This window comes from Xylocopa sonorina, chromosome 9, assembly GCF_050948175.1.
Source record: "Xylocopa sonorina isolate GNS202 chromosome 9, iyXylSono1_principal, whole genome shotgun sequence".
Taxonomy (NCBI): Eukaryota; Metazoa; Arthropoda; class Insecta; order Hymenoptera; family Apidae; genus Xylocopa; species Xylocopa sonorina.
In genome coordinates this window covers 6,372,761-6,514,951 of record NC_135201.1, presented here as the reverse complement: position 1 = coordinate 6,514,951, position 142,191 = coordinate 6,372,761, and the positions used below count along the sequence as shown (strand labels likewise).

Sequence of the window (142,191 nt, the reverse complement as noted above, 5' to 3'; positions counted from 1 at the left end):
AATCTGTTTGTCTTCTCGGTGGAAGTGTTTATTCGAGTCTTCACTTACCGTAAGGGAAGCGAGCAGATTTATTCTAATCGTCTGTGCGATTTATTTATTTGTCAACGGTATGTAATAACGTACGCGATCCAACTCTACTAAAAAAAAAACAGAAAAGAGAATGTTCCACGTGGATTCTGTTCGATATACGCTTAGTATCCATTTAGCGTCGATAAAAAAATATTTGTACGCCTTGAAGACCGTTAAAGTAGGTTGAGTACACCAGTTAAGATTAACGTGTTCTTAATTTACCAACCGTGAAATTATTGATAGAAGGCCTGACCGTAATGGTTACCGCTAAATGTTCGTCTTTTATCGACACGTGGAATAAGTCGTGGCTGGGTATTAAAGCTAGAACCACGGTTCTATCCGTCCAATAATAGTGCGACAACGTTGGACCTCCCCACGGACCAATAATCCCATTACTATTTCGGCGTGACGCGGTAATGGCTGCCAGTTGGGCCTGGGATACGTCGCAGTACCGCTGAGGTACAATTCCAGCGATGAAATCAGTGACTTTTCTGACGCAACGATAAGGCTCCACGGTAACCAGTGCGATTAGCCTGATTATGATTCACGTGGAACACGAGCGGAGCCCTGGCTCGTTTGTTATTCGCGCGATATCTGAGTGAGATAACGCGTGTTTCGCTGGGGACGAGTGGAAGGAATAGCTGGAAACAAAAGAGTGCGATTCGAGCAGCGGAAGAAAAGTGACGACGGTTTGCAATCGTACTAAAAGGTCCACGGAACTGTTTAAACGTGGAACACACAATTCTGCCCGTAACTAATTGCACTTTAATTGCGCTGGCCTGACAAAGTCCCACCATCGACCACGCTAGGCATAATTGCCAATGGAGATCACCTTGAAGATAGCCACGAGGCAGCGGTATCAAGTTCTTCGTGATTAGACCATCCTGCTATCGATATCGCAGATAGCGAAGCAGTTATGGTTTATTATACCGGGTTCAATGGCCAAACTGTGCCAGCAATAAGATGTTCGATGAATAATTAACCGCGCCAAGTCGCATGGCGGCTAATACCGCGTGTACAGTGACGTTTTCACCTAGCGTGCCACGAGGCGTGCCAGCAGGTAATTAATCACGGACGGGCTGGTCGATCACCAATTTAACGTTTGCTCAACGGTTGCGTCACGTCGCCTTTATAGTTGAATACGACGGTGGAGAAAGAAAGGTGTAGCGCGTAGGTAACGCGTCGTCCCAAGGATCCCGCGTCGTAAAAGGAAAAGCGCAAAAACCGAACCATTAACACAATTACGCGGCGAGGGACAGTCGGGGCGTAATGAAGGAACAACGAGACGGACTTAACGGCTCGACTGCGTCGAATCGTTGCGACCGGGACGTGCTATAACCGGTGATGCTGACGCGAGATAAGTCGATGAACGGCTTTCGTGTTTACCGCGTCGCTGAAGAAACGCGAGCCGTTGCTAATTTGCGTGTCTCTTCGAGGGGGGGCACCTCGCGTCTGACGTAACGCGGTGATAAATTCGAGCGGTTCGGAATTGGGGAAAGCGACGTTCGTCTGGTTAACAGGAGGCGACTTGCACCTCGCAGGGGGGTAATACGGAGAAACTGGAGAAGAATTGATTTTGCAACGGGTAATTCGAGATCGTGCGGTTAGCATTGGCTGCCTTGGTAATCAGAAGTAAATTAAGGTCAGGTTATTAATTGGGAGGCGGTTGTTCCGTCGTTTCGCTGAGTTTTATCCGGTATTTGAAGAGTTCGACGTTGAGGCAGGCAAAGAGCGGACGAGGCGGTTTGCAGTCGGAATGGGCGACGGTAGCGACTCGATAAATAACGAAACGCGACTGTCCGCGTCCCATTGGCGGTGAGGTGAACCGTTCTCACGCGCGGTAACTGTTTTTCATTGCGCAACGATCGTAAAGTAATTACAAGGCCCTTGGATGTCCCCACAGCGCGCCACCGCGTTCGAAAAACGACGCGACGCCATCGGATTCGACGATATTAAATTTATCGCGACCAGCCGTGTCTTCTTACATAATTCAACGCTGATGATCCTCGTGTCGTGTGCGCGCAACCGGACTGCAATAATTATAACATGGTGGCCATGGTCCCGATAGCGTTCTACTACGCACTGCGAGGCGTTCCATAGCGTGATAAAAACCGCGGCTTCTGTCGATCGGCTATCGCGTTCAGCTGTACAATTGTTTGTGGCGAGTGCGCGATTAAGTATCGTTTCGCGTAGCAGCTTGCAGGTTCGCGACAAAAACTGGTGACACCGCCCGGAATTCGGCGAAGGTAATCGAGGATGGCACGGGGCCAGTTACGCGCGAGTTTCAAGAAGCGTACAAAGATCCCTCCACGCAATTTCTCAAAAAACTCACGCTTCACGTTCCCCCTCTTTCCCTCTACCTCTGCCTATAACCATAATCAAGAATTTTACACCAGCAGACGACCCATGATCCCTCCATTATGCAGCGGAACGGACCTCGTATAGCAACTTCCAGAGCCCTATGAATATCCGGTCGTAAACGTTCACTCGCTCGTATTGCAGGCGCTGAAGGGCAAGAAGACGGTCAAGATGCTGAGCAGCTTGGCAAACTACTTACTAGGAGGTAATATCTCCGGCGCGCAGGATTCGCGGGAAGGGTCCAATAACGAAACCCCGGAGTCCCTTCGAGTAACGGCGAGGCTCAGTCAGGTGGAGGTTGAGGGCGATGACTGGATCCTCATTGACCGTGCTGGTACGTCTACTCTCGCAATATGGCCTCCTCAAACAGTCCTTGCTTGTTAGAAGCTGGAGGAATTCGCGCGTTTACACTTTGACTGCTTCTCGCAACAGAGAAACTAGTTTCCTTCGAGTGTAAAGCGTGATAACACTTGCTTTCCACTTACAAAAACCACGACTAACACGATTGTTTTACGACCAAAGTAACAAATACCTACCTTATAGACTGCTTTTTTATTAAGTACATTAATACCTGCATTATCGACGGGCTACTATTCCATTAAAAATATATCCCATTTCAAGTGCAATTCACTGCATCGCATTCTCAGTAGAAAATAAACTAGAGTTCCTTCGGAAAGGAGGAATTACAAAGATAGAGAGTTTTTTAGCAACTGTTTTCTAAATACCTACATTATCGACAAACGTTAATTTCACCGAAAGTATTCCTCAAGTTGAAAGAAATTATATCAAGTTTAATCCCATAACGATCCCAAAGATTAAACGTGACGATTAACGATGCGTATACTTTGGAACCCACAGTTGAGGGCGCGACGGCGCTGGAGGAGTCGTGGTATTTAACGCCACCCGCATGTTTCACACGGGCGGGCCCCGTGAACGTAGAAACATCACCCCTAGAGGACCTACTGATCGAGCATCCCAGTATGTCCGTGTACCGAGCCACAGCGTCTCCGGTCGCCCCCGATACCCCACCGCCCACGCCGGACGCGCCGGAGGAGCAGAACGCCGAGGAGGACGTTCTGCCCAGCGTCGTCTCCGAGGCTCCAGCAACGGCGGCCTCGCCGGAACGTAACCCCAGAAGAAGCGAGGACGAACAACCAGCCACCCGTAGACCAGCCATCCACGACGGAAGACCCACCGTCAACCGTAACCAAACGGAGAAAAGGATAGTCCAGCTCCGGTCAGCACAAAAGGTGATTGACTCTACCGCTGAATTGGAATTTTGAGGTTCCAAAAAGGCTAATAGTTTTGTGATCGCCACTTCTTTCCAAGATCGCAATCTCGAGTGTAAACCTGTCTCATTTATCGGCTAATAATTGTGCAGCTTGAGTACTTGTCAAAGTGTACTGTAGATAACAAGTCCCCGGTATAATAGTTGAACAAATCTGTCCCTATCTGAGATAAGATATAGCAGTATAGGGGAATATTAATTTTCAGGATAGTGGGATGTTGTAAAATGATTTTTATTGACCGTTGTGCGCAGGTTCTCGAGAAGAGGTCTACCCAAGGGCTGAAGAGAGGCCGCCTGGAGAGGAGTAACAAGCTGAGGGAGGTGTTCAGTGTAAAAGGCAAGCGGCCACGCCGCCAGGACCGCTTGCGTATCCAGAACAGTGGCGCGAACAACAACCGGAAATGCTAGTCATTCGATCTCAGGCCAAGGTGTACTCAAATACCTTCTTCCTAAACGCGAAAAGGCGACGCGGCACGTATGTTTACAGAAAGGACTAGGAAAAGAAGCAAACCCGGCAAGAAGTGACGAAGAAACGATTAAGGGACGTTCAGCCTGCAACTCCAGTCACGTTTTTGCTTATCGACGCGCGTAAAAGCATCCAAAATTCGGAACAAAGAGAAAAACATTCGAAGAAAGAAAATGACGAAACAGAAGTAACAATTGGCCGCGTTTTATTTGGACGTGTCGCACACCTTTCGCGTAGAAAACGCTCCAAGGAATTCCTCTTCGTTTCACCGCTCTGACTCGTACCAAGAAGGCTAAGGCAGAGGAGTATTCGGAACTTGGCGTGGAGCGTTGCTCGAGGAGGACAGCGAGCGAAAACAAGAGAGACCGAAACGGGAAGAAAGTATGAGGAAGTATCCAATTGGTCCGCGGTGAGAGTCTCGTTCAGAGTATATCTCGTGTATAATGGCGCGTGTATGGTACTCGGTTCGATCCTGTGTACAATTTTTAGCCTCCATTTAGTACGGGCAAATTGTGTTTCCACTCGTACCTTTAACCTTAGTTATTATTTAAGACTTTCATCCCTTGATTAGCGAACGGGTGCGTAACTTTTAGCGTATTAACACCCACCCTAACGATTGCTTTCCCATCCCTCCAACTCCTCCAAACCCCCCCCCAAAAAAACCCCACGAATCCAAGAAAGACGAGCCGACACTTTGCTTACGGTCCACGCTTAGTTTTGCGGTTAATCGATGCCGATTGGAGAACACGGAAGGCCAGAAACTCACATCGGGACCACGCCTTTTATGTTCGCGTTACGATTAATTAGCGCTGGACTTTCGCGATGGTAGAACACCTCGAGTGCGACGACGACGATGAGATGGGAGAGCCGTAAGCTTGTGTTATTGGTAACGCGCGACCTGGACAGACGTTCAGAGCGATTTCGAGGGAAGCTGATAGGTCAGGGTCGTCCATCGATAGGCGTCTCACAGTCACCTCGTGATTTTTTCTTCTCCCAAAGGAACGATGTCACGACGTTACTCGCTGAGCAATAAACTGTTGTGGATAAGACGACGTCCGTGCGACGCCTAACGATGGACGCTCCAAAAGTAAATGTATTTATTTAGCGGCACATATGGTATGATACTATCAACTGAATATCGATAAAACTATTAAACGTAACGATTAGGTAGGAAGACACGCGTGTTGCATGAGCGAGAAGCAGCGGAAGCGGTGGACGAGAAAGCTCTGGCTCCTCCCCCGTGGCCGCAGGGGTGCCAGCGTCGATCCTTCTTTTTCCGGGGTAGGAGGCAGGGCTGCGACCAGATTCCAGCGGGAGAATCGGTTTCTATATAGGTGATGCGCGTTGTAGCGCGTCGAAATTTCGAAGTATTCGCTTTTCTTTTCGAGGATTAATCAAGAGTTCACACACTCGACTGCGATCTCGTACGGTGATCGCGATCTGCGCGACACTCGAGCCACATTTGTTAAGAACGCTCGCGCGAGAGCGAGAGCAACTTCGACCCGACACTTGGAACTCTCCACGGTGCTCAGAGTGGTCCCAAAGTTTCGAGGGACGCTGCTCTCGCGACGCTGATCGGTGTCAGAGCTCGCGCGCGAGCGTTCTTAAGGGGTGAACGGTGGAGATGCTCGAGAAGGGATCGATGTCGCCTGGAATTGGACTTTTTATAAAATCGGACGCGTCCTCGTAGATGAGAGAGGAGCCACGTTAGCCAAGTAGCCACGCGAAATTGTGCAATACCCACCCCCCGTACCCCAACTCCCACAACGTTCACCGACAGCCGAAAACTCTCTAGACGATTTCTTCTATGAAGAAAATGGCGGCGCCACGTTTATAGCCCCCAGACGGTAAAACTCTTTAAAAGAAGAAGCGAGAATTCGAGACCATAGCTCAGGACAGCCACTGTCCGATGTATTTTTCCAAGAGCTGCTTCACCAGCGCCCCTCGAGCTGGACGATCGTCCAAAACTAGTAGCAATAGACGCGTCCAATCAAACTATTGGATGATAGTTTACAGACAGCTGTGATTCAAACTGAATTCGACCTCGGACGACCCTCTCCTCCGCAAGGAGAATAGCTAATCGTGTTTCAAGCAGGGAAACTTTTCTCCTCTGTGGTCCTAGATTTGCGAATTTTTCTAAAAAAGACGAAACCAAGCGAAAAACAAAAAAAAAAAAAGAGAAGAAAATCTCACGGGAACTTTGGTTATTCTCGACCATTCCCGCGATTCTCGCCGCAGGGACTGCCTGGGACGCCATTCAGCTAGTTCTAATAGTACTTAACCGATCGTACGCGAGCTGGAATAACCCGGGTTCCCGTCCAACTTCCTCGTTCAACTGATTCTCTGGCATCGAAGACGAGAAAACGGACAAACGGGACCGCACGGGATGAGCAACTCGTTGAATCATTCTGGTTTCAAGTAACGTGTTCTGTAGAGATTTAAAAAGTGACGAAAGAGAAGAAAGGGCCACGTTCCCGCCGTGGACGGTGTTTTTACAGAGCTGCACAAATTCTAGGACGAAAGACGACCGCGGGGAACGTAACGCGATTGATTCATGTGTACACGTATTGTATAACGTCTACCTGTCTCTCGTTAAAGGAACAGTGCTCGCCCTGGACGTATTATTGCTGTGTAATAATTATATCAGAGAAGAAAAGAAAAACGATAAAAAGAAAAAAAGATAAAAAAAGAATATACGATATATTAAGAACGGCCAAGAGGGAAAGGTGAATGCCGTAGCATTCTTGTTACGTGAATCGAGTCGATGACATTGTGATCCGGACCTTTCGTTGCGAGACGATCGACTTATATTATTTGAATGTATGCTCGTACACCTTGACCCTATAACGATGATTAATAAAATATTTTATGTCACTAACCGCGCGGGTTCTACAAAATTCTAAAGTCACTCGATCTTCCATTCCCTTCGAGACCAGCTAACTGGTCAGGTAGCCGCTCAGCTCCTCGTCGGATCGCTTCAATTCAGCGATGTAGCCGCAACTATGAACCGAATGGAGGATTCTGTCCGTTGGGCTGAGAATCGACCGCAGATTCCCGTCGTAGTTCAGATTCAGGGACGCCTCTCTTCTGAGCTCCGTGCGACGACCAATCTCGTGGTCCATCTCGACTTCTCTGCTCCTACGATTTTTCGTGAACAGTAACTCTAGGCTGTAGATGACGCTGACCAGCTCCTCCTCCAGCTGAGGGTCGCAGGAAAACGAGACCATGCCTGGCTCGCAACCTGGAGCGCCTGTTGTTCAATTGCGAACGTTCCTCTAAAGGGGATTACCTCTTTTGATATTAGCTACTATGGTTAAGAGCAAACCTTGGGTGTCTTGCACGGTCTCCCAGCGAACCAGCGCTTCCTGAAGAGGTTTGTATAGCTGCCGCCTGTTGGGGCAACACCAGTTGGCCACCTTTGCGTCCAATTGTACTCTGTCCTCGGGGCCCAGCTGGCTCCAGCTTAGGAACAGCTGCTTCAGCCGCGGCACTAGGTCATAGAACCCTATCGTAAATACGCATCTGAGGCCAGTTCGTAGAATGAGTACCGCGTTTCGACGGTTGGCACTCTGTCTGCTCGCGTCTCTAAGAAAGGGGACGGACCTTCAGGTATCAGGACGAATATCGTGTCGCATATTTGCTCGAAGACAGACTCTTCCATCGACTCATCGGCGTCGGGCTCGCGGCTGACGGTGATCGTGGATTTAGATTGCATCGCGCATTTTCAGCCTCGACGGGGTTTCTGTCATCTTCTCTGAAAATGGCGAGCAGCAGGAGAAGAAAAGTGGAACGTTGCTATACATCTGCGGGCAACTTCACGGAAAACAGAGTGAAGTTGTTATCTGCGAGGCTTTACGAATTGTTCAATATATTCGAGTAAGTTTTAGTTAATAGGTGAAATTTGGACACTTTTATTATGATTAAGGACAATTCCTGTTTTATCGAGAAAACTACTGAAAGACTGGTGGTGTCAGTTTTGTAAAGAGTGCTCAAACCAGCCGCACATCGCTATCATTAACGAAGTAAATTACTGTATTATAATTAATTAGTCTTATATTATATACGAAGGCCAGAGATACAACACTTAATTCATATGTAGATTATTATCGCGCCTTTTTCTTTCTGTATGCTCCAAAAATTAATTAAATAATAACCTACATAGCTGTCGATATCTATGTGCGATCAGTTTCAGCGCTTCCTGAACAGATAGCGCGAAACTTGCCCATCATTCCATTATATTCAAACGTTATCCTTCCTCTACATATTAATTGAATTAAATTATACTGATTAAACTAATCATTTCGTTTTCTGCTACAGATGATACAAAAGATGATACAGATGATACAGAAGAGACGAAGGGACTTCCAAGGAACAATGGAAACTGAAGAACAAGAATCTGATGCATACGATACATTCACGGGTTATACTACTTATTTTATTCCATTATTTATTAGTTTTAAGCATATTGTAATTACTATTACTGTACCAGTTACTGTACTTAATTATAATGTCAGATATACCAAGTATTATATTATAGCTATAAGTATTGTTATAAAGTGACGTTCAATTGTAATTTATTGTATATTGTAATAATTTATTTAAATAAACTAATTATTTAAAGCAAACAGAACACATTCTTATCATTTACCGCAACTTCTATCCACTTCCATTCCATTTTCCTTATAATTTTCATAAATTAGAATAAGATAGCTGTAAGTTTCTCGATCGAGATACCCATTTCTGAAATTTGAATTTCCCGCGCTTTTTTCGGATACCTCCTCGCATATTATATTCTCCTGATACAAAGTCCGAAAATCGGGTTCTCGATCGAGAAATCTCTATAAGCTGGCAATTCCTGGAAAATGACGTCACTTCCTAGAATAGCCAGAATTCCAGGAATTCTCGATGACGTCATTTCCAAGAAGTGGCACTATTCGGATACCTCCTCACTACTTATGTTCTCCTGATACATTTCCGATTTTTCGAACAAAATCTCGAAAATCCGACTTTGTATCAGGAGAACATGACGTCATAGGAGGTATCCGAATAGTGCCAGTTCTTGGAAATGACGTCATCGAGAATTCCAGGAATTTTGGCGATTCTTGGAAGTGACGTCATTTTCCTAGAAGTGGCACGCATACCTCCTCATTACTTATGTTCTCCTGATACAAAGTCGGATTTTCAAGATTTTGTTCGAAAAATCGGCAATGTATCAGGAGAACATGACGTCATAGGAGGTATCCGAATAGTGCCAGTTCTTGGAAATGACGTCATCGAGAATTCCAGGAATTTTGGCGATTCTTGGAAATGACGTCATTTTCCTAGAAGTGGCACGCATACCTCCTCACTACTTATATTCTCCTGATACATTTCCGATTTTTCGACCAAAATCTTGAAAAATCCGACTTTGTATCAGGAGAACATGACGTCATAGGAGGTATCCGAATAGTGCCAGTTCTTGGAAATGACGTCATCGAGAATTCCTGGAATTTTGGCGATTCTTGGAAGTGACGTCATTTTCCTAGAAGTGGCACGCATACCTCCTCACTACTTATATTCTCCTGATACATTTCCGATTTTTCGACCAAAATCTTGAAAATCCGACTTTGTATCAGGAGAACATAACATATGAGGAGGTATGCGTGCCACTTCTAGGAAAATGACGTCACTTCCAAGAATCGCCGAAATTCCAGGAATTCCCGATGACGTCATTTCCAAGAACTGGCACTATTCGGATACCTCCTATGACGTCATGTTCTCCTGATACAAAGTCGGATTTTCGAGATTTTGGTCGAAAAATCGGAAATGTATCAGGAGAACATAAGTAGTGAGGAGGTATGCGTGCCACTTCTAGGAAAATGACGTCACTTCCAAGAATCGCCGAAATTCCAGGAATTCCCGATGACGTCATTTCCAAGAACTGGCACTATTCGGATACCTCCTATGACGTCATGTTCTCCTGATACAAAGTCGGATTTTCGAGATTTTGTTCGAAAAATCGGCAATGTATCAGGAGAACATGACGTCATAGGAGGTATCCGAACGTGCCACTTCTTGGAAATGACGTCATCGAGAATTCCTGGAATTCTGGCGATTCTAGAAAGTGACGTCATTTTCCAGGAATTGTCAGCTTTTAGAGATTTTTCATTCGAGAACCCGATTTTTGGACTTTGTATCAGGAGAATATGATATGCGAGGAGGTATCCGAATTGCTAAATTTGGTACATGCAAGTAGTTTAATCGGGTGTGGGATTATTTTTTACGAGTTTTATCTCGCTTAAGGACTGGGACTGGTTTCTCTAGGATTGCTAGACAGGTTATTAATTGTTTAAACAGATAATTAACACTGCTTAATGGTTTATTATGCATTCTTATTAATGTACAACATGTAGAGGTGTTCTTACAAGCTAATTATTACAAGTTATCATTATAAATCCACTTACGGTACTAATTTATATTAATTTGTAATAAATAGATATAAAATAATGCATAATGTCGATTAAATTATGTCTTGAAATGCTTTTCTTCTAATTGGGAAGTTGATGACCATTGCTGAGGGAATTCCTAGCTCTTCTTTAGGATCGTCTATCGATCGTCCTAGATCGTCAGCATCTGGAAACAGGATCTTTGTAATTATTTTATCTAATTAACGTATGTATTGAACACATATATACATTATTACATATCAAATACAAACGTAACATTAGTACGTTTTGATTTTATTGACTTACTTGGTGGAATTCAATGCAAATTCTAATAGAAATATCAAAATTTGTAGCTTCGTACTCGATCGTTAATGTCGAGCACGAGAGCACAGTCTCATAAGATAATATTTTAATTTTAAATCATAAAAGTTTGTTTCGCACCGACAAATCAGCGTTAAACACGTATCAGTCCCTGAAAAATCATTTTTCCTACTGTATATAATCCCAAGAAGAAAATTTCTTTAACAAAGTATAGAATTGTCTTGATTCCGCTCTCACAGTATTTCAAAAGCTCAGAAAGTTTCAAAATGGCACAGGAAGAATACGTGAACAGCGAATTGTGTCAGATTCTCGATGAATTCACGCGAATTCGAGACGTAGGCTAAATTCATTCATTCTACCTTTGAAAGTAAAAAAAGAACACGTTTCTACACATTTACAAAATTTCACAGGCCTATCAACTGCTGCAAACTTATTGCGACTTGCAAGGAGAGCGAATATCAGCGGAAGAAGAACGTTCTGCGGCAAAGCAAGGAGCTTTAGAAAAGTTTTCGCAATCTTATTTACTTCTCGATAAGAGATACAAATCAATTACTGAGAAATTGCGAGCAGAGAATAACGATCTTCGTAAAACAGTCGAAGAATTGAAGGAACAGTGCGACCGCTTGCGATTGATCAACACTGATCATAACAGAAACGACGACGAAAGTATAATTAATAATCAGTTACTTTATCTGTTGACACTAAAGCACTGTTCATCCTTCATTTCATTACGAATGACTATAATTTAATGATTGAAATTACCTTTTTAATGAAGTCTGTAGACTGCAAGACCAAATAGAAGTGTTGACAGCACAGCTGTTGATGCAAGAAGAGAAACACGGCGAGGATTTACGAATATTAAAGCAACAGCACTCTGACGAAGTACAGAGATACAAAATGTTACTGCAGACCGCGAAACAGGGTTCCACTATTGTAATTAAATATTCTTAATTCTATACAAGGAGATTCACTACTCGTATGACAAATTTTTACAGCTGACACTGCAGAAAGAATCAAATGAAGTATATCTCCCGCTTTAGAGGTAAGAGAGAGAGAAAGATATATAAAAAAGCTATAAGAAAGAGTAAGACAGATGATAGGGACTCTATTCTAGAACCTCTGGCGCCATCTCTTCGAAAAGTAATGAAACTAATGCCTGACTAGTTTCACTTCCTTTTTGGAAGATGGCGATAGTAGTTTCAAGTAGTTTACTTCGCTGTCGATAACGCTGTGCGACCAGTTTGAGCACTTTTTACAGAGATAGCGCCAGGGGTTCTTGAGTAGGGTAGGTAATATCTGTCTCACTCTTTCTTATAGCTTTCTTATATATCTTTCTCTCTCTTACCTCTAAAGCGGCAGACATAATTTAATCAAACTAAGGAATTTCTTTATTTGATTAGCGGTACTTTAAAATTTTGTAATCAAGATGAGAGAGAGCAGCAGAGAGAAAGAAAGAGAAGCAGAAGCGAGTAAAGAAGTTTTTTTGGCATTTGCTGCCCCCCACGTCTAAAAATAATTAATTAAATAGGAGATCAAAGTTTTCGTAATTTACAAGTTTTGTCTCCTGAGATAAGTTCAAACTTTTGTCACACGAGTAGTGAATCACCCTTTACAACAATTCGCACAATTATAGAATTCTGTATTTTATTCAGAAGAATTCTTCTTCGTTTTCTCGATTACGCAGGGCGAACCCAAAAAGAGGAGGCGTGCGAAAACATCGGTGAAAAATGGCGCTTCTTGCTTTAAGTACAATTTTGCTATTGAATGACGCTTATTGGATAATTGTATCGGTCTCGTAGAATAAGATAATAATTGTAGATGGCCAAAGTTGGACATACAAAGAGCTGATGACGATTCTCAGGCGGCTGACGAGGCGATCGGGAACGAGAGTCCAACTCGGATGAAAAAGAGGAAATTGTTTCACGAGGACGGGGAAACTATGATCGATATCGTTCAAGATATACACGATTTATAAAATGAATACAGTATTGTTAGCCACACGTCGAATAATATAAAGTGACATTGATATACTCTGTCCACGAGCCGAAAGTTTCTCGTGCGCTCGTTTAAGTTAAACTAAAAATAATTTTTGGTTCGATTCTAACACTGTTTAAATAATGTATATATTACATAAATAGAAGGTATTCGAAGTGAGTCTGTGCAAGAATTCCATGTTTCCTTTGCGAAGCGCGTTGGTGCCCAATTATTTGCTTATTTTCCGATTCAGCGAGTTCCAGCTGTTCGTGTAATCGATTTTCAAGTGTCCGTACGTGTTCAGATCGAGATGCGGCGATGGCACGATCTGCACCATGTACTTCTCTGGCTCCATCGGTCGATAATCCTGCCTCGAACGATACTCTGGGATATCTGCGTGAAAGAATGCCACTCAGAAAACTCGAACCACAAAAGAAATTTCAAGAAAACGCAACAATACGACCGTCCCACCTAATTCTATGGAATCCATCGGTAGAAGACTCGTGTCGACGCTGGCGGATCTTAAAAAAAGACAATGACAAGTTACATTTTCCAAAAGCGCGCTCGAGAAACGGTTGAACAATACCTGTGAACGTCTCTGACGTAACTCGACTTGCATCTGTGCCTGGATCGCCTGTGGTCTTCCATGAATTCACCGTGTCTCACGTCTGAAACACACCGGGGAGCCGTCTGGCTCGTAGAGAACTTAATAAACCTCGTACAAAAACCGACGAGCGTAATTACGGCTAAAAACAAACGATCAATTCCCAAGAGAAAGTAGCTGATAAAACTTCGCACGCGATTCAATTTTTTTTTCCAACAACAGTAACTTTCTCGAAGCTTAAACGCATCCGATGTTCCGCTCGTTTATCCGTAGGAAGATCGATTTCCGTGAAGAAATCGAATTACAAGCGCGCGCGATACGAATAAGGTGATTACTTCGTCGAGCGAGTAGTATCGAACGATCCATGGTCAGACGTATTGGTCCAATTCGCACGATCTGCAAAACGACCTGATTACGATAAGTCGTTTGCGTTCGAGGTTGACTCAAATCCAACGAAGGTGCGGATTCGTCGCCCACAAAACGCCTTCGTTCTTTTCTTCGCGTCGCTGAAGACGCAGGGTCGCGTGATTTGGAACGAGGACGAGTGGAAATCGCGATGACACGTGAAATTTCGTTCGATGGCTTTCAGACGCGGCTCTTAGAGAGCTGTGGATTTTTCAAATAACGCAGCCGTGTCTCGTGAAAGTGGAATCGCTTTTCCAATTCTCTTTTTGACGCAATCGGCTCGCGATGATCGATGGTAACCGGTCGGTTTCGGAATTATCGGGAAAGTGGTGCGCTCAAATCGACCGTTTATATAACCGTACACGTATCATTTATGAGTTCTCGGTTGTTTTCTCGAGTGGATGTTCGCGGAGGATCTATTCTCTCGCGCAGGTGAAAGCAGAGGCGTTCGAAAGCAGCTGAAAACAATAATAATTGCGTGTCAAAGTCGCGCGAGGACGCTGGCGACACTAGCGCCGCGTGCTAGGGACTTTCTAGGACACGATAGAAATCGTGGTCGGGTTGCCGCAACACGTGACGAACCGCGATAAAAATTCTACGACATCGATCGTATCGCGTGGTATCGATTCGTTCAGTCTAATTAGCCTCACAAGACTCTGTCAACGAAAAGAAGCGCTGGTTACCACTCACCCTGTCGAATTCCAATCCTCTGTCCTTTAACATCTCGCGGAAGGGAGAAACTGTCCCGCTCGAACGACATACCGACTCCCTTTTACTCTACAATCACTTCTAATCCAATTCTATTTCCACCAGTCACTTTCGAGGCACGCCCAACAGGCATAACTGTGCAACAAATATCAATGAACCATTACAGCCACTCGTCCATACCTAAACGTAGATTACGAGCGTTAAAAATGCGCGCATACTTTCGAGGTAGGTGAAAGCAGATGAGTAAAAACCAGATGTTAAGAGTACCAACTGGTATCAGTGGACAGCTGGGCCCAAAGAAGCGAGGAGACGCGCGTAACGCAAGATGATGGAAATAAAAGCAAGGATCTCGTCGGCTGCGCGAGTCGAACGAGTGCACACGAAGCGCAGCCTCAAGTGCGTAAGAACGAGCGGAATGCGCGATTGCGCAACGCTACAAGGAATCGGTAGATTTCATGCCCCAGCAAGGTCCAGTCTCCCATAACTTGACCATTAATGGGATTCCTGAACCGGGCCCAAAACGGAAGCGCCGTTCCTCGGGCGTTGGCACGTGCGCTACGCGATGCAACGCACCGGTTGCATAACATCTTCGAATGACTGCGCGCAATCGAGTCTCGCTGCGCGCAGGAATATCAATTAACGTTGTGAAAACCGCGATCTGCGGTTTCGTATCACGCGATCCCTGGTTTACACTTATAATCAACTGTAATCCGAATTGCGTGTGTTCCTCTCATTTTTAATCGACTCCAAGGAAGAGAGAGATTCAGGATATCGTATCCAGGTTAAGCGTGATATTTACTTTCGTGGATCTACAAAAAATATGCCTACATCGATCTCTTCGTGTTCGTTTTTCTTCGATCGAGACGTTTATCTTCAGAGACCAATAAGATTAGCTAACAGGCAGAAAAAAATAGTCCTTCCTGTGGAACCACTTTGCGAATATTCCTCGCTGGTGAAGAGGAACTAGGAAAGCCAGTTGGTACCAGGAAAAAAACGCGGCGAGCTGAATATTGGTCGAGTGAAAGCGAGAGAAAATCTGTATCACAGTGCTCTGTCCGCTTCTGTATCGAAATAATTGCAGATCAAACAGGTGGACCTAGAACTTCTGGTCTCAAGGTCCAGATCGAAGTGGAGCACGTCTGGCGCGCGAGACTCGTTTCGAGGCAAATCATTCCAGTTTAGCAACGATAACCAACGTTCTCACTGTTGGGAACACTCGAACGCGACACGAATGCGTTTTGCTCGCGGACTGAGCCGCTTCCCGTTTCTGGAAAACAAAAGGAATGCGAACGATCAGAGACCACAGATCATCCGAAGTGACTTAACCTCGCATCTATCTTTCAGATTCATCTATTCCTTTTTTAATCGCACAGTCGTGTAGCCTTTACCGTTCGACAATAGGCTACGAATCAGATAGGCGATCGTAGAGTTATCTGACGTGGGATTACCTATTGGAATATCGTTAATTAGGTCGAAGTTGCGGCAGAGTAAGTACTCCAGGCAAAGTACTTTGGTTACCAGAGAACCGTACGAGCGAAGTCGGTTTACTTTCCTGTTGGAAACAATTTCTGTTGTTCCCGTGTCTAATTTACCGGGGAGGCCTCGATTCGATAGCTGGCGAGGACCGTCGGGGAACGAGCAATTAATCTTACCGGAGAGAGGCGCGTAGACCGGAAACGGGGCGACGTAATCCGGTACCTCGTCCTCGTAGATTGGCTGATGATAGTAGCAACTATTGTTCCCTGGCCTGGCTGGTCCACAATACAATTCCTCCACAAAAGCAGGCGCGTCGTAGCCAGGCTCTCTCGTCGAGTACCTGTAACGTTCGTTCTCTTCTTTTGCCACGCGTTTGCAAAACATTCGCGTGCATTTTTACCACGTGCACGCTGATTTCTTCGAAATTAAAATATAGGAAGTGGTAACAATTTTTTTAGGGCAGTAAGACAATGGAATAGGTTGAGCAACGATATTTTACAAATGGCTGACAGTGGTATGGCCCTCGAGGAATTCTTATCTATCGCGTCCAAAATTTGGTTCTTCGTTAAATTAATAAGCCATTAGCGAGACTCGAACGATTTCGACTTTCACCAGGCTCGATCCGAATGATCGATTTAAATGGCGTTACGAGGGTTCAATGCACCGGGTCGGATCGCTGACGGACGCCCATTACGATCGAAGGAAGTGTCTCTTTCCGGCAATTAAATTACTGCGGAATTGTACTTTGTACTGGCTGGAATCACGCGGCGCGAACTGCACGCGTGTCTTTCGTTTCTCAGGAAGAAATTTCCTTCTTCGATCAGAGTCGCCACTTTTCTTTTTTTGGTAACACGACTACGAAGTGTGCGTGGTTGCGAGGAATAAAAGAGGCGTAGTTCCTCGGCGAATCGAGTGAACGTGCGCGAAGTTTAATAAATAACACCACGCAAGAGCAACGCTCAAGAACATGGCGCCCTACTTTGCACCCACCGATACGATCTTTCTTGGGCCGATTGCGAAGCGCGGATAATATATTGGGTTAAACAGACTATGAACGAAAACGAACATGCAACTACACAAGAAACTAATTACACGTTGGGTAACCAACGATCAATGTTCAACTTTCCGTTCGATTGCACCCCTGGCGTAAAACTACGAGGATAATCGCTATTAGACTAATGGCTCCGTCACGCAAAAACCACTGCTTCTCGCTTGATTACCAAAGTTTAAACTACGTTAGCCACGGTCAGTGTCCGAATAAAATTACCACTTAGACACACTTCGTATACCGTCGACCCTAAACATCGATCAGATCGTCAAAATCCTCGCGAATACTTTAACCTCTCCTAAAAATGATCCTGCACAACAGAATGCAGATAATCCGTCGTATTTTGTGGGAATTTCGAGTCGATCCTGATCGCTCACCAATATTCCGAGTGGGCACGTGTCTCTTGGGACAGTCGATAGCTTGGACGTCGATGATGTCGCGATGGCTGATGCTGCGTCAGACCAGCGACGCTATGTCGACGCAGGTACGCGTAGTTCTCGAGATCCCACGGGTCCACGTAGTGTCTGCTGGCACTTCCGGAGCTGTACGCGTCCCCAGAGCTACCAACGGAAGTCGAGCGATGGGAACCGATCGAGTCCCAATATATCGACGACTCTGGCGGCACTTTCATCTTCTGGCTTTCCTCTATCAAGTATCCGTGTATTTCGTCGCGTGGAGGGTTGTGCGTCGAGTTTTAAACGATTTACTTTGGGTAACTTGAACGACTATTCTGAGGGAGTATTCGATTACCGTGTGCGGTAGAAACGAAATTTAAACAATCATATATCTCGAATGAAACTGTGTTAACCCTTCGTTGGGTTTTTAAGTAATCGTCCCTTCGCGCACGAGAACAGCACAGGTTGTGTATTGTGTCACGGCTGGCGATCCGTTCAGCTTCAACTCCAGTTCGTTCGCGGCACGTTCGCAGCGAGAGCGAGCTTGTCCGTTTCCGGTCGATCGAGGAGGCGCATTGTGCGCGGCGCGAGCACGATTTCGCTTCTGGATTCGTTCGAGCAACTTCGACCTGCGAGGTTCACTGTTTTCCTCTCCTACTACACGACAGGTAGATCTCTTCGAAGACAAGTGAAACCGAGGACTTTCACGCCTGCGCTACCCCACCTTCTTCTGGAGCTGGTGCATCGCGTTCGTGCACCTCTGTAATCACATGTGTGATTGCGTTTTAAAAAGCGTCTCGTTCGAGGAAGCCTTGCTTGAAAGACTTTTACTGAGCAGATTTCGTCGTTCTTCGAATCCACGCTGGGCTTGACGCTTGACGGAGAAAGAAGAGAATAGCGGTCAGACGATGAGATCGAAAATTCGACCAATCTTCGAAAATATTATGTACCTTTCATTCATTTCCGTGTGAATAGAGTTCAATTTTCGTTGCCGTTACGTCTGAGAGGTATCTGCAACGAAAAGAACCGTCGAGGTTAACATTTTTCCAATTACTGGTTATTTCTTTCAACCACCAGTCGAACTTCCCGTACGCTGGATAATTGCGCCATACACTTTCATTGGCCATTTGAAGCGACGATCGGCAACCTGATTCCGTTTAATTACGTCGAGTGGAGCAGAGATCTGTCTCCCATCACCTCGGGCGAGTCAATTAAACTGCGCTAACGACGGTCTCTGGAAGGGAAGAAACGTTGCGTCGTTCGCCCGGAACCGACACGACTGGCGCGAAATTGCGCAATCGAGAATTCAACCGCCTCTAAAAGGTGGTGGACAGCGGACGGAATTTCGCCCCGCGGGGCACGAGAGACGCTGATCTGGTGAGGAGAAGGAAAACCATCGTGAGATCAGTATACAAAATATAATTAATCGGTAATACAATCGAAGGTTCAATCAATCACAAGGCAGCTGTAAAACAATAACGCTACGATCACAAATGAACAGCAGTGGATGCTGATTTAAAAACTAATTAGACGTTACAAGGTCGATTGCGAAGACAGTTTCGATAATCACAAATAAACGAGGAAAAAGGAGGAATCGGTGTAATCCTATCGTTCGCGCCCCTGCTCTTCCGTCTGCGAACGCGACCAGGTCGTACGCCTCTCCGTGGAGGCGGTTTTACTTTCCGTTCGGGCTCGTGAATATTCATATCGGTTCCGCGATCCGGTCTATCGAAAACTGAAACCGCTAGAAAGCCGGAATCGCGGTGCACAATGAGTTCGGCACGCCTTGGACGTTTCCGTCCGCGTTGCTTTCTCGATCGCCTATCGTGTTCCTGTTCCATCGCGAGCATCCGCAGATCCTTATCGCGTTCGAAACTCTGCAACGTTTAACCCACGAGATGCCTCGAGACAGGTGTTCTCGATCAGAATCGATTGGTGGCGATACTTCTGGCCAAATCGAACGGGCTTCGAGACGGAGAGAGATACTAGGGTGTTCTGTACAACAGGATCGTAATTGGGCACGCTTAACGCTAGTATTGACTGGCTGTAACACATTTAGCGATAATCTCCGGCGATTTGAAAGCCCAGCGAATAGATTTCCTGGCGCACAAATCAGTTGAGATCCACTACGGTCGTCGCTACGTCTACTAAACCTAGATGAACGCTCAAAATAGGATCGAAACTTTACTCTGTAGTCACACCGAGCATTTTCTGGCATCGCCACCACAATTAACGTCTACGAACTATCACTAAAATATAGCTAGCTTATACTCTAAACGATCCGCGCTGACTTGTGCACTGTTCCGTGTAAACATCTCGCCCAACCCTCCCAACAAGGTGTACCACACTCCATATATCCTACTGTTATGTACAACTATAGTAACAGCGTTTTCTTTCTCTTCTTTTTTCTAGCCGTTATGTAAACGAAGGAAATCCTGGTTCTAGTCATTTACATTTTATTTGTGATATATCGAACATTTTCTCGATCCACGACGGCAGCCATTATACACGCAGGCTCCCAGCGTCACGTGGACATTAAGTTAAAGAGGTTAGGAATAGGATCGACTTCCGGAGAATAAATTAGAGAGCCTGTTTCGCTCGATCTCGGCGCGTCCCGCGGATTTATCTTGCACGGGCCGAAACTTTCGTTAATCAACTAGAATCGCGCGCCGCTGCGAGGCGTCGAGGCGCGACCGATCGGGCAAGATCCCGTCCGATCGCGATACGCAAACAGGGAACGCCGCGAGCGTTTCTGCCTCTACCGCTTTTCTTCGTTCGCTATTCGAATCTCGCTTAAAAAAATAGATATGAATTTTCGACTGGCGTTCAAAAAATAGGGACGAGCTGGCTCTCATCGCGGCCGCTCGCAGCGTTCCATGCGTGTCTCTGATGCGCGATCGGACACACGTGCCATGCAGAAAGGAATCACAAATCTACCCTAACACTCCCGTTAATCCTGTTTTCTTTGTAGTTTCCTTCTTAAACGGAAATTTCTCTCACGCTTTCGATAATTTTAAGTGTCACGCAGAGATCAAAATCAAAGGAAATTCGAAAACCAAGCTAGCCATTTGGTTCCTTTCTACATTAAGACAATAACACGACCGTGAAAGTTAGGCGAAACGTACAAGCACGCGTTTCGATTATAGTTAAATATCTTTAAACCCACCCTGGCCGCGCTATTGGCTACAAAGAAAAAAAAAAGAAGAAGAATTGTGTATGCTTAACTCAGTCGCTAAAAACACCTATGTACACTTCTGACGTTGAACGATTAGATTGATCTAGCCGTTGTATCTCTATCCTTAAAAAAAAGGACGATAGAGAAAAGGAAAATTTTTTTTCTCTCTATTTCTTTCTCTCTTTCTCTTTCTCTCTCCCTCTCTCCCTCTCTCTCTCTCTCTCTCTTTCTGCAAATCTCTGAATGGTTCCGCCTAGAGCCTTTAGTAACACATATCACAGTTACAAATTCAACGTTCCTCGCTACTTGGCAATCTTTCCCCTCTTCTAACCATCGAGTCGTTTTTATACACATGTACACGTACACTTATCGGACTGTGACGGTTTCGTCAGACGCGATTGCGTCGCTTTTACTCGACAGCCATGTGCAGCGTGACTCCGTGTCGTATAAGGCTGCGACTATTTCAGATCCGAGTTTTTGCTTCTGCGCGAGGCTGCCTTCGAGTATCCGCGATGCAACCGGGATTGACGAAACGTAGTTGGCGAACTGAAATTCTGCCGTTTTCAGAATTAAGTGCTTCTGCTTTCGAGCGATGGGACCTGAAGCTGTTCGCGGCGACGAATCGACTTTGAATTTTCAATAGTAGCGGATTTTTTTTTCTCTTTCAATGGAGCCTGGGAACAGCGAAGCCAAGTAGAAATAGCGTAAAACAAAGTTGGAACAAAGGAGGTTATTTGTTTTCAAGCACTGTCGCTTCATTGTTCTTGCGCTAATCTAATTTACGTCTCGTGCATCGATGATACCATCGATTTCTATTTACCCCCACTATATTCCCGCGGAATTTAATCATAAAAACGTAGCCGTTTACGAGCACTTTCACGGGAATACTGTCATAAATATGCATGAAAGAGCGGCAGCAGAAGAGTTCGCGGTTCCACATGGAATTCCAAAGGACGCGTCTGGCCCTCGATGACTCGTTTCACTTCCGGTCACGTACTGCTAATTACAGAGTCGATTGTCGGCGGGAAAAGTTTCAGATTCCAACGAACAGAGGATCGAACGAAGTAATTGCTTTCATTTATGGTGTAATAACAAAAAGTGTTGTGTACGAAAATGAAATTTAAAAAGATATTTAGCCCACATATCATGTCTTACGAGAATCGCACCATAGATGAGTACAGTAATTAATCGATCCGCTTAATTGAGCATCAAAATTTCGATTACTATTTTAACACGAGGCGTTGAATTTGTTGTCCTTTCATATTTCTCGAAAGCATTTACTCGTCCAAAGGACCAATATGGTAGAGTATTTTCGTAGAGTAAAATAATTAATACAAATTACACCCTTTTTCACGAGAAGCACGTGATTGACGTTTTAAAAAAATCGTAACACATACGATACCTCCAGAATCGTTAAACTCCCCCGAACACACCCTCGTCGTAAAGCAACCCCCGTCGATGTCGCAGTTACACGCTGGCCCAAAAGCAGTATATACTTTCTAGAAACTCGAGGATACGACTCGTTACGGAAGCTCGCCAATTGCTTCACGAATTTCTCTTGCCAATTTCTGGAATGCAATCAAGTGTTCCTTTGACAATCAATCGAATGGAAAAAAAGAAAAGCTAATCGTTTTGGGCAATTCTGTATCTTTTCGCAGAATTTTCTTCGAATTTTTAAATAAACGTAAAAAAAGACAAAAAAGAAGACAAATATCCAAGGAGACACTCGATCAATTATGATCGCGGGTACGTAGCCTCGTTTACGCGTCGTATGGCTAACATTTATAAATACATATACCTAACACCTATACATCGCTATAGTTATTTTACAATATCTTCAGTAAGACCGCGCCGCTTTTCCGTCTGTCCTCATTTAACCTGGTCTAACAACAGAGAAGCCGCTAAATCTACGTCGTATTCAGTCTGCTTCAGAGCACCCTCGCACTGTTGTCGGTCCGCCAAGCCCAATCTGAAATCGCAACAGTCGATTGCATCATTTCTCCGGCTGGTCCAGCCTAATTGCACAATTTAAAAACCGGCAATATTCCCGAGCATCGTACTAAGCTCCAATAAACGGAACGATTACCGCCGCTTACGCGACGTTACACGTTTAATTCCGGTGAAATTTCACGAATGCTACAACAAATCGAAAGGAAATCGAAAGTGTTCGCCAGATCTACACTGTAAATGTGAAAGCCTACGCGGCAGCTCGACAATTAATTAAAAAAGTGAGAAGAATGTTAAACAGCACTTTCACGGCAAGAAGATTCGGTATTTTTCCAAGCGTTCCGATAATTATTGGGAATCGTCGACTACGGGTTACAGTTGAACGAATCTTCTATTCGATTCCGTTTCCACGAAGTCTACAAAGAGATCGAACCGAGCCCAGGTGCTAATAGAACAGTCCGTAACGTACCTGACAAGGGACTCGACCTTGGCCTGCCTATCTTTAAGGATTTGCTTGGCAGCTTGACTGGTGTCCCAACCAGTGGCCTGCAAAGCCGTGAGTATTTCCTGTTGCGACGCATCGACCGTCTCTCTCTGCACCTTCAACACTTTGCTCGCTCGGAATTCGTCGTTAAGAGACATGACCAGCTGCTGAGAGGCGGCTGTCAATGGGGGGCTGACACCGGAGGGGTACGCGGACGCGGAGGGGGCTAATTGAGTATTAATGACCGTCTCTGTCATCTGAGGAGGCAAAGCTCTCGCGGTGGATGCCTGCAACGTGATGGCGCCCTCTTGAGGTGGATTTGTGTGCGTAAGCTGAAGTAGATTGGGGCTGCTGGCCAGATTGCTGGTTAAATTGCACTTCATTGCGCTCTGGCTTTGTCCCAGCTCGTTCTGAACGGACTTCATGGGGCTCCACGTGGCTGGCGGTGGAGGATTGTACACTGGCGGCTGCTTCAGATGAGGACTGAAGTCGCAGAGATGAGCCGGGCCCGACATGCTCCTCGTCGATTGGCCGGAAGGAGCCAGAGAGCTGGTCGAAGCCCCGTCCAAGCACTGACTATGACTTAGATTGCTGGCAGGGTCGGTGGATGTCGACGAACCGGCGGCGTAGTAGTTACGCAGAATGTTCTGCTGCACCGTCTTGTTGTACAGCGTGTTGAACTCGTTCTGGGACAGTTGGTCCAGGTTCGGGACCGTTTGCTTCAGTTCTGCGTACACTTGCTCGGAGAACATCACGTTGGGAGGCTTGGCCACCACGTTGCTCGAATGCGCTTGCTGCAGATCGTTCTGGATCTGCGTTATACCGTGATTACCAGGTGGTATGGAAGCGGTCAAGAAATGGCTGGCTTGATTAGTCGTTGGCAACGAGTTCTGTGCGTGGTTCAAGTTAGGCTTGGACACGTTGCTAGGAGCGATTTGCAGCAGGTTCAGATTAGTCTGAGAACTGCCGTAGGCGTTGAGATGAGACGCCTGTGACTGCTGCCAGATCTGACCCACCATTTGCTCGGTGGTCGTCTCTAAGACCCGTTGCTCGGGCTGTGAGCGCGATGGCTGTTGAATGTTCGTACTTTTCGACTGCCAGGAGTTCTGAACCTTGCTGGGCAGATTGCTGCTCCTGTAGTCGATCTGTGGTGATTTACGTTTGATCGTTTGAGGGGGAGGTCTTAACGCTGGGATCGTATTATCCTGCAGTTTGTTCACGGACGAGTACGGATCGGAGGACTCCGGATTCTGTTGGGTGGTAATCATGTTCTTGCTCGCCTCTTTCTCGCCCAAGTGCTTCTCTAATTCGGCTAGGAACGTAGGGTCCAACTTCTTGGGTGAGACATTAATAGTCAACTCGTTCAAACTTTGGGCCAGGTCGTAGTTCGATTTCGGTTTCGGAGGACTCTCGTTAGGAGCGACAGGAGGAGGAGGTGGAGGAGGCGGAGGTGGAGCGTCAGAGGTTTGTAGGTTCCGAGTGGAGACGTTTACATACGTCTGCACATCGTTCTGCAAATCTTCCGGCCAATTCGACCAATTCGCTATTGGTGGACTAGGTTTGTCGATTTCGCTGTAGTGATTCTGACTGTACGTGTTGCTTTCCTCGCTGTCCACGTTCACGTTTAGATTAATACTGTCATTTCTGCTCTCTTTGCTTAAGTTTATGGAGTAGTGACTCACGTCCGAGCCTGATTCTAGGGTGTAATAACTTGTACTCTCCTGGTTACTAGCAGCGTCTTGGTTCTGCACGTTTCCGTAGTTCTGAGTTTTGAAATATCGGCTGCTCACGTCCGCTGGAACGTGGCTGTAATATCTCGAATGTGGCAGCTTCATAAATACGGAGGACGTGTCGAACGGGTCTGAGTAAGCTGGATCGACGTTCCCAGGGAAATTGGCGTAGGTTCGAGGATCCTCGTCCTGCCAACTCGTCTCGTGTTCGATGTTATCGATCGGCTCGTCTAATATGTTAACCACTCGCCGACAAGCGGTGTCCGATTGCGTCTCGTTCGTAATTACCATCTCCTCCGGTGACAAGTCTATCAAACTACCCTCTTGACTGGTGCTTGGACCAGACGAGTTTATCCACTTGATCGGGCTAGCTCCGAAATCGTTTTGGAATTTGGTGTAATTAAACTGTTTCCGCGATCGCGGTGTACCGCACGAGTATTTGTCCTTCGTGAGATTGTCTGGAGGTACAGCAACCCCCACGACGTCAGGCGGTTCCATAGGATTTCGGAGGTAAACGTCATCGATGTGCGTGGGGCTACCCCAACTTTTCTCGAAAGGTCTACCGTGACCGGTGTGAATGAAAGAATTCTCCAAGGGCTTGCTGATATCTTCTGGCTGTTTACGTCTCATAGGATCCACGAAACAACGCGGGAACAGCCCAATCTGGAAGGTCCGTTGGTTCTGACCCTTCCACCAATAATTCTCTGGCCGACCGTCTAAGATCACTATCTGATCACCCTGATCTATGGTCATTTTACCAGCCATCGTGAAGTTGCTCACCGCCTTCATTACAGCTGGGACCATCCCTGTCAGGGATGATCGCAGTGCGGCGAAGGTTGGTCTTTCGTCGGGATCGCGAGCCCAGCAACGCAGCATCAATTGATACATGTCCGGTGGCGTAGCTTCCGGCTCGTGTAGTCGTTCGCCCTCTTTGTCGATCTTTCGTAGGATCTCCGATCCTTTCAAACCAACCCACGGCTCTTCCCCGAAAGTGAGCATTTCCCATAATGTGACGCCGAACATCCACACGTCGGACGAGTGAGTGAACTTGCGCGCCTTTAACGATTCGGGTGCACACCATGGGAACGGCACTTTTTTGTGTTCAGTCATTACGTAACAGTCCTCCTGCTGCGACAATTCGCGCATCAGCCCGAAATCACCGATCTTTACTTTGTCCACTGAGCTCAGGAGAACGTTCCTGCAAGCCAAGTCGCGGTGTAGAAAACGCTTCGCTTCCAGATACGCCATACCAGTGGCCACTTGCAAAGCGTAGTTGCACAGAGTTAATACTGAAATCTGACCGCACTGTTTTCGAAGATAATCCAACAGGGCGCCGAGAGGCGCGAGCTCCGTCACCATCATCATCGGTTGCGACAGCACCACGCCGTATAATCTGTAAAGAATAAATAATCGGGTTAGTTCCAGTTCTGGTAGCGGCGAGTTTTCCTATTCCTCTTTTCTTTTTAAACATGTATGCATGCCTGATGAGATTGTGATGATCCAACGTGTGCATCGCTTGAACCTCGGACACGAATTGCTCTATGACGTTCGGCTGCGTTAGAGCGTCCGCTTTTAAAACTTTCACGGCAACTGGCAACACTCTGCCAGAAGGAGAAGTCCACTCTCCGAGAGTCACTACACCAAAGCTACCGTCTCCCAATTTCTCTGACAATTTCACGTCTTTGTCTTGGATGAGACAAGTTAGAACCGGGGGATCTTTGACCGTAGACTGGGAGGGTTTCTTATTACTTTTGGTGCTACTGCCAGGCCTGATCTTGGTCATCAAGTTTTTCTTCCATTGCATATTTCGTTTCTTCTTAACGGCATCCAGTAGCCTCCTGATGCCTGGCTTCCCTAAGCCTATCTTCTCAAGATCCTCTGGTTGCACATAGTCGAAATGCTGCAACCGGGTCACTTGCAATTCGTCCCTTATCCTGGTAAAGAACTGTGAAAGTTGAACGTCGTGCAGCAATTCTTGCAGCCATTCTGTACCTTCATCATCTGCCATGTTCAATTATTCTAATAACCTGCAATAGCGACAAATAAATTATTTAAACATTATTAGAACAAATATACATAATATTTAAATATACATATATAATATTTAAGATTAAACATAGGAGCGAATAATTACCAGTATTAGCTTGAATAGGATGAGGGAAGAAAAAGTGCAGAGAGTGGCACAATAATTTATTTATTAAAACATTACAATGTTGTGAAAGTTAGGAGAAAGGAACATAATTGCTACTAAACGGTGTTAATTTTCATTTATTCCCATGTTTACACAGCGTTAACAGAGATTGAGAGCAGACACAAAACAATTACTATAAAAGGATTGGGTGGGTGTGTAGAATGATACAAATATGGTATTTATCATTCATTCTTGTCTCCCTCTGAACAGGAAATGAAATAATGTTTAGCTGCAAGGAGCATGCACATGCCATGCAACGCGTTGCTTTGTGGATGCAAAAATGCCCGGCATAAATTGCGCTTACATTGCACACGCCGGAGTAAATAATTTTACAACAGTGCAGTTTGTTACCGCACACACAGGCCAGCTCATACATCCAATACAATCTTCATTTACCTTGCCTATCATTAAAAACAATTAAATCGATCCCAGCCGAATAATCATTCACTGATCGCTATAAAACTAAAAACATCAAGCAACGATTAGTCCCACGAGAAGAAAAAGAGGCCAAAGACAAACAACAACAAAAAATGCACAGATCAGAACCAGTTAGACAAAGAGTTATGGGCCAGTGAAAAATGCCACACATCCGACGTGAAAAAGAACCAAGGAAAAACAGATCGAGCCTTCGGGAGGTGAAAAAAAAAGAGGAAAAAAAAATCGATTACCTTTCAACGCGGAGGAAAACAGTCTCGAGAGTAGTTACGTATCCATTCCATCGGCGCGCATGTTCGTCGCAAAGCGAATCTGTTTACGATCCCTCGATGCATGTGCGGTGCGTGGAAATTCTATACGAAATCGCGCGTCGGCCACGGGGAAACTCGAGCGGAATCATCTCCACTCCAGCGGCTACGGCATTTTTGGTTGTTTTTTTTTTCTGTTTGCCTCTCTTTGTCCGTCCCACTCGACGAGCGGCGGTTGCTGCGCGACGATCATACACGAGCGCGAAGAGATGGACGTTCCGCGACGGAGGAAGGCGGTCAGAAAGCGGGCGGGAGCACGCGACAACGTTCGCTTGGTCGGAATTCCGATCGCACCGCGTCCGAGTGACTTTCACCGTACGAATTTCTCACGCAGCGCATTGTTATGCACCCGCGAACGGTTTAACCTAAAACACGCGCGCGATCCGCTCGAGCCCGAGCGCGGTGCCTCTCAGGCGGAGGCGTCTGGCCGCGCGTCGATCCACGATACGCGCCGTGCCCGTCGCATTTCTCTCCTCCGGGTTTTTTCCAAATTTCGACGTGAGCCACGCGCGCGAACAACGAGAAACCGTACCGCCCGAGAAAACACAAGCCCGCATACTGCCACGGACCATGCAACCAGCGAATGCAGCTGGATGCCCGTCGCTTAGAGGGCGCCATCTTACGCGTTGCACAAATCGATCCGACTGCAGCAGCAGCAGCGAGACTTTTGCACCAAGATTCGATGGATTCTCTAACGGTTTTCGTGATTGATAATCGTTTCTGGGGAAGATCGATATTTCGAGGTATTTTATCGAGCGTTGGAATGTATTTTGCGCGACTGGTTTCTGTTATTTGCGAGCGAGAAAAGTCACTAGATAGGGCGACCTTCTGTCGCTAGGGAGAGTAAAGGGCGCGGGAATATTGAACAAAGCGTGGTTTGCAGCTGCAAGTTAATAAGATTATCGTCCTTTACCTTAAATGCTGTATCTCCTTTTCATTGCTGATTAACCGCGACGCTGACAGTGACAGACAATAACGTATTAACTGATTCTACGCTATATGAGTGGACTTTAACATTGTTACTTTTTTCCCCGCAAGATTACTTGGAATATATACAGTGATAGTGATAACGAAGTTATCAGTAATGAGATTAAGCGAAAACATTTTGTGTAATACAGAGTTTATGAAATTAATGGAGTTGTGGCGAGAATCATTTATAATAACGGTATGGAATGAGACGAAAGAATTTCGAAGTTTCTGTTAATTCGAGGGCATTCCGGTGCGATAAGTTCGCAGAGGGGTGCGAAAACGAAGGTGACAGACCAGGAGGACGATCCTAATTGCATCTTTGATCCACAGATCCGGTGACACGGACTCTGAATGACAACGCTAAATACAATGCCGATAATTATCATTATTGTGTCACCCACATAGGTCATCCGCCGTGCACGAATCGCTGTCTTGCATTTTAACATTGTCGCCAGGGCGACCGCCTTTTGCGTATCGTTTAATGTATTCCACGCGTGTCTCATCGTTGCGTCACCTCTGTTCAATAATTCAAAAAACAGGTTGCAGATTCGTCGCACCGTTCAACAAACATCTCGATGTAATTGCGGATTAAATCTCTCCGTGTACAAGATTTTCCTCTCGAACGCACGCTTTACTTTATCCGCGTGCAAACTCTCCAATTTGAAGGGAAAAAGGGGGACAGGCTTGGAAAAATTCGATCGCGAGGTTTTAAATACTTTTCAAGGGAGAATGTTAAACGCGATCCGATTGATTTCCATTTTATAATAGAACCGAGTTACCGAGCTGTTAATAAGTGGGGAATTATTGCGTGACTGCTCAAGATTAGGATAATGACGTGAATTCACAATGACGGCGCATGCTTGATATCGACTTCCAGCAGCAACAGCCTAGTGAAACGCAGTTGCAGCCACAGCAGCAACAGTAAGTGAATGACGATAAATAAAAAGGGGGACAGAGGCGATGGTAAGGGAGTCTGGTAATGGTTTCGTACTAAGAACGTTGAGTTTCCCAAAAACCAAGAGACCTTATTTTCTATTTTCTTAAAAAATTACATTCTTCAGTTTCTACTTCCAATTTCTTCTCTTTTTTTTTTTGTTGTAAATTGAGCAAGATAATTTTTTGCAGTTTACTTACTCGAATAATCTCATGAAATTTCATTCCCATCTGTTCTCGAATCTTTTTCCGCTTGGCAATCCCTCCGTTTCTGTAACATAAAAGAAAAGTCAGCAAATTTGCCTTCCCCATTATTCCACTGCGTAAGCGAACTCTATCCTGTTAACGGTAAACACTATAAAGCTCTACATCCTCATTAGCACGTTTCCACTAAACAAATTCATTAGCTACGCTTGAAAAATTGAACAACTTTCGGAGGAGGGGGAAAAAAATTCCGGACACTCCTGGGACTGGGATCAACTCGACGCTCTGAGAACGTTCGAAAAACGTGCAACATGTCCGCGAAAAAAAATGGAAAGCCTGCGCCGTTACGCGAGGGGCGCAGTCGCGCCGAAATTCCATCGCCAGTCCAGCATTGACCGTCGTCCGTGTTCGCGTTTTTTTTTTCTTTCTACTCAGTTTTACATCTCGAGAAATAGTTCGCGAAACAAGAAAAGCCGACACGTTCACGAAAACGCAGATGTTAAATTTAAAATCGACGAGGAAGAACGTTTCGAAATTCGCTGCAATTCTCATATTCTTTCGCCTGCTTTCGAACAAGAGAATTTTATTTATGTATTGAAGAAACAAACGACAGCTGTATCTCGTCTTATTTTTTGCTCTAATAAGGTGAATTTAAGAATGTGAACATTACACAAAATTTCTTCTATTCTTTTTCATCGGTGACTGCTATTGGGGTGGTTATTCCGAGATACCTGTGAAAGGAATTGTTCGTCGTTGTGTTCCGTGGATCGTAGAGTGACGGTAGTTGTTCGAATAACGCATCGAATTTGGGATGCCGCTTGTTGCATCCGTGATATCGCGTAAACAATTGGGGATGCTCGAGAGGGTGGCAGTCAGCACGCCACCCTTCCATTCTGTGACACGAATTTCGTTCAAGTGGAATTCTGGAACGTATTTGGATTAACTGCTCGAACGAAAGGTAAAATGAACCGTTTCGAATTTTTCCTCGCCGTTATTGTATCCAATTATTAATAATTTATTTAATATAAAGAACCCACTACCATGTTTTCATTTCTATGAAATTTCGTTTATTCCTTTTTAATCGCCTTTTAAACCATATTTCTTTTTATTTGAACTACACTTTATTGCTGCGTTCAACGGTTTACCTGTTCTAACTCTCAAACTATTAATCACAAGTCCATTAGCTCGTCTAATTACCCGGAGAAAATGCTCGTTGTGTTAAATTTCCTAGGTCGCTCAGTCATTCGACTAAACGCACTCCCTACCTCTATTTCGTTGCAGCGAAGTGCACTGCAAATATTCATCAATAACGCGGTAAGCCTGATCAACCGCTTGTTGCATGTACTCCAGTAAACAAGTGGCCTTAAAATGTGTTTAAACGTTCGACACCAGTATCGTTGCACGCGAAGCAAATTGTGTGGTGCACCGTGAAAAATTCTGAGACGGTGTAAAGTAATGGATCGCTATCAAAGTAAACGATTATCCGATCGAGAAGCAACGTTCACATTTTGTTTAATCAAATCCCACGTTTTCTTACGAATCAACAAGATCTTATGCAAGTTTCTAAAATAACTGTACTCGGTACCACATCAATTGATACAAACTAGAGATATTAATAGAGAAACGGAGACACCGATCGATGCTAAAGCTGTACAAACAACATCATCGTTTCACGAGAGACTCCCAATTAAACCAGTTTAAACGTTAGGCAAATTTAATGTTTTCTTAACACTCTGATCTGAAGTCAACAATGAATTCGCGAAAAATTGTCAATTACAAAATTAGCTTCGTGAAATTATAAGAAAATCCGTGGTGTTTATTTCCAGAGTATTGTCTCGGGCCTGTACGAACGGGAGAAAATTGGCAACGCGAAAATGTCCCAGGGAACGGCTAGGGAAGGGGGGTGGAACGTCGAGGAAGGTGAATTTGTGGAGCAAATAAATGGCGGAGTCGATGTACGCACCCCTCTGATCAACGAACCGTGTCACCCCAGGTAAAGCGGTCGCGTATGCTTGAGAAACGGTTACACCAGGTTCCACGAACAATTATCCGAAGATTCGATAAAAAAAGAAAACTTACCCCAGTTCACCAACACGACCCTCTCGAAACTAACTCGTAAAATTTCTCCGGTCGACTATACTCGAAATCAAGCATCCACTGTTAATTTCCTTGAATTTTCGAATAACTCGCAAATCGTGAAAAAAAGTTTCTCGTCTTTTCGACGAGGATGCAGGTATTTGCGACCCTCAGGCAAGCTACCCGAGCCGCGTTAACAAACGCTGTAAACAAAATCGAGGGTTGAGGGTGAGTAAAAGGGTGGGAGTGGAGGGGGCAGGGACAACGGAGGTGGTTGCGAGAGTGACTAGGTGTCGGTGGTATTCGTCAGTAGCACGGCAGTCACAGGTCCTTTCAGAACAGAAAAGCCGGCTGACCTCTCGCCCGTCGCCAATCCGTAACGTTTCGGTTCGCACGGCGCCGATTGGCGGCCAATCGTCGACTTCTTCATCGATCGGCACGAAGAGGACAGCCGCCGTTCGATCTTTCGTCCGTCGAAACGGGAACGAAACGATCGCGAGGCGCGCGTCGTGCTTTTGCGGGACGAGCGATTCGATAACCGTCCGTGTGTGCGAATTGTTGGTGATCCGGGGACGGGGTCCGAGGTGTGTGTTTCCGGCGGCGGTGGAGGATCCGATCGATGGTCGATTGGCTGCGCCGGATCGAGAGCAGCCGCGATGTCAACGTTACAACGGTCGTTGACACAGTTCCACGGTTGAAATTCGGACCAGTGTCCAGCTGCTCCAGTTGATCCAGGGATTCGTCGGGGTTTGGATAGGATGAAGGCTGAAACCAGCAACGGATACCTGAGGGCGAGCGTGATCAGCGAGCAGAACGAGATATCGCCTGTGTCCGGCCAGGAGGCTCCCGCGACCAGTCCTCTTCAGGTGAGAGTGACTTTAGTGGGCTACCCCTTTCGCTTCTGGGATTACATATTGAAAGAGTAGTAGGAGACATTGCGAGAATCTGTAATCGCTCGATCGACGATGAACGTGGGATGGTGCTAGGCAACTAGAATTGGCAAATTTTTTTTAATTAACGCGTCACTTGCTTCCTGATTGAACGACAAAGTCGAGGATATGCCACGTTTTGGTAGCAATCGCCAAACGACCACTGTATAGATGACATTACACTCGTCCGTATACCATGAATGGAATAATAAATGACAATAAACTTGATAATAGGGGAGATGTTTTGTGGAGCGAAATTGACAAGGTTCTTTGCAATCGTCGTACGGTTTATGAAAGACTCCGAAACGCGGGAAGGGGAACATCTGCAGCAGTTTATTGCAAACCCAATACAGCCTCAATTTATAGTCCGCGTCGATATTCTTATGGTTCTTCCATCGTGGAAATTGGATAAATTCAATAGAATACATTCTTCCGCCTTTTTAAACGTACATCGAAAAAAACGATAAATAAATCAGTCTCCCACTGTGAAAGACAAAAGACAACACCCACGTTTTATTAAAAAAAAAAAAGGAGTGTGCCCAGTTTCTAGCCTAATTAAGGACATACGAAACTTTCTCTGCGACAGGTGACATATGGTCCCTGCGGAAACACTACGACCACGGTTCTCCAGCATTCCGGAAGCAGCAGGAGCCAGCAATTGCTTCGCGCCCTGGCCGTCGTATTCCTGGCCACTTGTTTCTTCATCCCGCTGCTGCTGGCGTTGACCACGAGCCGCCAATGCGTGCAGGAGAGGAGTAAGTTGGAATTAGTCTTAGGGGACGCAACGGTAGCTCGGATGAATCCGGTTAATTTAATGACCGAGGGCGGCGTGTGCTCGCGTAGATTTAAACGTGCGCCCGGTTCGACGATGGGCTCGAGGTGTCGAAGAACAGTAATACGGGACTGTTGAGTTGATCCGAAGATTGGCGTAGAATTAGAGTGAGTTAGGGTCCGATTGTGCCGTCTGCGGTAGATTCAGCCGCAGAGCGCGATAGCGCGGAGCCTGGCTGACAAGAAATACCAGTTTAGAGCTATTCACTACTAGATTCGATGATTGATGCGGAATTAAAATGAATTTGTTTCGCGTCGAAGCGAAGGAGAGCAAAATCGAATCTTACATTTGTACGTATCGAGTTAGATGGTCTATGTCGAGGACGAAGTAAGTTTCTGACTGTTCTCATTCGATGTCAGGTATTTTCGAAACGTTTGGGTAGCGAGAATCGAGATACTCAGAATTTTTAACCGTCGGTTCAGCGTTCTGAAGTCTTCAGATAGATTCACCAAACGAGATTTCCTCGTCGTTCAAGTTTCTCGATCGAGTTTTAACACGAGGAGCGTGGCGTCTGTTAAACGAGCATAAAACACGACGCGGGGGAACTAAACAAAATGTCCGAAACTTTTATTGAAAAGTTTGCCCCGCTTTCGCGAAGCCCCCTTGGCAATCTTGCATCCCGCGGAACTTCTTCCAGTTCGAGTTTAATTACAACTTTACGCGAGGCGCGCTCTTAAAAGGACGGTTGCGGACGGTGGCGCGTTCTCGCGAGAAATTACTCGATTAACTTTTCTTCTTTTTTTTTTCCCCCCCAAAGGAAAGTAATCTTCCACCTTGATTGCGAAAGTTTCGTCCGACAATGAAAACGTTCGAAAAAAGAATATCGTTCACGTTCGAGTGAGATTGTTTAGAAATTAATTTGCATGCAAAATTGGCGAAATGAAGAAAGTTCGAGAAATTCGTTTCCATGGAAAAATTCTGCTCTCCGTTCTGATTATATCATTGTTCGAAATAGCCGTTCTTTCGTATTTGTCCGAGATGTTAATCGTACGAGTGTCGATTGTGGAGCGTAGAAGAAGAAGGAGAATGCCAAGAGGGACAGAGACAACGGCTGGCTTTCAATGTTTAACCGCTCGTGTCAGAAGCGAGCATCGATCAGCCGAATCGAATCGAATCGAGTCGAGGTTATCAAGTTTTACTCGAAATGGCTGTTGTTACCTCGCAGCCGCTGGTGAAATTGATCACTTAACCGACATACACGAAGGTGTCCTGAAAAAAGAAACGGATATCGATGTTAATTAAATTTTTTCATCAATTATATCGAAATTTCATTCAATATCATATTTTTCTACTAACATTTAGAAACTAGTAGAATAGATCGAGTCGAAAGGGATCGCACGAGCCTAAACGCTGAGAACATTTAACAAACATCTGCAGTCTACCTTTGTCACAGTGAAAACAATTATATTTTCGATCAACAAGCCGTTTGTTTCCGTCGTGGTAAAAGAAGAAACGTGTTTGCGCGCAAGCAAGAATGGGAACGGTATTTCTTTATTTCGCCATCGTCTGCCGCGAACAGAGACAACTGAAGTCCTGTTCATCCGGGCAAGATAATTACTTTTCATTGTCGCTTAATCCTTCGAGTCTGTTTTAATGACGTAGAAAATTGTCGAACGTTCTTCAAATTAATTACAAAGCGCCACAGACGATTCAAGACACCGTGTGTGTTTCTCTTTGTTCCAGGACCAAACGTTTGCATGACGGAGGAATGCATCAGGACAGGTAAGAAGAACAATTTTAGCGCTTACGACGACGGGAAAAAATGTTATTTCCAATTATCAGACTTTCGTACTGCTTCGTACCAACGAGGAGACACGTTGACGGTGTCGAGATCGATGGGATGGGGGCTGAAAAATCGGACGATCGATTGGCGGTGAAATATCGCCGGGCAATATCCGGCGCGAACCAAAATGGAATCAGATCAGCGCGAACTGATTGGTTGGCCGGCCGGAATTGCGTCGTCCCGCGACAAACGCGTGCCTGGCAAATCGGATTAACCATTCCCCCGTGGAATTGCCTGTTGACCGAGGGCCAGGGCCGACGCGATTCGATTTTCGTTTCTCACCGAATTCGCCAGTCGACGATACGGTTTAATAGCACTGGGAACGTCGTCGATTCGCAATCACTTATTTATCCGCCATCGCTCGGGACTTAATGGATAGAAGCTCGATTATTCATCGGCTGGACGAAGCGAGCTGTGTCTCTCGAGTAAATTGCCAAGTCTGAAAGCACGCTACCGTCGCGTGCGTGAACTTTTCGGGGATTCGAGACTCGCTGACGTTGATTAGAAATGTATAAAGTAATTAATCGTTCGGTTGTCGATGGGAAATTTTGGAAAATAGGAAGAGTGTAATTAGATCTCGTTGATGCTTCTCAATTAGCGCGGATCTCGTGGCCAGTTTCGAATGAAGTGACCCTTAGGAAAGGTACGAAAAAAGGGAAGTGGAAAAACGATGCTCGACCTGAATTTAAAACTGCTGAAAAACAGCCACTCCGACGAGTGCGTAAAAAGGCTGCTCTCGTGTTTTTCCGCGGAATGCAATTAGGGAAACATTTCTGACCGTGATGTTAATTGTCAGGACTTCCAGAGACGCGTTGCAAGTGGAAAAAGAATGGAGCGGAGAGTACAATTTGTAAAGTATTGGGAAAAATTGATGCTTTCAATTTTAAGTGTCGTGAAATATGGACGCGCACGGTGTGTGGGCATTAAAACGGGTTCGATTAAATCGTGGAAGATAATCTAGCGGAGGTGCAATTAATCCTGAGGTCACGGCTGGCCTCGTTACAGCTTCTTCACTCGATTAAACGGCGGGAGAATTTACCCCGCCGCAATTGAACGATTCGGATTACCCTTTAAACCCTGTGCCGCTGAAACTGATGAAACACTCAGGCCACGTAATCGGGTGTCTAAGAGCGTAGAATAAAAAAAGACGTTGAATCGCTCTCGAACTTCCCTTTCTGCCTTCCCTTTTTCTAATATTTGCATCTTATTACGTCCTGACGCTTCTATCGTTCGCCGCTAGTGGAATTCAATTTCCTGCCCGTGACAGCGCAATTTTATGTTCTCGAATAAGGATACTGAAATCAATATCAGTTTTAGAACTTAATATCAGCGCACGTTCGCCGATATATTATTTTCCGCGAGCGGACTGCGTTCGAAAATTTCGATTCCCCCTCGTCGAAACGCTCATTTGTTGTTCTTTCATATTCGTATGTAAATTGCAATTTTATTATCACTCTCGCTACCTCTGATCGATTTCAGCCGCCAGTCTGCTGTCCGCGATGGATCGGACGGCAGAACCGTGCGTGAACTTCTTCCAGTTCGCGTGCGGCACGTGGAATCGTCGCCACGTGATCCCGGACGATCGAAGCTCGATCAGCACGTTCGGGGTGCTCGCAGATCAGCTGCAAGTGATTCTGAAGCGTATCCTCGAGGAGCCGCCCAATCACGAGGACAACAACGCCACTTTGAAGGCGAAGATGTTCTACAAATCGTGCATGGACATCCGTGGGTACAACGAACATTCTTTCCAGACGCGTACAGGCAACCCTCGCGAAATACCATTGCCAGTAATTGCCAGTAACGCCTGATGAACTAAATTTACGATAAGACACAGTACAAAATGATATACTGTTTCATCTGTAGCATGAACTTCTAAAGATACGTGTCCACTTATTACGTATCACCATAGCGTATCATCGCCACGTATTCTCAGACCGTATCCGTGTCGCAATAGGGTTGCCTGTATTTTATTTTCCTCGTCCACGAAACACTGCTGCATTTCAGAAAAGGTTTCAACGTTCGGAAAGTGTGTTTAGTCGCTCGTTTTCGCAGCTCGTATAAGGGAGATAGGAGACCTTCCACTGAAGAAGACTCTGGAGCTGCTGGGCGGCTGGCCAGCGGTGGTTGGAGCCTCCTGGAGGGCGCCCCCGTATCCTGTCGAGGTTCTGCTTGGCCGACTACGCGGCGAGTACAACGAGGGTGTGTTTCTGGAGCAGTGGGTCGGACCAGATGACAAGAACTCCTCAGCCAACATCCTCCAGGTGCGCCGGCAAAGTAAGGCCCCTTGGTCGATGACTGCAGAGTATAAAAATGGGATTTATATTGTACGTTGTGTGTAGAGCACTCGCGCGTCGAACTTCCAAAGTTCCTGAATAATTGATTGGATCTAAATTGATTAGAAGCGATGGAGAATCGTCTCGTCTTGCTTTTTCTTCTCTTTCTTTTAACGAAGACAAACTGAAGCTTGCAGTTGTAGAAGGGTTGTTTCATTTGATTTTCAATAAATATCTTCCTCAGCTGGACCAAATGCAGCTGGCGTTGCCCAGTAGAGACTATTACTTAAAGAAGAGCAGCGAGGCTCAACTGAAGGCGTATCATCGTTACATGACGAACGTTGCCGTGCTGTTGGGTGCTAATCCTGAGACCGCTGCGAGCGAGTTCGATCGTGTGATCAATCTGGAGAAACAGTTGGCTAATGTAGGGCTATATAACGTATAAAATGCACGAAACAGTGTTCCGACTAGCGAGTAATCCAAATTGTTTCTTAAATCGACTCTTAGTCGTCGATACCGGAGGCTGACAGGCACGATACATCCGCCATTTACCGGAAACTGACGCTGGGCGAACTGCAGCGTGAAATCCCGCAACTAAAATGGCGGGCGTACCTCCAAGAATTCATCAGAGCTCCCATCACGGAGGAGGAGCCGATCGTTGCGTATGCCATGCCGTATTTCGTCAGAATGGGCAGCATCGTTCAAAGAACTGATCGAAGGTACCAGAAAATATTTTCGTAGATAGTAACGAAGTGCAGTATCGATCGGAACGGAAACACTTTTTACAGAACTCTCCACAATTACATTCTCTGGCGATTGGTGATGTCGATAATGCCTCATATGATCGACGAGTACCAGCAGAAGAGGGTCGAGTTCCGTAAGATCTTGTTGGGTATACTAAGCGAGAGGAACAGGTGGTCTCAGTGCGTCGAATGGACGAACAAGAAGCTGGGCATGGCTGTCGGTGCTCTTTTCATTCGCGACAATTTCAATCACGAAAGCAAGGTGACTTTTCTAGCCAGTTATCTCGAGAAATAGATCGATATTGCCATCGATATTCCTTGTGGAGGATTCACATGCTAGGTCGTAGCTCTCAAGTTTCGTCGAGCACGATTCTGTTAACCATTGATGGTTCTGGAGGATGAATTACCTTTCAGGAGACGGCACTCGAGATGATACACACAATACGAGAGGCGTTCAACGAGCTACTAGCTGAGAATCATTGGATGGACAATGAGACCAGAGCTGTGGCGAAAAGCAAAGCTGACTCCATGAACGAGAGAATCGGCTACCCGGAGTTTCTGAAGGACCCTGTAGAGTTGTCCAAGGAATACGTGATGGTACGCATTCTATCTTATCGTCCTCCAAGCTCGCGAAGCTATTGTTCACTTTTAATTGCACAGTTGAACATCACGGAGAATCATTTCCTTGAGAACGTGTTGGCCGTGCTGAAGTACGATGCTTATCAGAATTTGGAGAAACTGCGGAAGCCAGTCGACAAGGACAAGTGGTCCACAGAGCCAGCCGTGGTGAACGCCTTCTACAATCCCAATAAAAACGACATTGGTACGCTGATCTTTCACAATCGACCAAGTCAAGGTCGAGCCTATTCTCCCATCAACTATACTCTTTTTCGTTTCAGTCTTTCCAGCAGGAATTCTTCAGCCCCTCTTCTACTCGCAGCATTTTCCAAAATCTTTGAACTATGGCGGCATTGGGGTGGTGATTGGCCACGAGATCACCCATGGCTTCGACGACAAGGGACGCCAATTCGACAAGGACGGAAACATGATGCAATGGTGGAACAACGCCACCGTGAAAGCGTTTAGAGAACGCGCCCAGTGCATCGTCGATCAATACTCCAGATACAAATTACAGGAAGTCGATCTGTACATCAATGGTAGGATGACTCAGGGAGAGAATATCGCTGACAACGGAGGACTCAAGCAATCATTTCGTGTAAGTTGTTCCATTCGTTGCTTCCTCTTCTACTAATCCTGCTTGACACGGTGTTTCTTCGACGATTCAGGCGTACAAGAAGTGGGTGTCTGCGCACGGAGAGGAACCCTTGCTTCCTGGCGTCGCTCTTACCCACGATCAGCTGTTCTTCTTGAACTACGCTCAGATTTGGTGCGGTTCGATGAGACCAGAGGATGCACTGACAAAAATACGAAGCAGCGTTCACTCGCCGGGTCCCATTCGGGTCTTGGGCCCTCTGTCCAATAGCGAGGACTTCGCTAGGGCCTATGGCTGTCCACCTGGCTCGCCAATGAACCCGACGCAGAAGTGCAACGTTTGGTAGGCACGGAATATTTGATCTTCCCCTATGTGGTGGTATTCTTGATTATTCTAATGAATAAGCTCAACGAAGATGTATCTTGTCGAGCGTTTCCGTTTCGCACGATCGCAGGTAATGCTGGAATTAAAAGAAGAGGAATGAAATCTTGCGGCGCTGGCTCTCTCGAGGAACCTGTCATCGTGGTATCGACCGTTGTCCACGATGGAACCGCAAAAGACTTTTACTTCCACGTGGTTCATCGTGGTACCAACGTTCTTCGGGTCGGTAAAGGGTTGCTTCGCGCTGTACGCATGCGTGTGTATGGAGTATGCCTGCAAATGGAAATCACTGTGAGAAACAGCTGGCCACGAATGTCAGCCTAAAATCCAACGGACGAACGCTACGTGTGCATACAAAATGATACGTCTTAATCGTGTATAATCGTAATTTGTGTGTGGTTCTATCTCGTCGTGGACGAGTCTAATATAAATTTTTTCGATCGAAGGAAATAAAAATGAGATAAAGGACAGTGCTGAGCATTTTATTGTTTATCCTCTCCTTTTGTTGTTAATGCTAGATCTAGAGAGATCCAATAAGGAGAATAGAATCAGATTAGGAACGACACGAGGTGACCTCTTCCGATTTGTTCGAGCACAATCGACAAATCGAGAGGGATTTAATAAGAACCGGATATTTGTTGAAAGATTTATTCTATATTGGAACATATCATCCATACATAGCACGGTCAATACCGATCTCGCTTTGTTTCGTGTAAAAAAGGTGGAAATAAAAACAATATACAACAGACAGAGGGCTCTCCCTCTTTCTCTTTCTCTCACTTCCGTTCGGACTACCCCTATTGAAATTTACAAGAATTCACAAATCAGTTTCAAAGGTTCTGTACATGCTGTATAATTTAATTTAAAAAAATGATCTATAACAATAGAACGGTGGTTATTGTTGTTAGTAGATAATGGATAACAATTAAAGTACAAATGTATATTTTACATTAAGGGCAATAAATTAAATCTAATACTTGCTCGTTCGAATCTCATTCGAATCTGTATATAATTTATATATATATGTGTGTATATATTATTTAATTGGAAGAGAAATAAATTAATTTACAAAACGCAGAGAATATTTTTCAAACGACTGGAACAGAACGTTCCAATACGCTTCGCGTGTTCAGTGAGAGAAAGTAAAGAAGAGAAAGAACATCAGTCGACTCGACCAAGTCGTCCAATTAATCGCGTATAACAATATGGCTACCAGCGGTCTTCCGGTCTATGTACATGCAGCGGGTGTTTCTTCTTCTCGTTTTCATCAAACGATTACACCAGGAGGAGCTTTGTCAACGTATATCCCTCTTTCGCGTTCATTCGCAATCGGTGTTACATTTAATCGTTTAAAAAAGCTCGCATTTATTGAAAGAAAAGTCGATCCTGACGCTAAAAGCTTGTTGCCTCTAAAATCTTGCTTAATTTGTAATTCTAATCAACCTCTCATATTAAATCACGCGCTGTTGGTATCGATCTCATGAATTTTATAATATTCGCAGTCTACACGGGCGATGAAATAATTAATGCAAAACAATTCATTGTTTATTCAACGCCATATATAACGCACGAAAGAGTTTCCATTTGTTTTTCCCTTCAATAAATCTCTGGAACATCGCGCGAACTCGCAGACAGAGAATGGAATCAGAAAAAGAACCGTTCGGCTTTAATGGGACACGTAAATCAACTTCCAATTTGCTTCTCGTATCGAAGTTCTCCTTTTTTTCCTTTTCTACTAGCGTGTTTCTCTCAAAAAAATAGTCATCTCTTTATATATGTGTTTCTCTTTCTCTCTCTATCTCTCCCTCTCTTTCTCTCTCTCCCGTTCGCTCGCTCTCTTTCTCTCTATCCCTATTTAAACTACACCCTGATGCCCATGCATAATCGATTACAACGAATTTTTTTATTGCGTCCACGTGGTCGGATACGTCTTTGCGGTTAAACTTTGTTCTATTCATCGTCCTCTTTTTCTTTTTTTTTTTCTTCCAGAAAAATATATATGTTTATATATGTATGTACGCACGTATGTATATATGCAATATGTATATTTATATACATAACAGAGCCTCGAGATGGAAATGTCGACGACGGACAACACTTTGCCTTTTACCCCTCCCCAATACGGTGAAATAAGTACCAAAGTAAACTGTCGTCCCCGTTTCGAGTTCGCTTTCGATTTTCGTTTGCCGCCACGTGAGGAAGTGTACTTACAGGTAGTAAAATATATTTATGGTTGATAAAATCCTTGAAATTGCCAGCAATTTTATTCTCCCCGTTTTCTCTTTTCCCCTCTCGCGTTTTATCTCTTGTTCGCCTCGTTTGTATACCCTTAAACGCTACGGATGTACGCGGAACTGAAAACGAGCAAACATGCCACTTTTCGCAGGTTGCAACCCAAATCGCTTGGAAAAATTGAGGAAAGCAATTCACGAACGTCTACGACGAATTGGACTATTTTTGTGATCAATGCGTTCTCGTTATTCCTCTGTCTGGGAGCTCTGTTCGTTCGCGCAGAACTTCTGAAAATGACGTGAAAGCGTCTCAACACGGACAAACCTCCTCCGTCGTTCGTTCAGCAACAGTGAAACAAAAAAACAAGGTTGGTGGCTTGGGGGGGTGGGGGGGTTAGAATGTACAAAGCTAATTTACAAAGGTGTCGTTCGGTTACCCTCTGTATTTCACGGCTCGTTTCGCGTTTCTTCGTCCCTGCTTCTTTTTATATATACACAATGCACTCTCTTTGAACTCTATGGCTTCTGTGGTTTCCTCTGTCTCTCTCCCTCTCACTCGCGCACCACGCACTCTCTCTCCCATCGCCCTCTCACGCTACATCGATCAATGCTCCTCTATCACCATTCGTCCCTCCGTGTTCTAATTGTCCGGCGATTAAAATCGGTCTCGAAATTTCTTGCCGCTCTCACTTTCTCTCTCTCGTCACCGCCATTCGCAACGCACCCCCCTCTCGTCTCCAATGAAACGGCTTGCAATACTGTGTAAGAAAAATAAATAGCTTCCTCTTCTCTAGCTCTTTCGTATTAAAATAAACTTTGAACGTTCCTTGGATCGTCAGGAAAATAAATCCCTTTCAACGATTACGATAGACTTTGTTGTTGGTACGTCGTTCCCTTCGTTAGGTCAATGATTCGACGCGGAAGTCACGCACCGCCCTCTGCGCTTCTTCCTATTTCCCCTTTTCCTTGTACTCGACAGCGGGGTACGTTTATTTCGAACCCCTTTTCCAGGACGATTTCGCGGCGCGATTACGAGCAAGTGTAATTTTTGGTGAACGAAAAAGTCAGCAAACAGATCCCATTCGCTCGTACCTCGGAAGCATAAATTAGTCTCTTTGTCGTCGATCGTTTCGGTAAATCTCGCGGTTATTGCTGAGTTCCGTTTTCGATGGTTCGCAAACGATTGTCAAATGAAATAAACGTTCTAGAAAAGGTGATAAACTCCCCCCGATTTAAGAACAGAGGGGGTTGAGGGTCGCCCCCTCTGTTCGTTCTGGTTCACAGTATTGCATTCACTCGGCAAAACGCATCGAGATGCGTGGAACATGCGAGCCTTAAAATCAGTTTTCATTCGATCGCAAAATCGGTGCACTTAAATTCTATTACCGCTTAACAAATTAAAATTGTAGTATTTTCTTTTTCTTTTATTAAAAACATCGCAGGAAAACTGTCTTCCCTCTTGTACAATGTTCATTCGCGTACTTCTCTGTAGAGAATTCAGGAACGTGTCAAAGACATCGATCTGAAATGGTTACTCATCGTGTCGTGTATGTCGAGACGTCTCGTGTTCGAAATAAAACGAAAATCTTTACAGATCGCGAGCAGTCTTGCACGGAACGCTCTGCTTTGATGTTCTGCAAAATTTTGGAAAAAATTCTGCCAGTTTTATTCCAATAGAGGACCGCTATCGTTCGAACGACACTGAAGTTACTTTTGCTCAGAATTTGTTCGAATTTCCACTGAAACTCATCGCGTGGTACAGCAACTCGCGATGAGGTTCGAATGATTTTTGCGTCAGGTAATATTCCTGTGAGTAGCTGGAAATAATTTTCGAAAAAACCGATCGAATCTTTGCACACGTCTAACAATAATACCATTCACGCGGCGCAACGTGGCTGCCACGAGTTGCCAGTTGTTCTTAAAAGCCCTTTCACTGATCACTGGCTCTCACTCGTGATCTCAACTATCGCTTGCAAGGTTGAAACTTTTTCGAGCTAACTCCGCAACGTTTCGCCTCACCCTCTGAATAAATAATTTAACAGCTGTTCCGCTAAAATTGCACAAAATTTTCAGACCTAAATAAATAAAAGAATCTACCGAATCTAACGAAACGTACAATCAACGAACGAATTTTCGTCACGATTTTCCACAACCGAAATTCATCGAGCCACTGAACGTTTCTCGAAAAAAAAACAAAAAAAGGAGTCAACCTCGTGGAACACAAACTGGCAACAACGGTCTTCGTCCATTCAGCGATATATTTTTCTCGCCCCGTTGCATTTGAAAAAATACAAGTCGATTCAAAAGACAGACACAATTACCTCGTAACTTTCTCTGTCAGGTTTCATCGTTGCCCTCTGTCCTCCGATTTCGTAACAGCGACACTCAGGATTCACCTCTCTCGTCTCTACCCTCATTCTCTCCCGCTCTCGCACCCTCGGTTTTGCTACGTTCGCGTTCCCCTCTCTCGTCGTGCAAAACTGTTATTATGCATAAAGACTTCATCATCGTCGCAATCATCGTCATTTAGCGATCGTTAAAATTATTGTACATTATTTAATTAGTAATCGTTAGAATATAATATTGGTGATGTACATGTGACTCCACCATGTCGATCGCGGAGAACACGTAAATTATTAGACACGCGTGAACACGAGGGGATCACCCTTCGTTAAGAATACCCGAACGCACTTTCTTTTTTCATTGATTTTTTAATGATTCGATTAATTTTTTGAAGCAATTTCTTTTAGCTTTGTTTCTTCTTTCTTTTGTAGCTTTTTGATTTGTTGGGTGGAAAATTTTCGGGTATTCGAAGAGGTTCCTTGGAGTCACGGTCGATTTAGTTTCACTTACTTTTAGGGGAAAGCTTCGATTGCCAATTCAGGGATTTTTACTGCAACGCGATGAAACTACAGAATCATTTCGGCTTAATTCTTGCGATTTTTATTAAATATCCTGGGATTTCTTGTACTACAAGTTTGCCTTTCGGAAACATACTTAATTCTCCTCTTTTTTCTCTTTTTTTTCACCAAAATGCAATTCTGTAACTTCACCAGTCGTTTGTAACATTTCTAACCAGTTTAACCGCAAAATGGTTCGCAATTTCCAATCTTTAGTCGCCTCTAATTTTCGCAAATTAGCAATTTTCACGTCGAATCGACCGGGACATTGTTCGCGCGTGCCTACAGAATATCTACGTCATGTAACTTCTATTAAAACGCACACGGGCGCATTAAGTCAAACCGCACCGCCACAATGCCAATTCGCAACAATCTTCCTGCAACCTGTACGACGAAGTGTATCCATCGTTTCTCATAATATTTCGTCTCGCTCTCCCACATTCTGGGCGGAGTGCACGCCGAGTCCCTTTCTTACTTCTCATGCACGCCTCGCTGTCTCGCAAACACACACATACACACAAAAGCGCATGCATACTCGGTTCGTTCACGCTTAGTTCCGTTCGAACAGAACCACTAATTGTTGTACATACAAAGTATCGCTTGCCATTTTGGTTTCTTCATTTTTTTTTTGTTCTTTTTTTTCTTCAAATTCGCGCGCTCGCGTTTGTGTCTGTATACACACGTGTGAGATTAGTGCTGGGAATCGCAACGTGGCTAAATATGTCCGCCTCGAAAAATTCTCGCCCCCCTTCCATCTCTCTCCTCTCAACTAGAAACGAACAGACTTTCGTAAAAATTTTGCCTAATCGAAAAATTTGCCTACTAAAACATTGCAAAACGATCGGTAAAGGTAGTCTCGCGAATACTGATAATTTTGCTAAACTTCGCGCGAGAACAAATTGCGACAATTTCGCGCGACCCTAAACGATCTCGCCCTCTTGTTTTTTTTCTCTTTCTTTATGAACCAGCGCTCTCAATCGATACAATTTCTCGAGGACACTCGTTCGCCAAAAGGTGCTCACGCTTATATACACAATATACATTTTTATCTCGAGTGTCCCCTGTGCGACCAATTTCTACAGCCCAATACGCAAACTCTCCTGCAAGAGAGTCGAGAGCCACTGGTTTTAAGCGTTCGAAAATTCGCGCGTAAACTCGTCGAACAACTCGAGTGTCGAAACTGAGGAACAACGCCGCGAGAAAATTGAATTGACCTTTAACAAATACACCTCTAAAAAGAATTTCGAAATACAATCGAATTTAACAAATCTAACCTACTAGAATCACAAGTGTTACCGCAGAATGTCTGCAAATTCGATCAACTTTTTTTTTTCACTCTTTATTCCCTCTTCGTTCATCGATAGGAGGACGTCCACCGTCGCGACGTTAAACTCGGGGTATCGAGAACGCTCGGCGCGTCGCTCGCTTTCAGGTGGACGTCGTATTATCGATAATCCCTTAAAATAACTCGCCTAGAAACAACATTTCCGATCACAAACGCGATTTGATTCCCACCACTGTCGCAAAGTTCCATGTTCACGTGTATGTACGCGTAAGCGTGTGTTGTACGTGTATACGTGTCTGTGTGCAACCTAGCGAATATATAATATATATTATATATATATATATATAAAACGCTCCAAGTAGAAATAATATTTACGAATTATTATGCGGAGCAAAAAAGAACTCCCGTCACGGTGTATTTTTTTCCCCGATTTTTCTCGCTAGTACGCGTTTTTTGTTTTTCATTTATCCGTTTTTCTACTAAACCGTGCAACAATAATTTTTCAGTCTAATACATTCCAAAGCACCAATTCGTTTAAATAGTTCCTCGTTCCAATATGGCGGACGCTTATGGCCGCGTCGGCCATGCTCGTCTCTCGGTGAGAGAGCTCGTGCACGCACTTATGCCTAATTAAAGGGGCTCGAAAATCGTGCGCCCGTACTTCCATCCCAACCAATTTCCGCTTACCACGCCGAATTTCTCAATTTAACAATTAATTTCGATATTTTTACGATTATTATGCATAATAGTTACGTTATATAGATGCTAGTAGAAGATACGAGACGCGCTTCAGGTTTGCTTCTTCGTGGCCAAACAAGCGCACGCTGTCGAACATCGTGTAACATCGTACGACCGATCGAGTCTCGTTGGTATAATTGCACGCTCCTCGTCTTACGCCTAGTAAAACGTTTATCAATAATCAATGTACAAGCTAAGAAAGCTAGTATAGTTGTCATAAAATTGAATATAGTTGATAGTGGCAGCATGTACGTGCTTCAAGATCGCTTCCTTGACGATTAAGCTGATCGAGTCAACTCGAACTACAAATGAAACGATTCCACTCGAATTTTTTTTGCACAACCATACGAAAAACTATAGTTTTGAACTGAACCACAGACAGTGAATCATATCTTGTACCAATTCAATTATAACTGTGATCACACATTCAACAGAAGCGAGTGACTGCATCCAACTATTAAACGTTAAACTATATCATACCGCTAATTATTGACCAGTAGAGATCAACTATAAATCAAATGGACAACTTCGAGATTTTTTCCTCCAATTTTCACCGTAAAGCACGTTTTCTTTCCCGCGGAGGTATATTCGAATGTAAATTTCGAATCGAGCACGATTATAATCCAACAACTATACTTTCTCTCGATCGATCGTACCAGTGTGTCTGTACGTGTGTGTGTGTGTGTATGTCAATGTGTGTACGCGTACCTTTTTACGTGTACAACCGCGTGCGTTCTATCGTGATGCAAGTACAAATGTTAGTGTTTAGTGTTAGTAGTAATAATAACAGCAGTAACAGGATCAATGATAGTAATAAATAGTAGTAATAGTAGTAGTAGTAGTAGTAGTAGTAGTAAGTCGACCGGGTGCACATCCGACGAGGGCAGGTCCTATAGCGACAAACAACGATCACGTTTATCGTTTAAAAGACTGGGACAATTTGTACGATTATCGATACTACGTATAGTAATTCATTCGCTGAACCACGTCACCTTTCTCATCCTTCTCCCTCTTCTACTCTTCGACGCCATTTTACCGTCGCTGTACACATCTTTAGATTTACTTGTACGCCTAGCAGCGATGTTAGTTTCTAGTGTTTTTAGTATAATGCTTTATTTTTTTTCTTTTTTCGTTTTTCATTAATGAATTAATCGTTTAATAATTTGTCGATAAGTGTCATCAAAAATTTTTTGTACGTTCTGGTGAGTATTGGCAGCCCCGAAAATTTTGTTTTAGTCGATCACAGTTGCTGGCTCTTTGTCGCCGCACCGTTCCCCTCGATCGTAGCGGATCGCGGATTCGCGCACTTCCGCTAGTCACGAGTCGCGCTTACATCGATCGCAAAATAATTTCACAAACATTTTTCACTATTAGTCGAATCTATCGTATGATACTATAAATTATTGCCGTTTTACGCCTACCGGTATTTTATTCTCTACCGTTCGAATGTAACGTCGATGGAATTTCGAAAAAACGAACGCTCTACGCCCAAAGAATACGCGCGCGGATGGCTTGAATTAAACGTCTCGGAAAAACTAGGGGGAAAGTTACCTCGTTTAATTAATTCGTCAAAAATTGAGCAATATTCTCGAAGAAATTCTCGATCGTTTAATTGAACAATCGCAGGGGGACCAATTTCGCGAAGAATGTTTGCAGTGCCTCGAATAGATGAGAAATCGCGGGGGGCTGGGGAAATTTGTTTCCAATGTTCTCCGTGACAGTGGTCCAAAGGGGTTGATCTCTAACGATGAAAATTCGGGCCGGATGAAAAACAGAGGCAAGAGTTCCAATTAAAATTCTCAGGGCTCCTTACAGTTTTCACTACCTCTCTCCCTATCCTCTCGCTGCGAGCAACAATTTAATTATGTACAATAGAAATCGCATATTCCCCGCGGGGTGAGAAAAGAAAGAAAACAAGCGGAGTGCGAAGTTCTTCCCACGTGTGGCGCGTATCAGAAACCCAGAAAATAATGCATCAAACTACCATAACAAAGTATAATCATTTAACTTTATTTATAATAATCTTCAGCTTATAAGCTTCCTCCGTTTCTTCTTTTTTCTTCTTCAATTTCTACAGCATCCAATAAATAAAAACGACTCCATCCTCTCTCCGTCTCGCGATTAATAACAAGAACCTTCCTCACTGTGGCATTCTTTCATTCTCTCTCTCTCTCTCGCTCTCATTCTCTCTGCTCCTCTTTTCGGTTTCTTTCACTCAAACTATCGCTCACAGGGCTCGAACGTTGCCGCCATTAAGAAAATACCGTATCTCAACCAGTCTGTCGGCTAATTACAAACCCGGGCCATATAGAATCGTCCTTCTTCTTGCTTCAAGCCGCGGTCAGACGCGTCGTGTCGCGTTCACGGTGACTGACTGCCTTCGACTGAACGCACGTTTATGGCGAAGCCGGCACGAGGACACGGAGGCTTCCAAGAAACGCCATTCGACTTCACTTTCCACGTTCGTGGCTGGTTTACGAGATGTCGATCAACCCCCGCTACTACTTTTCTCTCACCCTGTATCGTGTGGATTTTTTACTTCCAATTCCTTGCTGGGGACGCATTCGCGACTACCCGGTGGTCGTAACTTTCTTCTAATTAGCAAATTCTACGCTTCTTCATTGGGAAATTTTTGTCTAGAAACCAAGTTGCACTGGGATGGTAATGATAGGTCGCCTCGTTGCCTGCAATTCTGATTCGTGTGGGTTTTCGTTTTTTGCTATTTCGTTGGTCGAAATGCTTCAAGCAGAGTCTCGATTTTTGCCAGTTCGTTAGCTGAGAAGAGTCTAGTGTCAACAGGCGTTCGATTTTTGCCTCTAATTGTTCCGTCGTCGTTATTAATACTCCAAACGTGACTAACTCATCGAGTGGGGCTTGCTCAAGAGTCAAACGTTTCTCAGTCCTTCGGGCACCGTCATGCCTCGATTTTTTGCACGATCCCAGTAGTCATCGCCGGAATCACGGTCCAGAATCCGGAATATTTACACATACGTCTGCGTCTACGTGTATGTACGTACAGGCAAAAAAAAAAGTGACACCTAGGAGAAACGGACAGATCAAGATAGCCTGGCAGACAGACAGATAAGAGAGATTGCGGCACGATACGCATACATATAGTACATAATCAGCGTGTGTAATCATTCGTGGCATGTATCCGTGTGTGTGTGTGTGTGTGTGTGTGTGTGTGTGTGTATGCATGTGTTGGTGTACGTGTACATGCGTCAGTGCACGCGCGTACGTGCTTGTGCTCGTGTGGTGGCGTGTACGTGTGGCTCAAACACATTTAAAAGGAGTATTATAGTTTGTCCCTTAAAAAACACAGAAACTCGAGTCTACGCTTGGCAGTATCATGAACAATCGCTCGCTCGTCCATCGTCAGAGAACTCGAGCGGGCGCACATACTATATATATATACGTGTATACAGATGCATATACACATGTATGTATTATATAATATATATTTTTTGCGTTTTTCTTTTTATCTCGTTTTCGTTATCGCTTATAATATCTCTAGATATCGCCTGGTGACGCATGTGGTAGTAGTAGTGTCCCCCGTTGTTTTATTCACGTTTTTGTTTTTCTTCTTCTTCTTCTTCTTCGTCTGTCGTTTTATAGTTACTTTTGCAACAGCTTCGAGAAAAACGACAACTACGACACAAATAGACAATGAGAAATCGACGTCGACGGTTAACGCCCTTGGCAGTGATCGTAGAATTGCATGCAGTTTTTCTTTCGTTTGCGTGTACGTGTGTGTGTGTGTGTGTGTGTATCCTCGTGTACACGTGGTGTAACTGTATATGCATGAGTGTACGTGTGTGTATGTATGTATTCGTCTGCGTGTCCTCTCTTCTTTTGCAAGCTCGTCGCCCCTCCAGTCATTCTGCCTTCCACTCTTCCTCTTTCTTCCTCCATCTACCTCCTCTCTCTTTCTCTCCCTCTCTCGCCTACTCTCCACATCTCTCTTTCCAACTTTATAACTCACGCTCATGGAGTAACATGTGACCGGTTTCTGATTAAGTCGAAGGATGCGGTTCACCTTGATTCCCACTGGATCTCTCAACGTCAAACCCAACCGGGAGAAAACGTCGCCCCCAGGCGATAAGGTTCCGGGGGGGTTTTTTTTACGACGACATCTGTCGGCTGGCGCGCGAACCATCTAGGTCAGGCATGTCCATCGCGTAACTCATTCTACGCCCGCTTACAACCAACGAAGCCAGTCATGGTTCGACTGGCGTGCATACTTTTGCTCGCGATGAAACCGTATCCCCAACAAAACGCATCCAAATCTCTGGACAAATACGCAGGCATTGCAAGCGGAGAGCTTTGATCTTGAAAGCACGCGACGAACACGTCTGTTCTAGGTGTCAGGCGCAGGGAATCATGGGGAGGATCTCCAGGCACCCTTCGCGGAACGGGGAAGCCTCCCAACAGGGCAATTCTAAATGCTACGAAACGAAAGAGTGTCGATGACGACCTGCCGTCGACGGTCCGTGACGATTTTTCTGCGTCTCGAGATACAGGGATCTCCCTTCGAATAACGTTTCATCTCCGTTTCCTCGTTCTCCCATGCGGAATACTGACAATCCTCCACCACCCTTCTTCACCATTCTTATTGCACAATTTTTACTTTGGTATCGAACCAGTAGTATCCAAAGGATAGTTGTTCTTTCTCATCGAATGATCAAACCGTGCGGCTACATTCAGGGGACCTCCTTCGCTTTCCTCGTTGCAAAAAAGCAACCGAGTCCCCTTCACGGAGGTATATCGGCGGAACCAATCGTCTAGGCAAGTCTAGTCGTTTAAACAGTTAAAGTCTCATCGATAACAAGCTATGCAGGGCAAACTTTAATAGGTGGCAACGATTCAGAACAGATAACGTGCGATATAATTGTAACAATGTCGTAGAGTTCGTCAACAGAAGGAAAGCGTGACCATTCGAATCGAAGATCGAGCCAATTCCCAACAAAACTTTGGCCTCTATCACCCGTACATGGAAGAACGACTTCACAAAATGCTACTCTCTAGGGACACCTCTTCAGAGTGGTCACCCACGGTCTTGTAAGCTGTTCTTGCGCGCGGTACGCTTAAACGTTAACTCTTTAAGAACTCTAGATTCCAAACGAACATTACGTTGTCCATCGTCGACCCGTGGAACCGTCAGGGGCAACCCGCGATCGGTACGGATCGACGATGCACCGCTACTTTACAGGTGTATACAATAGGCAACGTCATTGCGATGTATGATGTTCAAAAAAAAAAAAAAAGAAAAATCTCTCCATCCGTTCTCTTTCTGTCAACATTCATCCCTCATCTTCTCTCTTTCTCTCTGGCAAAAAACGGCGATGTTCGAAAGCACTCGATGTGATAGACGCACGAGTGTATTTGCAATACAATAAATGCGGAGTACAGGTATGTGCAAATGTTTCCGGTGTGCTGGTGTCTCTGTGCAGATCTCCTCTCCGTTTCAACTCGTTGCTGAGCTCGCCTTTTATCCGAGCTAGGTCGGCAAATTTCGATCCCAAAATTTCGTCGTCCCAATTCATCGATCCACTGTGCCTCGTGAAGAAACAATTTCGCTCCCAGCAACGCTCTCAGACGATCTCCAAGCTCTTGCGACCGTCGTCCTCGCCGAAGACGGAAGCGACAAGCACATCGGTGGGCGATGGCGGTGATGGTTTCGCGTGTCTTCCCTTCGATTGCCTCCCAGTAACTCATGCCATCGCAACGCTCGATCCACGCTGTTCTGCGGTGTGGCAGTGTCTGCCTTGCGGCATTTGTTCGTAGTCTATAGATCTTGGATCGTTTTCGTGAACTCTGCGTCGAAAACAGACACGTCTCGGGCATCGAGAGGGTGCGTCTTAATCTAGTCGACGTCTAGTTTAACGATGATTGTTCGGTCGTAGGACCCCACACACGTTCTCGATTCCTTGCTATCGAACGTGGAACACCCTCTCGACCGCTCGACGTGCCCGTAGAAAAATGATGGTACTCGGGGTATAGTAACGTGCCGCTTGGGCTTCTCGTTTCGTTCGACTTGCGACAGATACAACTGTACATTAATGAAACACGGTGCATGTGGACTATACGATATTTCTAGTCTGTTCTAGGCGAAGTACTAGCAGTCTTCCTCTGGAACTGTCGTTCGATCTCGTGTTGCTCGTCGTCACTCCGGTTGGATCCATCCTAACTGCTCGCGTCTTTCGCCTTTTAAGTTCGACCGATCTGTTGATCTTCCTTCCAGACCCAACGAACACTGTATGCACGTTACACGAATTTTTTTTAGTTTTTTTTTTTTGTTTTTGTTTTCTTTTGATGGCTCATTTAACTTACTACAGAATACAACTGCATACGATCGGTTAATAGCATAGAGTTACAGTGTTACAACATTGAGAATCTTAGTGTTACAGTGTGGCTCTCGCGTCTCCGTGTCTCTGCGAGTATGTCCCGTGAATCTTTCGTATTTCACATCCGACCAGCCTCCCCGATTCTCCTATGATCGAATTCTCTGTATCCGCGCGCGTGTACGCGTGTCCGTCACTCCAGGTTCGTGTATGAGCCAGCTGAAAGTCGGTCGCAGAAGCTATCGCATCGTGTCTGCTGATTGGAATATTCCCAGCGCCATTTTTCTGTTCGTTTTTTAGCGTTCGAGTGTTTTCTTCTTTTTTTCCTTTTTTTTTTTCGTGCTAGAATATGACCCAGAAAGTCTCGAAGATCTAGTTAACGTCTCTCCTTCCGATTCGTATCGTCTGTCGATCATGGCGCGATCTTATCTCGTGTATGTCCATAGAAGGATTCCCATTTTTCGAAGCTCCCGTCGGTTTCTCGCGAGATCAGCCCTCCATCTTCCAGTTCGGTATTCGTTCATTCACTCCCTCTCTCTTGCACCCTGTCCTCTCGCTCTCACCGTCTGAACGCGACCTCTGTTAATACTCCGCGCAATCTCTCCCGCTCTTTCGCTCGCCCTTTTGCACACATTTATAATATTTTACTTGATTTTCATGATTTTTCATCATTATTTTTTTTTATTAAAAAATTAAAACGGACGGTTAAATTCCATGGTTTCGTTTGTCGGTGAGCCGATGTCCGCTGCTGAAGGCACAAGGCTTTGCACTTGAACTCGGTCACCTAGCCTAGCTTCACTGACTTACTACGACCTACTACCAACTAGCCTCGCTTACTTTTACTTCGCTTAACGTTCTACATTCGCTACTACACTTTTATTCTCGTTCCCTTTCCCCTTTCTCTCGCGTTTCTCTCTCTCTCTCCCTCTCCCTCTCTCTCTCTTTTGCCACCGTTCGCGAAAAAAGAAAACCCCGGACGCGCGCAAATGCCAAGCCTCGTCTTCGACCAGTTCGTCGCGGAAAAACCGTTCTCCTCACCCGTCATTCGTCGCCATCATCATCGTCAACCTCCCTCTATCCTTCTCTTTCCTCGTATAAACAATGTACATGCTAGCAATATATTATTATGCTATGTGTTGTGATATAGACTCTATGGTATCGTTATGTATAATCGTATCGTTTGTTATCTTCTTCATCATCGTTATCATTTTTTGTTTCTTGGTTACCTCGCACTCCCCATTCGTGCCTCGGTCGGGCGAGGTCGCTGCTCAACAGCCAATCCGCCCTCCCGCCTCTTTCTACCCCATACGTGCTGCGATTCATCTATCTCTCCCTCCTCCATCATCCTCGTCGTTATCATCGTGATTATCGTAGTATCTCCTCAGTCGCAAAATTGCACACGCACACGATACACACGCACACACCATCTTCCACTCGCTCCCTTTCGCTCCCTCTCTTTCTCTCTGTCCCTTAGCTCTTCCGGTTTAAGACTCGTACTCGCTCCTTGATCGTACAACGCGCCCCGCCATTAGCCGGTACCATTATACATTACACATTATACATTTACATATCGATTCCGGGGGTAGCCAGGGTAGAGGATATAGTAATAACATAACTCGTAGGTAGCTCCTTATTACAGTCTCTGTACTGTCTCTACGTATCACAGCCTGGGTGCCTCGCCACTGCCTCTCTATTCCTTCCGACTACGTCGTCGCGTCCCTCTCCTCGTCCAGCTCCGGAAAACTAGCACTGCCAGAGACGCGCCAGCCACGCGGTCACGTGTACGTTCTTCACGAGGCCTGCGCCGAGGTCCGAGAAGGTACGATGCGAATTCTGAACGGACCAACGTCGCTGATGGACAACGGCGGTCTACTAATCGGGCAGTGGCATGGTGGTGCACTAGTACAGGAGGTTCTCCACGTCCACGTTCCACGTCCAACGATGACGCTGCGGTCCAACAGCCTCGTCGTCCGGGACGCCGCGCGGACACGCGATGAAACAACACTGTTTGCCGACAGGGATCGGCCGCGATGGAACTAGGGTGTCACGTCCCAGATCTCGGCGAGGAAAACTGGCAGCTTTTTGTTCTTGAACTTCAGACTGAAGCACATCTCGCTGTTCTGGTTGCCGAGTGTCCGCAGCTCGGTCAACACCGACAACAGTTTCGCGAATATCGTGGTGGACTTGGGCCTGCGTCTGTTGTCCACGTACGCCTTCAACGCCTCCAGGTAGATCTCCTGGATCTTCTCGACCTTCCACCCTTCGAGCAGGTTCGGCCTCTCTGCAAGAAAACAGGCGAAGCTTTCCTTTTGTGTCGGCGGTACAGCCTTGGTGTGTTGACGGGGTTTTTTTTTTTGTTTGTTTGTTTGTTAGTCGCGCGCGCGTGAGTTACCCGAGGGTGATACAACTATGCTTTCTAAATGACACCTGACGTTCTATGAGAAACTGAATCGATGCTTCGAGGGCTAGTTAATCAAAGTGGGGACTGATGCTGTCTTTTGTTAAGAGTGGTTTCACAGTGATGCTTTCCAGGGTGCTACAACACGTCGTTGCGCGCGAGAAACATCGTTTACGATCGACCGACGTGTATAGAAACATCGTGGAGACCGATCGTGGTCCCGGCAGTCGACGATTCGTAGGTTTCTGGCGATCGTCCGCCACGTATCGCGCGATGGCTTCCTCCCACGATTGCCAACGTGCGATTGTTTCGCGTGTGCGTGCGTTTCACACAGGTTGATTGTTCCGCTGCGTCCGACATTGCAAACATCCATTTCCTTTATGCAACGAACAAAACCGCCAGTGTGAAACCGCTCAAAGACCCTTTGGGGGGGTACGGGTTGGACTACTTAATGAATTGCATGGCTCTTAGCAGCTCCCAGTGATGTCGATAACTGCGCGGAACGTGTAATCGTGTCCGCGCAGAGTGGCTGATGAAACATGGATGATACGGTCCCGTTTAGGCACGGTTAACTGTAAATTAGAATCGGTCCACGTACCTGAGAATATGACGATCGCCGTTAGCAACGCGTACTCGGCGTTGTTCACTTTCATGGCGTACATGTGCCGGCAGAAGTGCAGCAGGTCCTCGATCGTCTCGCCCATCCCGGCGACGTTGTAGCTGTCCTTGGTGTACGGCTGGTTGTTGGCGAATATTATGCTGTCCGTCTGCACGTCGTACTTCCTCGCCATTCGAAGCATCATCACTTCGCTGGAGCAGGCCTTCAGCAGGGCGATCTGATCCTCTCGCATCAGCTCGTCGAAGCCAGGTAACCTTTTCGAGAACTCGACGATCAACTGCACCGTCAGGATCGTGATCTCGGTGATGTGCCTGAACTTGTAGTCGCTAATATCCTCTCCCTCTGTGGGCTGACTCTGAAACGAGAACGGAACATACATACGCGTTTAGATTTTTCTATAATGTATACCCGCTCCCCTCGAAATTTTTCCAAATTCAGGCCAAGCGGTAGAGTCTATTACTGGAACCCATTACTAAAAACGCTTACCGTAATCCTCTTGAGATCTTCCTCGTTGGGTTGCTCGTATTCGTTCTGGAAATACACGAGCCTGTGTATCAGCTCCTCCTGCTCCGGGCTGATCGGTTTCACGTAGTTGTAAGGACTGACCGACGCCACGAGACCGCTGCTACTAGACGTGGACAACGAGTCCGTCTCCGCTGGTTCGATTTTTACACCCATCTGGTCGCCACGAATCCCGCCGCCCGGCGAACCGTTCATCGTTGTACTGTTCGGCTTGTCCTTCTCCTGGAACAAAACGTCCCCCTCCTGACTGATTACGAACCACTGCCAAACGAGATGATATCCGAGCGACGAATCTCTCTCTCTCTCGTCCCGTCTCGAATTCGTTCGTCTTTCGAATATTCTCCGCTACCGGAACCGATAATACAGATCCCTTCGTTCCGCGACGCCCGTGGCTCGCGTCGATAGCCTACCTTTTGCGCCTTCTTCTCCTTGCGCTTGACGGCACACTGGTACTCCGGCACGACGCACTCAGGCCTCATGCCAACGGTCAGACACTTTTTCAGCCTGCACTCCTGGCACTTGCGCCGCATGTACATGTCGATCTCGCAATTGTTCCCGTATTTACACTGATACACCGCGTTCTTCGTGATGCTGCGCCGGAAGAAGCCCTTGCAGCCCTCGCAGGTCAGGGCGTTGTAATGGTAACCGGAGGCACGGTCGCCGCAGACCAGGCACAGCTCCTCCTGCTGCCTCGGGGTCGGACCTTTCTTCTTCCTGGCGTCGCAGCCGTCGCTACCACCGCCGCCTCCGCCTCCGCCACTTCCATAGCCGTTCAAAGAGCCAGGCTGCGACAGCTCGTCCCTACCTGCAAGCAGAAAAATCGAGACAGAGTTAGAGTCGGTCCTTTCGATCGTTCTTACGCGTTCACCAAAGGAATTGCTCGGAAGATTCTGGTTTATAGGTTGGGTACGCGAGCCTACTTGTTGCTACGCTTTGGTATCGTCGAACGGTCGATTTAAATCTACGGCGGATTCGCAAGAAATGGTAATGCTCGTCGATTTCTGTAGAACGTGGGGACAGAGCGGTTTCCGGTGATTACGAGGCGCACCGCGGACAGCGGCTAGTGCACGCGCGTAACGCCCGTGACTCGCTCGGACGCGAGGAAGCGGGTTCCAGTAACCTACGTGGCGACATCGCCTCTATTACCCTCTTTATCTGTGAAACTCGTCGAATGGAACGCCGCGCGGTAGAAGTCACGGTCGGTGAAAGTACGCCGCGCGCTCTGCACGCGCCTTCCTCCAGAATCGAACGCCTCGTGGCTGAACGAACCCGCGGTACCACGAGGAGCCTCGAGACCGCGCTCGAATTCCTCGAGACGATTCGCGGTTCTCGCTCGGTACAGGATCAAAATTGAACGGTTCGTTAATAACATCGGAAACCAGCCATTTCGTAGATTCGATTTTACTAGGAGAGCAGTGTTTTAATTAATCGAAGACTTTGATGAATCCACGAGGGAGATATCGGTTCGATTTTCTCTGGTTGCGAAGAGTAAATGTACTCGTTCTCTCTCTCTCTCTCGCTCTTTCTCGACGATTCCGCGAAGAGAAGCCTGAAGACGGGTTCTTCGGATCACCCGGAAGTACTGATCACCATGAAAACATCCGCCTGGAACACTGAGACACTGACCGGGCTAGGTGGTCACTCGGTTATTATCCCTTCTTCATCGTCCAGGCGGTTCAACTCCGCGATCTTTTCGCCCGTAACACCTTCGTCTCTCCCCCTCTGCCCGCCTTTTTGCTTTCTTCGAGGAACGCCGGCGACTTTCTTACGTTTTCGTCGTCGACTTTCGAATATTGGAACCGAGCAATCCCGTTGCCCATCGAGGCGTCGACGAATGGTCGTCGCTCGACCAAAGCCGAACCGGACGCCATTAATTCGATTGTACCGACTCCGTGCCACGATCGACTCGTCGCAGCGGTATGGTTTCTGGGGTGGTTGCAAATAAATCGGCAAAAGTTGGCTAAAAAAGCGCCGAGACAAGTCCCTAGAAACGATCCCGGTTCAGATACACCTCGGTGCAGGGGAGAAACCGAAGGTCGATAAATTACACAGGCATGCCCTGAGACTGGCTCAAGAATTGATACCACCGTCAGTTTGTGTACACATTAGCAAGTAGCACATAACGATTCTATGTAGAGCGAGCGGACTTGTTATTTCAGTGCCCCAAACAGGTTTCCTTGCCACTTAATACTGGTTCGTTGCAGATATTCTTGCTAGTTTCTTGCGCACCGCGCTCTCGGGATACTCTTCGACGTTTATTCGCTGACAAATTGCAGATAGGTCAGTTTTTCCCGCTAGATGAAACGTTCGAGCAAAGTTCCTTCAACCGCCAACGAATTCAACGGTTCGTGTTTCGGAGGGAAAAGAAGAAAAGAGAGAGAGAAAAAAAAAAGTATCCACGAGCCAAGGTCAAGGATACGCTCTTCTTCGCGGATAATAAGGGGTTCCAGGTTGAAAGACTCATTGTATACGAGGAATCTTTCTAGCGGGCTGACCTTGACACTGGCTTCTTTTCTACGAGGCTTGTGTATTTATAGAGCTCGAAACGAGGATTCACCGCGGTCTAAGGAAGAGTCTGGAATCTCTCAGTCTGACTAAACATAGTTCGAATTCATCCGCGGGATATGAGCCAATGACTTTTAGCTGCTCGTCGAATGTACACAAAGCATCAGTCACTACGCAAACCAGTCTCGTCCGTCGTCACCTCGCGAACCAGTCGTAACGAAAATATCCCGTGAATCCATTTTTCCGTCTAACCTCGAACCGCCCTCGAAGATCCCCCGTCCCAATCCGTGGTACCCTAAAAAAGCTTCGTCGAAGCAACCAGCGAACTCTCGAAATCTACACGACTAAGAAAACCCAATTCGAAATAGCCAACCAATCTCGATCGTTAATGGCTAAAAACAGATGTGGGAGCAGAAATATCCCAGGAATCTCTATCCAGCGCGACCCTCGTGTGAACTCGAAGACTTAAAGGCCCGAAATGAAGGTTATTAGAAAAGCGTGGTCGAAACTCGATCGCGGCCAGTTTCTCCTGGCGATCCAAAGGATAGAGCCGAGGCAAGTGCAGGAGGGCTCTGTTGTAGCCTGTATAGCGGGCTCGACGTGGCCGTTCGCATCCTATACTCTACGCAGCAAGGTTTCCGTGCTGGTTAGTAGCTCTCTCACGGCGGAGCAGTGAGCGGCCTTGACTCTGGCTGGATGCTTCGTTGTGTAGCCGTGGCAGGTATACCAGCTCCTCCACACGCGCGCGCGCGTGCGTTCCTCAGCATGCGTCCTTCTCCATCCTGCTGGCTCGCCTAACAGACAGCGAGTCTTCGCCTCTCGCACGCCAACAGTCTTCTTTCCCATACCCCGCAACCGCTCCCCTTACACCAACTCGTCTCCTTTCGCCTGCTAGCGTCTCACCCGATCCGCGCTGTCGCTCTTGCCAACAGAGGAAAGCTAAAACGGGCCAGTGAGCGCTGCCTCTTGCGGGCAAGCCTCGTCGGCGCTTCCTCGCCCGCGGCGAGGAGGAAAGGAGAACGACGCTGTCCTGGGACCGGTGTTTCTTCCTCGTTCGGTGTTCGCGTAGCTGCTGGAATTGGTGTCCTTCGAGGGTTTCTGGGTGGGAGGTTTCTGGTTTATGGTATGTGGCGGTTACATCGAGCTTTAGGTCCATTGGCACAAAGAGTATTATTTATTCGTTTAGATTGCGCTCGCAGTGACGCAGATAGAGAGTATAATATGGTAAACGTGATGGTGGTTTGGGGTTACTGTTTGGATGAGAGTATTTCTTTTAGGAGGATGGTCGTAGAGGAGAAGGGTAATTGTAAAAGGGTGACATGTTCGAGAGTGGTTAATTTATGGGAAATTTCTCGCGCAGATGAAAAATCGTGCGGGATAACTGTTCAGCGAGGGAAACATAATCGTTCGCTAATCGACGCGTGTACGGTGAAGAGCGAGAGGATCGAGGACGAAGTGACTACGACGCTGGGACAAGATGGACGACTAGCGGCACATCGCTCTAACGCCGCTGACTATCATTCAGGTCTCCGGCGAAATCCGACCGTAGCACGCGAAACAACGCGTCCCTCCCCGCCTCGGCTTCTCTTTCATTCTCGTCACATTTCACGGGAATTGCGTGTCTTTTCGACATTAAAATTCACCGCGCGCACCGAGGGAACGCGATTTCAGCATCGCCGTGTCTACTACGGCTAATAATTCCTCGCGAATTATGAAATTGCGAGCAACGTTCCCTCGTTTTATTACCGTTTGCTCGTTTCCGCAACGTTTTCGCCTTCGAGCGTACGTGTCTCTCTTTTTTTTTTGCCAGCCGATTTGTCCTTGTCGCGCTTCCAGTTTCGCGGAACGACGATCGTTCGTTCCTAGTGTTATTAACCCGTAATACGCTGCTGCAAAACCGATAGAAAAGAGAGCACACGCGACCTTGCCCTACCCTCGAGTCCCTTTAAATGGCGGCACCCACCTCTGTTCACACTCCACCGTCGTGTACACACGCACACGTAACTAATGGATGTCATATCCGGTCACGGTACGCGAGCTGATAAGATCTGGGAACAAAAGGAAAAGAAGGGGCCAACACGCGACCATCCTCGCAATCGATGGATAAACGTAGATGTAGGTGCGTGGAAAAACATCCACTCCGACTGCGTTTCTCGTTTCTCGCGTTGCTCGGCTCGGTTCGACCACGATTTCCCTCGACTTCTCCTAGAAATCTCCCTAATTTCGGAAATAACCACGAATCGGAATCTATTGTTCGCGATCCATTGTTTGCTCGTCGTCGTGCGTCGGAAAAAAATCGTGGCAAAAGACCACAGGGACAACAGAAGAGGGCCGAATGGCGCACAGGAAATCCATGAATCACCGACGACGAATTTATTTTCGTTGGAACGATCCTACGCAACCGCTGTAACTCGGGAGACCTCGAAAAATTCATTTCGTATTCCCGCCACTCGCGGCACGTTGAAACTCCTCGACCGCGGGACTTTAATCCGCCGCGTCTTCCCAGATTTCCTCGTAAATGCCTATCTTGATGACGATTCTTCCGCTTTCGAAACTTCGTCTCTTTTGCGCACACCTTTTCGCCATCTAAAGTAATTCCGGTATGCATAAGACGCGAAATAATCGTTAGTTGCGCAATCTTTTTATGCAACGCGATTCCTCGCCAAACATCGAATCGAAAGTGAAGAATGAATTTTCTTCGTACGCATCTTCGTTTGGGAGAAAACCAACTTAGAAGATGCGGCTGGTCAACCTTCAGCAGTAGGCGTTACGAATTTTCAAGGCTGATTTTCTCGAACACGAGACCCATTAGAGAAAAATGTTGTTGGACATTTTATACTCAGTTTTCCATCGATAATTAGCCTGTTTTATTGCACTTCAATCTGTCGCGTCTGTCAGGAGTAACGCGTAATTAAAGACCGTAAATACCAACGTTACGAAGACTCTACTAATCGTAGTTCGATAAAACTACGTCTCCGAGGAGTTGTAGACGGTAACAAAAACGATCGTTTTCCCAGCAGCACTCATCGACTGCGAACGATGAGAGTTAATGGAACGAGATAATTTCCAGCGTTTCCATTGCAACCACCGGTCCAGCTGAGCGTGACATCGGCCAGCAGCGCGGGATAGAATTTATCCTTGAACCCGCGTGGTTACTATGCCTGCAGGTCTGCGTCGACCAAGACAGAAAGCTCGAAGAAGATCGAATAACGTAATATCGTGTGCGTTCTCCGCAAAAGGAACGGGATGAATTGTTAAGAGAAAAAATGGTCCTACCACGAATGAATAATACGGCGATAAAATTTAAGTCCTTGGTACCAGAGATCCTTTGTTACCATCAGTCGGCAAGTCGAGTTATTGACGATCGTACATCGTGACTTTTTTCTTACGATCGCACCGAAGACACGGTTGTCCGTGACGGTGAAACGAGTTCGTTTTCGGTTCGCTTTCGAGGCGCGTTATCGATTAATTTTAGCAGCGTTTGGGGCCCCCACAGCGAGCAACTCTGATTTACAGATCGATGTCGCAGATCGTGGACGCGCTGTTACGCGAAAGTCGCCACGCGGACGTACCGGATACGGTACTTTTACCGGAGGGAATACCACCTTGGTAGCAGCGCAGAGAAAACGTGCATACCGTCCACCGCGTCAGCGTTTCCCAACCTGACAGTAAGCGCGCGACTTTTCCGATTTCCACTCCAAACGTTTTATCGGCCAGGCTATTTACGAAATCGGACGGCACAACAAGACGACGCCGGTCCTCGTGTCGAGTAAATGAGACCGAAACACGTAATACCACGCAGTCGAGCCGTGAAAGTAATAAATGTGACAAGAGCCGACGATTAATCACTCTCGCGCGTCTCACTAGCGAGACCTCTGTTGGTAACTAGATCTAGTTACTTGATTTCAGTGCAACGTGACGTTTTTCCGGTATATTAGCGAGCGGAGACTATCAATCTCGTAATATAACGCGGGAATGATGAAACGAGGACCAACAGAGGTTTCGATCTTTAATCATCTGTCGATATTTCCGACTCGATGACTAATACAGTGCGTTTTTAATCGCGTTGAAAATAGATCTAATGTCTAGACACGTGGAGGAAGCACAGGACACGGCCGTTTGTTAGTTCGAAGGCAAAAGCGTCTTTGAATGGCTCGAAAATCGCGTGCCTTGTTGGATCGTGCTCGAAGCGGGGAATACTCTGCACGGTAATTAGGAAACACTGAAAGGCGCTCGCGTTTTTCGACACAATGTCTGTCGAAGGAAACAATATGCACATCCAATTGACGCAGAATGGCACTCGAGAGATGCAGCGAGCACGTTCTGAATATAGACCGGTGTATTTTAACCCTAGCTACTCTAATTACTCTACGCTTGATGGCCAGCCAATTCCAACTTATTTTCACCGTCATTTCATTGCAAGTACTTTTAACGTCACTTTTCTCCTCCTAACCTCAACTCGCTTGCCGGCGTTCCACTTGACACGCGGAACCGATCGGATCTCCTCACCAAACTAATCCTCCCAGACTAAACGGCGATATTTCGTGCGAATACGATTGAGAATTGAAAGAAACGTTATCAGAACTATCGTTACATCGATCGTTTCTTTTTGCAGACGAATAGCAACAATCTTAACCGAAAAATTTTCATCGAAAACCATCGATTCCCTCGAGGAGACTCTCAAAGACTATCAGGACACGGTGTTTCCAAGTTGAGCACTACTGTTCCGCAGGTTCTGATATCGTTTCCCGTGTACGTGGCTCGTTACCATTCCATGCACGGCTCACCAACATGCACACGCACACGGAACACCACTCGACGACCACTGACGACCCACTTCTCCTGTCTGGTCGGTCGTTTTGTTGGTCGACGGTTAATCCTAAGCAGTTTTCCCGTATCGAGGAAAAGTTGCCACGGATTCAGTCGCTCGTTTATCCGCGGAATGCATCCCTCGCGGGGCTTCGACCGATCGTGGACACCCGTGGTTGTACACCGGATCGCGCACGAGGCGTTCAGAGCCTCTGGAAAATTACATCGTACCCGGACGAAATCCTCTCGTAGTAATTGCACGGTGCTTAGAAGCGGGGCGTCGTTTCGAACGATGACGCACCGGAAGAATAGACGACGTGATCGACGCGTGGACACGTAACGCGTTAGTCCAGGAGGCCTCGATTCGGAACAGGCTCTATCGCCTTATAAGGATCAACCTGATCACGAGATTATCGTTCGCTAGACGCGGTGCTTCCACGCGATCGAGCCTTCTCTTTCTCGAGTGAGAGTGACCCACTGACCTCTTCCTGCCTCTTTCTCTTTCCCTCTTGCCTCGACCACCTACTTTGGCCCTTTTCCCTCGCGCGTAACCCTCTCGTCGCCACGAAACGCTCTCGTAGATACCACGCGCGAGGAAATGGACCGGGTGTTACTCGATACAGAAATATTTCCTCACGTGAAACCGTACGAGAATCGAGCATGGTGGTTTTCTTTCTTTTTCTACCCGTTCTCCTTCAATTTATTAATGCTATTCTAAGGACGTAAGTGAAATCTACATATCTCCCTCGCGCTGGCTAGACCGATTACACGGCGGTAGAGGCGACGCAAATTTAGCCAGCAGTGCGAGTCTGTAATTATCCATCCTCCAGGGTACAATTTGCGTGCAATTAACATCATCGAAACTGCCGTTGATGCTGGCGCACCAGTTATTAAGAGTTTTCAGCCGGAAAAACGATCCAGGGACAGTGTCGCGGTTTTTACAGGGACTTCGTTGGTGTCGTGGTTGCAAGAGTCGAATTGAAATTTCGAATGAAAAGTTCGAACGATGCTCGTTGAAGTTTCTCGAATAAATTTCGGTTAGTCGAACATCTGAACGATACTTCCCGAGACCCAGGCACGGTTCATTCCCCTCGAGCGTCGCAGACGTGCGAATTAGACGAGCAAGCAGGTAGGAAATTAATGAGACTCGGGCAGAAATCCGCGTCGGGACGCGCAAAAATTTTCGCGGCCGCGCGTCGTCCTTTCACATTCCGTATCGCACGGACACGGCTCCCGGTAACTTTCGTAATTACTCGCGAAGAATTACGCGTAATGGCTGCGAATTACGAAACAGGCCCCGCTCTTCCTTACATCGGTTCCTCGGTTAATTTCAATTTACATCAACCTCGAGGCTCGAAACTCACGTCGAACTCGCATCGCGTCTCGTTAACGAAACGAAACGGACAAAGGAGGCGGGGAGGGGGCCAGAAAAATTCCCCGTTCCAAATCTCTGGAATCCTCTCTCCTCCGCAGCCGGTTGAATAGTCGCGGCAAAAATGGCCGCTCGCCACGCGCGAACTACTACCGAACTAAAAAAGAAATCCGTCGAGTTCTCCATCGTGGCGGGCAGGAACGAGTTTCGTGTAGTTTCTTTTCGGACGTGTCCGGCCAGTTTCAACACGGATACGTGGTCTAACGGTTCCTGATCATCGAAACTGTGCGGCCCCCGCAAACGGAATATTTACGGATCCCCCGGTCGTATCTGGCACGTCCTAGGGCCCGCAGTGGCGTTACGAGCGCCGTTCCTTTGGAATTCGATGACCCATTTCGAGAGGTACCAAAGCACCACGTGCGGCACGGTCTCCTCCGACTATTGGCATCTCGATTACGGGTCGTCGAGAAACGGCCACCGCGTGCACTCGACTGCATTCACAGAACGCTTCTGGCGGAGGGGTGCGCGTCAGCCACCCTCGCTGGGACACTGGTCTCGATTAACGTCGATTAAAGTCGGGGTCCGTGGACGACCCTTGAATAAGCTCTGTCGGTCGATAATCTTTGAGATAACCGGACTAAAGTCAAGTCAGATGGGTGTTCGTCTGTGTTGATCGTAAGATTCGACGCGCATGGAAAATTATAGTTTCTCGACGACTTCTTCTTTGGAGGCTTTTTGTCGTGGTAGAACCGAAGGATTGCCTAGATTCTTGGAACGCTACGAGACTTTTCAACGCGCTGCATCGAGTAGATAATGAGAGGAGGAAAAAATGTCACGAGATAAATGGAGTGGCCTGTCTGCGAGGCTGTGAATCATTCGCGGGAGAAAAAGCGGGAGGACCGTGACCTAGTTTCCGGGTCATCGGTACCGTGGCTGCAAACGAAAACACAATGGTTCACCGCGTGCATCGGCACCGACATGTACGTGACGCATCACGTTATTTAAAGCTGATGCGCGTATACACTTACATCGGATAGACGTCACACGATGCAATAAACCTGCGCGAGGGAGAGAACGAGAGGCGACGATAAAAATAACGTGTCAGAGGGCAGAGAACAAGTTTTCGAACCCTTTTTCTTTCGAAATACCAATCCAATCGATGGTCTCGGGAGGTGTATCGATGCGGAATTACCGGATGCTAATGAACGTAAGCACTTTATGCGAATTGCATCGTTGGTATGCGAAGATTTCGAAGAAATCCATTGATAATGAGTTCGTTTAAATCTAAATTCATCGATATCTTTCCTGTTCATTCGTCGAAGGTGAGAACGGCGACGGGAAGTCGACGTCGGAACAGGAGAAACAGATAAAACGATCGCGACGGGGACTAAAAACGCGGCGGCGACAACTGGACCATAAAAACAAAAACGGATTCGAACGGGGCAACGAAAATGGTAGGTGAGAACGGTTCGAAAATGGTGGCATTGCGCAATGGGCGCTAGGTATGGTGCAACATGGCGCAATCGATGACGAACGTCGGTACGGGGTCCTATGAGGTTGTCGATTCACGTTCTCTGTCCTGTTCGATCGGCCTCGACCCAATTTCCCGGCGAAAAGGATACAGGTAAAAAGGAACGCTTGGTATTTCGGGAGAAAAGGTGTTCTCCCGCAGCTTTTCGAAGAAACTTCTTTTCTCGATCTACGAAGGTTGAAAAAAGAACTGAAAAACCTATTCCCTTTGACATAGACGCATCTGGATATCGCATAATGCTTCCCGGGATAATCCAACTAATTAGCAGTTTATAAAATACAAAACGAGTAAGTGAACTTTCCCGTGGGTTCGGCAAAGCAGCTTTCGAGCGGCATTTTTTTCTGACTAATTAAAACTTCCCTTTTAAATTCGTCCGGTTTTACTCCACGACCTTTTAATGCCATATAATTGTACAACGATACCTGCTCGTAACATTCGCGAACGAATCTAACGGGAAACCAGTAAAGTCCCGAAAAATATCAGGTACGAGGTTGCGAGGGAAATTGATCGATCGACGGTACGGTCAAGTTGGAGAAAAATTGTTTGGTGTCTATAAAAAAAAAAAAGAAAAAAGATACGGTGGCGCCATCTGAGACGATCCTAGCGCGTAGTAAACAGTGGTGTACGAGCATCAACGGCGGTCACAGCTTATGCAACGCGACAATTGTCCCGGGGGAGTGAAAGGAACCGACACAAACCTTCGATGGGGGTGGAAAACGGAGAGGCAGGATCTGTGACCGTTGGCAGCACTGTGGTGGTGGTGGTCGCTGTTATGGTTGCCCTGTAATGATCCCCGTTCGTCTGCAGCCCCCTGTGAAGATCCAGATCCCACAGCTGAAGCTCCTCGTTCTTGACAACCGCGCTCTCCGGCGTGGAGGGTTGAAAGTTCGGTGGCGGCGAGAGCACGCCGCTGCTCGACACTTCTGGGCTCGACTCCTGCAGACTTCCGGTGTGCCTGTTGCCCCATCGTCGTCTAACACCGGCGACGGGCACACGCGGCATCGTCTGCAGCATCTCGCCAGCCTGCTCCGCCTTCTGTACCACCGTTTGCTGTTCCTTTGGCTCCACCGTCTCAATTTTCCTCGCCACTTCCGGTGGGTAAAAAATCTCCGCCACCGTGCGTGCGTCGCGTCACACACGCGACGGAAGCGCGTGTGTACCGTACGAAGAGGTTTTTGCTCGACGTGCGGCGTGTTCGGTTGTAGATTCTCTCTCTCTCTCTCTCTCTCTCTCGCTCTCGCTCTCTCGTTGTGTTTACATGAGGGTACGAGGCTATCACGCTAGTCGTTGACCTCGATAATTCGTTCGTCGACCGAAATTGCGGTAAGGGATACGAGGTCAGGGCAGCGCGAGGATCGATTCACTGTCAAGAGTCCATGGTCCTCGAGCTCTCACGCATCGTCCGCCTCGGTTGGCCGCGTTGCTTTTCCTCGTGCCCCTCTTCCTCTTCGCAACAGCGCGTCCGCTCGCGTGTATACGCGCGCAGCCAGTCCAGAGTCTGTCCTACGAGCGTGTACGTGGAGCGTTCATGAAGAGCACCGTGACGGGAGACCACGATCGTCTTCGTTTCGCCTCGGTTGCTCTCGTTTCTCTTTCTCTCTCCCCTGCTCGCGGCTCCTCTAATGGCGGCCAAGCAGCCGCGGAGTGTCGGTCATCGAAGAAACGGGGTCACGATCGCGCAAAAGGGAACGCAGCGGGCGTGTGGGAGGGAGGGAGGGAGAGAGAAAGAGAGGACGTACACCAGTCGACCAGTGGCGGGCAAGCCGGTCCCAGTCTCTCTCTCTCTCTCTTTCTCTGTCAGAGTCACGCCGCGTTCTTCGGGAACGTCAACCAGCCGAGTAGCCGTGGTAGAAATGCATGATTTTCACTGGCGAAATTCTCGTGTCTGAGGCTGCGCACGATCGACGGTAACGAATAACCAGAAGAGTACGTATATCGAGGTCACCAGCGGAACGTGTGTACGTTCGTTCGAGCGAGTCTCTTTCTTGTTCGCTCCACTTTTCCGTCCCGCTGATACGCGCCACTATTTCTCTGACTCTCTTTCTCTCTCTCTCTCTCTCTCTCTCTCTCTCTCGCTCGCTCTTTCCCCTCGTTTTCCTTCGGTTCTTCCTCTTCTTCGCCGCACGACCGAGTTTCTCGCGCTGTCCTTTTCTCTTTCTACTTTCTCGTTTTCTCTCCGCCGCTGGGACGCGCACACGTATACACTCGCTCCGTTCCACGCATCTCAACGACGATCATCCGTTTCTCCATCTGCCGCGGTCACTGCGGAGCAGACCAAAAAGAACTGCGTCGTCGCCCCTATCGTCCCTCCGCGTGCACGTGTGCAACGCCGACAAACGTGCGCACCGCCGCTGCACGGTTTTCACAAACAAAACACGACGACAACGTTACCTCGCGGGTTACGTCACGATCGGGGGCCATATACGCGGCCGCGCGCGCACGCACATCCACACACAATTCACTTAAAACGCATGGCACAGGGATTCCATTCGAACAACGAATGCACGTTACGTACGCACCGTCGAGCGTTTTATCTGCCCTCGAGTCTCGCGCTCGAATCGTGTGGACGGCTTGTTTAACGCACGCGCGTCTCCCGTTCGACGATGTTGTCGCGTCGACGGTCCGCCACTGACTGAAGGCGTACGGGCTGGCCGTGCAGGCACGAGGGTGCCCGCCAGGCTCCGGCGTACCTCGGACACCAACGGACCAATCGACGCGCAGCTCCTCGCTACTTTCACTGTCGCGCGTACCCTGCACCATAGGGTGCCCCATACCTGAGCTGCGCAACCGCAATGCTTTTTGCACTACAGCCTCCAACTTTTCCACCTACGATTTTCATTTTTCCTTTTCATTTCTGCTCGCCATTCGTTCGACTGGTGTCCCACCGTTTCCTTCGAAACTCGTCCAACCAACGGTGATACACGCATTAACGAGCTTTTAATGGAACCGTGACTCGATGCTTCGTCCCATCGATGAGTAATTAATAAGCATCAATTCGAAGCGAAAAGGTTTTTCGCGCGACAAACCTGCGATTCATCCCGTGTGCACCGACCGCGGTCGTAATTGAAGATCCGACAAGCTCCCGCCCACGGGGCTCCTTCATGCAGATTGCGACCTTTGGGACGCAAGGAAATAGCTTCGACGTCCCGCAAATGCCGCGTTATTCACTGCTTTAAGGAGAACCGTGCGCTCTCCGCGTTTCTTTCATTTTCCGACGAATTATCGGCAACGATTCTTAGTCACCGTGTTGACCTTTAACACGGCTTTTGTTGTTCGCGTTTTTATCGCGAACTTGGCCGTGCCTCGGGAGACGAGACGATAAAAAAGGAGGCCGTGGGACGTGCATCCTCGTACCGCGATAACCGCGAGAAAAGAAATACGACGAATCGAGAGTAAGCCGCGGCGAAGTTGCACGGGCACACTTCAATTGGAAAATCGGCTGAGGTGCCTCGAGAAAATCGATACTGTCGATGAGAGGCAGGGGTCCTCTTAATTGGCCACAATTTCCGTCCCACTCGTCCCATTCGTACGTGGAGAACTCGATTAAACCGCGCCCCGTTTGACAAACTTCGAATCCTCTCGAATCGCCACCGATGATCCGAAACTGGTCATCAACACTCCATATCCATGATTATTTAAATGGACTAACTTATGTGCAGCTTCAGGGTTAAGAAAAGCATCGATTTCCCGGAAGATCTTAACTCACCGCGATCGAACGCGTTACTCTATTTTCCATCGCGACTACTAAAAACAAACCGAGAACCGTGGCCACATATAGCCTGGACAGTGTAACGAGTCTTTTCATTAGTCCGTGGCATTTGAAAAACCGTAGGTAATCCCTTTCCACGGCGATCGTTCCAATTGCGACTCCCTTGTTCCCCGTATACGGGTATGCACGGCTAGAAACCAAGTCCGGAGTTGGAGAATGGGTGCTCCGACGGAGGGATACCCTTTTACCAACTGGTGGGGGGTTGCTACCCTGGCCGTGACGTCATCCACCTGTTACACCCTGAATAAATGCACACACGGACGCATGCGCTCGCACACCTACACACCTGGAGCAACACGCACACAGGTAGCCGTTGGGATCACCGGGAAACACGGTGAATGTCGCGGATCAGTGACGCGCAACCTGTGGCCTGTGATCTGTTTTACAATGAAAACTGCCGCCAGACTTTCGACTAATTCACTGTGATATCTATTCTGACGTGGTTGAAAAATGCTCGCAGCGAGACGTGACTCCTTTCCCCGCTTCGCGATCTTCCGATCCGCTCTGCCTGTTCGCGCTTAAGAGCGCGACACACCTCGCGACGACGAATGGAACACGATCGAAGTCGTCGAAACTGACGATCACTGGCACGCATTCTTGGAGGATTGAATTTTAGCAGAAACATCCTGTTACCAGTTCGAGGAATCGATACGGAAATTTACGGAGGATGAAATCTGCGCGCCACTGACGCGGCTCCATAGGGTGGACGTAGGATCGGGGCGTGTGTACGTGTGGGTGTCGCCACATCCAGGGCTCTCTCGGGGTGGGTCATGGCCAGAGAAACGAGGACGACCCATGGCTCGGGCTGGCGAGCCTGAAAGAGTGGCTGAGCGTTTCTGAGCCACCCGACAGGCTCCCGAAAAGCACCCTGGTCAGCTGTGTTGACTATTATGTGCGGCAGGATTTCTCTTTCTAAAAATAGCGGTCGGGAGAGGCCTGAGTCTGTGGGCCAGGGTTCAACGGCAGGGGAAACGATTCTTTTCGCTGGGAAGCTGTGGCATCCCAGGAGCGAACGTGGCCTCGACATCGACCGTTTGCCGCCGTATTAACGAGCGCCTGGCAATTAGGAGGACCTGATGAAAAGTGCTGTTGAACCCAGGAAACTGGGTTCCTCGATGCGAACGTAAAATCCGCGAGGCGGGCACAGGGTGCGTGTACCTCGGGGAACGGAAGAAGCTCGAGCGAATGCCTGTTATAGGTAACACACGGCGCGTGACTAATGGCGGTAGCCGTAAAAAGAATCGTGCGAGATGTTAAGAATTCATTCAGAGAAGTCGAACGCGTTTAACGTTGCGCCGCGATAGCCGCTTTAATAAGAACCGATCCAAGGTCGATGTAGAACCGCCGCGAGCGTCGAGACGTTCAACGATTTCGCTGCATTTCAGAGGCCGAGGGAACTAGCCGGTGTTATTTGCGTTCGTGGCTCTTAAAGTTGCTCGTTTCTTTTAAGTGGTTCAGCGTGGGTATCGAAGCTTTCTCTCGTCGTAAAAGCTGTGATATATTTTGCGCGCGATGGAATTCCAACGGAATTTTTCTGCAACTGCATCGGTTACGTTTACAGCGAGAAAAGTGTCGGCGATTGAACATTTCTTTTTGGGAGGAGAGTAATGGATCGACGGTAGGTAAAATCGATCGCGTTTAAAACAGCTTCGCGACGACTCGCACGGCTCGTAAACAGTGGCACGAGGTCGCAGTGATTAAGGTTCGCTCGTGAACGACGCTAAACGATCCGACGAGGCCGCAAAAGCGTCGCGGTGCCGGTTTCCTCGTCGCTAGTCGCAACAGTAGAGATCTTTGACCAGCTACGAGCGTACCACCGACCTCTGGTCTAGTTTCTAGGCCGGAAGAGTCGAACTTGCACGTACTTGTTCCACTAATTACAGAAAAAATCTGAAGCTTCGCATGACTGTGTTGTTCCATGTTTTTTTTTTTTTTTGCACGATGCAATCTGTCATTGATACGTAAATGTGAACGAGGCTGTATCGAAAATATCGACGACAGAAAAGGACAGAATCGGCGACGGAAGCGTGCACCAGCCGAGCAGAACCAAGGCCTTAGCGATCGTAATCGTTAGTCACCGATAATGTTGCTAACGAGACCTCCGCGTGTATATTCATAGGCGCGCCTTGACGAAAAAAGATCGTCCCCCGTGCTCTTGACACCCGGTCACTTGTTCTCCAGCCGTTGCACAATCGCCGGTCTTTGCGTCGCGTTTTCACCTTGCCTTATCTTGTTGTTCAGCTTCCAGAGCGTGGGAACGCCGCATTTTTAAGTCACTCTACCCCCGTTAATTGCCTCGCGCAACGATTTAATCGCCGGACAATTTGCATTTGTTGATCCGATCGGAGATCATGCATCGAATTAGCCGGCCTGGCATTCGGCTTTATATTCCGCAACGTTAAGCAGGTTTCTTTTACCGAGAGTGGAATATTTTTTGTAGGTCGAAGTAATTTAATAGCGCATTATATTCCACTGATGAGGAAATCTCTCTGCGGCGGACTGATTTGAATTTCAACGGAGTAATATCTCCCGAGAACTCGACGAACAAGACGTTTCCACTGATCGTCTCTGCGTATCTTCCTGCGCACCTTTGCCATTCGACCATGCAAAACTTACAATTTCCTCAAGAAAACTGAAGTACGCGTCGCTCGAATTCGTCCTACTCTTATTCAGATCATCGAAAAATTGTAGATTCGTCGACGAAGATCGAATCGAGCCTCGATCAAACGCTTCAAGGACACGTAGCGGGGAAACGAACAACCCCCGCGGGTCAGTCAGGCAACGTATGCACCGACGGAGCCTTGAACTTGAACCTGAACCGAGGCAGACTATCCCCAGCTCGGTTTCTAGGTTGATCCGGGTCAGGTGTGCCTCGGCACGGGCCTCCGAATCGAGGTTAGGGCTGGATCTCTCTCCTACCGACCCGGTCTACCTGTGAATCCTTCGGCAAATCGCACGGACGACCCCCAACCGAGCGGCGCGCACGCGCCCCTCGTGATTCTGGAAACGGGACAGCTGCCGTTCCGCTTCCTTCTCCCCTCGGAAACCACTCCACCTTGATCCCTAACCCCGTATCGACCTTGGTCCGCCTTCAGGTGGCTCGAAACGAACGGACACGCTTTTGTCTCCCTGACCAACAGCCCGACAAAAGTGCTTCTCTGCGTTAACGACACGCACGTGTTAGAACGGTTGGCTGATCGCTATCGATGGCTGGTTGCGGTTTTCAAATTTCACCAGCTCGCGTCGAATGAGAAATAAAAATGGTACCGCTGCGTGGGTACCTTCGATGGTTTCTTTTGGAAGCGTAAAAAATGGTGGAAAACCGAGGTAATACGTCGGACTGAGCACAGTAGTTCCACGAAATGGAATTCCAGGAAGAAGAATGACATCTGTTCCAGAGTCCCTGACCGCTGGGGCCACCACATCCTCGCAATTACGCACCGCCTGCCACCGTCTCGAGGTTTCGACACGAAAAACCGCGAGATTTCAATCGAGCTCGAGTGCACACGCGACAGTTCCAAGCGTTGATAGGAATAAACTCTCGCGGCGCCATTACAATTTTTCAACACGTAACCCCCCCACGCGTTAATGATCGTGATTTCATTACGGACCTCGTCGCGATACGTCGCGACGTATCGAGTTTCCGTAAAACAATCGGTTTCCGACTGCGGGTGGGAGGGGAGAGGCGGTTCGAATTCGAACACGCGAGAAGCTGGCCGCGACTCGCGATGACTGGTAAAAATACCGGTCGAGTGAGTAATTCCGTGGAAGAGCGGACGGTACGAGAAAGAGGGGCGACAGTGACAAAAGAAAACGTGAGCGGATCGGCTGCACATGCACCGAACGGCCTTGAACAATCGCCTCGCCGCGAAACCGGCCGCTCCTCTTCTTGCGCGCGTCTCTACGGGGACCGTGAGTTCTTTGTCCACTCGAACTTCCTTCCTGCAGGCTTTCCGAACCGAGACCAGCCGATTACGAATTCCTTCCATATTATTTCTAAGCATTTTTCCCAATACGACTTTCGTCATTCGAGGCTCGCGATAAATACGTTTCGTACGCTCTATCTGGATCGATGCACTTTCGTTGCCACGCGAAAACGATTCTGCGCGATCATCGTTACTATTATTCCCAATAATCTACGCTTCTAATCGTGCGTCGTCGGTGTCTCTGATGTTGCCGGCAACGCAGAGGAAACCGGACATGATTACAGAGTGGCGTGAAGCTTCGTTGAACAGCACGAGGTCTCCGCCACGCATCAGAGCCTCTCTTTTCCTATTCTCCCCGCTCTTTATCATCACCCTCGCTCCGCCGTGGCTCGTTCTCCGTGGTCTTTTTCCTTTTTTCTTTTTTTCCTTTCCTTCCTCGGCTGCTTCACCCACTTCTTGGTTCCCGCGTAACTCATTTCGTTTAGCTGTTTTAATAAGCTGCCGGCGGTGAGACGCGATAAGAAAGGATCGCGAAACCAGAATCCTCGATTGGGGGATCGTGAAGGCATGCGCGACGTACATTCAGCATGATCACTCACCCAGTTTGTGACGTCAAGCCGTCGTTCGATGGTTTAAACATTCCGAACAGGTACTCACCTGTAACAACGAAAAGCAAAATTGCTTAGACGAGTCGACGTTTGTTATGATTATCGCAGTAGTCGATTAGACGTTATCGTTTCTTTCGACATACTTAATGGGGAGAATTTTTCAATTTTCCAGTGTTATTTGAGTCTGAGTAATCGATTAGTTTATCAAATGGACAGCGTCATCGGTTTTACCGCGTTTATACGGAGGACTGAAATTTATTTCCACGGATGCTTCGAGGGTGACGTGTTCAGCCACCTGTTGTTACTTTCCCACCCCCGTGGCTGCCTAATTGCCACGTTTAGGGCCGCTTAGAGCCCTCAGCTCCTAACACAGTCGAAATTCTACCTCTTCAGACACGCTTACGTCGCGATTGTTCACTTCGCCCATCCAATATGGCGCCATAAACGTACAATCGTTCCCATAATAAAAAAATCACTCAAAATTAACCTGCTTCTTTTCGTACACTCGTCGAATCTTAAAATAAAAAAGACGAACTTGTAAATAATTCGTCGAAGAAATTCGCGGTAAGAAAGTTCGGGGTTAGTCGAGATCAGAGAAAGATCTCTTTCGACGAAAATTGCACGTGCGAATCGAACCGGAGGAATTTCTAAAGGAGAAACGAAACTTCTCACGGCTGACGAAAAATGCAGACAGCCGCGGCGACGCGTCTTTTGTGAGCGTTTCTGACGGCCAAGTCCGCCAGGGAGATTACCATAACAAAATGTTCTGATTGCTTGCAACGACGAGAGAGCCGGGCCTAACCGAGTCTCTGACCGACTGGACAAAACGCTTTTGCTCGGTGCGTTTCGCGGCGAACAAAAACCAGCTGCACCACGAGAACAGGTACACCAGATTCGACGAATCGAACAATCCGACCTCCCTTCAGCGAATCGAAACAACGTTCGACAAGAAAAAAATTGCCCCCTTTATATTTCCACGCGACGGACAAACGAACCGCGCGCATTTCTCTGCTACCCAGGATGGCTGACGCGTCCGTAAAAAATACAGCTTTTAATTGGCCGTCACGGAAGGTTAATTGGTAATTTCTCTCACGCTCATGAAGCGTCTCACGCGGATTTCTGCTTTGCCAGTCATCCCCTTTAGCATCCGCCGCTCGGCCAGAAAAGAGCCCCTCTCTCTCTCGACGTGATCAGGAAATAGAGAAGGTTTCTCCCCTCTTCGCCAAAAGAGGATGCCTAAATGTGATGAATTGCGAACCTTCTCAAAAAATTCTAATATATTTTATAACGAGAAATTTTATATTCGAAGAGGGATGCAGGATGAAAAGAGCAAACGGTTTTACATAAACGTAGAATTCTTCTCTATCGATCCACTCCTGTCGATGGCCCTCAAAATTCATTGAAAAAAAAGACACCCGCCACCCTCTCGTATTCCCAAGTGAAAGTCCTCGAATTGGTCCAGAATAGGTGCCTCTCTTTCCCACGTTAGCATGCCTGTACACGAAGTCACCAAAGCCAGAGAAAGACGAAGCGTGTCGCCCAGACCGATCCCGTACACCCTAGACGCGTATCTCATGGCGTCAGGGCGATAAAAATCTCTACCTGACACAGGCGAAGGGAAGGGAGCCCCGAAAGGGAAAAAGCAGTGGTGGAAACGACGAAAGAGAAGATCGAGCGAGGTAACGGTACAACCGGTGGAGGGGTACGTCGGTGACAAGCCGGTTTACCATCGAGCGGCGAGTTTCCTTAATAAATACCAGGAAAGCTTTAGGTAACGATCTTCCAGTAAATTTACCTGCTTCGCGCCCGTTTACTTTCAACCCTTTGCACCCGTCCGTCTGTTGACACACATTGCCCGCTCCGCAAATAGGATTGCGCCTAGCAGAAAAGCCGTCGACTGATGGCGATCGTCCGCGGTAACAGGTTTAATTAGGGCCATTCTAACGAGCAATTATCGCGACGCTCGGATCATCGAAGCGTCTCTGTCTTCAGAGGGATGAATTCTAGGACCACGAATGGGAGCTGCAGGAGAGGTCGATCGTGGTCGCGCGTATCAAACGGGGCTGTGAATCGAATTTTGGGACCGCGTGGGACTGCAGCGGATCAACGGATTACCAATTATACGGTGAGACTATCTCTCTGCTGGATTATCGAAGTAAGCCTGATGCCAATCGCAGAGAGAGAGAGTCTGGAATTGGCGCGATCGATCGACACGTGGACCAAGAATCGAATCAGACAGTGGCCTACCGATTTTTCGCGTTTGATATCGATACACGAGCACGTGTCTCGAAGCGATGGATTCGCGCTGCGCGACCTGCATTCCGCGTTTAGCATTCCTTCCTTGACATCTCGTCGCTCCTCCTCATCCCTCGGTTTCTCACGGAGAACGGCCAAGGCCGGGAGTGGGCGCGGAAGGCACACCCGAGCATGCTAATACGCGACCCTGATCGCCGATCGACGGCGATGACGTTGCTCGTTAAGCTGTCCGGTACGGGGTGTCCGGCAAATAGTGTAATTAACAGGAAAACGAAACGTGCAACGCGAGACGATCGGGGATTATCGAACGAGGATGACTAATTCTCGTTACTTATAATTGCTTCTGGCGTTTCGTATGACGATACGGTCGTTACTTTCGATCGAGTTTAATTCTAGATGATATTGAACTTCATGAGCACCCGGTACGTAGCCACACCGAGGTGTTAATCGGACTGATGGTTGCGCATGATCTCAGTTTTGCGTATGTTTCAAGAGCACGGTCCGAGGCGAACATTTTTTGCTTCCAAGAATCCAGAGAAGCGTCGTGCGAACTGTGACGTTCTCAGCAAAAGTTAAATACCGGATCGATCTCTGATAAGTAATATAGCTCGAGTGGAGGATTCGTAAAAGTAAAAGAGTTTTGTATCCAATTGGTAGAGTGATTCAATGTCCAATAATCGAGGAAATATACAATTAAACGGTTCGTAACAGTGATTTACTGCTGGAATCGCTTAAATCGCGGACTCGTGGCCGTAATACACTTTCGACTGGAATTCTAACGTGGCGCAGTTCCGAGATCGCATTACTAATTGCGCGAGTCCGTTCGTCGAGCGTTAATTAGAAAAAACTGACGGCGTCGACGCCAATGGACGTACAACGGGAGAATGAATTCTGCACCGTTGCCTCGAAGGTCGAATGTGGGCGCTGAAGATGACGGTACAGCCGCATGGGATGACGAATATAACCCATCCCGCGGCACGGTTCAGCCTATGCAGTTTTCTAGTTACGTGGGCCTCCGAAAATACGACAATCTCGCTTATCTATCCTCCATGGAATTATTCTTCCCGTTCAGCGGGAATATCCTCCATTTTTCACCGTGGAAACGCCACAATTTGCGTCGGGACTTTTCCTTGTCCGCTCGACGCGGGAACGGCACTAAAAAGTGCCATCGAGAATCAAACGGTCAATAAAGTTCCTTTTATAGATTTTAATGAACGTGTAAACGCACCGGTTTCGCGATAATCGACGCGAAAAAAGATCCAAGGCTCGCGAGCGGCATGCGTGCGTACAGTGATGTCACTTGGATGGCCATTTTCCTCACAGTCGACAACATTTTTCGCATCCCATTTTTATCGCGCTTAATAACAGCTTCGACCGCGATATTTTTAGTCCGTTGTTCCTTCGCGATTATTATATCACACCCGATAAATAATTATCGTCTAACCAGACGACGATATTGCACGCTCGGTGCGCCAACGGAGCGGCGACAGCGCGTGTTTCCCATAGTTTTGAATAAAACGGGGATATCAATCACCGGTCGTCGTTAACGATTGTTTATACGTGCACGATAATACGAGAATAATAGTTATGGCGCTTGCTTCCTGGAAAGATCGTGTCTTTTTCTTTGCATTTTCTTCGTTCCTCGAAAGGAAAAACCAGGATGGGCTTTCTAACGCTGCCGTTCGATGGCAATTTCGATGTCTCTCCAGTTATTTCCTCATGAAAATCGTCTCGTTAGGTCTTCAATCGAGAAAGATATATCCAAACGATTTCCGTGGACTTGGATTTACTTCGAGAGAATTGCTACGATCGTCGCGTTCAATTAATCAGGGACAAATACCTTTTATCGTAATTTAATTAATCGATGGACCAACAGGAATTCGTTCCTGGAAGGAGTAACGTCGGAAACGAGAGGGCGAAATCTGTCAATGGTGGACAAACGACGCTGACCTGCGCAGTGAACGCAAGATTGCTAGAATGGCGGTCAGAAATGCTCAGGTCAGGTCGGGTCATGGTCATTGGCCCTACAAGTGTAACGCCGTCTCTAAAGAAATCCGAAATGCAAATGCGCGAAGCACGAGAAATTCGAATAACCGCTAGCCTTGTCCACGTCTTCGAAAACAGTAAAATTACCACTACGAACAGAAATTAGATTTCGCAGCAATAAATTCCAAACCTAGAATCAGTATCCCATCGAAGACGCTAAGCTTAATCGCGAGTAACTGGCTCGATTCGTTCCACGTGGTGAGCGATCGCAAACAGATTGCTGGCACCTCGTTGAAAGTACGTGAAAACGGTGCACGACAGGTGGAAAAAGAAAGGGGAGAGCCTGAAGCATTAGAAGCATCACTGACCTAACACGTCACGCGTAAAGGCCAGTCGTGACGCGTGCAGGAAAGATCGCGCGCGCGCGCGGATCGGGTCAAGGTTGCATACTTTACAACAGTTCGCAGTTTCCACCGAGGGAAATGGGGAAAATAGGGCACCGGTGACGAAAGCAACACGTTAATACCAGCCGTGACGACAGCGAAAGGACGACACGCCTGGCGGAGCTTGCAGCGCGACCTAACGCCGCCACGGACTAACTTCCTGAACCCTGGAACTTTCCAACTACACGCCAGCATCCGACATCATCGCTACTTTATCGATGGTCACTCGTCCAGGCTCTAATCTCGCAGGGTTGGATCGACACGATATCTCCAACCAGTGCATCGATTCATTCGATGATGCTTATCGAAAATCCCTTCAATTTCGAATTTGTTCGCATTCAAACAGCGATAGCCATCGGAAAGTTATAATTAAATTGCCAAGAAAGGGGGACACAATCGTGGTTAAGGGTTGAAAAAATAGTTACCGATCAGTAAACCATCCCAGCATGGAAATGCAACGGTGTATACCAAACAAGCCACTGTCCTAACCGGTCACGTGTAAAGGCCAACCGTGACGCGTGTCGGCGACCCAGACACAAGTCCTGTCTAAAGGTTGCACATTTTACACTATATAAATTGACGTACTCGTTCGGATATATCGGACAAAAGGATCCCTCAGCTACGTCAGAAGGACGGTAGCTCTGACGAGGACAGATATTCAAATGGATGCGTTGAGGCGATCGCGTAAATCGTTCCGCGATTCTGTCTCTGACCTGAACGAGTCATAAATCGAAGCCTACTGCAGGAGACTGTCCCACGAAACTCGACACCTGAGACCATAAATCGTAATCCCAATTAAAAACCGTCAAATAAGAGGTGCCGGTGTCGGAAGTTGCCGGGTGGAAATTCGAGACTCGCAGCAGTAGGTGGTCCAGCAATGTCGAAACGAGATTCCACGTCGATATACACCGCGGCCTTCGACACGGTGGGACGAAGGATGCTTACGAATCGAACTCCCGCGGGAGAAGTGGACCAGGCGTGGAGGGTCGAGGGTAACCGCAGGCGTGGTGGGAAGCTGAAAGGCGCGGGACAGGGAAATATGTCGATATCTGGCTATGACCTAGTTATCCCAGTTTCCCGGGAAAGTGCCGGCGCGTCGCCCAGACAGCCACAGAGCACGGTTCCATGATAATTTCGACTCGTGGGTCAAGAACCTCGACCGATATTATCGAATCGCGATCGAAATCCCATAAAACCAGCATCAGATTTCCTCCACTAATCTCGCGGAGCTGTTCGAACGAATTTCTCGCTAACGAATCGAAACGCTGGCGCGCCATTTTAACGTTATTACTGGCAACTTCGCGAGAATCAGGAACAGTCCATTATTCCTGCCCGCGGACATCGGATATCGTGCATTTATTACGCGTTTACTCGACAGTTTTATGGTCGAGGAAGGAGTTTTATGGGGATAGAACAGGACACCGGTAACCCAATTTTAGTTGGGCGGAACTCGCGCGACGGAATCTGGATCCCCGACCCTGACCCGGCATTTTGCATCGCGCGTTTCGGCAGAAACGATTTCCACGCGACGCGCGCCACGCGTGACGCTCCGACCGCGAGCGTGCCGCTTTTTTTTTTCCCCTCCCTGGCTCGAAGCGCGGCGATTTATTGCTCTTTGCGGAAACAAAAGGCCTTCCCCGTTTGTTCGTCGCTTTTACGCCGGGCAACGTCGAACGAAATGGAATGCAACTTTCCTGCGAAACGCCGCAGATGGCCGCCAAAGGCGGCAGACGAGGCTAAATCTGGTAAATCCGAAGCGAGCAATTCCGCAAAGAGGTCGGAGAAAACACGGGTATCCGAGTGGGAGAAAACTATTGCACAGCAGACAGGCGATCGTGTGCCGCAACCGCATATACGATGCATGCGCCACGTAACTACGATAGAGTAGACAGTTCTGCTTGGTAACTCGAAAGGAGAGGCCAGTTAGACTGGCGGAAAAGGAGGAACGAGGTTGCAGTTAGAAGAGAAGGTTGAGGTCTGAGTTCGAGGCCAGCTTCCTCACTTTCCCACACTCGCGGCTGCGTTACGTGGTTCGCGTAACTCGCTCGCTGCACTTACAGGCTCACCTACATTCCTCGCTCCAACGCAGCACACGCGCGCGCAAGACACCTCTGCACCGGTTGCAATAGGCGAACCGTCGTTTCTCTGAACCCATGTTCCGGTATACTGAATACAGCCACGACTCTCTCGGTCTCCGCTGTACCCTCGTAAGGCAGTCCTTCGTTATTCATTGAAACCGACACTTTTACTTCGCTCGTCCTGACGCCAGTCATGGCGGAATGCTCGTGCGACCGCCGCGTCGATCCTCTCCATCTTCCTTCCCGCGTAAACGCGACATTTGCTGTGTGTCACTGGAACTATCGGGGGCCATCCTTTGCCGCGGCGCGCAACTTTTTCGTTATTCAGTGGAACGCGATTCGACGATTTCCCCCTGTTGCTTTCTCATAAAGCAACGAAACCTGATTATTTCTCTCCAGACAGTGGGCAGAAACAAACGCGCACGCCATCCCGCTATTGTGCGCGGCGCGTGAGAAAACAGCCAGGCTGAATTCAGCGAATTCCAAAGATTCGCACGATAAGTGTCGTAGCCCCGTGATACCGTACCGCGGAGAGAATCGGCGCTGCCATTTTCTTGGCAGAGCAGAGCGCGCCGCATTCCGACGTGATCGTGTGAAAATCCGCAACTATTGCGCAGACCGCGGAAAAAAAAAAGAGAGGAACGAGATCGAATCGTCTGAAAACGGTGAGGTTATGGGTAATCTCGCTGAAAACGCGTTTCTACGGCTGATATAAAACTTGACGAGCTTGCTCTTAAAAGAAGAAAGACTCGACGTCCCTTTGGTTCCCGTCTCTTTGACCAACAAATGTTTATTTCAGCTCTCTCTCCCTCTCTTTCTTTCTCTATCTTCGTGATTCTAGCTAAGGCCACTTTGAAGTCCAATTTGGTATGTACGAAGCCGTTTGAATCCTGTGGATGTCCAAGATCTGAGAGACTTCAAATGTTGTTGATCACTCGGAACTGTCCGACAAAATATTCTGGTCATTTTACGATCGACTCGCGGTCGTATTCGTTAATAATTTACTGCTTGAAAGTTTGCCACTGTTATCTGTCCTCTTGATTTAACAGGGTAATGACCAACTGGTCTTAAATAATTCTCCGCTAACAACAGTCGTGCGCAACTGAGTCACCGGGTATTACATAAATGTCAGAATACCACTTTTGCGATAGAGCTTGGCAATCTTTAGGCGAATCCTGTTAGCTGGCGACCAATGTCAGAAAACGTGTTCGAGTATCACGTAAAGGACAAGAAATTGCTGGGGACAATGTTCCACTTCAAGGATATCTACTCTCCAGCAGGTTACGGGAGGCAGAAAAATAGAGAGAGAGAGAGAGAAAGAGAGACAACGGCTGTCACGTTCTGGCGAAACGGGCGAAGAGAGGAGCGAATCGACTTGGTCGATTTTAAATGAAGAACAATTCGAGTCAGTGAAATCACGTAGCGTTGTGCTCGATGCGTTTTCTTCGCATTTTTAGGCTCGAGAAGGTAGACGCTTCTCCGTGTGGCTGAAAAGAGAAGAAACTAGCGCGTCGCTCGCGCTAATTCCTCGCTTCCCACTCGTGTTTACAAGTAATTGTAAACTGCGAGGGAACTGTTGCTCGCTGCGAGCCGAAGAAAAACGCAATTAGCTGCTCCTGCAGCGCGTCCACGCTTCGCCGTTGTTTGCTGTTACGCCAGGCTTCGTACGCGACAGCGAACTGTTTCGTGAGAATGGGTCTTGGGTCTACTTTTAAGCGTTTTCCTTTCACGACTCGTGTCTTCATTGATGCTAAACTTCGCCTCCAAACTCGTAATAATTCCTGCAGCAATGTCGAAGGCACTGTATCAAATAAAACATAAAATATAAATCACCACAATTCACACACTTCTATCATCACAAGTTCCATCAAACTAAACATTCACTCAGAGAAGAAACAAATTTCATCTGAGAAACGTTTTCAATGGATAAGTTCAATTTTTCGATCAAGGAATCACGGAGGGAAGACATTCGTTTAATTTCATAAAATACAAAATATTAATATCTCATGTTACACAGGATCGATTTCTAAGGATACTTCATTCGTACACATTGGTTGCTCTCGTTCCAATGTGTTACAACCGGTATAAAGTAGAGAGAGAAAAAAAAAAAAAAAAAGAAGTGCGCAGACGTCGAAGCGGCAGCTATATCAGCTACCCGCGGATTTCGCAGTCAAGCGAATTCGTAATGGTGAATGTCAGGCCAGACGATCACGTAGCGAAGAAAAAAGGAGGCGGAAGTGCTCAAGGACCACGGTGATCGTCGATCATGAAGCGAGAACGCGACTATCCGCTATCCACGGCACGGATAATCAACGGAGGATCGCCACGCGACTGGTCCGATTTCGTAATCCGGTTTTCGAATTTCCACCTTCTTTCGTAACGATCCTGTACACCCGTGTCGAGGTTTCGTAACACGGTTTCGAGCTCATTGTCGAAACTGTGGGCACCACATTCTGGCAAGGTTTCTCCGACTGGTTACACTTTTACCGAGCCACCAGCATTGGGCGCCTGAATTTGTATCACTTTCAATCATGGATTTTAGCTTCCTTCTCGTTTCGTACGATTTTTTCACACAGGTTTTCCAATTTTCAAAAGAATTTCTTTTATTTTTCCCTTCCTTCTTTTAGATTGATTCGATTTTATTATTTCTCTCGTTTTACAAAATGCTCATGTAAGGTCTTGTCGGATGTATATACAGAACGTTGAAAAAAAAATGATATCTTCACGGGACGGCGGGCATAAAGTGACGTTAAAATAGAGTCCTATAAAAAGGTGAACTAAAAACTGGCTGTCGGTTTAATATATCATCGGTTGAATATATTTTTACAGATATTATGCAAGCTACGTGACCATAACGTTTGTCAACCATCGAGATTGCAGAAGAATAGAATTCCCTCGTTAACATACCGATTTAATCGTCATTGACGCAATCGAGGCATCTTCGTTTTAGATTTCTTCTAATCGAATCCGAGGGCGCTTCGTATCACTTTCGAAAAGGAGGAAAGATTTTTGCTTTCTTCTTCACAATTCATTTAATAACCATACATTATTTTAACTCCATCGCATAGGCTATATTCGTTCTAATATCTGTTGTATCGTCATGATTCGTTACCTTTATAGATTACAGTTTCCTTTTTTTTCATTCTTCATCTATTATCTAGTTTTTTTTTATTTCCGCGGTACCCTGCATTTGCAAATCCTGTCGATTCAATAAATTATCCATTGAATCTAATTGTTCGTTTCTCGTTCAAAACGTTCTATTAATTTCTTCCAATTGAAAGAAATTGTTAACGCGGTGGAATTTAATTGCAAACTTTTCCATTTCCCGTTACTGCAGGTGGAAATCGTATTCACCTGCAGGAAAATGTTTTCCGTTGGGTAAAGGTTAACGTTAACACACTTTCCAAGTTTTACACCGGTCGAAAGAAAAAGTACGCCTTTTACGGACACACAGACAATGCGTCAATCGGTTCTTGCCGTGACCCGCAATTTCCTTTCGTCGATTTCCACTGTGGAAAAGTGAAACTGTAATTTTATGCACCCAAGCGATTACGTAGTCTACTTTTGTTCTAAAGAGCCCGTGTCGATTGAATATTAATTCGCCCAATAGTTTTGCAAACGTTGCTGCACGAATGCTGTTGACAGTAAAACTATTCAGAAACGACCCATAAATCTGTTTAAAACAGCTAAATATATATTACCAACTACTAACCGTTGCGACAACAAGATATTAAATATTCAAGAAGTAAGCTTAGCTCGTTATCCATCGTCTAATGATCAATGAATATGAAAAGCATGTGCACTTGCCCATATTTTCTAATACATAAAACTCCTCTGTTAATGTACTTAAAAATTGTCAATGTTCTTGTCAAGTCTTTTTCATATTTTGTATATATTTCTATCTTCCTTATCTTCCTTATTCAAATTTTCATTCGATCAAAGAAAGTATATAAAAATAATTGGAACAGTGTGCATACACTTTTTATGCTCATCGTAGATATCACTGTATACTACAAAGCAAGATGGAATAGGAACCTATTAATAATAGGTCGTTAAACTACTAACAGATTCCAGTGTCAATATATCTGTTCCATCGCATTAGACACAAGAATATAATGCAACTAGATAGCAGATTTTTATGCATTTATATGAAACATGAGTTCAGAAAGAAATATATAGAGCGTAGACAATATATGTAAAGTATACACGATATTCAAAATACAATTTGCATTAAGTTATTTGCAAAGTAGAATAATTCCATTAAGTCAGCTCGTTTAATTCTGTTTATGAAATATCAACTCGCAGAAACGTCCAGACTGCCTACTAACAACGTATACTGTCCCTCAATACGCATACGATATCTACTAATTGCTACCTAAATATCATTTGTAAATGATAACTACATCAAGTATCCGTCAAGCTTAATAAATATCTACATTACAAAGTGGATACAACGGTGAAGCGGTCGTAAAAAGCTCCCAGAAAAGCGTACGCTTCCTAAGCTGCGATCCAATATTTCCTAAAAATTGCTTTCTTCGCATTTTGACCACGTTACAGTCTCGCTGCCACTGAATCTGCGAGGCGGACCAACGCGAACGATAAAAACTGGTCGAACAACTGCGCCAAGTAAACGTCATTCCATCCTAGCAGCCTCGTAAACCGAGGACGCCTCCTCCCGTTTCTAACCCATCTAACGCTCTGCGATTCGACTTGATACGGTTAAGTCGAATCTGAATTCGATCACGATCGCGTTAGAAAACAATGGGCAAGGTGCATCGCCGTTGCCAAACGCGAAAACAAAGAAAATCTCGACGTCGAACGGTACGTGGAAAATAACAATTTACAAAAGAGGAGCAGCTGATATTATTCACAACACTCCACGTAGTGTTTTATCAATTATTCATTGTTATTCATTGTTCGACATGTCAATTGATAATTCATATGGAAATATATGTTGTAATACGTCAGTCGACGGCTCGCATAGGTTAGAAAATTTCGCATTTAACAGCGTGACTATATCGAGGTCAATGATCCCGGTTAAATATCGCGCGGGAACGTTAATTAAGCGATTTTCCTACCTCGTCTCGTTGTTGGTTATCGTTGACAGTTGATTAATGAACGTATGCGACTGGATTTCGTTAGCTATCCATCACCTTTCACAACCTTACGAATTTATGCCGCCAATTTGGCTTCCCTACGACCGCCAAGTGGTAACTGCGGCGCCATCTGCCGAGTTAATTTCGCGTTAACAGTAATTCCGCTACCCGGCAGATGGCGCGACAGGGGTCGACTTTTCGCGCGAGTTTAAAACTTTCTCGAGACACGTACGTATGTGTTGTTACGCGAGTATTCCTCGACGTTTCGAATCGAAGACACAACGCAGACGACTATGCGACTTTTATGTTGAAAACTATTCAGAAATATAGAAACGTTATAAACAAGGATGAATAAGGTTGTTGAATTAAAAAGGAACCGACGAGACTCTTCAAAAATAAAGCAAAGGTATGGTAAGTAACCTTCGCTAACGTTCTATAACGTGTTATTATGGGGAATTTAAAATCGTAATATCGTCCCAGAAATTCGTACTCGTTGATTTTCCAGAAACACGGTTTCGCATTATACGCGAGGCAGAATAAGAAAGATCCGAGGCGGAGGAAAGGAGCTTATTTGCATCGAAAGTGGCACTACGGAGGAGAGACAAAAATATGATAACCCTCGATCGAAGGCAATCGTTTCACTTATGACCGTCATCGTCAATAAACAGCAGGGAAATTGGCATCGTTATCCGCGACAAAATATCTACTCTTGTCGGGGAGCAGCAGCGACTCTTCTTTCGATCAATTTTTTACGTTTCCCTGCCTGTCTCGCGGAGCGCATGAATGCACGCGTGTACGCGCGACAGGCACGAGTGCGCGACACGCGCGAGTCGTGACAGAAACTCGCGGTCGTTTCTTTTTCAACGGGGACAGGATTGGAGAAGCGAATCGGGGGCGGCGAACGGGGCGTCAGGGCACAGGAAATCTTTGCGCAACGGCGACAATTGCGATCGAACGCGCTGGATCACGCGATTCAACCGAAATTGCAGCCCGTCGGGAATTGCTGGTTGCATGGCAGCCGGTAATGGGTTACCTGGCCGTCGAGTTGCGAGCACGAGGTGCCCTTATCTGACCGTGATAACGCGATAAGCTAAGGCAAAGTACGTCGTGGCGCCCGCACCTCGAACCAGCCCGATATCGTGCGACCTAAATTCGCGAACCTCGCGTTGGTCATCGACTTCGACTGTTTTCTTCCACCGCGAAATCCCTGTTCACGCCACTCAGAATTCCTTACGCGGTCATTAAATAAAAAAAAAAAAAAAAACGCATCAGCGAGTCGAGCTTGGTCAATTGCGATTGCAATTTTTTTGTTTTATGAACGATATCAAAATAGCAGAGGGGATATCAGTTTTTCCGAGAAAGATGCGAGCCCACCAGTCCGCAAACAGGAACTCGGTCTATCGCTACTTCCGAAGCCACTGGCTTCCGGAAGCGCGAACCATCGCGCGCTAAATCGCCGCGAACTAGGCCGATCCTGGTCGACGAGAAGTTAGCTGGCGAGGATAGAGACTCGTTCGATCGAGCTCGCGTCAGAGGTTCTGTGAAATACGAAAGAGCGGTTATCGCGAGTCGAACGAGATCGTAACGTATGGCACGGCGAATGAGAATAATTTCCATTCCCTCTTCTGGTCGACGGAAGCGAGTTCTAACTAAGCGGCTAACTAGCCGTGGCGTTTATCGGTCAAAGCAGATAAGAAAAAATTCCACGGGAGCACGCGTCCCGCGTGAATCATCGTGAAAATTCGAGCGTGCGCTCGCGATTTCGATTAGCCGCTGGCTGACGTGGGTCAGGCATGGCCCGCACAGATGATACCGCCGATAGCGGTTCTGATAAGCGAAGCGACTGACTGATTACGCACCGACGACCTACATCAACGCCACGCACAACCTCTCTCGCCTCTCTCCGACGATAATTCCTTCTTCCAGTCCCATGGTTGCTCTTTTTCGTCCGCGAGACAGACCGCAGATGGCTGCGTTATCCGTTCGATTCTGATACTCCCTTCGTTGGTCCACGAACACTCTGTTCGCGTCGTTGATCTCGATCCTCGAAATTGGGGAGTTCGTGGAATTCAACGATGAAGGGCATGGTCAGTGATAAACTGGATGGTACCGCTCGCTTGATATTCCTCGGGTTTCCCTTCGAAAGTCCCTGAATTCGTGCTACGTGCAACAGGGAATCTTCGAGGTTACGTAACGGAGCGAGCCACAGCGAGTGCAGATAAGAGTAAAAATGGAGGGAAGGTGCAGGGGGCGAAGAGAGAAAGCAGGGTAGCCAGTGTTTGCCACAACGCGCGAAGAGGAGTCGCCTCCTCCGGTTGTCTCGTTGATAAGCGGCTGATAAGTGAAACGGTGTTAAATATAGAACGTCCCGATGCTCTCTCCTCGGTCACGTTGCGTATCGACGCGATGTCTGTTCGCCGGTGCGCGGATATGTCAACGATACGTGTCCCTCTCCTACGTTCTCCTACTCAGCCGTTGCAATTACGTCGCGACTGTACACGTTCCTCGTTAACCTGACCCGTCGACTCGCTTTTCGACCGGAGAACGCTGTCACGATTGGCATCGACGTTATCCGCGGCGTTTAACGCCATATTGGATAACTCTCAGAGCTGAGGATCGCGCATCCACGCGCGAATCCTCGTTTATTCGTGACCAGAGTATCCCTGGCTACCCTGCGCCGAACCAGTTCGTACTTTCCAAGAGGAAATAAGATAAATCGACGCGACTCGTGTGGGAGCCACGATCTGTACACGAATAAACGCGAAAGCGGAGGACGAAGATCTACTTCCATTCGCGTGGTCCCCGGCTTGCAGTACCCCACCACAGCTTTCGCGAGTGCCCACCTCCAGCGTGACTTCCGGTTCTCTAAACCGCAGCCGGACGCGGGCTGGAAGCGTGGACGGAAGGTCGCCGGAAGTTTCATCGAAGGACATCGTGCTCGATCGTTGTTCCCAAGATTACCACTGAATTTTCATTGGTAACCGTAAGAACTCGCTGACTTCCTCTCGATTTCGCGCGAATGATTCTCGAACGAATCGAAACGGCACGGACAAAGTTATCCCAGTCGGATAACCTCGATTTTCGATAATCATCCGACGCCCTGGCAATTTGAAACTGCCGTGCTCGTGAAAAAAGGGCGCGAGAAGCGTCGTCGCGAATTATTTTCGACTTAAAACCACATCAACGCGAGCTCCGCTGACCGAGCGACCCATCAACGGCCTAACTGTCCCATAAAAAGGAATGGGGGCCTAACCTAGCCGGGGGAAAGAAACGTAAAAGGGATAAATAGCGCGCGGAATAGTCGGGGGCCATCGCTGGCAAAGAAACAGTCCGCGTTCGGCCGATGGAAAATTAAACGGTCGACACGTGTGTGCGTGTGTCTGCTCGAGTTGGAATAATAATTATATGGGCCACTGCAGCGGGTGCGTGGGAGGAACCGTGGCAGCCCGACATATTGTCATTAACCTCCGTCCCATCAGCGGCGTTTCATGCTCACGGAGGCGCACGAACACGGACAACAGCCACTGGTCTGGCACGAGTGCATTTACGTAACTGTTGCACTAATCCGCCGTACGAGTCGATACCACGCGACGACTGCTTCGTCTCTGAAGGCTTCCAATCGAAAGTCGTGCAGAAATTCGCCATCAAGATACCAACGATCGCGTACGATTAATTGCGATCGAGTAATGTTTAATTCCACCCTAAGAGCAACTGTCGAAGCTATCGTTCGAGCGGATTTCGTAAAACAGCCGGGCTAACCATATCAGTCTTCCAGCTGATCTCGTACTCCAGCGTCTCAGAGAACGCGCGAGCTCTAAATAACGCGCAGTATACACGTTACTCTATTTGGTAGTATTAACCTCGTGTTGTAGCTACGCGTGTGCGTGGAGCGCCGACACAGAGCACACACGTGCTCGCTTTCAGTGTTAGACCCTGCGAGTATCGCTCACGCGAACCGTGTGCATCATCGCGCACGCACACGTTCGTGCATCGCCACTCAAGGCCGTATCTGCATCCTGCTGCAATTCACACAGTGCCACCCGCTATTAGCCAGTGGAAAATCCGACGTGGGTTCTCAGACGAGATCCGGGACCGTGGAAAAAGGGAAACGCGTGTGGTTAGGTGCGAACCCTCCTGGTTGCGACGCTGCACGACCCACCGGGCATTCAATCGGCTCTTCTATCCTGGGGAACGTCGAGATCGTTCCGCGAATTTATCGAAAAATCTAATTCGATACGTATGCGATTACTTGCGAATGGGAGTGTACGTTGTGGTGATGTTGTTTAAAATTTTTGCGAGCTTGTTTCTCGTATCTACCGTCATTGCGAGCAGACATGCGGGTCCAATCGCCAACACTCGCGAACGAATTAACCATATCGCGCCAAAAACAGCTTAGAACCCTCTCTCGATAATGGAGTTCGTTTCGTAATCGGTATTACCAGCCCACGTATACGCGGTTAAACAGAATTTCCAGGTCCCATGGACTCGGATGGAAGAGCGTGGAACAGCACCGGAAGGAGAGGCGTATCAATTTAACGATCTTGTCAATTAGCAGCTGATATACAAGGGAAATATTAGCCGAGTGACGTTCGTCGATCTCGTTATACAAACTTAATTTTATGTTATGAAATCCATCGCGCGGCTCGCCTGGCGGATACGTCCGTCAATGGCGCGCGAAGGGTGAGGGAATTAAATCGGATTTATTGAAGGAAAGAAAAAACGTAAACGAGCGATCTAAGTGGAAAGCCGAGTTCCGCTGATAGCTGGCGATTATCGGGGACATAATTTATCAATGTAAAGAGTTGGCGTGCGGTTAATCGACAAAGAACGAAAGCAAAAGGATGAATCAGCGCGATGAGGCGTGCGGCTCGTTGTGAAAAAAAAAAGAGAGAAGAAATTCAAGCGTCGCTCCTCGCGACCGGCGCAAGAAAAGTTATTACAGTGGACAATCGATAGTTCGGCCCAATAAAACGACAGGCTAGGGCGAGCGCGCGTAACTCGCAGAGGAACAAGAGGGAGAGAAAGTTTGCACCCTGCTCGCGATAAAAGTAGCCAATTAGCACATATCGCTGGGCAGAGAGAGAGAGAGAGAGAGAGAGATGTAACATCGAACCCTGTTTTTAGATCGCTTCGAGACGCGTTACTCGTTAGCCGCGCGATCAGCTGGCTCTGCGTGGCAGAAAATTCAAAGATTCGCTGCATTCTAACGATCAGAGGTGGTTCTCGACCCTGTAGGAGCCTTAGCTACCGTGTGATCGAAAAATTCTCACGGCTAACGGAAAAATCCATGACTAACCCGATCCGCGTTACAATTGCGTCGAACCTCGCGAGAGCGGAAGGCCTCCAAGTCCAGGAGAACGGCGTCCACCCTCTACGGAGCATACTAACGTCCGGGCTTATCGTCCACGTCCATCGTTTCTGTATCGCGATCGTCGTTAAACGCGCCTCCGACTCGGTGGCTCGCGTGCATCGACGCGAGCACGCGAGAACGGTGCAGTATGGCAGTAGTGCAAGCAATCACTTGGATTGACGGAAGTGGACACGAGAGACACGACGAGCGGCTGGGACCGGGTGTAGAAGGGGGCCAGCGGGGGCCGCGCGAGAGGAGAACGTGGCCGGTGACGTCACATCCGGTTGCTCGTCGACGTTTCACTCTCTTTTTCTCGCAGACCGCGCGACCGACCGAAAGAAACGCGAACGCGTGCACTGAATTCCTCATCTGCCGCGTGTTCTCCGCTTATGCTTCCTCAGCGGTGTTCGACGGCGTTACTTTTCTCACGGAAATCGCATACACCCAGTTTCCAAGGAATTTACGAAGCTAACCAAAACGACAAATTTCGCGAGAACCTTTTCGCAAAGAATGATCTCTCAGTTTCGAGTCGGACGTCTTAGAGTTTCCGCTCCAAAGAGAAAACAGAGACTCATAGTTCTCCATAAATGGAAATCGAACTACACCGTGGTGACCAGTCGACGATAGAGAAAATCCGATCACTTACCTATCTTACTGTTGGGACTATAAGGATCGTAGCTGCTGGTGCTCATGGGACTGGCGTATCCATTATTGCTGCCTGGCTGTTGCTGATGCGCCAGGGGGCTGGAATGGGCCAGGGGCGGTTGCTGTTGCTGCGTGTCGGTCAGCTGTTGCTGGGGCGTCGTGTAGACCACGTGCTGGTTCTGCAACGCAGCGGACGGCGAGCCCGGGCTGTTCGTTGAAAGCCAGTCGTCCGGTCTGGCGGTTTTGTTGGCGCTCGCGATACCGGCGAAGAGGCTGGTGGCCGCGGTGATCGGCCCTGTTACCGACGAGGGCGTCGAGGACGTGCCAGCCAGGTGTTCAGGCGTCTCAGCCTTGACCAACGTCAAGGACGCCGCTCCAGCGACCACGGAGGCGATCGTTCCGACGCTCGCCGCCCCGGTGCTCGAGCCCCCGTTGGTCGTGTCCATGCTGGAGTCGCTGGTGTCCATGCTGGACGCGGCTGGATCCGCAGTGGCTAACCTGGAAGTGGCTGCCAACACGACACCCCCCGTGCCAACCACTCCCGACGCCTCATCGTAACGCACCGCTACGTTGCCGCTCACTAAGCTGGCCACCGTGACGGCTCCTCTGCTCACCTCTGTTCACTTGCCACTTAGAATCCCTTTGCTGCGATCTTATTCGGCCTACTGGGAACCTCTACCAACTTCTCTGATGGTTGATCGGTAGGATCGGGATGGCCGGTTGGCGGGTCGCGAGACCTGCTGGCGTGGAAGGCAGTGGTTTCCGTCGTTTAGAGGCGGCAGGCTCGGAACGCCGTCGAACCTGAGCCCTGGCTGCTTCTGGATGCTCTCGTCAACGACTCTATACGCGTTTCTATATTCTCGAGGGGTTAGTCGCGAGCGATTCCTCGACCGATTCGCTCGGCTCGATCAACTATTATGCGCGTGCTTATGCTTTGTAGACGACGCAACGGCGCGACTAGTCGCGATCCACCAGTCCGCGCGCCTGGGCTTGTTTTGTACACTCTCGTCGAGGGACTTCCTCTACCGCATCTTGAAGTGCGCCTCGAACGGAGGCTCCAGGTGCATACTGGTCGTGTCAGATCGTCGCCCGTTGCTGTCTTGAGGTATCTGAAACAGATCGGAAGCCAGTCGACGTTAAAAGAAATTCAACGGGGACGTCCATTAGGTGGTGCTAATTGGTGAAGGTGTTTTACATTACGAGAAATTACACACACACCACCAGGCTGGTCGGGGTTCGGCCGTTCGCATTTCCATACCAATTAACACACCAGCGCTCGCTTTATCGGTAAAGGATCTCGACAGCTTATTGGGAAGGACGCGATATTTTTACGCCTGTCACGCTACGACGATTAAACGCTGCGGTAGGTAGCGTAACTGGAGATTAAATTAGGATCGTTATATTCGATAGTAAATTGCTGTTAGGTAAGTCGAATTCTCCGAGGAGCCGTGGAAATCTCATCTCATCTCGAGAATTTTCCTCCGTTTCTAATCACGTTTTAATCGCACCCCCTGCATTAGAAAAAGACGTACAATCTTGATGAATCCAACGAACCAATCTGAATCGAGAGTCGCGGATTCCCAAGCCGTATTAATAATGCATCGATCCGCGATCAAAATATCATCTCGAGGTTATATATTTTTGCATGAACCGCGTGTAGAGGAACGTGGCGTAAAAGAGACCACACGACGCGGCGTTAGATACAAGGGTATTCCAGAATGGCTGCCGATCGACGCCACGCAATTTCCTTCTGCGTAGAGAAATCGCGGGTAATGATACGCTTCGACGATCGAACGGGCAGCGATGAAACGGGAGCTGGATACCCCTGGTCCCCCGATCTAAACTTTCAGTCGGCTGAAACGCGCGCACCAGGGCCAATAAACTTCTTCCAGTAGGCGACAACCGCGTTTAAACGACGGTTCAGCAATTCCCAACCTAACCGCAAAGTCCCTTTCGTAATGGGACCTTTGATGGCCGGCTTCGTAATTCTGGCTTCCCATAAACATCCATTCCATTATCCGGGATATTCGCGTGTGGAGCTCGAAATCGATTTACTTTCGTCGAATAAAAAGTAAACGTATAAGCCCCGATCTTCGGCTGTGTGCGCGTAACTTCACTTTTATCGGGGACCGCAATTGCCGTCGCGTTTCCTCGAACGCCTCGAATCGGAAAGCAGGAATGGATCTGACAAGGCGGTCGACGGTTCGATGCAACCGAGTCACGTGGAAATTGAGCAATTGAGAAAGAAGAAGATTACGAAAACGCACGAGTTGCGTCTCGGAGACACGTCGGTTGGGACAATGCAACTGTAAATTGATAGGATGCTCGTCGGTAGTGGGACATGTTTTTTATCGTGGAACGACGAGTGAAAGTGGCTGCTGGTCACGTGGTTCGTCGGGTTCCTCGTGGAAATAACAAACGAAAAATTGTAGACGCTTCAAACGATTGGACGATTACCTTCTAATTCGAACTGTCTTTCTGGTAACCCTTTGAAAATTCAGGATGTCGCGAGAACTTCACATTTCCCTCCAATACAGGGAAAACCTTTCCATATCACATGTAGCGATCCAATTTCTGCTCAAAAGTCACAACAAATCACTCGTGCAAGAAGCAACAAGAACCAGCTGAACGATGACACTGTGCAAGGTTCGAAACACTTGATTTTTGAACTTCAACGAATCACATGGGCCGCGAATTCCGCGTACGACGACCGCCGCGCCATCTAGATCGCTCCAGACAGGCTCCTAACGAGGCTAAGAGGCACTGGGGATTCCCAGTCGCGAGATCGAACGAACAAAGTGGATGAAACGCTCGCGAATCAACGTGGAACGCGCGATTCGAGGGGACGAGTTGCGTAGCGTGACGCGGTTGCCCAAACCATCCCCTCCATGGTGCCCGATGGGCCTTGAAACGGTGACCAATGGCAGAACGAGTAGGTCTGCGACTTTCTACGCAGCTCCGGCCTACCTGGCCCCAAAAAGAGGACTAGGAATTCCGATTGCGGCGCGCTTCGCCTCTGACCCCCCTCTCCAACCCCATTGGGCCGTCGCCTCTTTTGTTTACCTGTCTCCTCGAACCCAATAACGGGCATCCAGCGTTTCCTGGTGCTTCGCTGGGACCTTCCAAACGAGTTACGTCGGTTTTCCAATTTTTCGAGGGGCGGTTCACTTCCTTCGAAACCGTGCGCGAGACCAGGTGGGGTTGCTCGAGGTTGCACGACGCCTCGCGACATTCCCTTCTCGTTCACGAAGATCGAATCATTTTTCTCTCGCGAGTGAGATACGACTTTGACGGCCTCGAGGATTGCCACGTCAATGGCAGACGGATAGTTCCGGTGTTCCAGAGCAGATCTATCGATCAACTGCTCGCGCCGTTGCAACGAGGGATCGTGCGCCCGAAAACAGCGATTTATTAATCACCGTTGTCATCTGGAACATGCACGGGTGACTTCTGACAATAGCAGCCTGGTAGGCCGTGTGTCACCGGCAGAACGACCAAGTTCGCTCTGCATGTCGTTGCGAGCCGAATAATCGATCGTTGAAGTCGTGGTCGCATCGACGTCGCTGGGACCGGATTCGAATGTACGTTTCGACACGACGCGGCGATCGAATTCAACGTCGACCACCGAATCCCAATCGATCGGCTACGATCTTTCGATAAATTCGAAAATACCATCGACGAGTGCCCGCCAAGCCAACAAGTAGCCGTTCGATCTGGTTTCCATCGGTTCGCAGACTCCTGAGAGGCCTCCGCGAGTGAAACACTTGTGTGCAACATGCAAATTCGATCGAACCCCGTAGGCAGGCATCGCGGGACGGCGAAACGGGGGTAGAAAGTTCCGAAAGTACGTCGAGAGGGGATGAAAACCGTACGAGTAGTCGTGCAGCTCCTAGAATATCGATCCGGCCGCGGTCTACGCCCCTTCTCCCGCGTTCCTGGCGCCTAACTCATGGGGATTCTGGGTAGAGGGGCAGCCTAACCTTCGACACTAACCCTGACCCACCCCACTGTGGTCGCCCGCCAATTTCTGCCTTCCTTTCGCGACACTCTTTCGCGTTTCTCTCTCTCTCTCTCTCTCTCTCTCTGTCTGTACCTGTCCCTCTGCTTCGCTCCTCTCGACAGACCCTTGCTCTTACATTCCCCTCGAAACCGCTATGAAAATGGCGCGCGAGGGTTCGCGTGGATGTTTGAAAAATTTGATAACAACCGCTTAAGTCTCTCCGTGGAAAGAGGGATTTTTGCTGGCTGACGCGAACGATCGTCGAGAGCCGAGCGAACCCAACCCAGCCAGCAGGATTCCCAATAATTACGGCTGGAAAGTGCCCGGCCCCTGTTTCTTGCCGCGCTCTTCCGTTTTCATCGCGAAAGCCAGGGTGAAACGCATCGCCGTGGCTGTATCGAAACACGTCCGGATATTATTACGGATATTGAATCCATGTCGGGCTTGGACGTGCACGTCGAATCGCAAATTGAACGCGGTCGGATACGCGTCTGCCAGGATGGCAACGGGCCCCGGGTAGCCGCGACGTTGCGCAACGCGAAATTATATATCAACAGGTAGCCGTTCGCGGTTTTTCTCGCATTAACGCCATTAAATCGCGACGAAACTCTAGACAGCCGCGGAGTGTGTGTGTGTGGACAGTGAATTTCCTATGGACGGGGAGAGCCGACGACGGGCGACAGGACTGGAGGGATGATTGGGTACCGCATTGCGTTCGGGTTGTCGAGAATTTTGATACGCGCGATTCGATTGTTGGTTAACATCGTCTGGGTGGTCCTACGGGAGGGTAAATTCGACTGGTGACAACGGTGAAATGACGACAAACGGTCGTGGGATAGACGAAACCAAATATTTGGGGTGGGTGGTTAATTAAGCGTGGCTGTTTCCGGATGAGGGGTGGTTGGGAAGGTAAATTCAATTTGGTATCTGAAAATTCCATAGCGTCGCGGTAAAAACTATTCCAGAGGCTATAGATAGTAATCTGGACGAATCAGAGGACGATCGATAGAACGTTCCCGGTCGTAGGGCAATCCTTTGTTTCGCTACCCCTAGATTTCAGGATTCCTCGAGAAGCGCGTCGATTCCCTGCGGGACTACCGTGAGACCTCTCCTCGTCTCCTGGTTTCCTGGCTCGACAGAGACGTCATTGGCCCTTCCTTCCTCCCACTCTCGCAGAATTTTAAGCGTAGGACGTTTGTGGGAATTCATAAGGGTGGTAAAAGGTACGCGTCGTATTTGTGCTCGTCGAAAACGACGACTCTGAGGATAACGGTGATGCACGATGTTAAAAAAATAATAATACGCAGTCGGAGAGAATCCATGAATTATCGAACAAACGTAGAGAGGGAGGGAATAAATAGATGCTGCAGAACGGATGGAACGAGGAGCCGAGGAAATCGAGGGAAAATAACGTTGGCGGCGCAAACAGGACATCTAGGTCAATGCCTGGCCTAGCTCTAGGATACGAATCCCGGCTGCGACCTCGGAGCAACAAATCCCTCCACCCTGCAACCCCCTCCAGACAAGCCATGAACCTTTCCGCTAGCTACTCGAGGCTGCTGGAGGTCGCATCCAACCCTGTTACTCGACGCGTTTTAAACTCCCCGTGTACCACGTAGAATCTAGATTCCAAAGATATGGATCGCGAGCAAAAAATTGCGTGAAATTTTCTGATCGACGATGACGAAGGAATTTCACGTTTGAAAGGACAGTGATCGCAAAAACGTCAAGGCTGACGATCGAGGAACACGGTTTGCGATCGGGCAGATAAATTCGACGATCATTATTCCGGTAGCTTTGTTTCATCGAATCCAACGGTACACCACGAAAGTGATTGAACAGCTCGCTCGAACAAAGAATACCCTCGAGCGATTGCTTGCACGTTGCCACCTCGTCAGCAGGGGAAAAGGAGATCCATGGAAGGCGGCCAGCCCAGGGCCAGAGTCTGCGGTCGGACGAGGAGTCGTTAGGCGGTGATACAGGACTGCAGGGGCACAGTGATCCAACGAGGATGGAGAAAGCGGAGAGGACATCTAGGTCAATGCCTGTCCTCGCTCCAGGGTTCGTATCCCGGCTACAACCTCCGATCAACACCCACCCTGCAACCCCCTCTGCGTCGAGACTGTATCCAACCACCACGCCTCCAGCGGCGTGTGGCATATCTGGAAAGGACGCCATAGCTGGGTGTCTACAGGGTGAGGCGGAAGGAGATTGGAATCTCTGTATTAAATATCCGCGCGATTGAAATATCGCTCGAAAAGGATTAGACCAGACGCGAGGAGCGATCCATCGGGCGGAAGAAATTAATCAGACGTCCAGGTTCGAATCATCCCCCTTTCCAACCGCGATACGACTTTCGCCCCACCCAGTATACGCGTCTACCTAGGTTTCTCCCTCTCGCTGGGCCGTGTCTCACTCTCTCCTGGTAACTAGGCCATCAGATCGATCCTGCAGCGGCACCAACACCGCTGCAAGCGCTGCCACCACCGCGGCAGCCTGTCGTCTCAAGTTTCTCCGGCTTGGTCTGGGTTAGGTCTGGGTTAGATCCTCTTCGAGGCCACTCCAGACTTCGGGTTCTGGCCGCGGTGGGCCGAGGAAGACGCTGTAACCCGGTGGGACGTGTACCGCCGATCACGTGCACCTCGCACAATGGTGCAGCGGTGAATTATTCCCGGCTGAGATCGGTTTTTGGCGCCGCAGGTTGGCACCGAGCGTGGGGCTTTCAATGGCTTGACTACGAATTCATTAAAGCCCGCTGGTGCGCCGCGAAAAACGGTTCAATGGAAAAATTGTTGTCCGCCAAGCGATTAGGGTCAGTGGAATGCTTGTCGGAGTGGTAAAATTCCGCGGTTATGTTTGGTAATTGGGTTTAATTGTCTTGAAATATTGTTTCCAGATTACCGCCTGCCAGAGTGTCCCGATTAGACGGCACTACTGTTTAGCATAATGGCACCGTCGGGTATACGCGGACTTTAATGACGCGAAATGACTAGAAAACTATTTGTACACTGCGCCAGCACCTAGCTTTTCTATCAGCTACAATTTTTCGCGTACGTGTATTTAAAACTAACAGACAGACTACTTAATTGATAATGGTCTGGTAATTGCCAGCCTGGACGAGCGTGACAAAATGGCGAGACCGTTTTATTAACCCAACCTATTCAAAACAGATATCGATCTGACCTGGACGTGAAATTGGTCGTGGCTCGATTTTTCCACTGCACACGCGGAGAAACCGAAGATCCCGACTAGGCGCTGACCCCGATCCTTGCATCGAGGCCGCGATTATCACGACCAGACGCGCGGTACCATGCCTTTTCGTCCACGTTACGACAGCCATTACGTAATTGTTACGCTGGCTAGACGTTTCAAAGGAGTCCCATTTATCTTCCCGCCGTGAACGTCGTGGCTTAATTTTAACGCGTTAAGCGTCGCTAAGGGTCTATCACTCGGTTCGTGAAGCGAATTATATCACCAATTACGAGAAAGAGAGAGAGAGGATTCAAAGTAATTCAAATAAAAAATTCATTTTCAAATCGAGTTCAACTTTCTTCCGCGCTCTTAATAGGAAAAAGTGGAATAGACCTTTCCCAGACAGCGGATGCGCTTTAGAACAATCGATAGAGCTCGACACTGATCCAAATGAGCAATCTGATGTTTACAGAATACAGTCTGATCGCGTTTGCTGTCTGCTGACCCGCAAGTGGGTCGCAACAGTCTCCGTCTGGAAGTTCACGGTCTGCACCAAGAAGAAACGCGTTATCATCTCCTCGACACGATTGTGACCCATCCCCAAATGAATGAAGCTGAAATTTCTACATCTGTCCATACCCCTGAATCTCGATCGTAGTAATCGGCGGAAATTAACAAGCACAGCAACCAGAGGAAAAATGTTCGCGCAGGAACCGCGTGTGCGCTAGCTGGGAATGCAGTGAAAAATTTCAATTGAATGGAAAGTAGTAACTTTTCAAAGAAGCCAGTTTCCCATTCAGAATCCCGTTCGCGCTTCCTCCTAATTAACGTTCGAGCCTAAGTCGAGCGTTAACAACGTGGGATTACATAAAATTTCGCCTGGCCTTCTAGATCAGCCGATTTTTAGGTTTACTAATCATTTCGAGCCCCATCGTTATCCCACAATGGCGCTCGAATCCGCTCGTAATAGCTTTTAAGGGAAAGCTCGTTAGTTAATTGGAAGATTACAGCCCTCGTGAATAAACATATCAATCGATCGACTCTTCTTCCTCTCTTTTTTTTTTTGTTTCTTTCGCGTTACATTTCGCAACGAACGTAAATCTCGTCGGAGAATTTTTTCAGACGAGAACACAGGCCTCGAAGATCGCGAGATTCCAAGGCTAGGAAGACGCGAAATGGAAGGGAAGAGTTTAAGCAGAAACTGCTGAGTTACGTTGCTATGGTATATCGGCGAGAAGACTCGCAACACGCTCTGCTGACTCGGGATCTTTACTTTGTCTCTGGGCGAGTCTCTCGAGTGAAGTCAGCCTGTAACACGGTTTCTATTCAACGACAGAGTGGCTCGATCGATGCCTCGTGAATGGAACCTCGCGAATGTCCACGGCGAGCTGCGTATAATCCCTGGATCATCCCCTGTTCTCGTCGCCATGACGATCTGCCCGCGAGCGATTCGTAGAAAGACAACAAAAAAAGGAAAACAGTAAATAGAAGACGAGGAGATAAAAATTCATCGATTCGCGAAGAGAAATAGTCGCGTATTGGTCGTGAATCACCGATTCGTTGTAGATGGGGATGAAGAATCGCGGTTACCAATGATCCCAGCGGACTGGTACAATTTTTCTGCGGGAGAATCATTGAAAACGAGCCCCTCGTCGATTTTCTAGGCGGAAAATCGACGAGGGCTGGCCATGGGAGGCTTGGTCGCTCACTCGACACGAGAGGAAGGGGCCGAGGGATCGATTTCTCGCTTATTCCGCGGCTGCACGAGGGGTGCATGCGCGTTGCAAGTAGGGCAGAGGCGACGCCGACGCCGACGCCATCGACGAGCGCGTCTGCCGCAACGAGAACGCGTGGAACTTGGGAAACTATGAAAAGCAGCTAGGAAAAAAAAAGATTAAAGAGGAGAGCGCGGAGGCTCGTGGGACCGCAATCCAAGTAAAAGTTCGTCATTTTTGTCGTTCTTCAAGTTTCGCATTTTCGATACGTACGACGCGCGTGTAGAGCGTGACTTTTGAAACGCCCGGTATACTCGCAAGAAGTAAGGGTTACAAAAGAGAGAAATAAAAGCCAGCAGGAGGGAGAGAGATAGATCGTGGAGAAAGAAAAAAAAGAGAAGATCATTAAAGCACAAAAACAGGCTGGCACGAAGAACCGGTAGCGAGTGGACAAAAGAAACTGGCGAAGGAAGGGGATCAAAGGGGAAGCATCAGGGTAGAGTCAGGCGGAAGAAAAAAACTAGCAAGAAAAATGCGAGAACAAGTCAATAGGACGTAAAGCTGAATTGCAACACGTGTCAACGGCGAACAAAAAAAAGGGACAAAAGAACAACGCGCACGACGAAAAATTTGCATAATCTGTCGGAAGAAAGAAGGAACGAGATGCAGGAGCTCTGAAGGAGGTTAGGAAACGGAGCAAAAAAATCCCTAGCTCGGATGAGAGCCAGTGAACGCGGCCAAGAGAAAGAAACGAGTGATCGTTCGTGCCGATTCGAAGAAAGACGAGAAGAGATGCAAAGGAGGGAGAGAGAGAGAAAGAAAGAGAAAGAGAGAGAGATTATGAAACGTGGAAGCATGTGAGAAGGGAAAAAAGTGGCGGAAAAACCGCGGAGCCAGGAAAAGCTTCGACAGGGTGCGCTGCGAGCGTGAGAGGAAGCGGAAAGCGGAAGGAAGAAGAGAGATAAACGGCCACTCTCTCTGTCAATGCACCACACACGACGACCTAGTTCATAGAACAAGGCTGAATGCCAAGTCACACGAACGCGTGACGTGACGGGGGACAAAAGGGAGAGAGGGTGCGGGATCTGCTCGGAATTGTCGCGTCCACCAGCTCGAGATAAGAACGAACACGCGAGATTTAGCTGTCATTTTCTATTATTGGGACCCACCACGGAATCCGATGCATGCGTACATCGGGAAATTCACGGTGCAACGATCCTGAAAGGCTGTACAGGACGCCTCAAAATGTGTGCGTCCGTTCTCTCGATAACAGGCTCGAAGCTTGTTGAACGCGAAAGTTCACAAACGTTAGAGTAAAGTAATTCTTCTTTTTACAAGAGTAATGTTCGAGTGAACTTAGCGAAGATTAGCAGAACGCGAGCGTCATCGTTGGAATAAAAAGTAATTTCACATTTTGCGGTTACGCTGTTGGCTCAGGGGTGCTAATATTAAATGGAGGCTATTAAATGGTTAATTTCGCGGGAAATTCGAATCGACGTCGAAGATCGTAGCCACTTTGTTGACCTGCAAGGAGCTCCATTCTTCTACGAGCGACTCTATCGGGTCACGCGCTAATAATAGAGTCTTTGATATTAAAATAACTCGGTGACGCGACATCATTGGTCCATTCATAGATCACGGTCAAGGACACTGGCCGGCATCTCGCGGGAATTCTTTTCATTTTCACTCGACATCTACTAATGGATCTCCGACGGTGATTCATAATCGTATTTCCATGCTTTCCTTAATAAAAGACCGAGAAAGTCCCGATACTCGATGTTTTCCTGTTTTATCATTCGCTTGAAGTTAACAACAAGTTTCTTGAGAAATCTTCGAGAGCCACACAAGCAACGAGTTTTCCCTTAACGCGTTCTGCTTTATCGCGTTTGACTGATAACTGGTATCGCTCGATTTTTCTCGATCGATGCGACGCGCCTGGGACGAGGACTCTTGAACTTGGAAAAAGTTCTTGAACCGCGATCGCGAACTCGCAGGCGTGCAGAATTTTCGTACGATCGATCGCAGCAATCGATACGAGAGAACCAGTTCAAGAGTCCGTATCAAATTTCCCGGCCGATGAAACGCGAAACTTTGCCAGTTTCGTAGTAACAGGATGAGAAATGCGACTGGGTCTCTTCGTCTCTCAAAATAGCGCGTGCATCATACACTTTCTGACGAGACCGCGATCAAACTTGGAATTTGTTTATGCGGACGCGTGGTATTATTCGAAGAAAGTTTCGCTAAGATACGCGATTACCAAATCGTTGTAGAAAAAAAAAACGACGCTTCCAATGGAAGCTCAATTTTGGAAACTTTCTACAGCGGCCATTTATCGCCACTCCGTTTCCAGTTCATTACCACGTGGAATAAATACGTCGACTGCGGACCTCCAAACAAATTTTATTGCACGAAACTCCGCGGCTTCGTAAAGAACAAGCTAGCTCACTTATTCAGTAAAGCATAACAATATAAACGCCCACAATTTCGGGAAAAAGCGTACACGTTTCAAGGAGAAAAGTAAAATATTTCCGCGATATCTGCCGGTGAATCAGATTTTTCTTCTTTTTCGTTTAATAATAGGAATCAATTTCGCGCAAACGCGTCGAATCTGGGCACTCATGGAATTGATTAGACGGCTGAAAGGAGGGTGTTCCGAAAACGTTTAAAGTAACTTTTCCGCGACGTTCTTCTCGATCTTCGATATGCTTCGTTCCGTGGAAACGCATCGAGAAAGGAACGGAAAGCAACGTGTTAAATTTATCGAAACAGCTTAGTCCCGCTCCTTTCCACTTCTGTATTTTTTCCTGGATGCACTTTATTCCGTACCGTTTATTTCGAGTCCCCTTTTCGCATCCACATAAATTGTTCGCTGCCCCACCTGGAGAAACATGTTTATCATACCGTGCGTACAACGTATCCAAGTTGAACGGCATTTACTTGGGGAAATTAATGTATCGCTCTTAAAAAGCGATAAAATGGAAAATCAACCACTCGGGGGATCGACGGAAATCGTGGATGTTAATGTTCAGATAAAAATTGACAAATGCCCGTTTGAAATGCCCGATAAGTTCAATACATCGTCGCGATGGAGGTACTACCTTTAAGAATAGCGCGAACAAATGCAGTTGCGATGTGCAGCTGCTCAAACAAACCGCAGGTCTGCCGTGGAAACCATATGCAATGCGCGTATAAAAATTTCGATAGCTATATTTAAAGTGGACTGTTGGAATTTACAGAAAAATTCAAGGTACGGTCGTACCAATTCGCGAGAGAAAAAAAAAAGAATTACCGCTATCGAAAATTAGATCTCTCGCTGTGGAACTCTATTGTGGATCAAAATCAGATTAGAAACGATATTCAACGAGTTTTCTTTTCACTTTTTTTTCACGTGCAACCTCACAGTTTGAACTTGAGACCGTAACAGGCCAGCCAACATCGAGAATGCAAGTATCTCATCTGTTTTTAAGGTTTTACCGGGAACTATAAACCTCGCTGGCGATACCCTGGCAGAGTTATTAGGCTCGTTAGAGCAAAGCCGCATTAAAGAAGCGAATTTGCGAGCGGTCGGGCACAATTTATCGATTTCACGGGAGCTTATGGTGAAACGAGTCCTGGCCACCGTGGCCAGTCGAAAATAATCAATTCCGGAGGGACAGTCGCCGAGTGTTCGCCTTTCATCTTCGCGATGATCGATTCGAAGCCAGTTATTTCGGTCTCTCATCGAGCAGAAAATCCCTGCGATGCTTCCAACTGTCACTTGCCCAAAAATTCCCTAGAACGTTTCTCAGAACCGGCGAGAGAGAGAGAGACGCGACGAATCGCTCCAACAAAGTTGCAAACGCTTCTTCTAGCCGAGCTGTGGAGCGTCGAAGCCGCGAGCGGAGGTCAAGAGCCACGGATACGTTCACCAGGACCTCCCGCAGCGGACGATGCCGCCTCCTCTTTTCTGCCTTCTTCCACCCAACCTTCCATTCTGTTCCGCTCGTTCTCTCCTCTTTTTTTTGCCTTTTTTTTTCTTTCACGCAGCCGCACATGGCCGGACACAAACGGCTGTTTGTATATACCTTGCGAGCACGTTGCACGCCCGGTATTTTTGCTTCAGCTCGCCGAGGGAATCGCGATCGGCTCGTCTCACCAGCGAACTTTCGTTTTCCTCGAAACACCGGCGTTTCGTCGGTGCTGAGAGTTTCCAGGGAAGCCCACGATCGTTCGCCACGAGGGCACGATTTTTGCAACGAAGAAGCGGATCGGAGCGTGACGGATCGAGGCGTGCCCAAAACTCGGTCAAGCCTGATAGAAACGACGTTTAAGGCCGCTAAATGATCGATTAAAGGCGGCGGCGCGTCAAAGGTCTCGTTTCATGGCGGCTAATTGCGTTCCCCTCCGCAGCTATTTGGAAGTACATGGCCGTCGACGAAGATCGGGGCGGTAGTTACGATTCGGATCGCGATCCACGCAGGACAAAGGGAAAGTCGAGGAGAACCCTGGCGGATCTCTGGACGTTCGAGGGTAGAACGGGAAAAAAAGGATAACAGAGGGCCATTGCATTATACATCGAGTGGCTTCTGGCTGTTTCGAGTCGTTCTGGCAATTAAGAACGAGAGAGGAGACTCCTGACGCTCTGCAAACGAGAGTTTCATGGTGTTCCGATAGAGATCTCGTCCCCCCTTCGGTGTTTTGTTTTTAATTGGTGATTAAGAAACGAACAATGGTCGCCTGGCTATGCAAATGGAATTCCAATGTCCCTCGACGTAGCTCGTCCAATGCTGTCCAAGCGTTTCACTGTTTTTAGATTATGACGAACTCGAGAATGGCACCAGCGCTCACGAACTGGTACCACGAGTTTCATAAATCGCGTTGGGAAAAGTCTAACTCGAGGAAGACGTCGTAGACGACGCGCTAAGCGGCCATGATGGGAAAGAACTAGGGGAAGCCCAGCAATAGGAAAATCATGAACGGTGCAGCGTTACGAAACGAGCCCAGAATAAACCAGCGGGAAGCGCGAGGAAAAAAAGAAATGAAAGGAAGGAACAGACGAGTAGTTCGCGTGGGCGCGTATAATCTTGCGAGTTTACTCTTGTCGCTACGACACACGAACGGGTTTATTGTGCCGGCGACAAACGCCGCGGAGAACATCAAACGCACGCATTACACGTGCTTGTTTACGCCGTGTTTAGACGGCCCTGTGCCTTCCAACTGTTCTCGTCTCGTTCTCATTTCGAACCTCTGTCCTCCCTGCTTACCCCCTCTGTCACTTTCACGCAATTTTTCCCACCCTGTTCGTCCGTTCTCAAAATCGTCGACCTTATTCCCTGACTTTCCCGAGAGGAGACGGGAGACGCGCCCGACGACGAACCCGAAATACAGTTTTTTCCATCGATCGCGTCAGACGAAACGTTCGAACGCGAGACTCCTCTAAATATAAGTTCGAAAATTCCCCACGGAGGCTGACTGAGCCGCAGGAATCTCGACGATTAAGGGTGAAAGAAGGTTCGAGAAGAAGAGCCGACCGCGTGGAATCAGCATAAAGTAATGGATGAGAAGGGACCACTCCGGAGGAGCAAAAAGTAAGGCCAGAAAAGGAGGAGCCCGGTCCTTTCGGTGTCTCGCGACGCAAACAGAGGCGCGCCACGGTTTTGATCCCGCAGGAATGTCGTCGGCCGTGAGAGAAACGAGAGAGCCAGCCAGCCAGCCGGGGCCAGATAAGAAAAATCAGCGAGACGACGCCAGAACCACGAGGAGAGAATCTATGCCGGCGAAACCGGCGAAAGTGGAGGTGGAGGAGGCTTCGTAATCGGCCTTGAACCCGGCGACGCCAGGATCGGTGATCTCAGCGGCGAATGCAGATCCTGATAAAGGACGTGGGCGTCCGTTGGTGAAAAACGAACGGCACGAGGCGTCGCGCGGCGTCGTTCTCGGAATCTCGAACCTGTATCGGTCTCGAAGCCGCTGCTAGGGCCACCCTCCCCCCCTTCTGTCGCTTGAATAACGCGCGGGGGATACGAATGATCGAACGGGCGCTCGCCCGTGTCGAAAAGTGAAGCGTGAATGGGGCTTAATGCGTGAAAAGAGCCGAATTCTTGTTGCTCTCGCCTCGGGAGTTTCGTGACGGATGGTGCGAGTGATTATCCGTTGTCCGCTCGCGAGGGGAACCAAGAGTCAAGCGTGAGAAGGGCTTAACCCGTTAAAAGAGCCGCTTTCGCGAAAATTTCTCTTCTGAAACGACTGCTCGACGTTCAAAAAAAAAAAAGAGAAGAAAAAACAGAAACGAGCAACTTACGAGGTGTTCGGAAAAGAAAAAAGTCGGTCTACCACGATTTCCGTCGCAGTCACGTGAAACGTTATCAGCGAGCACCGACGTCTCCGCACCCGTCCCTCTGCACCGTCTGTGACGTAGCTTTTCTCCTTGGTTCTCACCGATGTCGTCCAACAATGCACTCTCGTCTGCTCGGATATAACCTCGCCATTGTCCCCTCGGACAGTTTCAGACACGCGAGAAAAGACGGCGAAGGTGGACGAGGAGGGGGTCCGCCACGATATCCCGATGAGATACAGAGCGTCTGACTTGACTCCGGCGAGCATAATGCGGACATTCAGACAAGTCGTGGAACAACAACCGAGCAATAGGCCCTGGCTTGTCTGGCTTTTTGCGGACACTTCTTCCACCCCGTAGCCGCGGTGTTTGGCGTCTTGGGACGGAGGATTTCGGTTCTTTCGCTCCGACCCAAGTGTATGGAAGTGAAAATGGTTGAAACTTTTGGTCGCGACGGCTCGTTTGTGGGAACGGTTCGCTCGTGGCTACGAGGCGAGCGGATTGGGGAAGATTCAGTGATTGGGTGCAACGACAACTCGATGCGACGTGCGTCTTCCTGCCATTGTATCTTTCGATTTCGTCGAGACACGTGGGACGACATTCTTTCCAGCGCATGGATTAAACGCTCGCATTCCAAGTGTCCAATCCATTCTAAAACGGATCCTCGTGCGATAAACAGAGCTCGAAATACGGGGATGACTATAGGCCATTAAGAACTCTCGAAGAAGCCGTAAAACTCGTGCTCGGGATTCATCACCGACTGGTAGCTCAAAATACAACGATCTCCGGAACGAATTGACCAATTTCGTTGGGCAAACAATGCGTAAGTTAAGCCTGTCAGAGACGGCACGTTCCGTGGGACGACAAAGCGGATGCCAAATTTCTCTGTGACCTTTTTTTACTCTTTTTTCTTCTCTGCTTTCGATGCCTCGCGAGAGTCCAACGAATTAGAGGGATTTCGAATCGGGACGGAAGAATTTGCGGGGCCAGGGAGAGGCTCGGTAACGATCAGAACGAAGGAGAGCCACGCGCTCGATGCAGAATATCGAGCGAGTGCATTTCTCCTGGCTATTATTCCCCGCAAGCTCGGCCTTGCACTATCTTTGCCAACTCTGGCCAAGCCTATTTATAGGGGAAGCTTTGAAAGTCGACGTCCAGGTCACGCCGGACCCTGAACGCGAAAATACTCGGCGAGTGCATTGGACAGTGTCTTCGCCCTCTTCGGGATCGACCACTGCCAACCGGTGGGTGACGTAACGTCGTGAAAATGATACCAGGTGTTCGATTCGATTCTGCGATGTATAGAGAAGTGCTGCACGGTTCGACATAGTTCTCAACGTTGCTTGGACGTTCCTAAATAATTTCAGAACAATTGGAAAACAGAGAATAGAGAAAGGATAAACAGAGGATCCAGTTCGAGAGCCGTCGATGGTCCCAATATTAGTGCCGATGCTACTCTGTTCTTGCGTTCCAAATACTTTTTTCCAACTTCGACACCCCCTTTAGAATCGCGGTACACGTGTACGCACCTCGCGCGGTTCGATCGTTCGATCTGAACCTGTTGAGAGCGCTACTCATCGCGATTGGGCAACCCGGTTCGAAATTGGTGCACGCGTCGAACGGTTAATGAAACCGTTGGCCTGAAAGTTTCGCGTCAGGCCCGCTTATTTTCGTCTTTATCATCGTTTCTGGCACGGTCGAGTCACGGGCTCCAGAGCCCGAGACGTGCAATGATCCCTCGTCGCTGGCACGGTACCCCGCGATGCCGCGACTGTCATTAAACGAAACGCGATTGCGACAGACGAGGTCCGCATCGCGGCCGCACGTGTACTCTCTCTCCTCTACGGATCGACTCGATGTCTACCCGTATTTTATTTGGCATCGCGTCATTCCTCGGCAGTCGCACGTAGAAAATTGTCCCCGTCCCTTCTCGCGGTCAGGCTGGTCTCGTGACCGAGACGTCTCGTGACTTCGGTTCGCCGATGAAAATGGCAGAGCGGAGAGAAGAAGCGTGGAAAAGACGCGAAGGCTCCGCTAACCAAGATGGCGGCCGCGTTATGCAGCCAGCGCGGAGAACGCGTTATTCTCATACCGTACGTCCCTAATTACGTTCATCGATAAATCATTCGTCGTGTTGGCTTCATAAATCAACGTAACTGTCTCGAGACTAATCTTTGCCCTCTCTCTACTATCTCTTTCTTCGTGCATGCATTACTTCGAGTGGCTCTCGTACCTACCTAACCAAACTTTCACTTTCATCTCAATTTTATTCGACCACGTTCCAAGACCATTCTCATCCTTTCGACGACATCTTTGGTTCTCTCGTCTAAATTAAACGCTCCCTAGTTACAATGTTCTTCGAATGGAACCGATTTCCATCGATTGAAATTACATCGAATGTATAGACTAGACAGAGACGGGTCGAAACTTGGTAAATTATGATAAATGGAAGATATGGAATTTTGTACGAAATTCTAGGTGGAATTGAAACGTGTCAGAATTTCTTTTTCGTGGAAATTACATCAGAGGAACTGCTTTATGTAAAGTGAAACTTGTCAAAGCGAGCAACCGGGCCAGGAGGAAAATGTCAGCTGAAGCGAGCGCTGACGTAACCAGAGGTAAGGAACCATGTAATTACCGGGTAAGTGTCCGTGCAAGGAACAAGTGTGTTTGAAATTTACGCCTGGCGAATCGCGAACGGCTGCCTTGGCCCGCATTCGACGTCCTCGAACGCACGTTTGATACTTATCGACGCCTCTCCACTATCGTCTATTTCAATTAGAGTATGCTTCGTACCTATTACGTGACCCGCTCCTCTGCCACATCACAGGCCGGTTAATCGCTAATTTTATTACCGAAACCAGCGTAGAATTTCTGGCAAACGAATTCCACCCCGATGACGCATAATTAAACGAAGGAAAAAATCAAATTTCCCTCCCGTTAAACGAAGGAAAACGTCGAGGTGAAATATTGTGGCGGAGGAAATGAAATAAGAGTGATGCAATTGAAATATGAGAATCCGAGTGCACCGTGACCTTTGAGGAGCCGGATTATGGCGAACATTCTGGCGAACGTGGTCACGAACGTCGAGGGCCGAGTATCGATCTCGCTGGCACGCGATGCGCCTTTTCCTCTGGATCGCAATTCCTCAAGGAACGAGCACGTGGATCGCAAAACCGGAGACCCACTTTCCGCTTATTAATTTTTCGCGAGCACACCACGCCAACGGACTCGATTTCGTTTCGACGAAAGCCGAAACGCGAGAGGTCCCAACCGAACTGTCGATCCGTCCAATCTTTCGCGAAAGTCACTGAGAGATTACTTGCCACGATAAAAAATGTAGAAGAAATTGTTATCAAGAGGAGAGGATTTCGTTGATTTTCGTTAGGCGGGGGCGTAGGAATTGCGATTTGCAGAGAGGCCTAGCAATTAACCGAGGACGGAGGGTGTTCATCCCTCCGAGGAGGCTGGCGACGCTTGCTGGAGCGGAAGTGCTTGAAAAACGCTCTCGAAGGTGGGCTTGTTACCGGGCCGATCGATAACACGGTCTCGCAGCCTCGATCCACTCGCACTTTCGCGAGACGAAAGAGAAAGAGGGACCGGTTTTTCCGCGTAGCGAGCTCTATGCCAGCAGGTTCCATGGGAACAGGAGCAGCGATCCGGTGGATCTAACCTAAAACCTTTTTTCACCCGTCCCAACAATTTGTCGTTACAAATACTGGCTTTTTAATACCATGCACGTACCGAACACTACTTTAACCATCGACCATTTATCAGGAATATAAACAACGCCAAGTATCTTCTCTTCCGTTCCAATTTTTTTTCCCTCTACTATCCTCTATAAAATTGTAAGTGTACGTATAAACGCAGACAGAGAGGATGGTTATGTTAATGATGTCGCAGTGTTAGAGCCACGATAACCAGTACGAAATCCACGGACTTTCGAGGAATCGATAACCCTGACCGATAGCATCGCGCCCACGCTGTGGAACGTTGATGCAATAATTGTACCGCGAAATAATTTATAAAGATTATCAAGCGCACTAATACGGTTACACAGTGACCGTTTCGCTTCGATATTTTTAGCTGGTGAAACGAACGATCGGTTCGAAGTTCGATGTGCCTCGTCCCGCTGGAATATTAAATACCAATAACCGAGTATCTATCGTTTTTGTGCCTCGAGCTAATAAACCAGGCTGTCACCGGTCATCAGACCGTCGTTTCGCGTGCATTGTACGGGCGAACTTCGACGACTTTGTTCGCGACGCGTATCAAAAAGAGAGAGGTAAAAACGGAACGTTTCGAAATGGCGCAATTCCTCAATGGCTAGCTAAGTTCACACGCCCTAATGGGTCAGCAGGAACGCGGAGAACGTGTTCGAAGAGTACGATGGAAAGGCGGGGTACATGGTAATTGCTGGCGTGTTCGTAATTCTTGGCTCTAATCGGTAATATCGGCGCTGCCTAAGCTACTTAACGTGATTTAAGTTATGTACGCCGTTATATCTTCCTTCTGGGATCTGAAGGCTTCATTCGAGCCAAGTTAATTCTTGCTTCGCGTGGAAAAAAAAAACGAGTGATCTTAACATCAATAACATTAGAAAATCGTATGAATTAAAAAATAATGTTCATAAGCGTAATATCGATGTTTTATTGTCCGTTGTTCTGGGACGAGAAACCGATCGGGACGGGGAATAAGAGTCGCGTGTTCATCGGTTGAAACTCTATGCTCCCTCGGTGCGGAATTAACGATTAGGAAACGAACGCGACGGGGAGTCGCGGAAATTCGAAGTGGCCGCAGGAAGAGGCGATTGTGTTTCAAGGATCGCTGTAACGCGGCCATAAAGCGGAGAGGAACGGGACAAGATACCAGTCGGAGAAAGGTGGGAGTGGCAAGGGTCGTGTAAAAGCCAAGGTAAAACGGAGTTAAATTAATCTCGAGCCCACACTGCGTACAAGTGTACACACGCGAGCTAGCGATGCTCTCCGCGGGCATCGTCCACTCGGTTCTCAACGATTCACCGTGGATCTCGACCGATTTCGCAGAAATTCGTAACACTTTTGAGATCGTTAACCCTCGAGGAGGACACGGCAGGGGGCAATAATCCTGAGTAACGGTGGAATTGAAACGATCCTGACGCGGAGGAGAAGAAATCGCATCGTTGCTCGTCGTTCCTACGAAAATACCAGAAACGAGTAGAAACAGTGGCGAGAGTCAGACATGGAATCGCGGCAGAAATAGAGAGTGGGGCGCAGCTATTATTTTCCAACGGGGGATGGCGCTGACGGTCGACGGTAGAGCGCATTTTGAATAATAGAGACCGCGGTCTATTTATGCCTCGAAATCAATAGCCCCGCGTCTATATCGCCGCTAGAACACCGAGGCACGCCGCGGATCGTTCAGTGTCGTTCCTTCGTTGTTCGCATGCATTCACTCCACTTATGAACGCGTCTCATTGTACTCCGGGGAGCCGCATCTATCCTGGATCGTAAATAGGGAGGAGAACTAGCTACTGTTCGTCGGACCATTTATACCCCTCCTTTTCCATCCCCTTTCACGTAGGAACTCCACAGTTTTCGGAATCCTCGAATAACTTTCGGTTACCAACCACTGTCCCAGGCTAACCTTAAAGTCCTGCAGGGACGGTGCTCTTTCGAACGCGCGCACAATTCGCGCGGCTCGACGAAAGCGACGCGGATCCACGACGCGCCGAAAAAAAGCGGTTGGCCATTGAGTCAGCCAGGCGCGTCAATTATTTTTCCAAGGACCCGCGATGTAGCACCAATTAGAAGCAACGTTGCCGGCAGCGCAGCCATTTAACCCAATCTACCAGAATCACATGCATCCAGCTCGATATCGACCGCATGAAACCCGCCGCTGCTTGGCATCGACACGGATAATTGAGACCGGGGCCCGGTTTGATAAACTGCGTTTAGCAAATATCGATATTGCTCGGGCAACAAACCAGTCCGGGCTCGTGCAGGCCGGTTCTCTCCTCTCGCCTACGGTACGGTCATCTTTAATTACGAGGACTTACTCAGCAATAAGCGGGCACGACGCTCGTGAAAAGGAACCGGTCTCGGTCCACGAAAGCAGAATTCGCGGGCGCGGCGCGCGCGACGCGACGAAAAAGGCGAGAGGAAGACGGAAAGCGGTGGTGGATGCGCGTTGCTTTCACCGCGACGCAATTAGGGACGCGATCCAGGATCGCAATTAAGAGCCCGTCAATTACGAAGGCGTGCACGAGAACCTGGCAATCCGTCCCCTGTGACGTCTACTAAATTCCCCGGAGTCCATCAGAGACACCCCGGGACTCCTCGAAACTTTGAACGCTGCCTCGGATGCGTCCACGTGTCTCGGAAGACGAGATCGTATAATTAAGATGAAAAATGAGGAACCGTTGCAGCTTCGATGCGACGCTTAGCTAGACTGGTACCTCGAGCGTCGTGGAAGCCGATTCGAGCCACCGTGCCCGCTATGGAACGCAACCAGACGTCAGCCATCGCGAGCGTAAGACCGCGCAACGGCTCTGGACCACCGCGAACCGATTCGAAGGTGCGTGTGCACGTGCGTGGCGTCGCGAGAGCACGAAGAACACCGGATATGGGCTAGACTAGAGCCAGACGGGCCGGAATGGAAATCAATACAGTCTCAACACTCGTCGGCTTCTCCCTGTCGCCACCCCCTCGTTTCCCAACCTACCTCATTCTCGCTCGGTCTCTATTCTTTCGTCGCTTTTTTTCCATTCCCTTTTTTCATCCACCAGTCCCACTCCGGCCCTACGACTATATACCGGTGGCATCATTGGCTGCCGGAGCAGTTTCCAAGCCTAACGCGGATTACACGCCGCTCTCGGCACAATGGATCCCAAGATCCAAACGCCCCTTTCTCCGCTACCTTCTCAGGTACACCCTCGGCTGTCTGCACTTGGGCTTTTAAATCTCCGTTGAAAAGACGGGAAAAAGGGTTTCTATGTCTGTGCGCGAGGCTCTAGTGTGCGCGGACTCGTTGCTCGGTCGTGCGCCGAGTTTTTTAATCGACCGGAAAGGGAATCGATTGTGCCACTGGGTCATCCCGCGATTCCCGCGACGAGGATGCGGAAGACGCGGGTTTCAAACTCTCTTTCACGTTCTCCGCGAGGTTCTCGGATCTTCAACGAACGTTTTCAGCTGGAGAAAAATGAAATTTCGGATTAAGATAACGATATTTGCCGGCTGATTAGATACCAAGGATGAATCGTCGTTCCGCCAGTTCGTTACGGGGGGATTATGCAAAGGCAAAGAAAAGGGAGGACCGCGGAGCGAGCCGAGGGCGCGGAGAAAGGAACGATGGATGAAGCGATTCAAAGGTTTCCGCCGTTAAAATGAGATAACCAAGACCAAACATGGTCTTGCCGGCGATTTCAGATGGAGACCGATTCGCAATCCTTTTACGGCCTGGTTAGCTTTCCGAGGCCCGTGCGAGCCTGCCGTTGGTATCACGTCCGCGGACAAGCGAACCCTAAATCCACTCGTACTCAACTTTAACAAACGACCCTCGCGATTGTGCAACTTTCAACATTTCCAATTAACCACTGACGATCACATGGAGGAACCAAAAAAAACGCTACCTCATCGCAAACCATCCTTACCCATTCGAAACACCTATGTGGCCAATCCCAAAGCTAACCCATTGCATCTAACCGATCTCCCCACTAAAGCCGCGACCCTATCGCGCACCCCAAAGCGGAGACCGCCTAAAAAACTAACCCTTAACCCTTGAACACGCCCCGAATGCACCTTGCTCGTGCAACCGGGAGGCAAAGATCGAGGCCGAGGTCACTGGGGTCCCAGCAAGAATTCGGAAGGGGGAGAGAGGGGAGGGGGGGGTGGACTGCGAAGGGTGGGACGGTCGGCACGCGGTCGGGAGGCACGGTGAACCAGATATTCGAATGGCACATCGACGGGTCTCCGCACCGGGGTCCCCGGGTGGGGCGAAAGGGACGGTCCGTGCGGGCAACTGGGTATACGAGGTAGTGGGTATAGCAGCGGAGAGATATCCAGGTCACAAAACAAGTGTCGCAACCGGCCACGCTGGCACACGCTCCTGCGAGAGCGCACTTGCCTCTGAACGCGGCCGATTTCGACTCCTGCTGGCTTCCCGCGTGATACCCGACGGGCGTGCCTGCGAACCGGACTATCGATTCACCGCGTACCTTCGCGCGCCAACGTCCACGTCCGATACGACGGGGATGGTTGATGGAATCCTGTTTCGAGTAACTCGAGGTCGGTTTCTTTCTACGTGCCTCGGATCGAGGGTTAAGATTACGTTTGTGGAAGTCCGTGGTCGCGCCGTGCGCGGTTTCGACAGGGTGAAACGGGGAATTACAGCTGTACGCTATAAGCGTCGGTGGTCTAGTTACGAGGATAGAGGGTACGGTCGTTTTAGAGTATTCTAGGGAAATATTCTTGAAACCCTGCCAACCGTTTGGGCACTTCCTAGTATATCGCTCGCGGTAATCGATATTTCAATGTCTGTGCGTCATTTATTTATTCCCGTTTCACGGAACGTGTCCCGACGAGGTAAAAGTTATTAGTCCCCTTCGAGTGTATCTCGGTCGATCGTCGGTGTGAACAAGGGAAACCTTGCGCGCTTCTACGCTTATCTGATATCTCTTTTCAAAGAAAAGAGAAAAACAAAAATAAAAGAGGAAGGTATTCGAGTGTTGATATGGGGAACTGAAATTGACCTGGAAGGTGCAGTATTTTTAGTAAACACAGACGGTGAATCAATATTTCGCACAAATATAATCATACTCGAGGAGAGTACGGCGAGCAATTGACCGTGGAGTTGGCGCGAAATCACGAACGGGCTTCGTGGGACGCAGAAGAAGTAATCGAAGCACGTGTGAGCGGACGGTGTCGAGAATTTCAACGAGCCCCCGATAACTGTAAAGCCAAACACTTTTTTTTCTTCTCTATTGTCTCGCTACCATCGATTCTTGTCGCGATTCTCGGCGTTGTTTCTCGAAGCGGATCTTTAAAACGAATTAAAACGAAGGCTTTCTCTTCCTGGGAAACTGGTCGTTAAAAGAAAAAATCTGCATCTATAATCGAGGCGAGGGAGTAGTACGAGGGAGAGAAGGAGAAGTCACTTTGGAAACTCGAAACGAGAGATTAGCGAGCAAACACGCACGCATCTAGACCAAGGTGAACGATTAAACGGAGATACGTGGCGCATGCGACACGAGGACTTTGTCAAAGAAGAGCCCAAAGAGAAGGATGAGATCGTTGCGACGAGATGCGACTGCGAAAGATTTACGATCATTGTTCCGTCGCTGGCCTAGTTGATATTCCGATCTCGTAACGAAAGCAAGTATTCTCTAATTACCGGTGGCTCGCCATTTTTTCCAAAGGGATCGGTCGCTACAATGTGTAGCAATGTTAAATGGTTCGTGCCTGTTGACAAGGGAACCAGCAGGGTTCATTAACACTCGGGGCAAGGTTTATAAATATTCATGGCGGCTCGCAGAAAACTTCGTGACTATTCGTGAGAAAAAGGGTGGCTGTGACGCAGGAAATTGATAGATGTACCTGGCGAGATAAATAGGATTCCTTAACCAGGTAAATATCGACGATCATCGACGCGCAGGTCCTGACTATTAGCAACGAAACGAGCGTGAAACGGTAAGTGGGAGATTCGACTCCTGGCAGCGACTGTCAGCAACACCGATAAATCAAGGTGTACGTCTCCATTACCAAAATAGCCACGCGCACGCGAGGTGCAGGGAGCGAACGAAGTTCGATGAAGTTTAACGAGAGGACGAGAAAATTCGAAGGCAAGCCAACATCGGAGCTAGCGGCTAGGCGGCCCGAGTGCTTCTTAGAAAGCTCTTAAAATGCGAATAGCGTGGCCACGAACGACAGAACGATACCCGCGAAGACGAGCAGGGACGGGAAATTCGTCACGTAAATGCCGGACAATGACTCTCGGCTACCAGTGAGCCAAACGACTCGCCAATGTACCCGTTAGTTGCTCGCTATGAAAAACCATCGAATCGCCTACCGCGACGCGAGTAATTCCTCTTACTGCACTTACACCGCATCGATACCCATATCGCCATAAATTCCTCGTTTTCACGCGATGCCGACCGTAACGTCGCGAAGACACCTAAATCCAGGGAATGCCTCGCATACCATCAGCAAAAGTCCGCAAGACCTAACTAAGACGCGACTGCGAGCCATCCACCCCTCGATCGATCCGAAATTCAAGTTTCGAAGCGTCTAAGCTAAGGTTCAAAGTCGAATCATGGCAACGTCTAGGTTATGTTCGCCCAATTTTCCCACGAAATCTAGGTTAGGTTGGAGTCAGCCGTGACTATAAGTGAGAAGTGGCGCCTCGATCGGCGCTTGGCGGTGACTATCGGGTCAGAGCCCGAGAACAAGGCCGGTTGGGCCGCGGACGTGAATTTCATACGGGGCCCGCCGAATAATAGCCGCGGAACCAGACCGCGCGCGAGTGAAAGTGAACGGGCCGAATGTCGAGCAACGGTCGTAAAAAAGCAAAAGAGAAGAAAAAGAGGAAAAGAAGAATTCCGTAGGATAATTTACGCCGAACGAAGCGAGGGAAACGAAGATCGACGCGTAAGATAAAGACCGCGCGAGAAGGTATCGGGCACCTTTCACTCGCGAGCGTGCGACTTCTCCTCGCGCGGATCGCCGCTTTTCGTCCACCCGTGGCCGCTAATTATCGCGCAAGAATGAAGATCCCCGCGGCGCGATAGGGACCGCGGTAAAAGTTTCCTCTTTCCGGATCGCGCGTATCGAAACGCTCGTTGACGCTAACGAAACCGCCTGTCGGGATTCTTCCTCGTGAGCGCACCGCTGTCGATGGTATATCTCCTCCCTTGCGTGAGAAAAATTTTCGCAACACGCGCGCGGTTTGTCTGTTGCGCGCACGTTCGATTCGCGCGGTGCCACGAGGAAGTTGGCTCGTTTCGTTCGTTTCACTAGGGACACTCTTTGTTACCCGCCAGCGGGACCAGAATGGAAAGTGTTTCGCACAATGGCTGCTGATAAAGCGCTGTGTTTTCAGAGAAATTTCATCGCGACGAACGATGATGGTGGGATGGTATGGTGAATTTTTAAGGGGTGCAGTCGCTCTCAGTCATTTGGAATATCGAAACAGAAACTTTTGTGAGAACGTGAATCAGTCACGAGGAGTTAATGTACACAGGGTGTCGCGAGATAGATCTAGTCTCCTCAATTTGGAGAACATTCGACTCACCTGGATCGTATATGTAGAACAGGCCCCGCAATCGCTGAGTAGATTAACCGCAAAAGTAGAAGTACTCTAACCGTAGCGCGTTCTAGAATTATTTAAGCGTTCACACTCCGTTGTACGATTCTTCCTGTTTCTCTCCCGGTCTCTTCTCTTCGTTCCTCTTCTTCCTCTCTTCCACTTTCTTCCTTTCTCTCTCTCGCTCTCTTCCTCTCTTTCACTCTTAGCAGCTATCGTTTATTTATTCTTACTTGTTATTACCGTAATCAGTATTATTACTATTTATTATTCTCTTTGCCCTTAGCTGTTACTTGTCGCCGGACGCGGCTCCTTTATTACTATTCAGGGGGTGTGTGTACTATTTACTTTAGTTATATAATATATAATCTATATGTATATCACACATATAAATTATTCTTATAAATATATCTGTGTCTGCAGGTACTTCGCTGTCCTGGTTCGTAGAATCGATTGAGAAGGGGCTCGAAGGGGGAGAGGTACCGTTATCAACGAGAATATTCCTGATAAGATCTGTCGACGATCTTTTCCCTCAGCTTCTGTCCGAGCTTCGCCGCTCGTAACTTGCTCCGATCCCGATCCGCGGAGACCACTTCCGTCCGACCTTGTCTCCTTCTCGCATACGCGCACGTCTCTATACATACAGATAGTCACATGGAGTGAATTTTTCTCTCTTCCTTTCTCTTCTTCGTGTGTGTATCCGGATGTGAGCCGTCAGCCGAACAGTACAATTAAAACGTTAAAACTCTCTTCCTTCTCTCTCTCTCTCTCTCTCTTATCTCGTCGTTAGATACTAATCTACTATCCTGTATCCCTTTCTTCGTTTAAATTTCCCACTTCTTCCTTCCTCTTTCTCTCTCTCTCTCTTTCTCTCTTTCTTTCTGTATAGATATATATATATGTATATAATATATATATATATATGTATAACGTTGTTATTATTATTAATATTTGTTATTCTGTATCATTTATTTGTAGTCGCGTTCTTCGGAGGGGCCTAGGCACTATTACGCTGCGAAAGAGGTTTAAGTTTGAAGGTACTTGTACGCACGAGGTATATGTTCTCAAGGTAGAAGTTTTCTTTTTTTTTTTTTTTTTTTTGTTAAACGTAGGAGCGATACAGCGATATCCCGCTGCAGAAGGAGAATGTATTGTGTGTGTTTCTGTGTTCCCGTGTGCCCGTCTGGCCAACGTTTCACCGCGGAGAAGGGACTTACTTTTCAAGGTTCTCCCGCTTTTTCCAACCCCTTCTCTCCCTTTCTCCACCAACGACGATATATTCTCTTATCCAACGTTTGTATATATATGCACATACATATATATATATATATCTCTCTATCTATCTATCTATATGGGTGCACGTTCTCGTGTGTGTACGCTTGTGTGAGTGTGTATGTACGTGTGTCGTGTTCCTCTGGTTCCCCTTTAGAGAGCTCGCCTCTCCGCCCTTTCTCTTCCTTCTTCGTTTTCTTCTTCTCCTCCTTCGTTTTCGTCTCACCGTTTCAACTTTGCCGTCGTCCTCGTCCTCCTCTTCTTCTTCTTCTTCCGCCTCTTCCTCCTCGTTTTCTTCCGAATGGTGAGCCTTTCGCTTGACGATCGACGGCAGCGCCCTCTACGCCGCGGTACGCGCTCTCACGGAAGGTCAGAAGTCGTTATCACCTCCTCGAGCCTTCCCGTTTGCTAGCCACATCGCCCTGGGCCCTGCAGCCGCCCTCCGCCCACGGTTGATCAACCACCACCACCATCTGCAAGACAAACGTGAACGTTTTAGGAACAGTGTCGCCTTCGGGGGATGTTGGACCCGCACCAGTGCACGGTTCGATTGGAATAAATCCAGGTCCGTGCATACCGTTTTATTTCGAACCGTCGCGCTTCGTCTTTCTCGGGACGGTATCGATCGTTACCCCATAAATATCGATCGAGCCTCGTTAATTGTTAAGAATTTCGCTCGACGACGATCCGAGTTTGTGCAATTATTCGCGATACTCGAACGGGGCGGAAAACTGAGACAAGAACGCAATATCTTTCGAAACGGAATGCGCTCGTCGGAGGATCGCGGAGCACGTTGCCCTTAATGCACATGCATTTCGCCTGGGAGCCGGGAAATTAATTTCCACGGAATACGTAAGCAAAGTGGAACGCACCGGCAGTCTGAGAAACTCGAACGATCCGCGGCGAACCCATCTGGAAGTTGATGAATTTAATATGGTCGCGATTGCTCGCTACGCGATGAGATGTTTGCCTTCAATCCAGCGCTGAATGTTTAACTTAGGGTTAAGTCGTGGCAACCTAATTTCTATCGTAAAACCGAGACACATAGAAACCCCTAAGTTATTCAATAACGACCGCATACGCGGCGAAATGGTGGTAGACAACCCGTACTGCGCGCATGGAAAACATCGATCTCGGAAACGCGCGGAATTCCAACCCCCTCGCGCGGTACCAAATTTTCATCGTTGGTACCCGAAAGAGCCGCCGCCCTTCGGATGAGACGCGCGATCGCGAAACGCAGCTATCGTTTAATAATAACGACGACAACAATCGTGGCCCTTTGGGGCCAGCATTAGAACCAGTCGAGCCAGCCCATAAATAGAAGGGTAAATACCCTATAAATCAGCGCGGTGTGGCCTCGATCGAGCGGGCAAAAGAAAAAGCTGGGCTCCGTTTTCGTGCTCGACGGCCCTGAACGCGTCAGAGGAAAACACAGAGACAGGCTGCGCAAGGGAGGGTTTCACGGTATTTTTAATTTCACCCTCTGATCGTCGGCCGAGCCGTGGTGCCTCTCTGTGTGCGAGTGCTTCAACTCAGGATGAAACAAAGAACAAGCCCAGTCCGCAAACGCGACATCCCTATGTGTTACGCACGCGAACACACACCGTAACACGCGCACGGCAGACAATGCAACTCCCTGGACCTACGTCAATGCGAAATTAAACCGGCACAGTGACGACTCTGCGTCCCAGGCGTTTGTGGGGCACCCTCGGAGTCCGAATAGTCCTCGAATCGTGACTGCGCGAGCTACTTCTGCGAACAGACGTCCCAAGGGTTGCGAGACGCTTTCGTTAAAGTTCAGGAACGCCTGGTGTACCGCGAGAAATTCATATATCTTCGACGAGATTCAACCCTAAGTGGTTCTCCTCCATAGGAGACGACGATGGCTCGTCCGCGTCCCCGCGCATTTAGATCGAATCTCGGTGAATCTACGGGCAGAGGGTGAATCCGCATAAGCAGCCTTTTAAAATTATTGCGAGAGATCGTCGCGGAGATCGCGACTACAAAAGCTGGCGGTAACGAATGTCCCTATAGGGAGGAGGCAACCGAATATCGACGATGGTAATTCGCACACAAAGGTCGACGATGGAATCGATAAAGTCCACGGAATACGAATCTAGGACCACTTGCAAAAAAACAAAAAAAAACAAAAAAAACAGAAAGGTATTGGATGCATTGTTCCTCCAATCGACTTCTAGGAAATGAGATCTCTTTCTCTCACCTCGGACGAAGTTAACAGTTTTGATTGTTTTTAATAAGTGGTACCTTAAGCGGCGAGCGTAGAATGGAGACGCGTCCCCCAACGATCCCGTTTGCACGGTACTCGAGGCGATTGCGTCGCGTTACGAGCAGCGCGGTGGACACGTATGCAAATGAAAACGAAAATGGAAGGCGTCTACGCACTTCCGGACAGATGTTAAGGCTCACGCGCAATTGTGCGCCGTGCACTCCCCTTTCCCATTGCTCTCCTTCCTGCTTTCTTGCCTTCCCTTCGCCGATCTCTTTCCCCCATTGTCCTTCCACCGGTGGCCGCGCAAAGGAGAATAGCAATTGCTTCAATAACGTTACTCGCGCCAGCTCGGACACATTTGCGTCAATAGAACGCAATTCTCTCGCATGAAAAGGAACGGTGACAATTCGCTCCTGCGTTTCTGCCACGTTTTCTACAAACCGCGTTACCAGCTACTTTCACGACTATTATCCGTGAGGGGTGCGGCGTTCGCCTCGTGCGAATCGCCACCAGTGGATTAGCCCCGTCGTATCGCGTGGACGAGCATCCATCGCGAACAATATCGTGGCATTATTAAACGTCCCGTTCGTCTTCCATCGAGGACCGGACAGAAGGGCGCGGAAGGAGGCGCCATTTGGCCAGCGAAGCGTTCAGAGGTAACTCCGACGCGCAAGGGAAACGCAACACCTCTATTTTGCAACAACGACGGCACAATGTTCCGACTCGTAGATAGAACGGGCATCGTGTCTCGTGTTGTGATACCCAACCCGTGAGTTGTGATACACGGAGCCAGCCGGCGCGTGAAAAAACAATGAGCAGAGCCGCAACAGGACGTGCATTCACGCACACGAGCGGCAAAGGACACGCTGGTACCGACGGTGTGGCTGCGTCGGTGTGCCTGAACCAGACAAGGTCATTCATAAGTAGCTCAAGTTCAACTAATAGTATTGTATTACGATACCTACACAGCCCTCTTCCTCCTTCCTTCTCTCTCGTTCGGCCCCCAGACCGAGTCCAGCCATCTCTATCCCGCTCTCGGATCGCTTCCTTCTCGTTCACACGAGGGAACAATGCCTGCTGATCGCCTGTTAATTAATCCGCTCGACAATCCCCAGTTACCTTGCCGAGACTTTTTCCTCGGAGGCCATCATTTTTCCTCGAATCTCCTTCGTTAACCATTGAACGAGGACGACGCTCCGCTCCTGCTCGATGGTCGATCAATTTTAGACCACCGGGAGAGGGCTCCCTGGACGATATCGCTCGCTGTCAACGATAACGTCGAGTGTCTCCAGGCTGACAGTTTCTTCTGTATTCCCACGGCATGTCGATGATTCTCGGGACTGACAGATCCCTACCGGAGTCTCGTTTCCCCGGGATTACGTAAGGCCACGGCGTTGCCGAAGTTTCCACGCGAGCTGGCGCCCGTTTCTGACAACGTCATCTAGCCAATCGATTTCTTTTACCCGTCCGCCGGATATTATTGCAACCTTGTTGCACGCCGCGTTGGAAGGCTTATAAACAGCCACGGTGCGCCTCCTCGACTGTGCATCGACTCGACTACTCGACGTAGAAATTCCTTTCGAAGATCTCGCCTTTGGGTATTATGTGGACTCTCGCGAGGTCTGCCATTTTTCAGACGATCCGCCATCTTGTTTGGGTCCTGCGGATCTCGTCGATACGCGAGTTGGGTCAGTAAAAAGAGCGTAAACGCAGCCAGCCAGCGAGCGTTTCAACTTTTTTATCCCTCGTCCTTTCTCTTCCCACAAGTGGCGCCTGGTTTATTTTCACCGCTCTTCCGTCAATCCAAGCCGAACGCCAGCAGCGTTGGCCGAGCGTGAAACATCATTTCACGAGGACAACGAAAGCGTGCATGATTGCGGGCACGTAAAACAGCCGGCGCTGCAATGACATCGCTGCGAGATAATCCTCTCGGTGTCGAGGGAAAGGGGAGCAGAGGAGAGAGGCGAGGAGAAAAAACGGAAAATAGTAATTCGTAGCCGGTGAACAAGAGAGCGTAATTGCGCTCAGCCTTGACCATGCTCGAGTCGCACGAAAGTGAACCTGTTTTGCTTGCTCTAGAAAATCCCTGATAAAATTTCATGCCTCCGCAACTCATTTCACTCGAGATTCACACGTTCGCTCGATTTTATTCCCATCTTCGCGTACAGCGTGTCAAATATAACGCGAACATTCGCTGGATGGTGTCCGCGTTCTCCAAATCCGTGCGCTGACCGTTTCTCCTCGGTTCAAATAAATGGCCCTCGATATCTCTCGAGCCGAAGAGATTAGTGCGTCGAAAGTCTAGATTGTACGGAAACGACGATTCACGTTTTCCTCTCGTGCAGTCGGAGCATTTTTTTTATTGACCAAGAAGAGGAAAAAAAGAGAGAAAAGAGGAGCGAGATAAGAGACGTTAGGTAGCAGGCCTGCTTGTGTGCCTACGTCTCATGTACATGCATGCACGATTAACGGGCGGATCGATAATATATTCCGCTCGAAAATAAACTGACCTATACCAATAGCGACGTTTACCACTTCCGTCGAGTGACCCCGTGTATTCTGATAAATATTTACGTGACTGCGAACTCGCGTTGCAGTTTTGCCAGACGTCCAACGATCTTACCGAGTAATCGCAGAAATTTGCGCTGATTAACAGCCAAACCTGTGATAAAAGGTTACGCGATATTCTAATTTTAAGATCGTTTATCTGCGATTTTCTTCCCGTCAGATTGAATCGTCGCGATAAATCCAGAGAACGTTGGAGAATTCTAGAATCGTCACCGCTTCTAGGTGGTACCACGATGGAAGAAGCTTCTCGTCAGGGTCTGTCTACGAATTTAGGCTCGGTTTGGGTTATATTTCAGTCGCAGCGCGCACTCGAGCGACTAGAAAATGTATCCTACGTGCTCGCCGATACTTATGAGCGTCCAAGCCAGAAGAAACCGCAGAAAGAACGTAATCCAATAACGCTTCGAACTGAGTACGAAGTGGCCGGTGATCCCCGCGGGCGAGCAAGAACAAAGGAATTCGAAGGATACTCACCGCGAACGCTGATGGTCGCGTCACGTTCGAGACCACGAGACCACTTATCTAGAATGCACCGAAAAAATTGCATCGACTGCACCATCCGGATCCAGCCGAAGTGTTAAGGACACCGGCGTGGACTCGATTCATCGTACGAACGTGACATCTTCCACGTTCCACGGGGATCAACAATTTCGAATGATATCCGCGGCCAATTAAGATCAACGACACTTCCAACGCTAATCAAGACTCGAAACGATCCTTAACTCGAACCTTACAAGTCCGAGAAGCACGCCAGATAAGAAAAGATAATTCGAGTAGCTACCTAGTTGCGAATCGAAGGAAAGATTCGATCACGAGGGCCTCTGATCGCTAATCAGAATTCTTAAAACGCGTCTGCCTAGCCACCAATCTAGAGAAGGGGAAGGAGATTTCCTGGGCGCGTTTCAATATCGATCGCTGAATTAGTCGTCGAAATGAAGACGTCCGGACAGCTGACTGCTGTCAGCCTGGAAAGAAGAGCCTGGACGTTTACGGGGTACGTTTATTGGACCGTATCGGCATCACGGATCGCGAAACCGGGAGAGCGTAGTTTCGCCTGGCCGTTCACGGAACGATCGTGATCGGGACACGCGCCACGAAATTCGAGCGGTCGCGCGCAAATCGCGGCGGGCAGTTTCATCCCTGCCGCCCCAGCCGCGACGCGCACCGGTTACGCTCGCGTGCATACTCCTCGCTGCACACGCGTGCACTTGCCGCTCACGCAACCGACCTGGCCTACGGTTATCCGCGGCTTCTTTCTCTCCTGTCCACGCTAATGGGCGTTTCAGACTGGCTGCAATTGCATTATACTCGCGCGCGTTATGCAACACCGAGGGCACTGGCTGACGCCTTTTTCAAGGGTGAGTCCCTGGGGCGTGCACGATGCGTTTTCAAGCCGATAGAGCCTCTGCTCGACGCTGCTGGACTTTCCGGCAAAATATCCAGGGACCATTAACTTTCTCGGCTTTCGACGGGCGCATTTTATGGACGATTCTATTTGTCACGTTCGAAACCCGTTCCAGGAGAAAAAGTAGCTCGGCAGGGTTAAAAATAAGAATTCTTCGGAAGCGTGGAGGTTTGAACGCGAAGGAGAAAGGACAGATCTGGGGAACGCCTCGAGGGAGGAACGAAATCTAACGAAAAAGTCCCTAGCTAATGACACCCTAACCCCCTCGTAACAGCCCCATCCCCAGTGGCGGCAAGCGGCAGTCATTAGCCGCGGAACACGGAGCGTACACGAAATCAGACAAGAAACCACGCGTTACGTGGCCTGGGACGAAAAATAATGAAGAAATGGAAGCTCGGCTCGGTGATCATTATCAGGGGGGTTGATCGTTAAATCGCCAGATTCCCTGCAGAGGATCCTAGAGGCGAGTTTACTGTTCCAGTTAAACAACGTAAAACAGCCAGCCGTGGATTATTAATGCGACTTTCGCGTGAGATAAGCAAAGCTAACCTTTACACTCGTGACTCGACTGCTCGTGCCGGCGAACGTCTACCCAGGACTGTTTCCAATATTGATTTACACCTGGCCCTGCGTTCCATGCGAACTTGCCGGTACTTCTGCGAGCAACGACGTACTTTGGAAACTAGCTGGTCAAACTTCTCGCTATTTGTCCCGTAAATAGAGTTTCGAGGACGCTTATTGGACCGACAGACGACCCTACCTCGAGTGGACGGCGAGATACCCTTGGAGAGGTCCGCGCAAGCTTTTCAGAAAACTATTCCAGCTGAAACATATTTACTGGAAGCTTGGCGATTTTGCGTGGCTTCCGTTTTCGTGCGAAAACTAACGTTACGCCCGCGATGGAGGCTTCTTCCGGCAACGCGGCCCAGCGTGGCCTCTGCAAGTAGAATAGAACGTTGGTGGACAGACGCCCATAGCGAGTTCGCTTTACGCTTGTTTCTCTTCGAAACTCGGGAGATTGTACATTGCTCGTATAGCTTTGGGGCACTTAGCAGGTAGTTTTGAGAGTAGTTTGAAAAAAAAAAATAAAGGAAAAAAGCTGTGATGTGACTGGCGTTCGCAGCAATATCTCGGTGAACGAAACCACTCCCATAGCTATTAGAGATTCACCAAGCGTCTCGGGAATAAAAATGCATCCTCAGCTATTGTCCCCGGTTCATCCTTACTCCGTGCTAGCGTTGCACATTCCGGCTACCGTCGGACAGAAGCGAGCAACGTCTCGCCGTTTTACTCCCAACGTGACCAAAAGTTCCCTACATTCGTCCAGTGTATACGTCGCGCAGCGCGAATAATAATTCCAGGATGAGAGGGGGGAACTTCGCGAGCGTATTTGTTGTCGATCGTAATAAATGCTCGCGATTCAACAGTGGTGTATTTTAAAATCATTACGTCTCGAGAGTTTTATGCCTTTCCTCTCGTAACTTTCCCTAACGAAAGGTACTTCATCCCCGGTTACTGAAAGCGTACTCGTTCCCTCATTCATTCCCCACCTCGCTCATCATTTACGAGCTCTTTCGAGGCGTCCTTTCATCGTACGTGCCTCCACGCATCGTTCGCTTCCTCGTTTCGAAAGCCCTCCGGATTAGAGCACCGCATTTGTAGTCACGCTTCGTCCTTGGATCAATTTCTCCGCGTTGGATTAGAACATTTTTTTAACCGTCGAAAATAAAATATCGTCCGGTGAGTGCACAGGAGGAGGAACACAACCGAGAGTGCCTCGCTCGCGAAAAGCCCTGGGCGAGTCAAGTTGAGAAACACTGATGCAAAGACCACACGAGTCTACCGTCCTCAAGAACTCTCGGTATGAGCAGGGCAATGTTTTCAGCTCGGTCACTAGTGCCAAGGGAAAGCGTCCACAATGCAATCGCGAGACCTACTATAGCCCGTAAAAACATGAGCCGAGCCTACACTTGCATCTAGCGAAGTATTCGAGCCTCTCGCGAGACCACGGATCGGAGCAATTCTCTCTACAAAACACCGTCTCATCTCAAACGCTACACCTTCGTCATTAAAAACTGAACAAATTCCAAAAGCCATTCATTCGTTTCTTCGTACAGAGAGGACTGGAACGTCTGGTCTCAGACTAATCCAATAAGTTCCCGTTCCCAAACTATACCAGCTCGAGGGAACGAACCATCTCTGAACCGTCGCTAGCTCGGTTTGGCCTATACCGCGCACTCGGTCACTCGCACTGTCCACCGAGAATGTGTCCGGCGTGTGTGCAGTTGCACGTACACAGGCTTAGCCAGGGCTCAACAACGAGGATGGCGGCGGAGGCGGACGGAGGCCTTGGCCAACCGCGGTTGTATATGTGGGCTAAAAATGATACGCTTGCCGAGGTGACGTCATGCGATGTTAGTCCGTCTGCCGACGATTGCACTGGCTGCAGTTTCGCAGTTGTTATATACGCCAACGGCAACGATGTGCCTGGCCGGCGTCAAAGTCGCCGCGCGTACTATCGTCGTTTTCGCGCTTCTTTATGCGCGACGCGCGCCAACGGATCCGGTTCTTCGGCTACGCTGCCGTGGATCGATCACTGAGGACGGGTTCAGAGAGGCCAGAGCCTTGTTCGGTAGAATCGATCCGGGTATATAGGTTCTTGGTTGATGAGATTCGGCTGGACGTCGACGAGCAAGGTCGAATTCTTTAGCGTCGATTTATGAGCCACTTTTTTTTTCTCCTTTTTTTTGCACCTACGCGGCTGCTCGTTTGGTTTATGAACGGGCACGCGGATGCGTCTGGGCAATTTCTCGGCTGGGACGATGTTGCTGCGACTTGGACGTCGGGATTGTGGTTAGGTCGATTCGGGAAAGGTTAGGTCAAGCTCTGGGTGGTCTTCTTATAGCAGACTGTTATATGGTAGCCACGATTCGGTGTACCATCGACACGCGTATCCCTGCGTTTGGTACCTTTTTTTTTTCCTGATTTATGCATACAAATTGCTCCAGTCGCGTCGGTTCGGTGCGACTGAATTTTCAGCTTTATCATCGTTTCCTCTATAATAGATTCTCTTCTACGGGGCTCGTGAGTGACATTCATATTCATGCGACAAATTTATTTGTTCGTTGCTCGTTTCGTTTTTACGCTAAATACGTCGAGTCACGACGATTAGCTCGCAGTTTAATCTAGCGATCTAGAGTTTTTACAATTTCACCTTGCGATTCCTCTCGTGGAATTTACAATTCAAAATCGATGTTCTTAAATCGTTTTACAGGTCCGATTAAGTCCGTCCCCGCCCCTCCGATCGTTTCATAGAAAGCGTAGAAAGTAAATATTCGACAAACCGAATCGCGGCGCGCGAATATTCCCGGATCTAAAAGTGATACAAATTTTTGGCCGCGACCAACCGACCGGCAGCAGATTCTTTCGAGCTCGCTCGATCGTGCGCCATTATCAAACCAGTCTTAAAAACGACACGAGATGCGTTATGCAGCTGGCTGAAAGGGGTACATTATTCATTTGATCTCTCCAGCAGCCTTGACGTAGCTCGTAGTCAGCTGATGCGGCGATCAACTGATATTCATGGTGGCACTGGAGCGGAATTTATACTCTTCCAAGCAGATCCACCGATACGTACAAATTAAATGAGAAAAAGGAACTGCGCGCCGTATAATCTTGATCGATCAACCGTGATCAACCAACGCCGGAGAACTAACCTCCGCTAAAGCGTGAATCGAAACCTGTTATCGTTAAAAACTTTTATAAACGCTGTAAAAGTGGATTTTTTTTTTTTTTCCCAGTAGCGTCGCGAGAAAATAAAATTCCAACCGTTCTCGATGGAAGTACGCGTGTACATAGCTCGCGTATATCGTGATAAATAAAACTGTCCAAAAGGTTGGTTTAGCGCCAAGTCGGTAACGCGATGAAAACATTGACGTTGACCGAGAAATTTGACACAATTTCTCACGAATAAATTCGATTCTCGCTGCTCATAAAAATTAATGAACCCCCCTTAAGGCGTCGGGAGTAACATTTGGCCGAAAAGAGGTTAGTACTCTCGACGGCAAGTTCCATTTACGTTTTAAAGTCAACAGAACTTTCGTTCGTCGTTTTTTCCAATCCCGGCCGCGAATGGAGTCATCGATCTCTGTCAGAGCGGCGCAGTTTCGGTGCAAATTTATTCCGACTGACTCCTCATTGATGACTAAACAAAATTCGAAAGCAGTCTCGATTTCAAGAATACCGACAGCGGTTCCGGGGGTTAGGGCGTACGAAATCGACGTTCAACGTTGCGAAAGCTCCGCGCTCGAACATTTTATAATGCAAAACTAGAATCATAGTAATTAACCGACACGCGCGAGGAAATCTCCGAATCTCCATAATCTGTTCTTTAAAGATAAGATTACGATTAAGATGATATCTCGCCACTTCGAAAAGAGACACGCCGAGTTAATTAATTTGCGCTGCAAATGTTCCAAGCGTTCGCTAAGTTTTCCCTATCCTCGAAACGAAAGTCTGCTCGCGGGGGATAATGCGGTATTATATTAATTTAAAAGTGTGTTCGCGATATCACTGATTTCCGGCGAACTTGCTTAATGGAATTTCATCGGGAATTTCCAGCAACGCGTAATTTTCCACAACATCGTGGCATCGAGCCGATAAGGAGCAATTTGATCGTCACACCGCATTTACCTCGCGCGGGATTTCGCGCGTCGAGAGCCACGAAAGCGAGCGTTGGATAACAAACGTTCCTCTTGAGATCCATCAGCAATATGTAAACTTAATTATTCCGTACGCCCGAGCACAAGCCAGCCAACTTTCTTTTATTGCGCTGTCGCGCTCTCTAAAGCTGATATCTTTCAATTTACGCGACGTCTGTTACGTTTGGATTAACTTATCGGGCTAATTCATTATTGGACGGGCGAATTTTAATGAGTAACCTGTTCCAAGAACCCATTATTAATCGATACCGGACGATTACAATTGCAAAACTTCCATTTCAAATTGCCGATCAACTGGGGGAATCGAGACGCGAGTTTCTGTACAGTTCAATCATTCCTTTTCTCAGTCGCTATCTCTATTAGAGTACTGTCGATGAACACCAACACGCGTTTTTCTACCCACAAGAAATAATGTAAATGGATCTGAATTTCGATTCAAGTTCACTCTCCGACAGAGAAAGGCTTTATCTGAAGGCAACGCAAACACGATCATATAATTTTATCAGACAGCCTGTTACGACATCGGCGAGGTCAACGAAATGCGTTTTCCAACAAAACGCACGGCTCGCTGCCGACTTATTATCGCAAATATTATCTGCTAATTTCATTACGATGTTTAAAGTCCTTGTCTAAAGCGTACTGGTAAAGAATTCGCGCGCGATCGATAGCAATGCTCGACAAGTTGAAGTCCAATTTGTCCCGTCTCGTTCCGAGCCCAGCGAAACACGGCGGAGGATGCAAAAAGACGCGTCCTCCGCGATGTCCGCCGTAACCTCGATATCTAAGATCGTCCGGAACGTTGGCTTCCGGTCGCCACGGAGCAAGAGAGCGTCAAAGAAGTCGTTTCGCCTGGCGAGCGTTTCGTAGCGCGGGAAACGGGCCGATAAAACGAAGACGCGTATCAAAGGATACCTGGCAACCTGTCGTCGAGCGTCGCGTCTGGCGATCGAGGGACCCGGTGCGTTTACCGGGGAACGTCCGGTCAAAACACTCGCGAAATTGGGACGCGTGCCTATTTTTCGAGCGTGACGCAATCAGTATGCACCGCGGTGCATCTCGCGGCGGTCGATGTTTTCAGCCGGATCAGTCGCGACGGAGGAACGGAACGGAGCCGAGCCGAGCCGAGCCGAGGCGGGTCAGGCCGGCGAACATTTAATTTTATCGTCGTGTCGCCGCACGGGTTCTTCTCGAACGATAAAACGACGCAGGCAGAAAAACAATGACGGACGGTGGGCGAACGCGAGAGTGAAAACGACGGGACCCGCGGCATCTCGCCGCGTTTTCGGACGCGGAATACCGTTGACCCGGCCGCGAGTTCGCCGATTAAAACCGGCGCGAGCGCGTCTCGCGCCCCGGCCAGTGAAAATAATCGGGCCCGCCAGCGTTCAAACAAGCTGTCCTACGGAGAAAGGGGAATTCCGGTACACGGATATCGTCGAGACATTTATGATTTCTTCCTTTCTCAAGTCTCGAGATTTTCACTTTACATCGCTCGTTAAGTAAGTACCACGGAACGCTTCCTTTCGTTAGACTCGAACGGCATCGCGCACCATCGTCACCCGCTGAAAGTCCCTAGAACCGTGAAACAGGATTTGCTACGGAGGTTTCTATCTTGTTTTATGCTCCAGTAAGAGGAGTGCCGGGTTTTAAAAGGATCGCCGGGTGAGACGTAATCCCTACGGCGAAGATCTGCTCGCAAATGCCTCAGTGGCCTGGTTAAAAATGCATGCCGCCCGAGAAGGGTTTCCCCGTCCCGGAAGGGGGATAACCTACGCACAGATTCAGCCAATAAGCCGGTAGGTGTCGGTAACATAGGTAGCGGCACGACTTCGGTCGATCAGGCAGAATGAATCGCGTGGACGAGCTCGAAATCGAAGTGTTATCGATCCCCAGCCAGAAGTGAAAAGGAATAACAAGTGCTGGGCTGCCTGTTAGATAATATAGGGTCACCAGGTCATCGTTGTCTTCCGACAACATCCCCGGGTTTCATGGAATAAAGCGAGCATCATGGTTACGCTCGCATATTTCTGGAGATGGGTCGTTGCTTTTGTTATTTAATTGCGATTACCGCGGTGCACTGTGACGCGGGACTGGCTGCGCAAGCGCTTAAGCATGCGCTCTTGCCTGTTTGCACTATTCTCGTGGAATACCTGATTCTCGATTCTACGATTCTTACTCGATTTATATTTTTTCTTTTCCGTTTTTGCTCTTTTACATTGGGAGCAAACATCGAAGATTAAACGCTTTCTTTGTACGCCTCGGACGAGCGACGAGAGTAAGCTTGATAAATCGTGCGAGTATGCATGAATGAGAGCGGTTGTTTTCGAATTTCTACGGATCGCTGCAGTTCTGCTTAATTTTAGGAAGAAGAGTGTAACGGAGGGTAATAAATGGACAGTGTCTGGGTATTTAAAAGGTATGATATAGAGGATTTTGCGAAGAAAATAGACGAAGGTCGATCTATAGATAGAAAATTAAAGGAATAACTTTCTATTGCGCCCTAGATCCATAATGTGATTGTAAAGGAGAACCACGTTGCAAGAGATTATTCCGATCGCATTTGCATTTACAATTTCGTATTTTGTGTGACCACGTCGAGTTAGACTTGGCCTAGTTCCGAGTTGAACAAACATCGCGGTCTGAACTTTGAATTACTGCTCTCCAGCATTGCAATTTCTTGAGAAAACAACCGATCGAGAAATTCCTTTCCTCGCCGGCACAGATCTTCGTCGATTCTTACACGCTGGTGTATCAAAAGTTACTCGACCTCGTCCGTTTATGTGCGAGAAGAATTTCACTTAAAAAACGGACAAAGTTTCCAACATTCATCCCGTACGACTTTCCACGCTCCGAAATCCATCTCGAACCATATCCAAACTCCGAGGAACCCACTTACGAGGAGCGCCAGCATCGTCAGATTACGTGCAAAGGAGGCGGACATTTAAATTTCAAAGCGCGAGAGACGAAAAAGCGAGAGACGCGAAAAAAGTAACAGTTGCAACGGTCACGGTGTAGAAATCGGAACGCTAAAGGCTGTTTTTCGAATCGCCGTCCGTCCCTTACGTAACTGCACGTACACGCATGCCTGCTGGCGTCTCCGTACGTGCATGCACACCTGAAGGAAGAAACCTCGTCGCCGCGTTTAAAACGCGACCCATGAGCCGTCGTGTTTATCGCCGTCCCATTCTCGCGGTGCGTCGACATTCGAGGGCATGGATGTGCACCGCCGTGATAATGCACGGCCCCTTATCAGCCTCCGTAGGAATTGTCGGCGCCCCGTGGGCTTATCGGGCCGCTATCGATGTAGCGTCGGATAAAACCCACCGCTCGAGGAACACTCGAGGCGTTTCGAAAAGAAATAAAATTGGTTCGAAAAAAATTCAAGATTGCGCTAGATACTGGGCTACGACCCGCGATTGCAGTGCAAACAATCGTTCTCCCGCCATCAGGCGTCAACTTGACTGATTGGACAGGCTGAGGGTTCGCAGAAATCGAAGTGAATCGCGGGTATACCCAGGTTCGTATTTTGCATCTTCATCTTCGATATCGCAGCGCGTCGACGAGTCTTAAGAGAAGAGCACCTGAATAATTAGCCAGAGCGTTCGATACGCGATGACAAAGTTTTCTCGAATTTGAGGTGAACGTTCACGTGCCAACTGTTTCAATATTTTTTCCGATGCGAATATCGATCGAAGTCTACTGGCGTGTCGATTCGAAAGTGTATAAACGCGTTAATCAATTTTAATGTAACCACTGACGATTATAAAACAGCGTTTAATTAAATTTTGTTGCGAGAGGTCAGATCTAAAGGCTTTCCTAGCCTAGACTCACTTTATTTTATCAAATATTGCGACGGAATCTCAAAGCGATCTCGCTCAACCGTAACGTCTGCGGCGTATACAGTCGACGTTCGAGAATGATCCACGATCAGAAACCACGATCGAATGCGAACCTTCGACTTTACTCGAGAAATCATTCGAAAACCATCGAACTTTCCTTTCAACCTGTGGCAAAAATAACGCTCGAACGATCAAAATGAGGGAAACATCCAACGCCAGGATGGAAAATGTTTCACCGTCGTCTGGCGGCTGTCAAGTCCATTCGACGAGCGTCGTCGACTACTGTTCCCAATCCCGAGAGCTAGCCTCGGATTCGTTTCAATCAGTAACGATATCCGTAGATTTAAATTTCCAAGCGACGGCGGCGAGCCGTTAAATTTGAATTTGTAATAAGAACGGACTGGTAGCGAGGGACACCTCCGCGGCAGAAGAGAAGCCGTGTCACGTAGCCTGCACGAGCAACCGCGCGCCACACCGTTATCCGTCTCTTTCCCTTTGTAACAATCCCGGGAAGAATTAACACTTTCGGAACAGAAGGCAGAAATATGAATCCTCGAAAGATGGTCGACGCATAGGCAAACGCGAACGACGATTCTGGCCCTGCTGGCCTCACTATGCCAACCACGTGACAGAGGCTGTCCAGCGAGGAATAATGGCAGTAGATAAAGCCACTCCTAATCAGGCGGTCGCGCCACGTATTTGTATTAGAGAAGCCGGTAGAGCCAGGATCGTTACTCGCCAGTGTAACAATCCTTTTCGCGGTCACAGTAAGTATCCCACTATTTTGTAATTCATAACCCTGCTAATCGTAAAACCGAGAACGATAAACTCAGTGGATTCCCCTTTTACGTCCACGACGTGCGACACGCATAGCAAGGAACGTGTCTATCCGTGTTGTACGGGGGTCTGCCGGTACTTCACCTACCGGTAAACCCGGCTTGTGCACATCCGTCGCCGATAGGGCCGGATATTTTTAGAATGTATTCTATTTCCGAGAGGTGGGCTCGCGATACGCTCGGCCGATATTTGTCGCGCGTACACGCGCCTCTCTATTTACGGGAGGAATCGAAAGTGAATAGGAATCCGACTCGACTTCTCGCGGACCTCTCTACCTTGATTTCATTCACTAGCCTAAGTGACTTGTACAGCGATAGACCCAGCCGACGGTTTACGCGTCTCCGTTGTCGACGGTTAAGTTCGCCAACTTTCTGTACGGGAGTTCGAGCAAAGTGTTCGTCGAACGCCATCGTTCCGAGCCATGGACAGAATCTTTTCCAAGATATCCCACCGAGAACAATTATTCTTTAAGGAACGGAGACAGAAGGAACGATGACTTTCGACTCCACATGGCGTCACGGAGACGTAACACGAATTTATAGAAACCGTAAAATCCGCCAGTCTACACTTGAACGTTTCTGCGATTTTATTGGAGTCGACGAAAGAATGTATCTCGTTCGAAGGGAGCATAGGCGAATAAGTTTATCCCGGAGTATAAATTGAACGTGACGAGAGATAGAGAGAGAGAGAGAAAGAGAGAGAGAGAAAGAGAGAATGTGAGCACGGTACATAGGAGTGCGCGCGCGCGCGCGCTCGCGCACCAACACACCGGCGACCCACTCCCGGTCCTCGATCTGACCTCGCGCGCACATTCGTTCACGAACCTACCTCACTTTGCCCCGCGACAGATGTAAACAAAACCGTGTACTGTCCCATGAAGACCGACATGGACACGCGAGACCCGTGGAACACTCGTTAACAACAGAAAGTACCAGCGGGAGCGAGGGTAAAAAGAGAAAAAAGTATTCGTACGGCTAATGCGATATACGCGTATAATATGCGTCGCGCGTACTCACATAACGAGGTGTACACGATGAGCAGGCGGTGGGCAGCAAGTGACACGGTCCCCTGGAACTCAGGCCCGGATCAATGGGAAACACTTGCACACTGGGTTATACACGTGTAGCACACGTCACTGGTTTTTCAATGAAATCTCGCTGCCGACCGGTTAAGTCTGTCATCCGATATATACACCACGATTGGAGAACGAGTCACGGAACCCTGGAGCACCGGTGTTCTGCCGGCCTCGCCTCGCGAAACCACGGCAACCCGTACCCGCGTCGTTTACGTCTGCCTATTGGGGTGTTCCCGTACAACTGCACCACCGCTCTGTATCCCCCTTGTATCCTCCCTCTGTGCCCACCTTCGCCCGGTGCATGTATCTCCCGCTTTCCGTCGACGATAAACACACCACGTCGTTTACTCGTGCGTACGGTGAAAGGCAAGCGTGACGGGTTGCACGGTTCTCTATCTTTCCTCTTTCCTTTTTTTCTCCCCCTTTTCCTTTCTTATTTCTTCCTAGAAACTGTGTACGTATGTCCGAGAACACCGAGGCACACTGGGAATCGATTACGGGGACGATACCACTGACGTGCCTTAGCCGTGTAATACGCGAACGGCCAAGCAAAACAGACCAGAAGACGTTTTTAGAGCTGTTACGCACACGTTACAAACTCACCGCTCACCACTGAGAGTGCAAGCGCGCGACTGCGGCGCCCATCGCGGCTTATGCGCCGGCTGGCTGTTTCCTGACTCCGCCGCCGTCCTCGACAGTAGCGCCACCGTCGAGCCACTGCCCTATCGCTGGTCGCGCAACGAAATTCGGTGCCTCGGGAGCCGGCACGCACCGCGACGACGCGTTCTGCCACCGTTTTCGTTTCGCCTTATCCGCGCGACCGCTCTCGCCGATCTCTTGTTCGAACGCCATCGAACAGGAGGCACGATAAATAAACGCGAACCCGCGGAGAAGTACGTATACGCAGCCACCGCGCGAATCGCTTGGGACTGACGATAGCATGGCGGGTTAGATTTGCGGAACGGGGGAGTGGGGTTTCGGGGGTCTGACGCGAAAGGTGGGTTAATAGGCGAACGGTGCACGATTGGCTGGGAGGTGGAGCAATTAGGGAATTATCTATAACCAATATCGTAGAATAAAGCTTCGATTCGTAAAGAAAAGACCAATTTCGATTCACCGTCTGAGAAACAACTTTCAATATTCGCAGCGACTGCACACAGAATCCATCGTATATTGTACGCGTTCGTATTCGATGCTTAGTTGGCTCGAAAAGTGTCGACGGAGTGTCAACGACGCCCGCCCGTGGAGGGAGGGAAAACGGTCGTGAAAGAGAAGCGAAGATAAGGTTTCAGAAATTGTGCGACACACCGTCGCGGCCGAGTTCATTGCTTTGCTGGTCAATAGCCATTGCGTCTCACCGTCAAAACAAGCGGAGCCTTTATTAATTTATAGCGAGTGACTCAATAGCTCGAGCGAAGCTACTGAATATCGCCGCGAACGTAACCAACTCTCTCATACGCATTTTCTAAAGCCCAACGATTGCCATTTAGAAAAGTTTGACTTGATGCGAACCCCATAGTCGTCTCGTTACAACCATGCCTACCATCGCGTATTTGTAATTGACTGAAAAATATCAATATAAACGTAACTGTAAGGTCCGGAAAAACAAAAAAAAAGTTCGACGATAAAAGAAACAATATCGATCGAATCGCACAACAACCCTTTCTATTGAAGTGCACGAGCATTTTACCGGTCTACCATGCACGTCCAACCAAAAAGAGGATTTTCTACTGCGTGCTCCGTCCCGAAAGCATTGTCCCGGGATTGGGAGCCGCTTTCGGAGCTCAATGGGCGAGTGGCTGGGTGCTCCAGGTGCGACACGTGTGTTCGCACATTCCCAGCACAGCGCGGGCCACGTGACCGAGAACTACCTTGAAAATTGGGCCAGTGGAGCACCGGCTGCTGGCATATAATAAAAACCATTCCGCGAGTCCGACGTTCGACCCGTGCACCTTATCCACGATGGACCCTGTGGCATGCAAATGCATCGGTCCTCGATGAAATTTCGTGGCCAGGCACGGCCCCTGGAACGCGTCAGCGGCGACGTGGAGACGACACGAACGAGTTGGCAGAGGGGAGAGACGAGGTAGAAGCTGCCGCTGCGTGGAAGGCTGGTTGCATTCTCTCTCCGGGGCAATCTGTGGTAGGAGGCATGTAGGACGAACGGATGGAGAACACCAGCGCGATGTTCAAGCACGCTGGAGAGGAGCGAAGCGAGCCAGGGAGCGCGAGTAGGACGGAGCTAGGGACCGTGAGGCAGAAAGAATGGCGTGGATACGAGTGGGGCGTACAACTGAGAGGGAGAACGCGAGATGGCTAGGTGGACGAGGATGTGAAACGCGGACAGGAGAGGGGGACTCAGCGAGGAAGAGAGACCGCAGCGAGACTGGCGAGTCTTGGACAGGCAAAAAACAAAAGTGCATCTCGACAAGATGGCCGTCGGCTGAAACGACTCTCAAGGTTACGCGCCAGCATAGGGGAGAACGGAGGCGAGCGAATCAGCCGCTTATGGTGTATGTGTGCCAGCCGACTGGCTCTCTGAAACTTCATATCGTGCCCCGTTACTTATTTCGGCCAGTTTCTGGGTCCGAAAAAGGGAAGACGATACCATTACGCCATCGTGAAAATGGCGAGCTTCTCGTCTACGAAAGGATCGTCAACCTAGTTACGAGATACTGCTGTTACGGCAAATTCGATCGAAACCTCAATAACTAGTTTCCCAAAAGGCAGCGGTTCCCCGCGATACTCGAATTAAATTCCGACCGTTTTAAAACGACTGCATGAGAATTATGCGGGTTTCTGTCCCGCTGGTTACATTTGAAAGTCCGCCGAGTCGTACCTACACGTACTACGTCCCAATGGTAGCGAAAGAATGAAACTGTCACCGAGGCCGCGCGAACAATCGGCAAAAGAACTTGTTTACTGGGAGGGTATCGCGAGCATCGTATACGTGCATCGGTAGGATGGCAATCGTGGCATCGCACGGCGGGAACGTGTCAATTTAAAAGCTCGAGTGCGCGCGTATATCTTGGAGGGCACTATACCATCCGATTCTCCTTAGAGCGGGAAAGAAATCCGTAGAACGGGCCGGAGAAACTGTGTCGAGCTGCGTGACGAGTAGCGTGGACCAGTGGTAGACCCATGGCAGCGTGCTCGCGCGTCACATGCTAAGGTTATTGTTCACGAAGAAAGAGAGAGTGTGCGTTGCATAAAAGCGCTTCTCCGTCCTCTGCTCGCCCCGGCAACACGCCGGTTTCACCTATCCTCTCGCCTTATGTTACCCCTATTCTCGTCTACGCTCTAACCAAGGTTACCACCGCCTCTTCCACCTCCACCTCGTCCTGCCGCATACACCAGAGCGTACAGTCCGGCGAGAAATGGCGGAGGAATGCGCGGCTGGAATCGGTGCACTTGCCTGGGCTCCCGCGAAATCGTCCGCTGCGTACCGGCGAATTTACGACCGAATGGAAACCGGCGATCGCGACACGGGCATTCACGGGATGCCACCGAGAATAATTCAACAGCCGCCGGCGCCTCTGACCGATGGGACTCGGTCGGGCGATTACAGTTAGAATTTCTCGAAATCAACCAACGACCGTCGCGAACTGTTCCTACGTAGAGATCGCATCGTCTGGTTACGTAATCGTTGTTCGGATAATTGTCGAGTACGAGAGTACACCGCGCGGCCCCGAGGAGGGCTTAATGGCTCGTCTCATCGGCCAGAACAATTGGCCGCGGTCAGATTCGGACAACGAACGGCGTTACCCGCGATCGTAGGACCGCGAACTCCTCGTGGGGGTAAAAAAATTTGTCAGAAGTGGGATTCGAACCCACGCCCACAGACTGGACTGCGACCTTAACACAGCGCCTTAGACCGCTCGGCCATCCTGACGTGTCTTTCTGCGCAAAAGAGGAAAAATCAACCAGACTCGTTCGTACTATGCCGAGAAACTGGTCTGCCGTACTAAAATTACCCAGCAGCTAGGCGAAAATAGCTCCGTAAGAAGCGGCCGTAGAAGCTTTCAAGCAATGCACCGGCGAACGGGTGTTTCTTTTTTTCTCGTTCGCCTGGCCATTATTCCGTCTGTGGTGAACGTCAGGAGTTTTGTCAGACACGTTCATAGAGGCCAGCCATGGAAATTTAGATGCATCGAGTCGTTCGAAGAAATCTCGATCAAGATCGACTCGAGCGCCGG

The 142,191-nt window shown here is 48.2% G+C and overlaps 7 protein-coding genes, 2 long non-coding RNA genes and 1 other non-coding gene across 18 annotated transcripts in view; 4 read left to right on the top strand and 6 right to left on the bottom strand.

The window, feature by feature from the left end:
* Positions 1-7,059, top strand: part of Tp53inp (Tumor protein p53 inducible nuclear protein) — an 11,124-nt gene extending 4,065 nt beyond the window's left edge. For both annotated transcript variants that reach the window (XM_076901366.1, XM_076901367.1), the window contains exons 2-4: positions 2,572-2,761; positions 3,286-3,677; positions 3,968-7,059. In XM_076901366.1, coding sequence (XP_076757481.1) covers positions 2,599-2,761; positions 3,286-3,677; positions 3,968-4,123 — 711 coding nt within the window. In that variant the 5' untranslated portion in view covers positions 2,572-2,598 and the 3' untranslated portion in view covers positions 4,124-7,059. The remainder of the gene's footprint in view (positions 1-2,571; positions 2,762-3,285; positions 3,678-3,967) is intronic.
* Positions 7,060-7,117: 58 nt separating this feature from the next.
* On the bottom strand, positions 7,118-7,896 carry LOC143427357 (uncharacterized). Its single transcript, XM_076901415.1, has 3 exons — positions 7,785-7,896; positions 7,507-7,671; positions 7,118-7,431 (listed from the first exon to the last, which is right to left on the bottom strand). Exons 1-3 carry the CDS (start codon positions 7,894-7,896, stop codon positions 7,118-7,120), a joined length of 591 nt encoding a protein of 196 aa, XP_076757530.1.
* A 3,297-nt stretch (positions 7,897-11,193) lies between these two features.
* Positions 11,194-11,967, top strand: LOC143427205 (uncharacterized). Its single transcript, XM_076901135.1, has 4 exons — positions 11,194-11,262; positions 11,338-11,593; positions 11,703-11,860; positions 11,923-11,967. Exons 1-4 carry the CDS (start codon positions 11,194-11,196, stop codon positions 11,965-11,967), a joined length of 528 nt encoding a protein of 175 aa, XP_076757250.1.
* A 1,163-nt stretch (positions 11,968-13,130) lies between these two features.
* Positions 13,131-17,777, bottom strand: LOC143427325 (uncharacterized). The gene is made up of 5 exons (XM_076901364.1): positions 17,520-17,777; positions 16,271-16,434; positions 13,488-13,569; positions 13,373-13,422; positions 13,131-13,294 (listed from the first exon to the last, which is right to left on the bottom strand). The coding sequence occupies exons 1-5, from the start codon at positions 17,771-17,773 to the stop codon at positions 13,131-13,133; spliced, it is 714 nt and encodes a 237-aa protein (XP_076757479.1). The 5' UTR covers positions 17,774-17,777.
* A 4,612-nt stretch (positions 17,778-22,389) lies between these two features.
* Ack (activated Cdc42 kinase) lies at positions 22,390-26,905 on the bottom strand. Its single transcript, XM_076901378.1, has 3 exons — positions 26,355-26,905; positions 23,129-26,266; positions 22,390-22,681 (listed from the first exon to the last, which is right to left on the bottom strand). The coding sequence occupies exons 1-3, from the start codon at positions 26,879-26,881 to the stop codon at positions 22,582-22,584; spliced, it is 3,765 nt and encodes a 1,254-aa protein (XP_076757493.1). The 5' UTR covers positions 26,882-26,905; the 3' UTR covers positions 22,390-22,581.
* Positions 26,906-29,488: 2,583 nt separating this feature from the next.
* Positions 29,489-31,989, top strand: LOC143427333 (uncharacterized). Of its 2 annotated transcripts, none has more exons than XR_013102295.1 (2): positions 29,489-29,697; positions 31,740-31,989. It is a non-coding gene; the product is annotated as an uncharacterized LOC143427333 (long non-coding RNA). The 2 variants fall into 2 exon arrangements; XR_013102296.1 differs by lacking the exon at positions 29,489-29,697 and adding an exon at positions 30,593-30,871.
* Positions 31,990-32,608: 619 nt separating this feature from the next.
* Positions 32,609-40,613, top strand: LOC143427308 (neprilysin-1). 3 transcript variants are annotated; one of them, XM_076901315.1, is made up of 13 exons: positions 32,609-32,855; positions 33,505-33,673; positions 35,434-35,472; positions 37,013-37,258; positions 37,586-37,857; positions 38,051-38,230; positions 38,314-38,525; positions 38,595-38,811; positions 38,964-39,146; positions 39,210-39,372; positions 39,449-39,765; positions 39,836-40,104; positions 40,217-40,613. In XM_076901315.1, exons 1-13 carry the CDS (start codon positions 32,748-32,750, stop codon positions 40,218-40,220), a joined length of 2,379 nt encoding a protein of 792 aa, XP_076757430.1. In that variant the 5' UTR covers positions 32,609-32,747; the 3' UTR covers positions 40,221-40,613. The 3 variants fall into 3 exon arrangements, with proteins under 3 accessions (XP_076757430.1, XP_076757432.1, XP_076757431.1); XM_076901317.1 differs by lacking the exon at positions 40,217-40,613 and having other exon boundaries at positions 37,586-37,794; positions 39,836-40,149; XM_076901316.1 differs by lacking the exon at positions 40,217-40,613 and having other exon boundaries at positions 38,967-39,146; positions 39,836-40,149.
* Positions 40,614-55,433: 14,820 nt separating this feature from the next.
* Ecr (ecdysone receptor) lies at positions 55,434-94,210 on the bottom strand. Of its 5 annotated transcripts, none has more exons than XM_076901335.1 (5): positions 93,553-94,210; positions 57,588-57,982; positions 57,142-57,420; positions 56,635-57,010; positions 55,434-55,919 (listed from the first exon to the last, which is right to left on the bottom strand). In XM_076901335.1, exons 1-5 carry the CDS (start codon positions 94,016-94,018, stop codon positions 55,675-55,677), a joined length of 1,761 nt encoding a protein of 586 aa, XP_076757450.1. In that variant the 5' UTR covers positions 94,019-94,210; the 3' UTR covers positions 55,434-55,674. The 5 variants fall into 5 exon arrangements, with proteins under 5 accessions (XP_076757450.1, XP_076757451.1, XP_076757452.1 ...); XM_076901336.1 differs by having other exon boundaries at positions 57,142-57,399; XM_076901337.1 differs by having other exon boundaries at positions 57,142-57,396.
* Positions 94,211-94,280: 70 nt separating this feature from the next.
* LOC143427337 (uncharacterized) lies at positions 94,281-138,419 on the bottom strand. Its single transcript, XR_013102297.1, has 3 exons — positions 137,937-138,419; positions 120,037-121,793; positions 94,281-94,660 (listed from the first exon to the last, which is right to left on the bottom strand). It is a non-coding gene; the product is annotated as an uncharacterized LOC143427337 (long non-coding RNA).
* A 3,385-nt stretch (positions 138,420-141,804) lies between these two features.
* On the bottom strand, positions 141,805-141,887 carry Trnal-aag (transfer RNA leucine (anticodon AAG)). Its single transcript has one exon. It is a non-coding gene; the product is annotated as a tRNA-Leu (tRNA).
* Positions 141,888-142,191: the final 304 nt, after the last annotated feature.

Bases quoted from the DNA above. Each gene is read 5' to 3' on its own strand.
- Ack (XM_076901378.1), bottom strand. From the start codon at position 26,881: ATGGCAGATGATGAAGGTACAGAATGGCTGCAAGAATTGCTGCACGAC. The intron at 26,267-26,354 runs GCATGCATACAT...TATTCTTTACAG, and splicing joins GATCATCACAATCTCATCAG to ATTATACGGCGTGGTGCTGT. The intron at 22,682-23,128 runs GTACGTTACGGA...TTGCGATTTCAG, and splicing joins AAGGTCGAGTCCCTTGTCAG to ATTGGGCTTGGCGGACCGAC.
- LOC143427325 (XM_076901364.1), bottom strand. From the start codon at position 17,773: ATGAAAGTGCCGCCAGAGTCGTCGATATATTGGGACTCGATCGGTTCC. The intron at 16,435-17,519 runs GTGAGCGATCAG...CGAACGTTACAG, and splicing joins CGTGCCCACTCGGAATATTG to GTACTCGACGAGAGAGCCTG. The intron at 13,295-13,372 runs GTGGGACGGTCG...TCTTTCACGCAG, and splicing joins GATGGATTCCATAGAATTAG to ATATCCCAGAGTATCGTTCG.
- LOC143427205 (XM_076901135.1), top strand. From the start codon at position 11,194: ATGGCACAGGAAGAATACGTGAACAGCGAATTGTGTCAGATTCTCGAT. The intron at 11,594-11,702 runs GTATAATTAATA...TTTTTAATGAAG, and splicing joins TAACAGAAACGACGACGAAA to TCTGTAGACTGCAAGACCAA. The intron at 11,861-11,922 runs GTAATTAAATAT...AAATTTTTACAG, and splicing joins CGAAACAGGGTTCCACTATT to CTGACACTGCAGAAAGAATC.
- LOC143427357 (XM_076901415.1), bottom strand. From the start codon at position 7,896: ATGCAATCTAAATCCACGATCACCGTCAGCCGCGAGCCCGACGCCGAT. The intron at 7,672-7,784 runs GTCCGTCCCCTT...TCTATGACCTAG, and splicing joins ATTCGTCCTGATACCTGAAG to TGCCGCGGCTGAAGCAGCTG. The intron at 7,432-7,506 runs GTTTGCTCTTAA...ATTGAACAACAG, and splicing joins GACCGTGCAAGACACCCAAG to GCGCTCCAGGTTGCGAGCCA.
- LOC143427308 (XM_076901315.1), top strand. From the start codon at position 32,748: ATGAAGGCTGAAACCAGCAACGGATACCTGAGGGCGAGCGTGATCAGC. The intron at 38,812-38,963 runs GTGACTTTTCTA...ATTACCTTTCAG, and splicing joins ATTTCAATCACGAAAGCAAG to GAGACGGCACTCGAGATGAT. The intron at 39,373-39,448 runs GTACGCTGATCT...TTTTCGTTTCAG, and splicing joins TCCCAATAAAAACGACATTG to TCTTTCCAGCAGGAATTCTT.
- Ecr (XM_076901335.1), bottom strand. From the start codon at position 94,018: ATGGACACCAGCGACTCCAGCATGGACACGACCAACGGGGGCTCGAGC. The intron at 57,421-57,587 runs GTAGGCTATCGA...GTAATCAGTCAG, and splicing joins AGGAGAAGAAGGCGCAAAAG to GAGGGGGACGTTTTGTTCCA. The intron at 57,011-57,141 runs GTAAGCGTTTTT...TTCTCGTTTCAG, and splicing joins AAGATCTCAAGAGGATTACG to AGTCAGCCCACAGAGGGAGA.